The sequence below is a fragment of the Budorcas taxicolor genome, chromosome 22 (genome assembly GCF_023091745.1).
Source record: "Budorcas taxicolor isolate Tak-1 chromosome 22, Takin1.1, whole genome shotgun sequence".
NCBI lineage: Eukaryota > Metazoa > Chordata > Mammalia > Artiodactyla > Bovidae > Budorcas > Budorcas taxicolor.
This window is the reverse complement of record NC_068931.1, coordinates 47,318,123-47,425,267: the sequence shown is the minus strand read 5'-3', so window position 1 is coordinate 47,425,267 and position 107,145 is coordinate 47,318,123. Positions and strand designations below refer to the sequence as shown.

The following is a 107,145-nucleotide window of genomic DNA, read 5'->3' as shown; positions in this document are numbered from 1 at the left end:
ATTGTATGTATGTCACATTTCATTAGGAGCTCAAAATTCTTTCCAAGACAGTCTCTCATTCATATGCTTTCCCTTAATTTTATGCACAGGGAACCGAGATACGGTGAAGAGAGATATGATGTTTTATGTCTCTGTTGCAAAACCAGGAAGGATTCTAGGCCTCCTGACTTTAAGTGCAGTATCTGCTTAGTCCTTATACAGTGACTTCTGTGAGCAGGTGTTTAGCCTCAGAGTTGCTCGGACAATAAGCCATTCTGTTTTGAGACACTCAGATACTGTCATTCTGTTTCCGTCTCCATGAAGTCATACACTTACACAAATGCACCTGTGAGTTTGGCTTCATTCTGTACATTCAGGTATTTTTCTTAAGTCTGAAGTTGATTTGAGGTGCTTTCTTTCTCAGTTTTATAGACCAGGTTTGTCCCAGCAGTGTGAAATAAATAATTTTAGGACATTAAGTCTAATAAATCTTAATGCAGGATATCAAGGTAATCAGAGCAAGAATCATCCGAATGAATACTGATAAACCCATATGTATAGAAGTTTGAAAATGTCAAACTACTTTTCTTTCAAATCAAAGAGTAAATACTGGAATGTGCTTTTTAAGTAACCTTTTCATTGAACTATAGCACATTCACCAAACCCTACGAATCACCAAGTTATACAAGTCGTGAAGTCAAGAACTCAAAGCTCAGTGAACTCACTTGGGTTCTAGCACCTTGTGCCTCTTTCCAATCACTCCCCTGACCCGAGAAGACTGGTTTTGCTTGTTTTTGAACTTTAGCAAAAGACATTATAGAGAACATTCTCTTGTATCTGGCTTTTTTCACTCCACCTTTGTGATACATCCATTAGACTGTAGTTTGATTTATACTTAGGGACTTCAATAAACTCTTTTTACCGTCCACTTCCCCAATTCGTCTTCTCTACTTGTCACATGTGAGCTGCTCTCCACTTGCAAAATGAAGACCTACCACCCAGAAACCACGCCTTTGATGGTGGCATAGTGTACAGAGAGGTGGAAAAAAAAAAAAGATTGATTTGTGTTTAGTAAGTAATGCTTCCTCCATGCTGATTTTGTTTCCATCCTTGCAAACAACAGGGATTTCTCTAAGTAGACCCTGGTGCTTTCAGAAGATTAGTGGTTACTTAAATGCTGAGCTAAATCAGCCAAGCAGAGAATCACAACCATATTGTTAGAGGCAGTATTTGATTCTCAACATGCCAAGCCTGCAAGGAATTACCCCAGGAGAGATGACAAAATAAAAATCATTACACCAAGAGAGAGAGACAAATTCTGTCTTGCTGAGTGACCACAGGTTTCCAAATTAGGGACTGATGCATTAATGTCTTATGCAAGAGTGACCGTTAAGGTAGTGTGCTGTGTTCTTGCCACCCAGTGGATTCCAGTGTGACTATTAAGAGGAGGAAGCTTTTCAAAACCACAGGCAGTCCACTTAATAAGCTGAGCAAGTGCTGCCACATATCACTGCTCTGCACATCTTATTTGTCCTGCATTAGGACACCAGAGATTCCATGTCAAATCAAAATAAAAGTCCACCCATACCAAGGGACTAACTATGCAGTTCCATTAGAAGAACCAAATTGTGTTTTTAACAAGATAAACCTCAAAATTTAGGTGTATATACTGACTAACTCTTAATTTTCCCTTGATAACTCCTTTCAGATCCATTATCCATGGATTCATCGAAACCTTTCTTCAACCTAAGCATAGCCCCCTTTGGGGCAATGAATTCTATTTGTTTAGCTGCCAGCTGTGTAAACTGTAGTTTATTTTATTTATCTTTAAACTACCTCCTAAAACAAGCCCTTGTAGATTAGACATTGTACTGTTCTGTGCATTCGCTTTATCGTGAGCTCATAAGTACAATGGAAGTGAGTTGAAAAATATTGCAACATGTTGTACATATTATCCTTTCATCTGGAACTGTTTTTAACACCGGAATTATTCCTGATGGTCTTCCTTACCTTCAGTCATTAATGTGCCCCAGTTCCTACACAGATGTTGCAGTGTAATGTGTGTGAAGTCTACACTGCAAATAAAAATGTCACGATACTAACACCAATTTAATATTACTTTACATTCTTTTTTCCCAAACTCCACTTAACATTATACAGATGTCATCCCTGTGACTCAGTGAAACACTTGTGTCTTTCACAGAGAACAGAATCATTTTTTACAAGTAAAAAGTGAATCATAGGTATGGCTCATTCATAGTCATAGAAACTTGCTGAACAAGCTGGAAATAATAATAACTGGCATTCACTGAGCACTAACCATGCCAGATACTTGGTCAGATTCTCTGCCACATTCTCTCTTTTGATCCTTACATTTCTTTATGGTTGATCCTATTACTGTCTCCATTTCATACATGAGATCACAGGGGTTCAGTGAGGTCACTTAGCTAGAAAGTGACAAAGCCAGGATTCAATACAGGTCTGTTTAACACTAAGCCCCTTCTCTGTCTTTCCAGGATTATTGGGCTGGTTTTGAAAGAGTCTGGCTTCCAAATCTGACACTACTCCCCTATGTCATCTTAAGGAATTTCATTTACTATCTTTGAGGCTCATTCTTATCTATGAAATGTGGATGGCCAAACCTGATCAAAACTTCCATCAGTTCTAAATGTTGACTGTCACTCTTGAATGCCAGTCTTCTGCCAAATTCTGTCTTCTTTCTCACAAACCAGCTGCTTTTATTAAAGTCTGTTCAAAACCCTAGATAATACCCAAGAGTATAATCCACCTACTTTTGGCCTTCTGTCTGCATTTTTCTTCATCACTGATTGCCTTTTTACATCTTTCTAGAGAGTTTGAAAATGTGATTTTTTCCCCTATGCTAACAACATCTAGCTCTTTGGTAAACTCCTGTCATTTTTACTGCACTTCTGGGATAACTGCTATTAGAAAATGGCAAGAAAAAGGCCTTAAAAGGGTGTGGAGGAATTGTAATTGAACACTTTGTGTTTTTCTTTTGTAACAATCAAAAATAAAGGGTGGGAGCTGGGTAGCATGTTTCTCTCCTCTGATGTCAAACAAAAGAGTCTCCATTGAGAATGAGAGTGTGCTGCCATATTTCTGTGTGTGTGTATGCGCGCACATGCGTGCTCAGTAGCTCGGTTGTGTCTAAGTGCTTTGTATCAACTATTTTATCTTCAAAACAACCTACTGAGAGAAGTACTGCTACTCTCCTCATCCTACAGCTGAGCAGACCGAAATGCAGAGATGAGGCAGTTGTGTGGTCTCACTGCTAACAAGCGGCAGGATTTGAACCAGGTTGCCCACACTTCATCCACTCTCCCCTGACTTGGAACCTGAAATCATGACTTAATTCACATCTTCCATTATCAGTTATAAATACATGGTTAATAAACCGATCCAGTGGTCCCATTGATGTTGAATGGCAAAACCTCCAGTCATACCTCTAGAGCTGCCCTAACACCCAGAACAAGAAAAATGGATATAACTTGGACTGTCCAGCTGAAGCCAGCAGGACATCAGTGCCTGTAACTCTGTCTGCCCCTTTACCACAGGCTGCCTGGCTTAATGTTTGGTCACAACAAATCGGAGTCTCTGGAACCCAGCAGAATGACCTTACTATGAAGTAAGGGCAGCAAACTGGCAGGCTCTGATGTAATAGTTCTAGTTTGGCTCAGCATCAGCAGAGATGCATAATCTAAGGTAGCAGGCAACCACATGGGGAAAGGAAGATGCTTTCATGGGCACTTGTTTAAACATTTTTATCCAAACTGTACTAAAAATGTCTCCTTTTAAGGATATACTGAATATTACTTTAAATGTTTTAAAATTATCTGATTGTATCATACTGAGGTTGTCATTCTGTGCTTTTTGTCTTATTCCAGGTGCACAGAACCACTTCCTCTTATGCTCTTGTAAGATACAGCCTGCCCCTGAGCACTTCGGACCCGCACAGAGACTGCAAATGGAAAGGGCTTGGGAATCAGATAGAAAATCAGGTTCGGGAGAACCCAAGGACAAGTGACCTCAAAACAGCGTGGACAACCATGTAAAATAGACTGTAGCGGCCATTCACTAGTGGGGGGAGGGGGGAGCCAACCAGAGCAGTCAATGCTTGTCGCATCTTTTGGTGGAACCAAAGTTCGAGTCTGTGTTTTTAAAGGCCAACCGAACCCAGAGCATGGGAGTGCTGTTAGCCAACCGGGGTGGGAAACCCATGGACAGTCCCGGGGGATCTCAGGGCTGCACAATTGGAGAGAGCAGCTCTACAAGACTGCCCTTTACGTCTGAAGAAGTGATTCTTGGTGAGAAGACGACACAAGACCTGTCCCAGGAGCGGGGATCATGTTTCAGCAGCTAGGATGGTATCAGCCGTGCGAACCTGCTTTTCCTAGCAAACTGGACAGACTTGTATGTGGCCCCTTCCTCTCTGGTACTTTGCCTGCTGTATGAATGAAGATTGTATTCCTCTGGAAATATTTTACAGTCTAATATTGAGTGTAATTAAGAATATAATCATGTTATCAAAAATGGTATTTAACTCTGTTGTAGTTTCTTTAACATTCATGTGGATAAAAAGTCTATAATAAAAAAACTATGAAGTAAAGTTTGTGTTCATGTAGTTATAGACATCTGCTTAGGGGCAACACTAATACTTTTTAGAATTATTTTGGCTTAAAATGTTTGAATACATTATTTTTGGAAATGGAATTCCTTCAGAAATGGTTATTGAAGTCCAAGTTAGCCTTTGGCCATTGTCAGCAGCTAGAGTCCTCCTCATCATGATGGTGTCTTTGTATGGGTAAATTAAGGTTCTAAATTTTGGCTGTGTCTTCTAACAGTATTGGTGAGGGAGTCGGTAGTGTGCCTTTCTCCGTACTGTGATGTTTAATCAAAGTCCATGAGATAATTTTATGCCAAAAATTCTGCCTCTCAGATGAAAGAGATAGACAGGCCACAGTGGTGACCCTCTGGAGCCAGGATGTCTAAAGTAATTCTGAGTTGAATGGAAGTCTACTGTGGATGCTCTCCTGCCCTGGAATTGCTTAAGACCATCCTACCTGAAGAGGCATCTCACCAATGGCATCCCTTGACAGATTTCAAATGAAGTTTAAAATGCATTGCCATGATATTTAGTACTTATCCCCCACCATCTTCATTCTCATGAACTATCAATACAAACTTCACAATTAGCCCATCCTTGAGATAAATTTTCTTATCCTTAGCTGCTGCATTAAGAAACCAAAGGAGGGATACTCATTAGTGATTTTCTTCCCAGCCCATGAAGGATGGGAAGCTGGATCAGAGAAGGGATATAAACAAAGTCCTGGGGTCTGAGGACAGGCCCCCAGTGACACTAGCAAAAAACAATGTGAAGACGCTGCAGCTGACCGCTGAGAGGAGGCTGTTCTTCCAGGAGCCGGGGCATGGGGCTCACACAGCCTGTCGGACATGACACACATTTCTGAAACTGGCACCCATGCTTGGTACGAGGAGAGAAGCTGGTCAGTCAAGCTGATGGAGAATTTTCTCCTACAGAAGCTCTAGATTACACATAGGGATGGAAGCCTAGCATCCTTAGCTTTGTACTCTTAAGTCAATAACACCGGAAGTGACAGAAAATTACCAGGAAAGGCACAGACCTGTCGTCATGACCAGCCACCAGGGGACAGCAGAGGTCATCTTCTGCAGAAACTAAGGGACCAGATAACCTTCAGAGTAAGAGCAGAAGCTCCAGAGGAGAAATAACTAAAGATTTGCAGACGAATTTAAAGTCTTTTTCTTAAGCTGCCATGTAAACAAGGTGGGCCACAGTATATAGGGTCGCAAAGACTTGGATACGACTGAAGCGACTTAGCACGCATGCAAGCAAGCCTGAAATGTCATTTTTTTTCTTTTCAATTGCAGCTTTATTGGTCTCAGAGTTATTAGTGCTAAAATACCAGCGAATGATCTTGCAGCAAAAGAAAATTAGAACCAGATAACAAAATATGTCTGAGAGCCTAGACAAGTTATTCATGGCATAGCCCTGAATTGAGTTAATGGTCAAGCTCAGAGTGGGAGACCATTGACCTCTGCTGCTAGAATGCTGAAACTACATTAGTGCCTTGTGGATCTCCAGCTAAATTCCAGGTTCCATGGAAGCCCAGCTCTGCTTCTTTCCTTGAGTGCTGGAGACTCCTGTTTCCTTTCTATCATGGCCTCAGAGTCCCCCCATCTTTCAAGATATTTTGTTTTCTTTTTAATCAGACTGAGTCTATTCCTCACAAACCCTGGTGCTTATCAATCCTCCATGCAACTCTGAAGTTATGCACCAAAATTTTCAAAAGGAAATCTAGCATATAATATGGAAACATCAATAACCCATTTATTTTCTCGTTGAGCAGAATAAATCCCTCCCCTCTGTTCTAGCGCTGTATCCTAGCAATGCTTGATGCTTCTAATTTGGAACAGAAAGAATTTGTCCCTAAAACTTGATGTGATTGTGTTATCTGAGCTGCCTTGTGGAAAGAGAACATCCATCTAGAACACCACATGGGGCTAAAAATAAAGCTACCCTCCAGAAGGACAAATAAAATCCTTGGCTCCATGAAATGACAGCCAAAAAACGCTGTATTCTTTACTTCAACTATTTTATCATTTCAAGGTTAGCCCACATATTAGCGAATGTAGAATATGAGCATTGCAAATAAAAGTTCTGTTTTAATTCCAAATGAAATTATAAGATCAGAAAGGGCAATAGCAAACCAAAGCAGAAGTCCCAGCCCATTTATTGGGATAGACTAGACAGTTCAGACTGATGCTTTTGATCCTCAGAATGCCTGAGAATTGCTCATCTATTTGCCACAGGCAAGGAGAGTGGGACATCATATCCCAATTTCCTTATATTGTGCAAGAAGTATAGCCTCAGCTCTATGGAAAATAGACAAGAATTCTCTCCTAGCTACAGGGGATATAAATGAGAAGACAGGAACACTTTCATTTACGGGTAAGAGTTTAAAGCAGCCTTGGTCAGCAGTGAGGAAGGTCAGAGAAGAGGAAAACCATAGCCATTCTAAGGACAGTAACCACGTCATTCATTGGAGTGAAAGTGAAAGTGTTAGTTGCTCAGTCATGTCTTTTTGCGATCCCATAGATTGCAGCCTGCCAGCCTCCTCTGTTCATGGAATTCCCTAGGCAAGAATACTGGAGTAGGTAGCCATGCTCTTCTCCAAGGGGATCTTCCCCACCCAAGAATCAAACCTGGGTCTCCCACACTGCAGGTACTTCTAGCCAATTTCAGGCCAGATGAAGAGAGCTCCTTTGTCTTGCCCTACAAAGTTCAGTGCACAAAGCTCAAGTGTGACCATCTTACAACATTCCCCATACACAACTTATATCACAGTTTGCAATTATACACTCTTTCTGGGGAGGTTATACACCCTAATCTATATAAGGGCAGGGAAGGGTTGTTTCAGCTCACTACCATCTCTCCGGTGCTGAGAATAGTCTCTGGCATGCAGTAGCGATACAAAACATTCTTTGCTGAACAAGTTGAGTGAATCTCATTTATTTGGGCCACCATAAGAGTCACTCATTTCACTGTTACTACTATAAACTCAAAGAATTTTGACATTTCTTTTGGTTTCAGATGCCTCTATGTGGCAAATTTTGGTTGCTCTCCAACAGACTATTCTCAGACGGCAATACACCTCGATAAAAGACTACCTTTCCCAGCTTATATGCTGTCAGATGTGGCCAAGACGATGGAGGTAGAAATACGTGGAACTTTCAAGAGGGTCCCTTCAAAAGAGTTTGATTAGTTAGGCAGTGTTTCTCTTTCCTGATGTATGTAATGTGGAGGAAGCCTTGGAAGTCTTCTTGGACCATGACGGTGACTTTTGAGACAGAAGCTATATGCTTGTGTGGCACAGAAGGATAATAGAAGCCTGGATCCCTGACAACTACTGAGCCCCCATTCCAACTCTAGAGTGCCCACTTCCAAGCTTCTTTTGTATTGGAGAGAAATGAGGTTCTATCTTGTTTAACCACTGCTATTTTAGATGTTCTGTTAACTCTAACTGATTACAAAACCCTTTTCTCTATTTGGGAGCTCTGATCAGCCAACAGTAACACAACTTCCTGTTTGTGTGACAACTTTCCAATACATATTTATTCTGGTTACACCATTTTACTGTCTCATTAGCCCATTGATTTAGCTAAAGGAAGTCACGGGGTTTTGAAGTCTGTTTAGTTGCTGAGTAAAGTCTCAAATCCAGTTCTTTGGCTCCATCATCACAGCTGAGCAGGTTTACAACCTGTCTGGTATCCCTGACTGCAATATAAACTGGTAAAGATGAGGGGCCCTGATGCTGGGAAAGACTGAAGACAAAAGGAGAAGGAGGCAGCAGAGGGTGAGATGGTTGGATAGCATCACTGACTCAATGGACATGAATTTGAGCAAACTCCAGGAGATAGTGAAGGACAGAGGAGCCTGGTGTGCTGCAGTCCATGGGGTCACAGAGTCAGATATAACTTGGCGACTGAACAACAACAAAGATGGGGGAAGGGGCTGGACCTGAACTTGATCTGCTCCCCAGAGTAGCACAGAAACTGGGTTGGGAAGGTACACTGTTGGAAAGGCAAGTAAAGCCGTGACCAGATATGTAGCCAGGACCCCACAAGGGAATAGAGCCCCATAGCACAGGCGTCTCTGAAGCAGGAGGCTACTGATCATCATTACCCACGATAACAGGCCCCTCTGCTTACCTGGCCTTCATGGGCAGATTTCAGCCTCAGGTAAACACACCACTGAGAACAAATAGTGTGGTGAGGAGCAAGCTCACTCCTTGAGTCCGGGATGTGCCAGGCGGAGAGAGATTTGACTCAGGAACCTGTATGGACACTGGTTCTCCTATTCAGAGGGCAGCAAGGTAAGCTTGCGATCAGATGGTAGCCCTGGAACTCCAGACTTGGGCCACCACACAAGACTAGAAGAGAGCTTCCCAAGTGCCTCTGGACTCCAGGCTCTGAAGCAGTAATACGGCTTTGGGAGGGGGAATAGAAAGAGAGCTGGTTTGGAGCTGAGAAGGGATGGGAAGAACAATAAGAGCTGAAAATATTTTCTGCAAATTTCCAGACCAGGCACAGTATACATGTTATTTAGAGGTAATAAAATCAAGTTACCTAAAGTAAATAATCATTCTGAAAATTCACAACTCAGTCCTAAATTAAGAACTTCCCTGAAAGCATTGGTAATGTCTGGAGTTTTCAAATAATAAAATTCATTCTTCTCATCCAACTTTTATTTCATCTCACTATTAAGGACAGTGGCTTCCTGGATGATTGTTAATGATGGCTTTCTTTATTATATTTTAGACCATTTAGCAAAGTTTATTGATTTATACTTCCTTGTAATTAGTTGTAGTGATTAAAATAGCTTTTATGGCCCTCTAGAGACTGACTTTATAAAGAATCAACATTTCCCCCAAATCATGTGCTTTAAAAACATGGTTAAATACTCTTTGAATTCAATACTAAACCATCATTGGCGAAACTGTGATTTTATATGTAGCTGCTTTCTCATCCCTCTACTTATATGGCACTATCACCCAATTACTTGGCAACCAGTAATAATAAAAGCAGCCAACTTTCAAGGAGCCATGACAATAAGCAGAACATTGTACTAAGTGTCTTAAAGCATTATTTCATTTAATCCTCTCAACAACCCTCTGAGGCAGAGACTACAGTTCTTAACTATTTAATTGAAACTGGAAGGAGTGAAGTCACTCAGCTGGTAAGTGGAAAATCAGAAATTTGAACCTTTCACCATTGTGACATTAACCTCTGCTTTTAACCACTAAACTCCACTGCTTGCCGCCGAGTGAGCCAAGCAAGGCACCCTGTGCACATGGGTGAATTGGGAGTCCCCTGACTGTCATAATCTGAAGGGTGCTGGAGATCTCTCATAAACAAAATATCTCCCCTCACCAGCTTCACTTGAAGCTGAAATCCCACCAGTTAGCATGATTCTTTTGACTTAGGTATTATATGTTCCTTACTCTAAGACAATGCTACTTGAAGTATAGTCTGTCTCAGAGCTAGAACAATAAAAATGAAAATACAGAAATAAATCCTAGTGACCTTGATTAGGCAATGGTTCCTTACTTATAATACTTAAAGCAAAAGAGACAAAAGAAAAATAGGTAAATTGGACTTCATGAAAATTACAGACTTTGGTGCTATAGATGATACCATCAAAAAAGCAAAAAGAGCTTAGAGAAGAGGTTTGCAAATCATGTACCTGACAAGGGATTATCCAGAATATGTGAAGAACTCTTGGGAACTCCCTGGTGGTCCAATGGTCAGGTGCTTTCACTGCTGAGGCCCAGGTTCAATCCCTGGTCAGGGAAATAAGGCCCCACAGCCTCACGGAGCAGGAAAAAAAAAAAACTCTTACAACTAGATAATAAAAAGATAAATAACCCAAATAAGAAATGAGAAAAAGATCTGAATAGACACTTCTCCAGAAAAGATATACAGATACCAAACAAACACACGAAAAGAAACACAGCATCATGAGTCACCAAGGAAAGGAAAATCAAAACCGCAATGAACTCACTTTAACTCATTTCACCTCAAAATTCATTTCACATACAGCCACTGTGAAAAGTTTGGCAGTTCTTAAAAAAACCAAACATATGGAGAAGGAAATGGCAGCCCACTCCAGTATTCTTGCCTGGGAAATCCCATGGATAGAGGAGCCTGGTAGGCTGCGGTCCATGGGGTCACAAAGAGGCAGACACGACTTAGCGACTAAACATTTCTTGGTCAGATACATAAATAGATAGAAAACAGCTTACAAATATTAAATAGATAATATCATTTTATACTGTTCTTTCAGAAGGAGTCCAGGGTTTTCTCCCATTTTTCCTCCCCCAGATCAATTATTTACATATTTTTTCTTTATATTATTAGATTGCTTGTTATAAAACCCTGTTTCTGGCCCTCATTGTTGGTACTTTTGTCTTTTAAACATCCCTTAGACTTAGTTACTTTAGAATGTTGAAGTGTAATGAAAAGGACACACCAGAATTTAGCTTGAGGAGCAATAACTTCTGTGTTGAGTGGTTGCTGTTTGACCTTGATGTTAAAGTCCATTCCAGTCTGTTTATAATTTTGTAACCACAAAAAGAAATGATACAGGGGCTATGTAGTAGATTGAGAAGGCTAAGCAGGTTCTTGGACTGATCTATCCCATAGGACAATGTGGATCTATCTTCGCAGGAAGTCCAACCATTCTGTCCAGTTTACAGATGTGTCAATGTAGTAATACTGTAACACGACTCTGCATGGAAGAAATTAAAGCAGCCACCTCACTGTATTTTGCTAATAAAGAGAGCATACCAGTGCCTACAGATTAGATATCTCATAGGAAAACTGAAGGTACTTTAATACCTTCGTTAAGTAAAACCTAGTTGCATATTAATATATAATGTACCTGATATGTTAATCCAGTAGTTCTTAGATGCACATAATTTAAATGATGAATATAAGGGATGCTGGTATATCCCAGTGGGAGCTTTTGTTTTACTGCTACTTAAATTTTTTTTTTTTTTAGTAAATTAGTTTTAAGTTTTTAGTTTGTGTTACATACATCATTTAGGGGGAAGAAAGGTTAGTCGCAGTGTAACAGCTGAAAACCAGAGAAACTGAATAAAATGAATGTGTTAAAGAATATTGCTTATTTCAGTTTTAAAGGAACTGCATTATTTTGAAGTGCTGGACGGTCTTCATTTTAAGGGAAGACTCTCCCTGCTTTAGAGTCGTGCATTTTAATTCGTTCTTGTCTTTATTGGAGCCAAGTGTCCGGGTGGCAACTTTGGGTATAGTAAAAAAGTTTAAACAGTTTTTGTTAGTTCACTTTTTTTCTTGAAGTGATTTTTTTTCTTCATAGTGGACAAATGTTTCCTATATAGTGCTTTAAGAAAGTAATTTACACATAAAGAGAGATTATGGTAAGCATTATAAATCTTAGGCTATTAATTTAATGGCTTCCAAAGACAGTACCATTGGGTTCTGTGTAACTAAGATTTGTGGAAGGAGAACACACTGTTATGTGCTATCCAGAAAAATTACTTAATTCTCAACAGTGTATTGCATTCTTGTGTTATGTTAGGGGAGAATTTTATAACTAAGTAGTTTATTTAAAAATTTTCTTCCTTTGCTAACTGCCAACATCTGAACACCTGAATGAATACCAGCAGATTCATTTGTATACTAGTGTTTTAAAATATTTATTTGCAGATGTTTATAGAACTTTTGAATTTTTTGATGTAAGTTGCTGAATCATATGTAAAGGCAAAATATATATTTAATAAGTGAGAAGTATTATTTTATTACTGAGTCTTATTTTCAAAGCAAATTTATTTTGTAGGTACTTCACTTGGAAAATTTTGCTTTGACTTAAAATGCACAAACAAATCTGTCTAGAGATCTGGTCACCTAAAAAACCTTCATGTTACCTTGACATGTAGGGAAATTTTAATTATAGGCCATAGCATTTTTGCAAATCAATGTTGGTTTCCTGTTGAATCATCAAACTTACCTGTATGTACTTTAAAATTTAATGTTTTATTAGTAAACATTTTCAGCATTTTATCTCACTTTTTCTCTTCTCATTACATTTGAATTTAAATCCTGTCTTCCCCATTCCCAGTGGTCACAGTTTTACAGAGCAAAATATGTTTAGAAATGGAAGATGTGACTTCTAAGTAAGAGGAATGTGTTTAGTAGCATCCATCTGCTGATCAAATAGGCATTGGATCTGGTGCTAGAAAGTGAAATGGCTTGTAGGTATAAAAGCATTTTATCAGTATAAGTCAAGAAGAAAGAAGAAAACTGTGAACTTCCGATGTTTTTTAATATCAAAGCTGTGTTCCGAAATGGGTGTTTATTTGCTGATTTTGTGTAATGTTATCATCTATGATGTGTAAGCTCATGCTGATATGAGATATAAATTTTCAACATGAAGACATTAGTTCCTGTAGCCTATTTTTAACATTAAGACATTTTTGAAAACAAATATCATCTTACAAACTGTATTTTTAAGTGCAAATAAATCAGCCTATCTTGAAAGTCAAAAAAAAAATCAAACATATAATTACCATATCACTCAGCAATTCCACTTCTAGGTGCAAACCCAAAGTTACTGAAAACAACTATTTAAATATTTGTATACGAGTGTGGTCAGAGAAGGCAATGGCAACCCACTCCAGTACTCTTGCCTGGAAAATCCCATGGATGGAGGAGCCTGGTGGGCTGCAGTCTATGGGGTCGCTAAGAGTCGGACACGACTGAGCGACTTCTCTTTTAGTTTTCACTTTCATGCATTGGAGAAGGAAATGGCAACCCACTCCAGTGTTCTTGCCTGGAGGATCCCAGGGACGGGGTAGCCTGGTGGGCTGCCGTCTCTGGGGTCACACAGTCAGACATGACTGAAGCGACTTAGCAGCAGCAGCATACGAGTGTGGTAAATAGCAGCACTATTTACAATAGTCAAACTGTAGAAACAACCCAAATGCCCATCAACATGTGAATGTATAAACAAAATGGGGTGTATACATACAATGAAATATTATTCAGCTGTAAGAAGAAATTAAATACTGACACGTGCTACAACACGGATGAGCCTTGAAAACATGCAAAATGAAAAATACCAGGCATTAAAGGCCACGGAAAGCTGGATTCCATTTATATGAAATACCTGAAATAGGCAAACCCATAGCAGCAAAAACTGGATTGGTGGTTTCCAGAGCCGTGGGGAAGTGAGAATTGGTAGAGACTGCTTAATAGATTCAGGGTTTTCTTTTGAGTCATGAAAGTGGGAACCAAAGAGAAAGTGTCTGTCCACAAAATTGTGAGTGTACTAAATATCACCAAAACGTCACTTTAAAACAGTCAATTTCATATTAAGTGAATTTCACTTCATATTAAAAAAGTTAAGAATAACCATATCAAAAGATATGCAAAATCTTTACACTGAAAACCTCAAAACATTGCTGAGAAAAATTTTTAAATTTTTAAATGCTTTGAAAATATACTATGTATGTGGTTTGGAAGATTCATTATTATTAAAATGTCAATTGTCCCCCAAAGTATTTATAAACTCAATATAATTTCAAATTCCCAGAAGGACTTTTGGGAGAAACTGGCAAGACGACACTATAAATAAACACAAATGCAAAAGACTTAGGGTGCCCAAGCAATTTTGAAAAAGAAAATCAAGATTTCAGGAATTTATATTATCTAATTTCAAAACTTACTATACTACAGCAGTCACAACAATGTACGGCAGAACTGGTAAAAACACCAGAGTGACTGAATAAAGATCACAAACACAGGCCACACTTTCATGGTCTTTGGATTTTTGACAAAGGTGTCAACACAATGGGGGAAAAAGTCTTTTCAACAAAATAGTGCTCAAACAATTATGTATCTGGAAATAAAAAAAGAAAAGTGAGCTTTGACTTCTACTTTAAACCATACCCAAAATGTAATATGAGACAGGTGAATGACCTCAATGTAAAACCTGAAATCATAAGCATTAGCCACCAAAAGACCAAATAACAACAACAAAACCCTGATAAATTGGACTTCATCAAAATTTAAAACTTCTGCCCATCATAACACCCATAAGAAGATGAACGTGCAAGTCACAGAGAAAATATTTGCAAACATATGTCTAACAAAGAACTTAGATTTAAGACATATAAATAATTCCTTCAACTTAATAAAAATAAAAAGCAACCAAATTCAGTTAAGCAAAGGAACTGAACAAACATTTCACAAAAGAAATATACTAATCATGAATAAACATGTGAAGAAGTGATCAATATCATTAACCATCAAGATATGCAAATTAAAATGACAAGATACCACTACATAGTTAGCAGAATGACTAAAATTTTAAAAGACTGACAACATCAAATGTTAACAAAGTTGTGGAGCAGCTAGAACTCTCATATATTGTTGATGTGAATATGAAATGATGTAAACTCCTTAGGAAAACGTCTGGCAGTTTTCCTAATATTTATTTGCTCATTTACTTATTTATCTTTGCCTGTGCTGGGTCTTCATTGCTGGGCTTTTTCTAGTTGCAGTGAGGGGGCTATTCTTTGTTACCATCTGAAGGTTTCTCATTGCAGTGACTTCTTTTGTTTCAGAGCACAGGCTCTAGGCTGACAGGCTTCAGTAGCTGTTGTGCTGGAGCTTAGTCGCCCTACAGTGTGTGGGATCTTCAGGACCAGGGATCCGACCCATACGTCTCTCATTGGCCAGTGGATTCTTAACTGCTGACCACCAGGGAAGCCCTCTAGCAGTTTCTTATAAAACTACCCTATGACACAGCACTTCCACTCATTCATCCAAAAGAAATGAAAATATACATACACAAGACTGGTACAAGAGTGTCCATAGCAACTTTATTCATAATCACCAAGAACTGCAAACAGCCAAAGTATCCATCAACAGGAAAATGAATTTTTAAATTGTGGTATATTCATATGATGAAATATTAGAAAGAAGTGAATTAATGGTATATGCAATAACATGGGTAAATCTCGAAAGCATTTTGCTGAGTGAAAGAAGTCCTACATAATAGTACATGCTATAATTATTTGACAGTTTAGAATTGGTTTCAACCAATCCATACAGCATAAAAATCACAACAGTGGTCATCTCTGGGAGAGTGGAGGTAAGGATTAATTGGGAAAAGACATGAGAGAACTTCTGGGATGATGGCAGTGATCCATATCTTATTTGGGTTACATTTATTTGTAGTCCTCATGATGTTTATTTTTAGTTGTATGCCCAGGTCAGTGATTCCCAATATTCACCATACATTGGAATCACCTGGAAAGTTTTCACCACCAGAGACTAACTTGATTAGGCTGGAGGGCAGCCTGGGTATCAGAATTGCTATAAGCTCCCTAGGTGTTTCCGGAGAAGGCAATGGCACCCTACTCCAGTACTCTTGCCTAGAAAATCCCATGGATGGAGGAGCCTGGTGGGCTGCAGTCCATGGGGTCGCTAAGAGTGGGACACGGCTGAGCACACACACAGGGGCCTACAGTGTGGTAGAAGTGCTATGGTGGGCACACACAGGATATCTTGAGACCATAAAGAACATCTGACCTAGACTATTTGAGGCTGAGAAGGCACTTCAAACGCCTCACTTGCATCCTTATTGATACACTTTGGCAGGAGAAGATGACACTGAAAGTGAAAGTGAAAGTGAAGTCGCTCAGTTGTGTCCAACTCTTTGCGACCCGTGGACTGTAGCCCACCAAGCTCCTCTGTCCACAGGATTCTCCAGGCAAGAATACTGGAGTGGGTTGCCATTTCCTTCTCCAAGATGACACTGAACTGAGCCTTAAAAAATAAGAAGTTGGCCAAATGAAGAGTGACTGCAAAGGAATGGAATGCAAGGATGGAGGAAGAAAGTTCTAGGCAGAGGAAGTAACACCCCACTATGGCACCCCTAGAGAGTATCAGCTAACCATTGATAGAATAAATCACTCTAAAACTTAGTGGCTTAAAACAATGATTTGTCATGTTTTGTGAGTCTGTAGGCTGACTGACCAGATCTGCTACTGCTCTCCCCTGGGCTCTCTCCTGTGGCTGCAGACAGGCACAACTGGTAAGGATGGGCTGAGACAGCTGGGCCGTCAGGGCCCTTCATTCCATGAAGTCTCTCATCCTGGACTTTTTCACGCTGCTGCAGTCCTAAGGCAAGTGTTCCAAGAAGGAAAAGGCAGAAGTCATAAGGCCTATTGTGACCTAGGTTCCAGAACTTGGACTAAAGGCCAGCTCAGATTCAGAGCGGAAAGCAGAGAAGCTGTGACCAGAGTCAATAGATGGCATGTGCAACACTGTTGGCATCACCTCTGAAATCCAGTTCTCATCATCCAAATGTCCTATTTTGTAACCTCAACCACCTTCTTTCTTTCTATATTTGTATCAGCTCCTTCAAGGCTTCTAGTCCCTGACTTCCCAACTTCTCAGCCTCTTCCTAACCCTTTCTTCTCTCTCAGCCCAAGTGGGTCATCTCCTGAGCGCTCCTCTCACCTGCCCCCAACATTTCTACTCAGAGGGTGGAGGGGTTGGGCAATCAAGAAGAAATCATACAACCCAGAGGCACGGCAGATTTGACCTGCCTGCTCTCAGAATCTCAGCTCTCAGCTCCACCTCTCAATGTTTTCTCTTGTATCTGGCCAGTTCCTCTCCCATCGCCCTCTAAAGCTAGTCCAGCTCTCCACTGCTCTATAAGCTCTTGATGCAAACCCCTTCCTCACTCTCAGCAGACAGTGATCGTACTCCAGTAAGCAGACATAAATGATCAGATATGACCTCTCTCAACTTCCTGTTCTTACCTACAGAAGTATCTACCTCATCCTTTCCCTTCAGTCTCAAGGGATGATGTTTCCCCTCATCTGATTCAAATCTCAACTTCTCAGACTTCCCTGGTGGTCCAGTGGTTAAGAATCCACCTGCCAATGCAGGGGACACGGGTTCAAGCCCTGGTCCGGGAAGATTCCACATGCCGTGTCCCACAACTACTGAGCCTGCATGCCTAGAGCCCATGCTCTGCAACAGAAGAAGCCACCACAATGAGAAGCTCGCACACCCCCAGGAAGAATAGCTTCCATTTGCTGCAACTAGAGAAAGACCACGTGCAGCAACGAAGACCCAGGGCAGCCATAAATAAATCAGATCTCAACTTCTGCCTGTGCCCTTGACCTTGGACTTGCATTTGGCTTCACAGAATCCAAATTGAAGGCACACAGAGTGAGTGGCTCGTAGCAAGGGACAGAAGCCAAAATACTTACAGAGAGAAAAAAAATCAATACGCAGAAGTCATGGAGCAGCAAGAGTAATTAATAAGCATCAACCAAGAGGAAGCAGAGGCTTTCAGTAATCAGAAGCAATAAGGCAAAGAAAAAACAGACTTGAGAGAAGGTGGCTGTGAGAGGCGGGAGCAGCAGAGGCAGCAAAAACCCAAGTCAATTCTTTTACTTTTAATAACTTTATTTATTTATCTTTGGCTGTGCTAGGTCTTCGTTGCTAGGTGGGCTGCTCTCTAGTCACAGTGCACAGGTTTCTCACTGTAGTGATTTCTCTTACTGAGGAGCACAGGCTCTAGGGTGCATGGGCTTCAGTAGTTGCGACTCCCTGGCTCTAGAGCACAGGCTTAATAGTTGTGGCACATGGGCTTAGTTGCTCTGAAACATGTGAGATCTTCCTGGATCAGGGATTGAACCTGTGTCTCCTGCATTGGCAGACAGATTCTCTACCACTGAGCCACCAGGGAAGCTCCTAAAGTCAACCTTGTAGTAATTAAATGAGGAGGTAAGCAGACTGGTGTGGCTCTGATAGCTTAGTAGCCTACGTAAGCAAACCAAACCGAAGCCAGAGTCAATGCACCTGCGTCCAAGAGAGTGAAACTTAAGAACAGCCAATCACAAATGGCCAACTAGGCTTCCTCCAAATAAGGCTTAAACTATAACCAATCAAATAATTGCTTTGCTCTGCTTCAGCATCTTCTCTGTAAAAAACTTGGGCCCTGTCTGGAGTGCTCCTAACCAGCTAGCTTTGACACTGCTGCAGATGTTGCTGCTAAGCCTCTTCAGTCGTGTCCAACTCTGTGCAATCCCAAGGACTGTAGCCCACCAGGCTCCTCTGTCCACAGGTTTCTCTAGGCAAGAATACTGGAGTGGGTTGCCATTTCCTTCTCCGAGCTTTGACACTGCCCTATTGAAATAAATGTCTGATCAAATAAACTCTTGAAACAACAAATTTTACTGTGCCTCAGTTTACCTTTTAACAACATAACAGCCTATCATGAAAAGAGGGAACTACAGACCCATTCTTGGGTTTGAAAATCAGTATCTAGATCACTTCCCAAGTTCCATCCCTGTCTTTGTGAACTCAGTTGTGTGGCACGCCTGGGTCCTTGTGAAGCCTGGATGCACAATCAAGAGTCCTGTTTTCAGAAACATATTGGGTTGGCCAAAAAGTTTGTTTGAGTTTCCCATAACAGTGTATGAAAAACCTGAACAAACTTTTTGGCCAACCCAATAGATATTTGCAGAAAAGTCCAATAGCATCAAGTTACTTGACTAGACCTCTACAAGTCAAACCTACAAACAAGTGCTTAACCCAGTATCTGTGTTGCTTTATGATAGTCCTCATTTTATCTACATTTATGTCTAAAGATGTAAGAGGAAAGACATTTTCTGTGTTCCCCACTCAAGGAAAGTATGTTAGGAGAAAACCATGTGGTTTTCCTATTACTTATAAAAAGGGAAAATATTCCATATAGTGTAACAGGTTTCAGAGCCCTCACAGCCCCCAAATTATTTCTAACATCTGCAGGCGTCCTTCTTGATATACTTTGGTTTCCCTTCCCCCAACCCTATCTTTCCTGAGTATATGAGGTTGATTTAACAAAGATTAATAAGGTAATGTTTGGAAAGAGAGCTCTTTTCTTTAATAAGCTATGTAAATAACAACAGACATAGGAAAAATCCCTTGGGAGATATTAATTAGTTCTCAGAACTCCTAAGAGGTTTCCTTCCTTTAACATCAAGTAACACAGAAGGAAAAATCTTGGCAATAACAGATGGGTGTTCCATCTTCTGGAACAGAAATTTTTATTCTTAACTCTCAATAAGCCTAAGCTAATAAGATCTTTGCAGCTACTCCAGAACCAAAATGATTTGATAGCATAGTCTCAGATATCTGAAGACTTACAAACTAATCATTTTGAGGTGCCGCAAACATGCTGTATAAGAAGGCAAACTATAGATGAACGTTGCAAATCTTTTGACTGTTCCTGACTAGTCATTCCCCCAACTCTCTCCCTCTCCTTGGGCCTTCCCTGAGACACAGCAATATTGAAATGAAGCCAATTAATAAGCCTATAATGGCCTCTAAAGTACAAGGAAGAGTTGCACATCTCTCATTTTAAAATCAAAAGCCAGTGATGAAGTTTATTGAGCAAGGCATGTGAAAGTGGAGACAGGTTGGAAGTCAGGCCTCTTGTGCCAGACAGTTAGCTACACTGTAAATACAAAGGAAAAGTTCTTGAAGGAAGTTCAAATTGCCACTCCAGTGAACACGTGACTTGTAAGAAACCAAAACAGACTTGTTGCTGATATGGAGAAAGTTTTAGCGGTCTGAATAGAAGATCAAGCCAGCCACAAGGTTCCCTTAAGCCAAAACCTGATCTACAGCAAGCTCCTGCTGCTGCTGCTGCTAAGTTGCTTCAGTCGTGTCCGACTCTGTGCGACCCCGTAGACGGCAGCCCACCAGGCTCCACCGTCCCTGGGATTCTCCAGGCAAGAATACTGGAGTGGGTTGCCATTTAAGCTCCTAACTCTCTTCAATTCTATGAAGCCTGAAAGAGGAGAATAAGAAGCTTCAGAAGAAAAGTTTGAAGATAGCAAAGGTTGGTTTGAAGTTTAAGGAAAGAAATTATCTTTATAACATCAAAGTGCAATGTGAAACAGCACGTCCTGATGTAAAAGCTGAAGCAAATTATCTAAAAAGTCTACCTATGATAACTAATGCAAAAGGCTCCACTGAACAACAGATATTCAGTGTAGATGAAACAGTCTTCTATTGGAATAAGATGCCATCTAGGACTTTCAAAGCTAGAGAGAAGTCAATCCCTGGCTTCAGAGCTTCAAAGGACAGGCTGAATCTCTGGTAAGGGGCTACTGAAGCTGATGACTTGAAGTCAAGGCATGTGTGCGTGCTAAGTAGCTTCAGTCTTGTCTAACTCTTTGCACCCCTGTGGACTGTTGCCCACCAGGCTCCTCTGTCCATGGGATTCTCCAGGCAAGAATACTGAAGCGGACTGCCATGCCCTCCTCCAGGGGATCTTCCTGACCCAGGGATTGAAACCACGTCTCTTAAATATCCTGTATTGGCAGGCAGGTTCTTTACCACTAGTGCCACCTGGGAAGCCCTGTTGAAACCAACGCTTATTTACTGTTCTGAAAATCCTAGGGCTCTTAAGAATTATGTTAAATCTACTCTACCTGTGCTCTATAAATGGAACAATAAAGCCTGGATGACAGCATATAGCTTCACAGCATGCTTTACTGACTATTTGAACTGTATCACTGTTGAGATTTACTGCTCAGAAAAAAAAAATTCAAATATTGCTGGTCATTGTCAATCACCTGATCATCCAAGAGCTCTGATGGAGATGTATAAGATTAACATTGTTTTTATGCCTGCTAATACAACATCTATTCTGGAGCCTACAGATCAAGAAGTCATTTCCACTTTCAAATCTTATTATTATATTTCATAAGGCTATAGGTGCCATGGATCATGGTTCCTCCAATGGATCTGGGTGAAGTAAACTGAAAAACTCTGGAAAGGACTCACCATTCTAAATGTCATTAAGCACATTTGTATTTTCAGCAAAGAAGTCAAAATACCAACATTCACAAGAGTTTAGAATAAATTGACTCCAACCCTTATGAATGACTTTTAGGGGTTCAAGATTTTAATGGAGGAAGTAACTGCAGGTGTGGTAGAAATAGCAAGGAATTAGAGTTAGAAGTAGAGCCTGAAGACATCACTGAATGGTTGGCATCTCATGATAAGGCTTTCACGGGTGAGAAGCTGCTTCTATGGATGAGGAAAGAAAGTGGTTCCTTGAGATGAAAACTACTTCTGATGAAGATGCTGTATAAGATTGTTGAAATGACAAGAAAGATTTAGAATGTGACATAAGCCTGGTCAATAAACCAGCAATAGGTTCTGAAGGATTGATTCCAATTTTGAGGAAACTTATACTATGGGTAAAATGCATGCTACAAAGAAATCATTCAGGAAAGGAAGAGAATTCGTATGGCAAACTTCATTGCTGTCTTATTTTGAGAAATTGCCGTAGCCTTCCCAACCTTCAGCAGCCACCACCCTGAACAGTCAGGAATCATTAACACTAATGCAAAACCTTCTACCAGAAAAAAGATTCTGATTTGCTGAAGACTCAAATGATGGTTGGCATTTTTAAGCAATAGAGCATTTTTCAACTAAGGGCATATCCCATGGACAGAGAAGCCTGGCAGTGTACAGTCCATAATGTCACAAAAGAGTTGGACACGACTTAGTGACTAAACAAAAACAAATACACATTTTTTAGACATAATCCTATGGCATACTTAATAGACCACAGTATGGTATAAGCATAACTTTTATATGCACTGCTGCTGCTGCTGCTAAGTCGCTTCAGTCGTGTCCGACTCTGTGAGACAGCATAGACGGCAGCCCACCAGGCTCCGCCATCCCTGGGATTCTCCAGGCAAGAACACTGGAGTGGGTTGCCATTTCCTTCTCCAGTGCATGAAAGTGAAAAGTGAAAGTCAAAGTGAAGTCACTCAGTCATGTCTGACTCCTAGCGACCCCATGGACGGCAGCCTACCAGACTCCTCCATCCATGGGATTTGCCAGGCAAGAGTACTAGAGTGGGGTGCCATTGCCTTCTCTGTTATATGCACTAGGAAACCAAAAAATTTTGTGTTTATTGCCATGATCTGGAATCAAACCCACAATATCTCTGAGGTATGACTGTCATTTGGACTCAACCTAAATTTGCTGTCTTGTAGCCGGACTCTTTTCCTACCCTGGTCCCCAATTTCAACCTTCTTGCCTTTGCTGACACCATTTCTCCACTTGAAAAACCCTTCTTCCTTCCTTTCTTCTTGCCTAAACTCTGTCTAATCCATAAGATTCAGCAGCTTAAGAACACCCCAGCTCTGGTTCTAAATCTTCAGATTTTCTCCTTCCTCTGAAAGCTCTAAGGGTAGTTAGTTTTCTGCACCAGTCACTTGGCCTTTCTTATGTGCTGCTTTGGGTTTCTTATTACTCTCTCTGTCTTATGTGTGCCCAGTGAGACTATAAACTCCTGCCCTAAAGGGGCAGGAACAAATTGTCCTGGTCCTACAATGCATTCCTCTTGGCTGGAGAAACACAGCTGCTCCATAAGTGTTTCCTAACAGAATTGGATGTCTTAAATTATCTAAACTTGTATACAGGTTTGCAGAGAACTATCAAAACTTGTGGAAGACTCAGCATACAGAAAAGTGGCCAACCTAGCTCTCGTCTCTCTGAGCCATACCCCATTTGTTATTACCACTCCTTTCTCCCTCCCCACTTTTTCTCTTCACGGTCTCTATCTGTCCTTTGCTTATATTATACAGACAAATGCTTCTTGACTTGCAAACTTCCATCTGTTATGTAGTTTTGTCCAGATCTAAAGTAGGTTACCTCCACCGATGCCAACAAATGACTCTGGAGGTAGTCTGTTCAGTGCCGTGGACTTAAGAATAAATGAACCTACCCCAGTTCTTGAGGGCTTCTCGGGTGGCTCACTGGGTAAGAATCTGCCTTCAATGCCTTAGACACAGGAGTTGCAATTTCGATCCCTAGGTCAGGAAGCTCCCCAGGAGGATGGCATGGCAACCCGCTCCAGTATTCTTGCCTGGAGAATCCCATAGACAGAGGAACCTGGTGGGCTACAGTCCACACGGTTACAAAGAGTCAGACACGACTCAAGCGACTGAGCACACACCACAGTTCTTGAACTCTGCCTTTTCCTCAAGCCTCTGCCTGCCTTCTCCTTCCTGTCACTGCCAACTCCTTTTTAATTCATTGTAGATTTATTTCTTCCTGGGAATTCAGCTACTGTCCCCACAGATGGCCGCATTCAACTTGACGTTATGAGTTTGTTGGTCTGCATTTTGTTTTGCTGAGTCCTGATTATATTTCTTGGTATGCTGCAGTGCCTGGGGTCACAAAGAGTTGGACACAACTGAGCGACTGAACTGACTGACTGACTATATTTCTCACTGAAACAAAAGCGTGCCTTTTCTTTCTTTCTTTCCTTCTTTCTTCCTTTCTCTCCCTCCTCCTCTTCCTCCTCTTACTTCTCTTCTTCCTTTTCCTCCTCTTCTCTTCACTATATTTTTAGTTAGGCTAAATTAAGAAATGCTGCACTAACAAATAAAACTGCAATCTCACTCAATTGGTGGGCTAATATTATAAAAGTTTGCTTCTTGATCATATCACAGTCCGCAGTGGATCAAGAGAAAGTTGCTGTAACTCTAACAACCCTGAGATCTTTGGAGCTCTCCACTGGTGTCATTCCATCCATCCAGAGACCAAAGGGGAATAAATATTAAACAGAAAGTCCACTATTTATTAACTGCCTTGACCTGAAAATGAAATTCAGTTCCATTGGCTAGAAGTCAATTACACGGTCTTGCCTACCCGTAGGGAACATTGAGACACGTAGACATGTTGTATACCTGTACTCAGTTGCTAAATTGTGTCCAACTCTTTGCAGCCTCATGGACTGCAGCCCACCAGGCTCAGACTCTGTCCATGGGATCTCCTAGTCAAGAATACTGGAGTGGGTTGCCATAGGAAGGATAAAACTGGGTGTTGCTGAATGCTAATGATCTACACCACACCAATCAATTCTATCTTCCAGTTGATTCTCATTTTATCTATTGTATGGAGTTTATTTTTAGAATTTATCAATGCTTTTTAGGACTAGGGCATACTGGAGAAGAAAATGGCAACAACCCACTCCAGTATTCTTGCCCGGAAAACTCCATGCACAGAAGAGCCTGGCGGGCTGCAGTACACGGAGCTGCAGAGTTGCACTTGACTTGAGTGCACATGTACTTAGACACATACACATATATCTTTCATCTTAGGTTTTTCTCTGTTGACTGCTTGGTTTAATTTGATCAATTCTTACAGCTTTTTGTTTTTCACCAATCTATTGCCAGAGTACATCCTCAAATAACTTTCTCCAAAAGAATTCTAGAAACTTGTCTATATATCAGTTTCTTGAGGAAAAGGTCTCAAAAGGTCATGTGTATCATTGTGTGTCTAGTGCCTAAAATAATGCCAAAATAGACACTCAATAAATTTTTGTCAAATGACTAGGCAAAAGCTTTGAGTCTTTTGTACATTTAAAAGTTTTTTGCTTAAATATTTTTGTTTAGGAAATATTAGTTTTGCCTTTGCGTTTAAAATCTTTATTTTTCCCTCACCATTAATAGATAATTTGATTGACTATAGAATATTAGGCTCTAAATTATGTTCTTTCAATACCTTGAAAGAAGCATACGATTGTCTTCTACATTTAGTGCCAATCAGCTTCATATTTCTTTATAGATAACATTCTCCCTCTCTTGAATGTTTTAGAACCTTCTTTTAATAGGATTTAAATTTTATGATTTAATAAGCTTTGGAATTTCATGATGGTTGGTCCAGGTTTGACTTAAGCAGTTAAACTACGAAGTATCACATACGTCTTCTCCCTTTGAACTCTCATGTACTTTTCACCTCTGAAAATTTTAATTTTTCTTATTACTTCCTGTCCTGCACTTCTGTCCTTATGAAACTCACTCTTCCTATGTTTTCTTTCTTTCTCTCATATTTTCTGTCTCTATGTTTTTTTTCTATATTCTTGAATATTCTTTCAACTTTATCTTCCCCTTTTGGAGGAGTATTATGTTTTAACTTTAAGAATTGTTTCTTTTTCTCTGATAGTTCCTCTTGTGTAGAAATTTCTGTGTACGAGGAGGGGGAGGCAGGGAACTCTGTTTAAATTTTAAATCGCTTTCATTACCACTAATCGGCCTTTACCCCCCTGAATTAGCTCTCTTTTCTCCTGCAGTCAGTTTGCATCTTTATCTTTCCATGTTGCTGATTTTCATCATGTGTCCTGCTTGCCTGTTTATATTCAATAATAATGAACTTGAATGACTATTTGTATAATGATGTGGGGAGAAATATCTAACTGAAAGCTCTATGTATGTTGAAAAGTAAGTAATCAGCAGCTTAGACCCAGCTGCTGCTGCTGCTAAGTCACTTCAGTCATGTCCGACTCAGTGCGACCCCATAGACGCAGCCCACCAGGCTCCCCAGTCCCTGGGATTCTCCGGGCAAGAACACTGGAGTGGGTTGCCATTTCCTTCTCCAATGCATGAAAGTGAAAGTGAAGTCGCTCAGTTGTATCCAACTCTTAGCAACCCCATGGACTGCAGCCTACCAGGCTCCTCTGTCCATGGGATTCTCCAGGCAAGAGTACTGGAGTGGGGTGCCATCGCTAGTAGGAAATAAGTTGTCAAGCTAAGAGCCTCCCCAATTTCAAAATATGAATGGCCCTGTCTTAGTGCAGCACTGTGCCCATTAGAAGACTTGGCTCTTCTCAGATAGTTTAATTTCCTAAGAGGAAAGTACTTTCAGTCTTGCCCAGGGGCAAATGCAGACTGTTCACTATATTGTCCAAGTAGTTTGGGAGTCAGGGCTGGGAAAGCTGACTATTTCGTAAGTATATCATCAGTCAACTCACATGTTTTCAGCTCCAATTGTCCTTCTGGATCTCTGGTACACCTCTGAATCAGGAGCGCTCATGAAATTCTTCAAGACAATGACTTCTACTTCCATGCAACCCTTTCATGGTTCAGTCTTGGCTACAGCTTTATCTACTGAATGTCATTCATTGATATGCTTTCTACTATTGTTTCATCTTCCAGAGATTGTTTGAATTTCTTATGTTCTTCTATATCTTTAGTGCTAGAAATGTATCTCACCCTTTTATTCCTTTATAATTTAATGGAGTTTAGGAAAGAGGCAGAAGGAGAAGGAAATGGCAACCCACTCCAGTATTCTTGCCTGGAGAATCCCAGGGATGGGGGAGCCTGGTGGGCTGCCATCTATGGGGTCACACAGAGTCGGACATGACTGAAGCAACTTAGCAGCAGCAGCAGCAGGAAATAGGCAGAAGAAATACATGTACATGATATGCCATCTTGAGCTAGTAGAAAAGCACATATATTTAAAAGCTCCCAGGTGATTCTATGATCTGCTAAGTTTGGAAAACATTGTTCAAAACTATCTTTTATTCTCACTTTCTTGATTTTAAGCAGTAAGCATTTAATGCTTTGTAATTCCTAGCATTCTATGGCTCATTTTTCTTACTAGTTGATAATTTTCATCAGAGCAGGATGTCTGATTACTATTTGTGATTAGCCTACTGCATCTTACCCAACCCCTTGTACAATGTAAAGCACCTTTTAGAAATTCAACAAATCCTCCTTGAGAAAAAGAATGAACAAATGAATAAGTAAGGGAAGGAAAGATATGCATTTGAGTAACTAGTTTCTCTAGTCTTTTTATTCTGCTATTATTTACTTCAAGTTTTTTAACTGTACATAGCTATTCAGGATTAATTTCCTTTAAAAATAGATACAGTGACTTGTCTTCATTTTTTAAAGAAACTTTCCATTTCCAAGAGCCCTATTTCCAGAAATGCTTCATAATGTACAAGCTTTCACCTTGCAAATGGTTTCATTTGAGTCTCATACCAGGAATAGCTTGTTTGAATCCATAAACATGAATGAGGCTCATCTTGTGGGGTTTTCCTATTTTAGTCCAATGCTTACCTCAAATAGAATCCATTTGGGTGAATTCTGCTGCCATAAACCCATTTAAATTCAAGGTAGCCATTGTAAATAGCAGGATTAAAAGCAAACATACCTCAATCATCATTGATTCATATCTCAGACATAAACAATAAAATAGATATGTCTATTAAAATACATTAGGATAAAAATGTTACAAACCAATAATCCACTTTTATTCTTTACGGTGACTCTAAATATTTAATAAATAACGTATCTAATCCTTATCTTAATGAGCTTTTTTTTAATGAATGCAGAAATAGACATGCTGAAATGTAAAAATAGGATAGAAAAAGGGCAGCTAACACATTTATTGAATTATTATAACATCTGGCTCATGAAATTTTCTTCATCACACACCTGATATTTTTTATTGAGTTAATAAAAGGTTTAAATGTTAACTATTTTCTTCAATCAGTAAGTGTTTTTATTTTTTACTGGTGATTCGGGTACTGTTCATAGCATTTAAGTCATCCAGGACAATCAGCAAAACCCAGAATGTGGAAAGTTCCACAGGACAGATGACCCCATTTTCTCAACAAATAAATTGCTTTTCTTGATTGGTTTTAGAAGAAGTACTTGGACAACCCTGGGAAGAATAAACTGTAGAGAAGCAAAGATAAAAACACAGATACCAGTTAAGAGCTATGGCACTACTCTATCCAAGAAATGATGGTGAGTTGGATCAGAATTTTAGTGGTAGAGAAGGTCTAAGTAGTCAGATTTGAATATACTGTATGTTGATGTTCAAGTCAAAAGAATGTGCCAATGGACTGTTACAGTGTGAGAGAAAAAGCTAGAAGAATGGAGTTGCCATTAGCGGAAATGCGGTGCAGAGAAATAGGTTTCAGAGGGAAATCAGAAGTTCACTTTGGGGTAAATTTGAGATATGTATAAGACATCTAAGTGGTGGTCAGCTGGAAATAATGACTGAGAATTCACGGGTGAGTTCTAGGTAGGAGATACAAATTTGAGGATCTGCAGAGTATATAAATGTTTTCAAGCTATTAGAATAAGTTAGATCACCAGGGGAGTAGATAGAGATCTCTTCCTTCAAAAATACTGTGGAATGAACAACCCCAGCATTTAGTAACTTAAAAATGATTATCGCTTATTCTCATGGATCTCTAGTTGGATGAGGGTTTGCTGATCTAGGCTGGCCTTGACTTGAGTGATTTGGCTCTGCTCCAAGGGGTTCTTCTCACAGAACTAGTGGACTAACTCAGGCACTATTTTTTCATGGCAGTGTCAGAAGTGCAAGAAGGAAAGGAGAAATATATAAGGCCTTGTGAGGTCTAGGTGCAGAGCTGGATCAGCATTACCTCCATCGGATTCTATTGGCCAAAGCAAGACATAGCTGAACTCAAAGTCAAGGACCAGCAGAATGGGAAGGCAAAGGCACTGATGCACGGAAGGGCAAAAATTCGAGTTCATTCATGCAGTCTCTAACGAGTCCAAGGACTGGGTCCATCCTGGGTCATTTTAACTTTAAAAGATAAGTTAAGATATCTTGTTACTCTAAAAGATAAGTTTGAATTCTGCATCTATGCTGTTTCCCGCATCCAATTAGGGGCTAAACATATTACCCTAGACATAACCTTAACCACTGCTGTCTCTTGCCTAAAGAATCTTTATTGAAGGCAACCATTCTTTGACTCTTGTCAAAGGAATAAAAATATTAACTCCCTATTACCAGTTATAAAGAAAGTCTGTAGAAAGATGATCCAAGATGCCAAAGCTCGCCATCTAACGGTCTGAAGAGAAAAAAAGCAAAGCAAAACTTGAAGAAGTAAATGATAAGGAGACATCTGTGTCTAAGCCTGGAAAAACAGTTTCATCCTCAACAATATTGCCCAATAAGGTATCTAACGTGAATGCATGAAAACGTCATATAGACATAAACAGCACCAAACAGGAAGCTCTAATTTTAGATAAGCAATAACCAGACGTTATTTTTCCAGCTGCTTATAGACTACTTTACGCATCTTACTCAGTTTTTTATTTGGAGATAGATTTTTCTTTTACTGAGACAACTTTAATTTTTTGGCTACAAAATCTTTGTTTCCATTTGGTCCAAGGCTTGGGCAAGGGCTCCAGGTTGGTTAAAATATAAGAAAGCCTTCTTAAATGAACAATGCAAAGAAACAGAGGAGAATGATAGAATGGAAAAATTAAAGATCTTTTCAAGAAAATTGGAGATATCATATCATGGGAATATTTCATGCAAAGATGGGCACAATAAAAAACAGAAATAATAAGGACCTAACAGAAGCAGAAGAGATTAAGAAGAGGTGCTAAGAATACACAGAAGAACTATACAAAAAATGGTCTTAATGACCCAGATAACCATGATGGTGTGGTCACTCACCTAGAGCCAAACATCCTGGAGTGAGAAGCCAAGTGGGACTTAGGAAGTATTACTGGAAACAAAGGTAGTGGAGATGATGGAATTTCATAACTCCAGCTGAGCTATTTCAAATCCTAAAATATGATACTGTTAAAGTGCTGATTTCAGTATTTCAGCAAATTTGAAAAACTTAGCAGTGGCCATTAGGACTGGAAAAAGTCAGTTTCCATTCCAGTCCCAAAGAAGGGCAATGCCAAAGAATGCTCAAACTACCACACAATTTTGCTCATTTCACATGCTAGCAAGATAATCCTCAAAATCTTTCAGCTAGGCTTCAATAGTATGTGAACCAAGAACTTCCAGATGTACAAATTAAATTTAGAAAAGGCAGAGGAACCAGAGATCAAATTGCCAACATCCGTTGGATCATAGAAAAAGCAAAGGAATTCCAGAAAAACATCTACTTCTGCTTCATTGACTATGTCAAAGCCTTTGACTGTGTGGGTCACAACAAGCAGTGGAAAATTCTTAAAGAGATGGGAATACCAGACCACCTTACTGTCTCCTGAGAAATCTGTATGCAGGTCAAGAAGCACCAGTTTAAAAAAAAAAAAAAGAAGCAACAGTTAGAACTGGACATGGAACTACCGACTAGTTCAAAACTGGGAAAGAAGTATGTCAAGGCTGCTTATTGTCACTCTGCTTATTTAACTTCTTTGGAGAGTGTGCGTGCTCAGATGCTTCAGTCATGTCTGACTCTTTGCAACCCTATGGACTGTAGCCTGCCAAGCTCCTCTGTCACAAGATTCTCCAAGCAAAAATACTGGAGTGGATTGCCATGCCCTCCTCCAGAAGATCTTCCTGATCCTGGAATTGAACCTGTGTCCCCTGCATCTGCTGCATTGCAGGCAGATTTTTTACTCACTGAGTCACCTGGGAAGCTCTCTATGCAGAGTACATCATACAAAATGCTGAGCTGGATGAGTCACAAGCTGGAATCAAGATTGCCAGAAGAAATATCAATCTCAGATATGCAGATGATACTACTCTAATAGCAGAAAGTGAAGAGAAACCAAACAGCCTCTTGATAAGGGTTAAAGAGGAGTGAAAAAGCTGGCTTGAAATTCAATATTCAAAAAACTAAGATCATGGCATCTGGTCCCATTACTTCATGGCAAATAGAAGTGGAAAAAGTAGAAACAGTGACAGATTTTATTTTCTTGGACTCCAAAATCACTGCAGACAGTGACTGCAGCCATGAAATTAGAAAATGCTTGCTCCTTGGAAGAAAAGCTATGACAAACCTAGACAGCATACTAAAACACAGACACATCACTTTGCCAACAAAAGTCGATATAGTCAAAGCTATGGTTTTTCCAGTAGTCATTTACAAATATGAGAGCTGGACCATAAAGAAGGCTGAATGTCAAAGAATTAATGCTTTCGAATTGTGGTGCTGGAGAAGATTCTTGAGAGTCCCTTGGACAGCAAGGAGACCAAACCAGTCAATCCTAAAGGAAATCAGTCCTGAATATTCATTGGAAGGACTGATGCTGAACTTGAAGCTCCAATACTTTGGCCACCTGATGCAAAGAGCTGACTTACTGGAAAAAGCCCCCGATGCTGGGGAAGATTTGAGGGCATGAGAAGAAGGGGGTGACAGAGGATGAGATGGCTGGATGACATCACTGACTCAATGGACATGAACTTGAGCAAACTCCAGGAGAGAGTGAAGGACAGGGAAGCCTGGCAGGCTGCATTTCATGAAGTCACAAAGAGTTAGACACGACTTAGCAACTCAACAACAACAAGGGGTGCAGAGAAGGGCTTCAGGCAGAAGCCCTGACATTAGCGGGGTTCCTCAAAGGCCTCTGGGCTCCAGAGGCTCCTAGTCATGCTTGAGGGTGAGCCTTTTGAAGAGATATTCGCCCAACCCAGCCTGGGGACCAGCCAGCCTGCAGAGGTTGGTCAGGTGTTCTCCCATCTTCAAGGAAGTGTCTCTCCAGGAACTCACAGAGGTAGGGGTCTGTGAGGGCAGAACCCAGGCCATGCAGATCCAGAAGGGCTGGGTCAGGTTCTTCTCCTTGAGAAGGGTGGCTTCCATAACACCCTGGGTTTTCCTGACTCATCTTGAGATGGCTTCTGCATGTCCTGGAAAAGGGTGCAGCTGCAATGCTGGTTTTGCATTTTCAAGAGACGCTGGGCCCTCTCTTGCTTCTTCTCAGCCAGTTCACAGGAGTGGCCCATGTCCTCCAGAGCCACATCGTTGTGGTCAGTATAGAAGCCCAGGAGGCCAGCAGACGTGTGTTGACCAGGCAGATGATGGTGGCCTCCACCTCAGTGGAATAATTCTGATGATTCTGGGAGCTTATGGTTGATCACTAATAAGAAGCTACGCTTGAAAAATGATGTTCGCTGGTCTTGGTGATCGGGGAGAGTTGAGCGGCTGATTCTGAGGGTTGTGACTGAAAAAAGATTGGAGGGCGGTGGGAGGCTGGTGTAAGGGTGAGGGGGTGCGGGTCCCTGGGTCTATTCCATCCAAACATTATCAAAGCAAGAGACGCATCTATGGGACCGCTGAGTGCAGTGCCGAGACAACTATTTTATAAACACATTTTAAAAATCCCAGAATTTGAATGTTTTTGGAAGTAATGAGATCAGAGGAACAATTCTTTTTAAGGATATAATCTGCTGTTATCAGCTTAGTCTACCAGCCTGGATATTTGAAAAGTGATGAATCAGATCAGTTCAGTTCAGTTCAGTCGCTCAGTCGTGTCCGACTCCTTGTGACCCCATGAATCGCAGCATGCCAGGCCTCCCTGTCCATCACCAACTCCCGGAGTTCACTCAGATTCACGTCCATCAAGTCAGTGACGCCATCCAGCCATCTCATCCTCTGTTGTCCCCTTTTCCTCCTGCCCCCAATCCCTCCCAGCATCAGAGTCTTTTCAAATGAGTCAACTCTTCACATGAGGTGGCCAGAGTACTGGAGTTTCAGCTTTAGCATCATTCCTTCCAAAGAAATCCCAGGGCTGATCTCCTTCAGAATGGACTGGTTGGATCTCCTTGCAGTCCAAGGGACTCTCAAGAGTCTTCTCCAACACCACAGTTCAAACGCATCCATTCTTCGGCGCTCAGCCTTCTTCACAGTCCAACTCTCACATCCATACACGACTACTGGAAAAACCATAGCCTTGACTAGACAGACTTTAGTTGGCAAAGTAATGTCTCTGCTTTTGAATATGCTATCTAGGTTGGTCATAACTTTTCTTCCAAGGAGTAAGCGTCTTTGAATTTCATGGCTGCAGTCACCATCTGCAGTGATTTTGGAGCCCCCAAAAATAAAGTCTGACACTGTTTCCACTGTTTCCCCATCTATTTCCCAGGAAGTGATGGGACCGGATGCCATGATCTTCGTTTTCTGAATGTTGAGCTTTAAGCCAACTTTTTCACTCTCCTCTTTCCCTTTCATCAAGAGGCTTTTTAGTTCCTCTTCACTTTCTGCCATAAGGGTGGTGTCATCTGCATATCTGAGGTGATTGATGTTTCTCCCGGCAATCTTGATTCCAGCTTGTGTTTCTTGCAGTCCAGCGTTTCTCATGACGTACTCTGCATATGAGTTAAATAAGCAGGGTGACAATATATAGCCTTGACGTACTCCTTTTCCTATTTGCAACCAGTCTGTTGTTCCATGTCCAGTTCTAACTGTTGCTTCCTGACCTGCATACAGATTTCTCAAGAGGCAGGTCAGGTGGTCAGATAACCAGGTACAAATATTGTACACAAATATTGTATTTTAAGCTGCTTTTGCTAGATCTAGAGATTTTGGAGACTGAAGGAGCCCTAGAGATCATAATCGCCTAATTTTATGGGTGATATAACAAAGGCCCAGAGAGGTTAACCTGATTCTTTTGACAATAAAAGAATTAGATCATGTGAGTTGTAACCCAGTGGTGGGGACAGAGAGGGGTGACTGTGAGATGCTTTTCTCTCACCTCCACTTCATCCATCCCCTAATCTCCAGTCATCTCTCTTTCCCCTCTCTTCAGTAACCAATAATCTAGTAAAAAAAATAAACTGCGAGTCACCACTCAACCAAAGCTTCCAGACAAGGCCCCATGTTCCCCTCCTGCTACCCAGCCCAGCATAGAAACCCCTTACAAAAACGACCTTCTATCTCTATCATTAGTGTCTAGAGCTTTGTGGATCTCGAAAAACTGGAGGATTTGTTGGCATCCCGTTGTTTCTTTTATTCCCTTTACTTTATCTTCCTGTGTTTGTCCCTACCTGATTTGCACTTAAGGCCGATTTTGGAGATAGTGCTTATGTATATCTGTGGGAAACGATACATCTCCTCTTCCCTGTAGGCACTAACTTGTTGGCCCATTTAAGCTTAATTTCTTCTTGGGAGTTTAACTAATCATTCGTGGTTTTGGCTAGAACGTCTTCCAGCAGCTGCAACACACAGGCTTCCAAAATCCTTTCTGGGCCTAATATGCTGCTTTTCCCTTTTTAAAGGGGAAACTGAGAAGTTCAGGAAAATGATTACTTTGCATGTGTGGCTGTGTGCTAAGTCACTTCAGTTGTGTCCAACTCTGGCGGTGAGTGTGAATACTGATTAGGCCGGCTGTGTCTATTAGCTAAAATGATCAAAATTAGAATTCTTCCTTTATACAGAGACCAGGAGACAGAGGGCCTATTGTTCCTGGTAATAGCATTTTATTTTATTTTTCTTTTAATTTTATTTTTTAAAGGTCAACTTCTTATTTTTTTTTACCTTTATTTAGTTAGTTTTGGCTGCACTGGGTCCTCATTGCTGTGCACAGGCTTTCTCTAGTTGCAGTGAGCAGGGGCTACTCATTGTTTCGGTGTGCCGCCTTCCCATTGGGATGGCTTCGCTTGCTGCAGAGCGTGAATTCTTGTCACAGGAGCTCAGTAGTTGTGAAGTCCAGACTTAGCTGTTGCATGGCACGTGGAATCTTCCCTGACCAGGGATCGACTGGTTTGCCCTACACTGGCAGGTGGATTCTTAACCACTGGACTGCCAGGGAAGTCCTGGTGATTACATTTTAAAGGAATGGCTTTCAGGTCCTTGAGTAAGACACCCTTCAACAGGAGATACATATATATCTCAAAGGGACAGAGGAAGGACTCACAATCATAAATCCACTTTCATAAGTGCTCTAAGAAGGTGTGGTCAGGGGCCTATTTTCAGGTGTGGGCTAGAACAAACAGTAAATTTTGGGGGGAGCCTTGAACTTTCTCAGGCAGGCACTTTAAGGGGGGGTGGGTGCTAGGGATTTCCGTGGTGGCTATGCCTACCAATGCAGGAGATGCAGGTTTGATCCCTGGTTTGGGAAGATCCCCTGAAGAAGGAAATGGCAACCACTCCAGTATTCTTGCCTGGGAAATCCCATGGACAGAGGAGCATGGTAGGCTACAGTCCATGGGGTCACAAAAGAGTTGGACACGACTTAGCAACTAAACAATAACAAGGGTCAATTCTTATGAATTGAGTTGTTAGAAACTAAGTCTTTTAATATGCGGATAGGGGATTGGGTGAAATCATTTGTGTTGAGAATCTGTAGTTTTTATAGGCCAAGGTTGAGTTTGATCAAGGAGAGAATGTTTCTCATCCAGTAATTTTAAGACCTGTTGTAAGGTCAGATCACCGAAGATGGCTGTTCTCTTTCTCTCTGTAACCCCCTGCTCCACCAGGACCTGCTTCACCTACACCCTACACTAAGGACTGACCCACCCACACACTTGCCCCAACCCCAGCCAGTGACTGTTCTTGTTGAAGGAGCAGTGAAGGGCATGCCCCTCTGCTGGTTTCCCTGGTAACCCTGGTAACCAATCAGCCAAGGTGACAGCCAATTGCTCTGTAACTGGTAATCCCCCTATCCCCACCCGCCAACCCCACCATTCCCCAGGAATGAAGATTGCTGCCATATCTTGCCCACCTTGGGGTGTCACTCCAGGGCCTTGCTTTTGACAGTCAGTATTCCTGCTCCTGCCCCCTCATCCATTAAATCATTATTTCTGTTTCTGACTCCTGGGTTTTCCTTTGGTCTTGAACTCGGGCAAGCAGTCCTTGGAGGCCTGTGGGGTGCAACTCAACCCATATTATTTCAGTTAAATTTTTATAAAAACTTGTATTTGCCTTTTTCATCTGTAAAACAGGAATTACTTATTAACATCTCATACAGCACTTGGGAGCATCTAGTACAGCGCTGTCCAGTGGAAGTATTGGACGAGCCCCCATGTCATTATCAATAACCTCATTGCCACATTAAAAAAATAGAAATAAACAATAAAAATTAATGTTTGCATTTTATTTACCTAATATAATCAAAACATTTCAACATGTAATCAATATTTTTAAATTATTGGGAGATTTGACGTTCTGTTTTCGTTCTGTGTATTTTACATTTACAACATTTCCGTTAGGGCCAGACACTATTCAAATGTTCGGTAAGCATTGGACAGCGCGGGTCTACACAGCTCAGCAGACACGCCCTACAGAGGTGAGCGTAGGGCGGGTCTTAGCCAGACGGGGCGGAGCTTCTCAGAGCCGGGGGGGCGGGGGCGGAGCTTCTCGGAGCGCGTTTTGGGCCTCGCTGGCTGCCGTAGGAAGCGCCGGACGTGGCCGCGCCACGTCCCTTGCCGCCGGGGGAGAGGAATCAGTAGGGCCTCCGGGTGGGTGGCCATGGCCTTTACGTTGTACTCGCTGCTGCAGGCGGCCGTTCTCTGCGTCAATGCCATCGCCGTGCTTCACGAGGAGCGTTTCCTCAAGAACAGTGAGTCGGGCCGGTGGGCCGGACTGAGGGGGCGGCGGCGGAGCTTGGGGATGCGGACCCGAGTAGGGCCGCGTGAGAGGACCACCTGGGCAGGGACTGACGGGCGGCCAAGGGCTCGCCCCTTCGGGGCCCTTCTTTGGGTGCGGAAGCCGAGCCACTCTCGTCTCACGGGAGTGAAGATTGTTCCATAAAATCAATTAGGGTTAGGGTTAGGGTTAGGGTTGGACGCCCGCTGGGTGCCAGCCCTCGGGGGTCGGGAAGCGGAGATGAGGAGTAGAGCCGGGGACGCCACTGCCTGCGATTAGTTTAGGCTAGGAATTTGGTGCCCGTTTCCATAGCTGCTTTTAACTGTCAAAAATCTGAGGTGTGGGTTTTCAGTGAAAGAGGGAGGGGCGTGGCTCATTTTGGAACGTGGGTAGTTTGAAGAAGGAACTGATGGAGAGTCAGAGGGGTTCCTGGGCTTTGGAGATAAGAGGAAAGGAAGCCTGTTGGGATTATCACAACATCCAGGCATGCGCATTCCAAGAAAAACTTATTCAGCGCAGTTTATCGGGTGCCTGTGATGCGCCAGCCTAGAATCTGAGCGTACAGGGAAGACGGAAATTATGCCTACCGGGATCTCGCAATCCAGCGAGCTCCATGCCACTTGGGCAGGCTGCTTTTTTTCTGTCTGAGGCACCATTACCGCAGGATACTGCATGATGGTACATCATTTGTCACAGCGTGCGGAACATGTCAGTGTAGATCACTGAAACTCAAACCCATGAGCAAAATTGATTCGTTTCATTTATTCCTTCAGGAGAGATTTATTGAGCACAAATATGTGCCAGGCCCATGTAATAGGAGCTGAGGTTACAACAGTTATCCTACCCTTCTAATGGAAGTTACTCTAAGTAAAAACTGCTGCTGCTGCTGCTAAGTCGCATCAGTCGTGTCCGACTCTGTGCAACCCCAGAGACGGCAGCCCACCAGGCTCCCCCGTCCCTGGGATTCTCCAGGCACGAACACTGGAGTGGGTTGCCATTTCCTTCTCCAATGCATGAAAGTGAAAGTGAAGTTGCTCAGTTGTATCCAACTCTTAGCAACCCCATGGACTGCAGCCTACCAGGCTCCTCTGCCCATGGGAGTTTCCAGGCAGGAGTACTGGAGTGGGGTGCCATTGCCGTCTCCGAAGTAAAAACTGAAGAAGTACCAATAACAAGTATGCAGAATGTTACAAAAGAGATGTGTTGGGACATACTAACTTGTGAGTCTTTGAAATCTTGGAGGAAATATGTCTAACCGGAAACGTGAAATGTATCGGTAAACATTAGGTGAAGGATCAGGAACTGAGGAGTAAAAAGCTGGTGTGAAAATTGGAAAGGTCCTAAGCAGGGCAGTGATGTGACCAGATTTGTGTCATTTGCAAGATCTTTCTGGGTACTTTATGGAGAACAGATCAGAAGTGTAGAAGAGTGGATGTGGAAAGCACCATTTCAAATAGGGCAAGTAGATATTGTGAGTATAATACAAGTTGAATGGATATAAGAACAATAATGATACCTAATGCTTAACACTAACTGTGTGCCAGAATCTGTATCCAGTGCTTTACACATACTAACTTGTGTAACCCTTACAGGAACCCTGGAGACAGGTACTGTTTTCATCCCTGCTTTACACGAAGTTGGAGGAAATGAAGAAATGGTAGCTGCAAGGGGATATGGGGATATGTTTTGTGGTGGTTTTGTTTTTAGGTGTCAGCAGCAACAGTGAGAACTAGTCAGGTTCTTTTGTTAAGTCAGTGCCATGAAAAACGTGGGGAGAAAGTGAACACTGAAGCAAATATACAAATATAAAAAAGACAGAAGAGATGTAAGAAGGTATTCAAATGCAGCATGTGGACCTTGGTTGACTTCTACTTCACACATCAACTGTAAAAAACATTTGGAAGATTCTCGTATGGACTAGATACTAGATGATATTAAGGAATCACTGTACATCTTGTTAGTGTGATAAAGATGCATACTGAAATGTTTAGGAGTGAAATAACTATAGTACCAGCAATTTATTTTTAAAGAAATCAAGCAGAGAAAAAGATGAAGCACATAAGGCCAAAAAAGAAATCAATAATTTAAAAAATTATCAAATTATTTAGTTTTGGCTGTGCTAGGTCCTCGGTGCTGCGCGGGCTTTCTCTAGTTGCGGTGTGCAGGCTTCTCAGTGCAGTGGCTTCTGCTGCTGCAAAGCACGGGCTCTAGAGGTGTGGGCTTCTGTACTTATGGCTCCCAGGCTCAAGAGCTCAGGTGCAATAGTTGTGGCGCCGGGGCTTAGTTGCTCCATGGCACGTGGGTTCTTTCCAGATCAGGGATTGAACCTGTGTCTCCTGCATTGGCAGACGGATTCTTAACTACTGAGCCATGAGGGAAGTCCCCCAAGTCAACAATTATTACACAACATTGTAAATCAACTATACTCCAATATAAAAGATGTAAAAAATCAGCAAGTTATTAAATCTAAGTGATAAATATGTTTTAGAACTTTCATAATTAAAGGTTAGAAAAAAGAATGGCTAACAGGAAGGAAATAGTAATGAGAAAAATAAAAGATACAGGAGAGAAATGAGGTGATTGATAGCTCAAGGATTCTGAGGTGAGTGGATATGGGACCTAAGGTACACATGGAGGAGATGGCATAAGTGGGAGGTGGGATACTTTCTTTATTGAAAAAGGAGGAAAAGTTAGCTGGAGAAACAGGTTCCTAGATTTGGTGGCAGGAAGTTTTTCTCCATTCCTTAGAACAAATAGGCCAATCACTGTGAGCAAGGTGAAAAGATGTAGCAGTGAGCATGACACACTGTCTTTGTTCTCAGAGAGGTGAAACAGATAAATAATTATACAGATAGCTGAGTCTAGGATAAATGCTTTGAAGGAAGAGAACTAGGTAAGAACCATGGGAATATAACCTCCTGGTTGAATTAGGACAGTGTTGGTTCCTAAGGAAATACCATTTAAAGCTAAGTCCTAGAATAGGAATAGGAATTAGTGTATTTTTGGTTACCTTTCAGACTTCTAAGTGGAGATGTCATGTAGGCATTTGTGTATACAGGTCTGGCACCCAGAAGGGAGGTTTGGGGAGGATTTACACATGGGGATTTTTAGTGTTGGCTGGCAATTTCAAACCGTTGGAATGAAGGCTGTTTCTCAGAGAGGTTCAAGGATTGAGTCCTGAAATTATTTATTCATGTCAGGGTTCTTGGTTGCAAGCAGCAGAAGCTGATTCTGGCTAATTAAGGAGAAGGAAATTTAATAAAAGATTTTTGGACAATGGAACAATGGAGCAGAGTGGAGAATCCAAATATAGACATATATTTATATGGACACTTAATAAAGGTAACAGCAGAGTGTGATAGGAAGGTCGATAAAAGATTCTGGGTTAACTGGATATTCAAAAAGAAGTAAATGAATCTTGACCCTCTGCTTCATGCTAAACACAAAAGTCAATTGCAAGAACATTGTAGATCTAAGTGGGAAAGGTAAAAATAAAGCTGGAAGAAAACAATTTTTTTTTTTTTTTCTGAAAGGGCCATATTAAAAATACATAGCAAGCTTTTGCAGGCCAGGAGACAGAATTGAGGCTATTAAGTGGGAATTAGCTGTTTATAAATGTAATACATCGTTCTTTTTTTTCCCCCAGCTTTGAGATTGAATTGACGTATAACATTGTGTAAGACATATCTGTGATGATTTGGTACACAAATATATTGCAGAATGCTTACCACAGTAAGGTTGGTTAACATATCCTTCACCTTACATAATTATCATTTTGTTGTAGGTATTGTTTCAGTGAGAACATTTAAGATTTACTTTCAGAGCAGCTTTCAAGTAAACAGTGCAGTGTGTTAACTGTGGTCACCATGCTGGACAGTAGATCCCCAAATTGCTCATTTAGTAACTGAGAGTACCTTTTGACCAGTGTCTCCTGATTTCCCCCTCACTCGGCTCCTGGCAACCGCCATACTGCTGTCTCTTTCTGTGAGTTCAGTGGTTTTAGATCCCACATACAGGTGAGAGAGCACAGTAGTAGTCTTCCTCTGGGTTGTTTCAGTTAGCATAGTGTCCTCAGGGTCCATCTTTGTTGCCACATATGTCAAGCTTTCCTTATTTGTGGCTGAATAACATTTCGCTGTATACGTACATTACATTTTCTGTATTCATTCATTTGTGAGTGAAGACTTAGATTGTTTGCATGTCCTGGCAATTGTGAATGGTGCTGCAGTGAACATAGGAGTGCAAATATCTCTTCAAGATAATGATTTCATCTCTTTTGGATCAATACCCAGAAATGGGATTACTAAATGTGTTTCTGTTTTAAATTTTTCGAGGAACCTTCATCCTGCTTGCCATAGTGCATCTGTACAAATTTACATTCCTGTGGACAGTGCACAAAGGTTCCCTGTTTTCCACATCCTTGCCAGCATTTATTGTCTCTTGTTTTTTTGGTAATGGCCGTTCTAACAAGTGTGAGGTGATATTTCACTATGGCTTTGACTTGCATTTCTCTGATGAATAGTGATGTTGAATACATTTTCATGTACTTGTTGGCCATTTTTATGTCTTTGGAAAAATATCTATTCAAGTCCTCTGCCCACTTTTAACCAGATTATTTGGAAATACAATTATTAATGGAGAGCACTTCCAAAATGTTGGTGTGAGAACCTCCACTGGACCCTCTTTTCAATGAAACCACTATAACTAGTGAATATTATTTAAAAAACAAACATTCAGAGTCATCGGGAATTGTTATAAGAGTATACAACAGAGAAACTTTTTTTTCTGCCAAGAAAATCTATTAAAGCTCAGTAAGAGCAGTGAGTCTCTTAGTGAGAACATCCAGTTCTCCCTCCTCCCCCACTGGGGGGGGGGTGGGGGGAGGAAATAATAAAGATTACAGTGAAAATTAATGAAATACAGACCAGAAAAACAATAAAGAGAATTAACAAAACTAAAAGCTAGTTCTCTCAGAAGATCAACAAAATTGGCAAACATTTACCTCGACTGAGAAAAAACGACTCAGATGACTAAAGTCAGTGATGAAAGGAGACATCACTACCTTAGAGAATGAAAAGGATTTTAAGGGAATGGTGTGAACAACTGTATGCCAACAAATTAGATGATTTAGATGAAACGGACAAGTTTCTAGAAAGACCACAAACTATTGAACTGACTGATTAGACCTATAACATGTAAAGAGATTGAGTTAGTAGTTTAAAAACTTTCAACAAAGGAAAACCCAGGCTTCATTGCTGGACTCTGTCAAACTTTTAAAGAAAACTTAATACCAAAATAGAAAGGAGAGAGGACATCCCAACTCATGCCTTGAGGCCCATATTAACCTGGTATGAAAACCAGACACAGCGCAAGAAAAGAAACCCCAGACCAGTATCTCTGATGAATATAAACACGAAAATTCTGTGCAGAACACTGGCAAACGAAACCAGGTGGGATTTACCCCAGGAGTGCAGGGTTGATTTAACCTTTTAAAATCAATTTGATTCATCATATTAGTAAAATAAAAATCACATGGTTATAACAGATGCAGAAAAAAATTTGACAAAACCCCATACCCTTTCATGGAGAAGGAAATGGCAACCCACTCCAGTACTCTTGCCTGGAGGGTTCCATGGATGGAGGAGCCTGGTGGGCTGCAGTCCAGGGGGTCGCTAAGAGTTGGACACGACTGAGCGATTTCACTTTCACTTTTCACTTTCATGCATTGGAGAAGGAAATGGCAACCCACTCCAGTGTTCTTGCCTGGAGAATCCCAGGGACGGGGGAACCTGGTGGGCTGCTGTCTATGGGGTCGCACAGAGTCGGACACGACTAAAGCGACTTAGCATACCCTTTCATGATAAAACATTTGAGAAGCAATCTGATAAAGAACATCTATGAAAACCCCCCAGTGAGAGTTATGTGAGCCTAAATAATAGAGAAATTCCTAAAGGAGGTAGATCTTAACAGTCAGGAGACTCCCCTGGTGGTCCAGTGGCTAAGATGCCATGCTCCCAATGCAGGGGGCCTGGGTTCAGTCCCTGGGCTAAAGATTCCATGTGCTGCAACCAAGACCTAATGCAGCTAAATAAGTAAATATTAAAAAACAAAAACCAGTAAGTCAGATTTGCGTCAATGTACAGAGAAATGAGGGCTTCTCTGGTGGCTTAGCGGTAAAAAAATCTGCCTGTAGTACGGGAGACACAGGTTCAATCCCTGAGTCAGAAAATCCCCCTGGAGAAGGAAATGACAACCCACTCCAGTATTCAGAGCAGTCTGTGAGGCTACAGTGCATGGGGTCTCAAGAGTCAGACATGGCTCAGCAACTAAACCACCACCACAGAGAAATGAACAAGGTATTCCATAGGCCTTCCATATGATAGACATAGATGAGCGTGGCAGTTTATAAAACACTGAAGAAACTCTATAGATATATGTTTCTATTTAAATATATATTACTGAAAAGCATTTGTTTAATTTTGTCAAGGGTTAAATGGAAATGATTGTGTTGAATTGGGAATTATATTGAACCAGGAGAGATTAGTGTAAGTATACTAGATCATTCACTTCAGCAGTACTCTTTTTGATCAAGGTAATTTTTTCAAACTTACATTAGTAGAGTTCTTGTGTGGTTTATTAGGTACTTTTACATTTATGATAGCACTGCAAACTTGGTGACACAAAATAAAGCACGTTCATTTTCTTTCATAGAAATGGAAACTGATCTCAAAGAACCTGAGGTTTGCCAGTGGCCTCAAAACTGTAGTTAATACTTTTTCTTCAAAATATATCTAGCTGAGGATTGTTGACTGAACCTGGATGGATTACCCTTTTGTGTGTGACTTTTTGAAGTCTGGGCAGGGGAAGAACATTATGTGATGTTTACAGTTAGTAACTTTTTCTATTTAAGTTCATTCCTGAGATTGGCAGCAACAGCTGCTGGCTGGTCTTATCATTTCTTTTCTGCTGGGCCCTCCAGCTATGGACAAGAACGCTGCAAGAGTTCAGTCTTTATCCTCTATTCTTCTAAAGCAATTATTTTCAACTCTTTCAAGTTTTTTTTATTTTTTTATTTTTTTAATTTTAAAATCTTTAATTCTTACATGTGTTCCCAAACATGAACCCCCCTCCCACCTCCCTCCCCATAACATCTCTGTGGGTCATCCCCATGCACCAGCCCCAAGCATGCTGTATCCTGCGTCAGCACAGTCATTCTTGTGTAAGCGCAAATATACACATACTTCCCTTCTCCGCCTGTCACATCTCCAGCCAATTATTGGTAATATCAGTATTCCATATTTAATATGACTATGCATATTACAGCTGAACAGTAAAAAAAAAAATCATAATTTTATTCTTCTAGTTGATTTGTGGTTCAAGTGTAGAATTCTAGATTGGAACCACTTTTTCTAAAGTTCTAAGGACATTATTCCATTTAATTTTGTCGTTTCCTTTATTGATGTTAAGTCTAATGCCATTCTGATTCCTGACTCTTTGTAGGTAGAGACCCTTTAGGGTATTCTCTTTATCTTTGCGTGCACAGTCACTTCAGTCATGTCTGACCCTTTGCGACCCTATGTTCTGTAGCCCACCAGGCTCCTCTGTTCATGGGATTCTCCAGGCAAGAATACTGGAGTGGGTTGCTGTGTCCTCCTCCAGAGGATCTTCCCAACCCAGGAGGTGAACCCCCATCTCTTACATCTCCTGCATTGGCAGGAAGGTTCTTTACCACTAGCACTACCTGGGAAGCCCTTTTATCTTTAGAGGTCTGAAATTTTACAATAATGTGGCAGTTTATGGGTCTCCTTTTCATTCATTGGGCTGTACCCTGATGGGCCCATTTGGCCTAAAGGCTCATATCCCTCAGTTCTGGGATATCATCTCTTACTATGTGACTGATAATCCTTCTAAAAGCTTTTATTGGAGTAGAGTTGATTTATAGCGTTTGTGTTAGTTTCAGGTGTACAGCAAAGTGAATCAGTTATATCCTTTTTTTTTTTTAAGGTTCTTTTCCCATTAGGCCATTATAGAGTGTTGAGTAGAGTTCCTTGTGCTATACAGCAGGTTCTTATTATCTTATTTTTTATATATAGTATGTTTATGTTAACCCTAATATTTCTCAGATTATCCCTCCCCCATCCCTTGGTAATGATAAATTTGTTTTCTACATCCATGACTGTACTTATATTTTGTAGTTCATTTGTACCCCCCCTTTTTTTTGACTCCACATATAAGTGATATCATAGTGATACGTCTTTCTGACTTCACTCAGTATGACAAACAGTCTCTAGGTCCATCCTTGTTGCTGCAGATGGCATTATTTTGTTCTTATGGCTGAATTGTATTCCATTGTATATATGCACCATGTCATCTTTATCCATTCCTCTGTTGATGGACACTTATGTTGCTTCCATGTCCTGGCTGTTGAACATTGGGGTGCATGTATCTTTTTGAATTCTGTTTTTCTCTGGGTATATGCCTAGGAGTGGGATTGCTGGATCATATGGTAGTTCTATTTTTAGTTTTTAAGGAATCTCCATACTGTTCTCCATAGTGGTGTAGTGACTGTATCAGTTTACATTCCCACTAACAGTGTAAGAGGCTCCCCTTTTCTTCACACCCTCTCCAGCATTTATTGTTTGTAGATTTTTTGATGATGGCCATTCTGACCTGTGTCAGTTTATACCTCATTGTAGTTTTGACTTCCTTTTCTCTGATAATTAGTGATGTTGAACATCTTTCTGTGTGCTTTTTGGCAGCCTCGTTAGATAAATTTTCCTGTTTTTCCTTTGCTCTTTCTGGAACTCCAGTTATTTTGACATATTGATACTCCTTTTTTATGTTTCTCTTGTCTTGTAGGTGTCTTCAGCTTAGTGTGTCAGCCTCTTTTGAACTTTTTGTGCTGATAGAGCAAGAACAAGTGCTCCTTTTTTACGTTCCCCTTTTCATGGCATCTTGTTCTCTGAGTTTTGTAGCTACAGTAGTTTTTCTCTAAGGATGTTCGTTGTTTTTTTTTTTCTTTTTTAATGAACTTCTTGCATTCTTTCTTCCTCAGAGCCTTCTTTTCTGGCTTTACTCTATCCTACCATGTTCAGAATCGTTCCATTTTGACTGTCAGTTCATTCTAAAGAGTAAACCTTGAGAGGCTCTTTGGAAGCTCTGTGTATATGGTTGGGATTTACTCATCAGTGGGCATCCCAGTTAAATATGCCGTTTCATTAAAGCCCCCTGTATGTCACTAACTGAACTTCCTGGGCAGCTGGTCAATTTCCAGAGTAATTGTGCAACTTCCTGTCTGCAGAATGTAAGTATTCTTATGTTCTAGACTTATGTGATACACAAGCAGGGAAAGCCGGCAGGAGTCTGACACTTGGGTTTGTAGACCTTAATTAATTCAGTCCCCCTTCCCGAGATTTCCCCGGGTCTGGAGCTTCCCTGCTTCAGTCTCCACTGAGAATAAACCTGTCTCCTGAGGGGTTAAGAGAGAGAGAAACTCTTCCCATCAGTTCAGTCTAGGGAAAGGGAGGCAGGGATGAGTGGCGCTTACTGCTCCTGTGGGGACTTTCAGTTAGTCCTCCTGTGTTTCCAAAACTGCGTCACCCTCACTGGCATTTTGAAGTTTCTCTCAAGTTTTCTGGATTCTCGGCACGATTCACCTCAGTTTTTTATTGTGTGCTCCCTGGAGGTTTAGGTTTCCGTTTTCTCTGCTAAGTCAGTTATTGTCTATCTTTTTGTTGTTCAGATTAACTTCTCTTGCCTGGGGGACTTCTTTCTTATTACTCTTGTAAACTCAGTAGTAAGAGAATCCACCTGCCAGTGCAGGAGACACAGGAGATGTGAGTTGGATTCCTGGGTCGGGAAAGTCCCCTGGAAACGGCAACCCACTCCAGTCTTCTTGCCTAGAAAATTCCATGGACAGAGGAGCTATAGCCCACGGGGTCGCAAAGAGTTGGACATACACTAATGTCTTATTAGTAGATTTCGGGAGAAGTCTAAGTTAAAAGTGTGTGTCCATTGATAGGGTTCAGGATATGCTACCCCCAAATAAGTCACTGTGGCGTGTTGAACATCTTAAGGTGAAAGAGTTAGAGAAAACACCAGAAGCAGAGCAATCACCCCACCCTCCCCCCGACTGCCCCTTCTTTCCTGAAAGCAGGAGATAAGTTTCTCATGTGAAAGGTATCCTCCCCATACCAGAAGGAAGAGAGACATTCTTAGCACCAGAGACAGGGAACTGAGGGCCAGACAGACTGTATTACTTTATTATGTTACCCATAGCCCAGATGCCTTTTCTTGTTAATTCTTCACAAATTTATTCCATTGTCTAAAACATAGAAAAGTTTCCTGTTACGCTCACTTTTTAGGTCTTCATTTTCTCATGAAGACTCCCAGGTACATGTAAAACCTTAATAAACTTTGTATGCTTTTCTGTTAATGTCTTTGTCAGTTTAATTTTCAGACATAACCAAGGACCCTAAGAGGGTCAAGGAAACATTCTTCCTTACAATAACCATTATGTTTACCTGAACCAGGCTGTTTTCTTACTGTGCAGAGTTGTTAAGTAGGTTTATATGAGCAAGACTAATCTAGTTTGGAAAATAATACAACTGGTGGTGGTGGCCATTCTGTGTTTTATGTCTTTTCAAGACACGATTATGAAATAATATTCACCACATTATAAGTAGTTAAAGGCTGGTACTACACCTCTGAACTTAGATGACAAAAAGAGAATTGCCATATAGTGGAGAATACTGATTTGAGCTACCTAGAAAAGTGAGAGAAAGAAAATACCTAAAAAGTATGTGGGAGAAAGAAATTATAGTATAACTTGTTATATAGTAAAAGTAAATGTTGGAGAAACAGCATAAATATATTTGCTTGCCAGAGATCCAGAAGTAGGAAGCAAGCAAAATGCAGGTTTGAGATTGTTTTTAACTTGGAGAGATGTATGCATTTAATGTTGGAGGATTTCTTCCTCCCTCCCTCAGAGCTACAACTGAATGATTGGTTTGTGTTACACTTTGTGTATCTTAAAAATAAAGAAACATGGTTCTTTGGAAACGATCTTAGGGTTTACTATACCTTTCTTTATCCAAAGTTAACTTGGTTTGCTATAAATTCAGTTTAATTCCACAAATGTATATTAAGTACTTGCTCCGGGGTGGAGGAGAAGGGAAAGGTAAAGAAAGACTAAATTTAGTTCTAGGAATTTATAATATGACTTACAATCAGTAGTTACTGTTTGGGTAAAACAAGTTTTATTATGACATAGAGGGGAATTAGGAAAGGCCTTGACTTTAAAGTCAGACAGACCTGGATTACTTTGCCAACAAAGGTCCATCTAGTCAAGGCTATGGTTTTTCCAGTGGTCATGTATGGATGTGAGAGTTGGACTATAAAGAAGGCTGAGCACTGAAGAATTGATGCTTTTGAACTGTGGTGTTGGAAAAGACTCTTCAGAGTCCCTTGGACTGCAAGGAGATCCAACCAGCCCATCCTAAAGGAGATCAGTCCTGAATATTCATTGAAAGGACTGATGTTGAAGCTGAAACTCCAATACTTTGGCCACCTGATGTGAAGAAATGACTCATTTGAAAAGACCCTGATGCTGGGAAAGATTGAGGGCGGGAGGAGAAGGGGACGACAGAGGATGAGATGGTTGGATGGCATCACCAACTTGATGGACATGGGTTTGGGTGGACTCTGGGAGTTGGTGATGGACAGGGAGGCCTGGCGTGCTGCGGTTCATGGGGTTGCAAAGAGTCAGACACGACTGAGCAACTGAACTGAACTGAGACCTGGATTCAAAAGCTGCCTTTAACATGTATAGCAGTTAGTGGGAATTGAGTGTGAATAGCAATACTTGGAGGGTTGTGGTATGATACAGGGCTAGGATGTTAATTTAAGGAGCTTCTAACTTCACTCAGTAGACGATGGAAATCATCACACATTGTGAGCTAGAAAGATCTGGCCCTTTAAGGGAGAAAGATGTTGAGATGAAATTGCAGAGGCATCTATTGAGAGTCTGGCCAAAGATGGTAGAGGCTGTGATATTAACCGCTGTGATGGAGGCTGAACTCTGGGAGCTCGAAATGAGTAACACCTCTGTGGACTAGGAAGGCTGTGAGCACAGGTAGCTAGGTCTTGAAGGGTGAGTGGGAGTCAAACCATACCTATTCTGTTGTGAACTTGAGTTTTATACCGTAGCATATCTCAGTATTGATGTGACCGAAAAAGCAGTCATTATTTAACCTTTATTTTAACCAAGTAAAAGTTGATTAAGCAATATGAAATCTTGTTACCTGATACTTGGTTCTTTCACGTATAAAATAAAAACTTTTTCTCCATCTTCAGGTTAAAGGGTTAGCGTGTCAGGAATTAATTAAGCCCTGTAGTCATAGGAGATTAAAAAAATACCTAGTCATATGAGATATGAAAAGTGGACCTGAAATAAGGACAAGGGAAGGACATTGCAGAAATGAGGATGTGTGAGCCTCTAGTAGAATGTGTAAGGCAATAAAAAAGAGATGAACAAATAAAGGTAAAGAAGTAATGATTTATATTATCAGGAAAATGATAGAAGAAGGTAAAAGACCCATTTACTAAAAATAAGTGGGATTAGAGTTAGATAGTAGGCTAAATTCCTCACCTCAAAATTGAGAAATGAGGAGGAATGGTCAAGTTAAAAAGATACACCTCTGTTGGCATGCTATGAAGGCCTGTCCAAGCTGTGAACAGGTTTGTATTAACATTTCCCCAGGTGAACACATAGTGAAACTTAGATACAACACCTTTATACTAATAATTATGTTGGGTTTTATGAATTCTGAGTTGAACTAATGTATTATTCAACTTGACAGTATGCTTTGGTTCTCAGTTCTGACCTGAAAAATGTTTTGTTTAAAAAAGAAGAAAGAAAAGAGTTAGGTTGTCACAACAGTCATCTTTACTGAATTTAGTGCCATGGAATAATTTACTAGGCTGTAGTTTATTTTATAAAATTAAAAGGGAAATTAAATGTGCTGCTTATCAAAAGTAAAAAATATACTCTAAAATTTTTAAATCATATATTTTATGTCTTTAACAGAGACTCAGAGTTATGTTTTAGAAGGTGACTAATGAGGGAGCAAGGCAAGTGCATAATAAATTTTAACACAGCTTATCATCTTTATGTTATGCAGTTGGCTGGGGAACAGACCAGGGAATTGGAGGATTCGGAGAAGAGCCAGGAATTAAATCTCAGCTAATGAACCTTATTCGATCTGTAAGAACCGTGATGAGAGGTAAGAAGCAAAACTAGTAGAACACTCTTTCACTTTAATTTTGTGGTTTAAGTAGCAAAACTTCCAAGTGTGAATGTCATTTTTAGTGGGAACATTTTTCTGTTTGACTTGGCTTTCCCGCTTAAAAATTCACTAGTTTCTTTCCTCTCTTGCCTTTTCTCTCTGTTTAAGCCAACTGATGCAGATGGAGTGCTCAGCCATGTGATGTTTCTTTGCTACCTGTATGTCACCTCTCGGGGTTGAAAGACATTAGTGTTCTTGCCTTTTAGAAGTTCTTTTTGCTTCTAAGTAGAAAAGTTATCTAGAGTCCTGTAAGACTTTCAAGAGAAAAATACAGGCCCCATGTCTGTTATTTTATTAGAAAATATTTTAGAACTCGGGAGTTCAAAACCTTTTATTAGAAACTATTAAAATTAGAGTCTCTTACTACCTCTACCTCTGTCTGTCTGTTAGCTGCTTTCATCACGGCTTTGGGTAGAATGATAAATAAGTTCATTCTTCATTTAGTGATGAAGCTACAGAATCTTCTTTGCACTATGTTTCTAATGTCAGATGTCGCTGGTGACCCTGTGGGTCTACTCCTGCCTGGGTCCAGTTTGCTTGTGTTCCCGGAGCTGCTCCAGCACTATCCCCAGATTACTTTGTATTGATCTAGTTGTGCCAGTGTGACCCTTATCCCAGTCACACAAGCCCTCTTTCAAGTAAGTTTTGGATTTTATGATCCAATGCACGTTTGAATGTTGCTATGTGATAAGGATTTGCAATGTGATTCTGATGACATTCTGTATTTCTACCTTCCTGATGCTAGTAACTATGACTTAGTTTTTTTCTGATTTGTTTAATAATTAAATTTGTTTTTTCTTTGCAGTGCCATTGATAATAGTAAACTCAATTGCAATTGTATTACTTTTACTATTTGGGTGAAGATCAATGGGGGAAATGGAGACTCCGAAGACGACCTGCTGGCAGAAGTTATTACTTCAGTCTTTATTGAAGTATACATATCTTAGCTGGCTCTCCTTGGACTTGACAAAAATGTAAACCTTACAATAAAACCAGAGTCCCTATTTATCTGATTTTTTAAAATGTTGCACTTACAGTTTTATTGTAAAAAGATCAGATCATCAGAGGCCATAACTATCGAGGATTGGAATACATTTGATTGCTGACTGCTGATAAAAGTTCATGCTACGGAAAAGATTGTTAAAAGGGTGCAGGACTGTCACTTCTGTGTTTTTAGAGATTCCTCTCTTTGACTTCTCAGGGATGAATTTTTTTTCAAAGTTCTTGTAACTTAGTTATGATGTGAGAACGATTATCCTCCTAGATAAAATTTAAAGGATTTTTAAAATATAAAATGTTAGGTAATCTGGATTGTTTTATTTTGAACTCGTTGGTTAAGTATTCTGTCTGTATACTGTCTCAGCTATGAAAAATTCAAATCCATAGTAACTATTGAGGAGCAATACTCTGATTTCTGGGAGAGTTCTAATTTTCTTAAGTTGGATAGTCACATGTTGATTGTGTTTTTAAGTTTCATTTTAAGTTTGATTCATGCATTTGTTATTTTATTAATTGGCCTGAATGATGAGACCAGATCAGTATCTACATATTTCCAAAGGTTAAAGAAAAATCTGTATAGAAAAGTCTATGCCCTTTTTAACAATGATGACTTATTTTTTTAAATCAGCATAAATGGTAGCCAGTAAGAGCAATCCTAAACAGTCACCATTAAACCACACTATGTAAGAAGACTTTATTGTTAAGCATTTACCTCCCCAAATTATCACGTTTCTTGGAGTAGCACATTAAGGGGTGTGATTGGTGATTCTTCATTCTGTCAGTCACTAGAGCATTCATGGTGGATAAATTGTCTTTTGTTTTATTTTTATGTCTTAGACCATCCCATATTTGTTTACCCCATAATACCGTTTTATGCAGAAAGATTAAGACAATGTAAATGGTTTTTCTGGAAATTAGTAAATAATGCTTTAAAAGGGGTGGAAAGGCATCTGTGTTTAAAAGAGAACATTTGTAAATAAAATTCAATTTCCAAGTCAAACACTTGTTTCTGTACCTTAGTATATACCTGTCAGCTTAATCTTATTTTGTGTGTAATACTTACTCTATGTGTTCTTTGCTCTAAAATCATTGAACACAGATTTAATGAGTTTCTTTTTTCTTCAATGAATTAACAGCATTGCTGACATATATCAGGACAACTCATGAACAATTCTGATTCTATGACTTAAGGACAGGTTATTAGATGCCTGTTGGCCATGCCTGAGCTGGAGATGGAAGATCTCTGAGTAGGGGTGCCTTATAGCTGAACCAAAGAAGTTGATGAGGGATCCTTAGTTGATTTGTTGCCTAATGGGAGTAACTAACATATTTTGCACTTAAAGGCAATTTAAAAATCTGACGCATGAATTTGAATTTAAGCTGTTGAACAGATTCAAAAGTAGCAGTTAACTGAGGGCACTCCTGTTTCTCCACAGGCAATGAGCCATATAGAATTTTAAAGAGAAAGAAGAGACCTTGGCCTGATAGCACTTTATTGAAGATGTTACAACACACTTATTTACTCATTTAATGTTGAGATACTGTCCAAGTTCACCTTTCAATGGAGAGCAGTCACAGCAGGGCAGGATCAGAGTATTCTGTAGCAAAGTGGTTCTGAGGAAAGTGCAACATGGGCATCAAAGTATTTCCTCTCTAGGAGCTTCCCTGGTGGTCCAGTGCTTAAGCATCTGCCTTCCAATGCAAGGGACACAGGTTTGATCCCAGGTACGGTCGGATCCTACATGCCATGGAGTAACTAAGTCTATGCGCCACAGCAACTGAACCTGTGCTCTAGACTCCTCACGCTGAAATCACTGAAGCCTGCTGGCCTAGAACCTGTTCTCCGCAACAAGAGAAGCTTCTGCAAAAAGAAATCAGCACACAACTAGGGAGTAGTTCCCACTCTGCAACTAGAGAAAGCCTGCTCACAGCAACGAAGACCCACCACCACCAAGTAATAAGTCTTTAAAAGATGAAAGGAAAAAAAGAGCTTTCTCCCTAAAGGCCTCTTACACAGTTCTAGCTCTACTGTGCCTGAAAAGAGGTCTGTAAACTTTCACAGGTTAATCCTGGTTTCTCCAGGGAAGTTGCGATGCAGTAACGTTAGTGTCTTATTTTAGTAGAAGGTAACTTAAGTGCCTGCCTGCCTGCCGACATCTTCCCACTTAGCCATTCTTAGGATTAACAATCTGTGATTATTTTGGACTCCAAATACCTATAGTGTTAATGGTCTTGTGTATTCTGACCCTGTGTCTATATGCCTATGACCTAGGATGAAGGATCTTGACTGTAGTCTGTACATACTCAAATTCATAGCCTAGTCCTTAATCAAGTGGTTTTCAAACTTCGATTGTTAACAGCAGAACTGGATTTCCAAAAGAATAATAATGTAGAAGTGTAATCTTCTAGTATCTTAAACAGATGGCAGACCTCCCTGGTGGTCCAGTAGTTAAGAATCTGCCTTGCAATGCAGGGGACACAGGTTTGATCCTTGGCCGGAGAATTAAGATCCCACAGGCTTCAGGGCACCTAAGCCCATGTGCCACAATGAAGAACCCACAGGCTGTAATGAACACCCAGCACAGCCAGAAATAATAAAACAGATGGGAGCAGGTCCATTTTTGTATATCAGTTGAAGCAGGAATGAGACTCATAGGCCCACTGTTCAGCATCCACTCTTAACAAGCTTCCTAAGGTTCTTCCACCAAACCCTAAGCTTTCAAAAATATGAAGTATTAAAAAAAAAAACAAACCCTGCTTTTTGTAGAGTAGGCATGGTGATCTATGCCCTGTAGATATTTGTTATCACTTGTGTGTATATATGTCTATACTCATGAAGTGACCTGAGACAAGGCAATATATTTGAGTGAAACAGGAGGCAGGATATTGCTAGTATATCAGCCAGAACTATTTATCATATGGCTTAAATAAACTTCCTAAGACCTCAGTTGTTTTGGTTGCTTCATCTGTAAAACTGGTCAATAATTGTTTCAGACCAGACGTCTGTTACAGATTTCATATATATATATGTGTGTGTGTTGTGTGTGTGTATATATATATATATATATGTATATAGCGCATGCATGCGCACGCGAGTCATCTTTACCAGGTCACTAACCTTTGATCCTAGATAAAAAAGATGTTCTGAAATGTTTTGTGTGTGTGAAATAAGTTACTTTCCTACTGACTTGTAAGCAAAGTTATTACCAATAATAAAATTTTGATACCAAGCATAATGGAAATCTTTTTTGCTAAAATTTTCCTTGGCCTCTGATTGGTCATTAGATGTCAGATACTGTGAAAACACAAGGTCCTGGGACACATACTGGACAGTATCCACAGACAGTCATGATCAAGATAAATTAGATACCCATGATGAATTTAAGTTTAGGAATTCTATTCCTTTTATTCTAGTTCTGATACTGTCTTATTTACATCTCTACTCCTCTGGGGTTTTGTCCCATTTTTTTCTTTTGAGGTCCCATCCCATCTTGACTCATCTTGCCCTTTGGCAGGCAAAGTCATTTGAATCTTTTGTGAAGAGGAAGCCATTAGTCATGGTCTATTATTCCACATCTCAGTGAAAGACACCATACCACCCAATTGCCCAAACCCAGGAACCTAGTAATCCACCTTGACGCCTTCCTCTCCCTTACCCTTAACCTAATCTTCCACCAATTTCTGACTGCTTACCTCCTAAAGATCTTGAATTTGTTTGCTTTGTTTCCACACAGTTTAAGCATCTCTCTTGTAGCCCTGCAGTAAAATTCTTATCCAGTCTCACATACATTTTGGCACCTCTCCCATCTGTTCCATATTTCAGCCAAAGTAAGTGTTTAAAAAAATACATGCTTTGATATTACCTACTTAAAATCCTTCGGTGGTGGTTTAATTTGATCAAACACACACGGCTCCTAGTTCTGAAGGTGCAACTAGGAATAGTTTACATTTCCTTCTACTGGCCCTCCAGCAGAAAACTTTGACTTAACAAATATAAGATGAAAGCAACCTGCAGTCCCAGTGAGGAAGAAAAGCAAAGGGTCCCTAGTTCAGGGATCAGAAAGGGTTAGGGCTTACGACAGGCTGACTGCAGCAGTGGGCAGAGGGGATGTGGGTGTTCTAGCAGTAAATGAGTCCCCAGTCAAGCGTAGAGCAGCAGTTTTGTCAAGGGGTTTCATATGTGTAAATTGATGTCAGACTGCTCTTAAAAGCTTTTCATTTAGTCGTTTTCATATAGAATGCCTAGGATGACCATCTCTGCACTCAAGGGGTTTAGTTAGATCAAAGAGAGATGAGTGGAGGTTCCCAACGTGTATGGAAAGGAAGCAGTGAGTGAAGTGGTTCTACATATCCCAAGATGTTGCTCCCCTAGGGATAACAGGCAAGACCCGTCTCATCTGTTCCTTAGAGAGGCAGGGCAGGAAACTTGCCAGCATAAAGTTTTGGAGTAAGTTTATGCTGGAAAAGGGACATTTCTGTCAGTGGTAGTGGTTAATAAAAGACAGCAATGAGTGCCAGATGGTATTCAAGTAGTAAAGCAGGAAACTGCTTCAGAGACTGGGTGTTCCAAGGGCAGTATCAAGGAGATGACTTCCGAGATAAGTCCAGAATGGGTGAGAAGTGTAACCGGAAAAAAGCTAATTCCATGTTGGATCTGTTCCTTTAACCTTTGTGCTCTGTTGTCTGTGCTTAGTCATGTTGACTCTGAACCTTTGTAAAGGATTGTTGCCCACAGCCTGAAATATATAGTCCATTTTCAAAGGTTCCTCCTCCCAGGCTTGCCATGTCAAGGTATATAGAGATAAAAAGTTGCATAACAGAGAATAACATTTGTCTCAAGTTGGAGGTTTACAGGAACATGATGACCTGATGTGAGAGTTGGACTGTGAAGAAAGCTGAGCACCGAAGAATTGATGCTTTTGAACTGTGGTGTTGGAGGACCCTTGAGAGTCCCTTGGACTGCAAGGAGATCCTACCAGTCCATCCTAAAGGAGATCAGTCGTGGGCGTTCATTGAAAGGACTGATGCTGAAGCTGAAACTCCAATACTTTGGCCACCTCATGCAAAGAGTTGTCTCATTGGAAACGACTCTGATGCTGGGAGGGATTGGGGGCAGGAGGAGAAGGGGACGACAGAGGATGAGATGGTTGGATGGCATCACCGACTCGATGGACGTGAGTCTGAGTGAACTCCGGGAGATGGTGATGGACAGAGAGGCCTGGCGTGCTGCGATTCATGGGGTCGCAGAGTCGGACTCGACTGAGCGATTGAACTGAACTGATGACCTGACTGAAACAACAAAGGATTATCGCATCCCCTTTTGGGGTCTCCCGAGGCACCAATAAGTTCACAACAGCCCACATCCCCTCTTCTTTCAGAGTAAAATAAGCCTGAATTCTAATTCAGGTAAAACAGTTCTTTGGGACCCCAGTCAGCCACATTCTCGGTCTGCTGGCATTTCAAGTAAAGTCACGACCCCTTCCCCCAACCCCTTTTTGGTCTGTTGTGAAGGCTGTCTCACTGACGTGGCAGAGTAAGCGACGATGGCGCAAAGAAAGGTAATAGTAACTTGGTTTGACAACACTGCTGTGGAACGAGAAATTGCCTACTGGACAAAAGAAGTTTTTGTTTTTCCTGCTTAATTCAAGCCCAGCAGGGCCCCCACTTAAAAGGATTAGGTCTCGATAACCACTTACTCGGGAGAAGGCAGTGGCACCCCACTCCATTACTCTTGCCTGGAAAATTCCATGGACGCAGGACTCGCCTGGTGGGCTGCAGTCCATCGGGTCGCTAAGAGTCAGACACGACTGAGCGACTGCACTTTCACTTTTCACTTTCATGCATTGGAGAAGGAAATGGCAACCCACTCCAGTGTTCTTGCCTGGAGAATCCCAGGGATGGGGGAGCCTGGTGGGCTGCCGTCTATGGGGTCGCACAGAGTCGGACACGACTGAAGCGACTTAGCAGCAGCAGCAGCAGCAACCACTTACTCTGTTACAGGATAACGAGGTAGCACTAGACCCGTCAGCTCGCAAAGGAAACGGGAAATTAACCCAGGGCGGACGGGGCGGAGACGTTTGCGGGGAGGCGGGACTTCCGGCGCAGCCCAGGTCCTGTTTCCGGCGTCGTCGGGACGCTTCCCCGGCGCTCTGGGCGTCCGGGGCAAGGACGCGGTGGAGGGGCGCGGCCGTGCTGACTTCTCCGCTAGCCAGGCCTTCGCCTTTGCTGAGAACGGCTCTGCGAGCCCGGTGAGGAGCCGCTGTGGAACGGGCGAGCGCCCGCCCGTCTGGGGGCTTCCTTTCTTTGTGAGGAAGCTGAGGACATAAGCGGTGGCATCTCTAGGCCGCCACCCTCCTGGCGCCCGCACCAACCCGCGCGCTCGCTGGGTGAGGCTCGCCCAGCCCTCTCGGCCGGGACGGCCTTCGACGCGGCACCGCCCAGCAGCGCTTCCGCCCGGCCTGCTAGCTCTGGGTGAGCGGCTCTGGGGCGTTGGTCGTTCCAGGAACTTGCCCCTGGAATGTATTTCGAAGCCCGCGTCTCTTCCAGTCTGTCTGGCGTTTGCCAGGCGCTGAACCTCGCGCTGGCGGAGGGTGCGTGATCTGTCCTCCTCAGGAGAAGGAGGAGGGGATCGCGGTTGAGTTAATGCAGAAAGAGCCCTGTTCGTGGAATCGTTCCAGTTATAAGAGCTAGAAGTAGGAAGATGATTCCAAGCAAAGACGACATAAAGTTGTTGGTATAGTCTAGATGAGAGATGATGATTTCAAAAGCCAAGATAATTTGGATAACAGTGAAAGGAAGTGAGTGGATTTAAGACTGTACAGGAGGTAGCAATGATATGATTTGGCCTTTGACTGATTGGGAGGAAGGCTTGAGACAGTCTGGTGGTTACATCTACGTTGATGGTGCTGCCATTCACGCATAAGGGTCGCAGGATGAAGAGTAGCTTCTGGAGGATAACAAGAACTTGGATTGAGAAGCCCCAGGGATATTCGGGGGGAGATATTCTCTGAAGTATCTTGAAAGTTCTTTTGGGGATGAGAGAATTTTTACCTTTCTTCTTTTCATCGAATATGTACCAGTATCAATTGATGATGATTCTTGTGTCTCTCACATAACTTGTTCAAGCCATGGGAGATGGTGGGACATGGACTTATATGAAGAAACAAGGACCACCTTTGAAGCCTGTGCAATTTTCTGGAGTGATACTAAGATCTTGCAGTTTATCAAGTACTAACTTGTAGTTCGGATTTGTTGTTCAGCCACTGAGTCGTGTGGAACTCCGTGACTCCATGGACTGTATAGCATGCCAGGCTCCTCTGTCCTCCCAGTGTTTTCTCAAATTCATGTCCATTGAGTTGGTGATGCTATCTAACCATCTCATCCTCACCTGCTTCTCCTTTTGTCTTCAATCTTGCCCAGCCTAAGGGTCTTTTCCAATGATTCAGCTCTTTGCTCCAGGTGGCCAAAGTATTGGAGCTTCAGCAATAGTCCTTCCAATGAATATTCAGGGTTGATTTACCATATTCTTACCGTTAGTGATGCAGTGTATTTTAAAGAATCCTTTAATTGTCACACGTCTAAATAGAGTCACTTGGAACAATCTAGTCTTTTGCCTAACAAGTTGCTTCTTCCCCTCTCAGGCAGGTTTATCGTTGGTGCTGTTATTGATGTAATGCTCCATTTCAAGGTCACAATAAAGATCAGAAATAGAATAACATAAGAGTTGGACAGGACTGAGCAACTGAACTGATGAAGACTGTTATAAAAGAAAGGATTTTGCAATGGAATCTTGATTAACCAGAGCTCATAATATCTTTTATTGTCTCTGCACTCCCTTGCAGATTCATTATGAAAGACGGATAGAACCGGAGGTTTATTTTAAAATACTTGATGAGGGCTGTTATACTGATGTACATTAATTGGAAAATTTTAGTTTTTTATGACTATTAAATGTATGAGAAATGACTAAAACATAGCAAGACTAGTTTTTATTGCGAAATATGTCATCTACACAAGAGTACACAAAACACGTCAGTTTTAAATAATTAAAAAACACTGTGTACTCACTGTCTAGGTCAAGAAGACCTTAGAGGCACCCTTGTGCTCCTGGTGTGCATCTCCTGCCCAGCCCCTGCAAGAATCACTGTCTGTCACTCTTGCCTTAATCATTCCCTCCTCATAGTTTTATCACCTGTGTATGCTGTAACATGGCATGTATTCTTTTGTGACTTGCTTCTTTCACTCTTTGGAAGATTTTGGAGAGTTACCTAGGATAATGTAATTGTAGTCATTCATTTCCACCTCCTTTTGCATTCTGTGTTTGAATACACCACAATTTATTCTGCTGTTGATAGACATTTGTATTGTTTCCAGTACCTGGTTATTACACACAGTGCTGCTTTGGACATTTATCTAAAGACAGAGTATGAAAAAATCTCTAGGATTTAATACCTGGGAGTGGAACTGCTGGGTCATAGAGTATGGTGATGCCAAATTGGTTCCTAAATGAGTGTTTGGTTTATTCTCTCACTTAGCCATAAAAGGGAGATGCTTTTGAAAACCTTTGATGTTTTCTGACTTAAATTTTGCCTATCTTTTTGTTGTTGCAGTGATCTCATTCTGCTTTAAATTTGCATATCCTTGGTTACCAATGAGTATTTTAAAAATCTTCATTTGTTTATGTGCTCTTTTGTAAAGGATATGTTGATGATTATTCAGTTCAGTTCCATTCAGTCGCTCAGTCATGTTGGACTCTGCGACCCCATGGATTGCAGCACGCCAGGTTTCCCTTCCATCACCAACTCCCAGAGTTTACTCAAACTCCTGTCCATTAAGTCAGTGATACCATCCAATCATCTCATCCTCTGTTGTCCCCTTCTCTTCCTGCCTTCAGTCTTTCCCAGCATCAGGGTCTTTTCAAATGAGTCAGTTCTTTGCATCAGGTGGCCAAAGTATTGAAGTTTCAGCTTTAGCATCAGTCCTTCCGATGAATATTCAGGACTGATTTCCTTTAGGATGGACTGGTTGGATCTCCTTGCAGTCCAAGGGACTCTCAAGAGTCTTCCCCAACACCACAGTTCAAAAGCATTAATTCTTCGGCCCTCAGCTTTCTTTATAGTCCAACTCTCACATCCATACGTGACTACTGGAAAAACCATAGCTTTGACTAGATGGACCTTTCTTGACAAAGTAATGTCTCTGCTTTTTAACATGCTGTCTAGTTTGGTCACAACTTTGCATCCAAGGAATAAGCATCTTTTAATTTCATGGCTGCAGTCACCATCTGCAGTGATTTGGGAGCCCAAGAAAATAAAGTCTGTCACTGTTTCCACTGTTTCCCCATCTATTTCCCATGAAGTGATGGGACGAGATGCCATGATCTTCGTCTTCTGAATGTTGAGCTTTAAGCGAACTTTTTCACTGTCCTCTTTCACTTTCATCAAGAGGCTGTTTAGTTCTTCTCTTTCTGCCATAAGGGTGGTGTCATCTGCATATCTGAGGTTACTGATATTTCTCCTGGCAATCTTGATTCCAGCTTGTGCTTCATCCAGCCCAGCGTTTTTCATGATGTACTCTGCATAGAAGTTAAATAAGCAGGGTGACAATATACAGCCTTGACGTACTTCTTTCCCAATTTGGAACCAGTCTGTTGTTCCATGTCCAGTTCTAACTCTTGCTTCCTGACCTGCTTAGAGATTTCTCAGGAGGCAGGTCAGGTGGTCTGGTATTCCTATCTCTTCAAGAGTTTTCCAGAGTTTCTTGTGGTCCACACAGTCAAAGGCTTTGGCATAGTCAATAAAGAAGAAGTAGATGTTTTTCTGGAACTCTCGCTTTTTTGATGATCCAGTGGATGTTGGCAATTTGATCTCTGGTTCCTTTGCCTTTTCTAAAACCATCTTGAACATCTGGAAGTTCACGGTTCACATACTGTTGAAGCCTGGCTTGGAGAATTTTGAGCATTACTTTGCTCGCGTGTGAGATGAGTACAATTGTGTGGTAGTTTGAGCATTCTTTGGCATTGCCTTTCTTTGGAGTGGAATGAAAACTGACCTTTTCCAGTCCTGTGGCCACTGTTGAGTTTTCCAAATTTGCTGGCATATTGAGTGCAGCACTTTCACAGCATCATCTTTTAGGATTTGAAATAGCTCTGGAATTCTATCACCTCCACTAGCTTTGTTTGTAGTGATGCTTCCTAAGGCCCACTTGACTTTGCATTCCAGGATGCCTGGCTCTAGGCTGGTGATCACACCATTGTGGTATTCTGGGTCATGAAGATCTTTTTTGTACAGTTCTTCTGTGTATTCTTGCCACCTCTTCTTAATATCTTCTGCTTCTGTTAGGTCCATACCATTTCTGTCCTTTATTGTGCTCATCTTTCCATGAAATGTTCCCTTGGTATCTCTAATTTTCTTGAAGAGATCTCTAGACTTTCCCGTTCTATTGTTTTCCTCTGTTTCTTTGCATTGATCGCTGAGAAGGGCTTTCTTATCTCTCCTTGCTATTCTTTGGAACTCTGCATTCAGATGGGTATATCTTTCCTTTTCTCCCTTGCCTTGCTTCTCTTCTATTCATAGCTATTTGTAAGGCCTCGTCAGATAACCATTTTGCCTTTTTGCATTTCTTTTTCTTGGGGATGGTCTTGATCCCTGCCTCCTGTACAATGTCATGAACCTCCGTCCATAGTTATTCAGGCACTCTGCCTATCGGATCTAATGCCTTGAATCTATTTGTCACTTCCACTGTATAATTCGTTTCAGATTTGCTGTTTTGTAAAGGGTATATTGAGATCTTATGCCATTTTTTATGCTATTAACACTTACACTATTAAGTGTTTATCTTTTTCTCAATATTTATAGCTTATATTTCCTGGACTCTGATCCTTTCTGACATGTGTTGCAAATCTATTTTTCACTCTATATATTTCTATTCTCTTTCTCTTTTCACAGTACTGTTGAAATATCTGTTTTTTCCTTTATTCCTTTATGCTTTTATATCTCAAGAAAGCCATTCCTACCCTCAGTTCATGAAGAGACTCTCCTATCTGAAAGTTTTACAGTTTTCCCTTAAACATGTGGTTGTTTAATCTTGGGGGGGAAATGTGTCTGTAGTATGATGATGCATGCCCAGTTGCTAAGTTGTGTCCTACTCTTCGTGATCTCCTGGGCTGTAGCCCTTTAGTCTTCTCTGTCCATGGGATTTTCCAGGCGAGAATACTGAATTGGGTTGCCATTTCCTTCTTCAGGGCATCTTCCCAACCCAGGGCTCAAACCTGAGTCTCTAGCCGCATCTCCTGCATTGGCAGGCATATTCTTTACTGCTGAGCCATTTGGGACACACTACATCACATGCAGTGTGATATAGGAGTCTAATTTCATTTTTTTTTCTGCTACAGATAGTCATTTTTCTTTCTTCACTGATCTGAAATACTATCTCCGTCATATATCAAGCTTCCACACTGGTTGGGGTTAGGACCCAAAAAGGGTCGTTTTTTTGGTTCTCTGTTCTGTTGATCAGTTTGTCTCTTCATTTGCTAATACCTCAACATCTTAATTAGTTACAAGACCTGATTAATTGTCTGGATATTAGGAAATGCAAGGCTCCCATCTTCTTCTCTTCAATCTTGGCTGAAGTATCTTGGCTATTTGTACTGGTATGTGTTTTAGAATCAGCTTATCAAGTTCCACAGAACCCTTGTGGGATTTTGATTGGAATTGCTTTAAATCTCCTGGTCATTAAAAAGGAAAGTTTATATAATATTCGGTCCTTTAAAAGATCTGTCTATATATTTAAGTCTTCTTTGTGTCTTTCATTGAGGTTTTGTAATTTTGCCATGGAAGTGACTCTTGTTAGACTTTCTGGTAACTGTATTTTCTGACACTACTAGAAGTGATACCTTTTTAAAAATTAGTTTTCTAATTGTTTGTGACATAGTGATTTTCCAGTGTTAATTGCTATACTTTTTTACTTTGTTTTAGACTCCTGAATTTTTGTATATACAATCAACTCATCATGAGTAATGTTAGTTTTGTTTCTTCTTTCCAATCCTTATACCTTTTTCTCGTACTGCATTAGCTGGGGTATCATTCGCAATGTTAAATAGAAGTGGTGGAAGTAACATCCTTGTGTCTTTCGCTGTCTCATTGTTTTTAGTTTATTACTGATACATGATATCATAGTAAGAAGTGTAAGTTATATACTTATAAGTATATTACTGATAAGTCTAATGTTGGCTATCTGTAGGGGTCGCACAGAGTTGGACACGATTGAAGTGACTTAGCAGCAGCAGCAGCAGCAGCAAATACTCTTTTATCATCTTAAAGAAGTTCCATGGCTCAGTATAGTAGGGAGTTCAGTTCTCTCAATACTGCTCTATAGATCCAGTGCAGTTCTAGTCAGAATCCCAGTGGGGAAATTTGGTGTTTGTTTTGATGGAAAATGACAGGCATCAATGTGGATCAATTTCAGAAATACAATGTTGAGCAAAATGTGAAAGCTGAAAAATTATGATCTCATTTTTATAGAGTTAAAAGACATTAATTTAAAGCTGTGTGACAAGTAAAAATATTAAGAAAAGCAAGAAAATGATTATCACAAAATTCATTATGTTAATTGCTTCTGGGAGGTAGGAAGGAAATGTAACTAAAGGGGCTTATATAGGAGGCTCGGCAGTATTAGCCGTGTTCTTTCTAATCTTAAACTAGGGGCTGGCTAAACATACAACTTTCATTTTTATATTACGATTATTATTAGATATGAAAACATCTTGTGCCTTCAGCCCATTTTTAAAAGAGATCTTTTTAAAATTTATTTTCCTCCAGAAGTTGAAAATTTGTAAAAAAAAAATAGCACAATGAAAGTCATATGTGTTTCACCACAATTTTCTAATTGTTAATATTTTGCTCTATTTGTTTTATGTCTCTCTCATGCATTGCACTTATTTGTCATGTCTCCACATATCTTTAATTTGAAACAGTTCCCCAGCCTCTTCTTTGTCTTTTATGATATTGATTTTTTTTTTTTTTTAAGTTCAAGCCAGTTTTATAGAATTTGGAATTGCCATGATTGATTTGTGTTAAACATTTTTGGCAGAAATTCGGCAAAGGCAGAACTACTACAAAGGTCTTCCCAGGAAGAATGTAATGTCAGTTTCTCCCATTATTAAGGGTGTTAATTTAATCATTTGGTTAAGTGCTGGGGTCCAGGCCCGGTGGACCCAGGGTGATTCGAAAGTGGGGACGGAATCGCCGTCCTAGGAAAAAACTTATTTAATTACAGATATAGAGAGAGATTGGAAAATTAGTGGAGAAAAAGGGGCTGAATAACTTGGTTTACATGGAATACCAGTCACCACCTACGTAGGCCACAGGTGTCTTTCCGTTCTCCCGAAGGAGAGGAGGCACTGAGGCCTCCCCGGTCCGATCTTAGAAGCCCAGGCAAAATTAGCAGGCTTGGTGAGTACCCACGTACCAGATGGAAATTCAGCCAGAAAAATGGGGAGCAAGAAAGAAACGACACAGGAGAATCAGTCTTTCCAGAAACTGATCCCATTTCTTTATTTTTCAGGTTTGCTTATATACCTTTTGTTATACATAGGGATGAATACAGAGTCACGCGGGGGTCAGCAGTCCTGACCTTTATCAAAATCAGGTGCTTCACATAAATGTGTAAAAAAAAGGTCTTAGGGGTTTTACATCATCTTCTGGCCATGAGACCTGCTGACATTTTACGACCCTTTCTTTCTGATAACCAAAAAACTTATTTTTTCCAAGGGTGTTTTTTCTTAAACCAGGCACCACCCTCCAAATAAAGTTGCATTCCTTTAGGGTGAGGGTGTATTGGGTTACGATCAAGAAAGGAATTTATTTAACCTGAGGTTAACATGATTAATCCTAAAGGTTAATACTTATTTCTCCTATATGCTAGTTATATTCATTATAAGGGCAGGGAATATGGAGATTTAGCAGCAAACATCAGCCCAACAAATGAAAACCCTTCACCAATGTTCCCCTAAAGATCTATTTAGTCTTAAGATAGTGATAAAGTTACATTTTTACATAGCAAGGACACAGTGATTTATAACAAAGTACAGTGATCTATAACAAAAGAGAAAATTCATTAAATCAAAAAGTCTAGTATTGCTAACATCAAAAACTACTATATTTCCTTTTCTATATTCCAAATACATTGATTAATATATTCCCAGGTGCCTAAGAATATGGAGGCCTGGGGGCAGTCATTGACTCAACAATGAGAAAAAGCCCTATACTAATTAAGATTTTCAAAATACTCCAAACTCTCTGTGCTGTTTATGGTTGAGAGGTAGTAAACAATCATGTGCATAGTGGCAGGAGTATGGATAATCCTGTCACACAAGCTAGTCTGCTGGCGGAGAGGTTTGACCTGAAACACCCTTGTCACACCAAGGGCAGGGAATTAGCAGCAATTATTGGCACAACAAATGAAAAACCCTTCAACAATATAATTCCTAACCAACCCACTAAACCAATAATTTCTAACTTCCCGAAAGAATCTGCCTTTAGTAAGTCTAAAACATCTCATGCCTCTCATGGCTGGGAGGCTGCAAACAATCACATGTGGCCAGACGAACCTGTACAGGCAGGCTAGATAACCTTCAGAGGAGTTCGTAAGTTGAACTGCTCTTGTCACGCCCAGGAATTTTTATTGACTTGGAGCTGTAAGTTAACTCCTTCTCCGAGAGAGGCAATGGGGGTCAGCCCCCTGTAAAGTCAGAGGTATAGGTGAGAGCATGAAACAGTAAAGTAGGTACACTCTGGTTTTGGGGGTAGATGCTCGGGAACAGGGGGTTTCCTGAGGCTCAATCCGCCTTTGTGTATGCCGAAGCCTCCTTCCTCATGACCTTTGCCATGGGAGGAGTTCCTCACGCTGGCTCCCGGCAGTTAAGGGATTATTTGGCCATTTTCTCCACTGTAAAAGTATCTGGAAAGTATCTCATTTGTAGTTAATGGAGAACCTTAATTTGTGGGTGATTATTTGAGCCTGAGTGATTAAACATCCTTGAACAGTGTGGGTTTGAACTGCGTGGGTCCATATAATTGGATATTTTTCAGTAGTAGATACTACAGTGCTAGACAGTTGGTGGTTGGTTGAATCCAAGGATGTGGAGGAACCCTGGATGTGGAGGGTGAACTGTAAGTTATGCATAAATTACCCCTCACGTTGTTCAAGGGTTAACTACTATTCCCTAACAGCTTTTCACCCAGTGGCTGTATTATGTGTTCCTCATTCCTGCTGTCTGTTTCTTTTTGGTGCTCAGATTGCCCCAGGTTTGGTCGGTTGAATCCCCTGGTTCCCTTGTCCTTTTTGTCCCCCTGTGATCTGGTAAAACATTATCTTCCAGACTTGCCTTGTATTTTGGCTGCCCCAGCCCTGCTTTGTTTAGTGCACATTAGCTGTGGTCATAACTATTGGAGTCTTGTTGCTTCTTGTTCCTTTTAGTGGAGAGTGGTACGAAATACATAAATATTTTTAAATCACGAATTCATAATGACACCTCTAATTCTAAACCACACAACAGGGTTCTTCTTGTCCTCCCATTCCATGTTTATAGCTCTTTTCTTCCATTTGATAGCCCTGATTTTTCTCTAAACATCAACAGTACATACTGATTTACTCAGTCCTACAACACACACGGAATTATTTTGGAACTCATTCCACTACCATTACCAACAACAAGCCTGCTAAGTTCAAGATTTTCTTGCAGTTCTTTGGTCCTTTGAGTATATCCTATGGCACGGCTAGAGTCAGCACTCTACAGAAGTTGTCTGTAGTTTGTTTGAATTCCATTTTAGGGCCGGCTTAATTTAAATTTGAATACATAAACCATTAACATTATTCAAAGTCAAAACTCAGCTTGAGCAAGTTAGTAACTTGTCAGCGTCTCAATTTCTTGCTCTAGGATTGCTGAGGACTTTCAGTGAGGTAGTAAAGACTACAGAGCGTTTAGCAGAGCGCAGATCACCTATAGTATCCGGTAAATGGGAGCTGTTCTTTCTTTCTCTATGAATTCCTCCCAGTCACTTCTCACTTCTTTCTTTTCCTGGTCTGTGACCCCAGGCCATGCATGGGGTGGGGTGGGCGGGCAGGTGGAGGGAAGTACCTGTTAGACAGATAGAGTGGCAAAGAACAGAACACATGGATTATGTTCCTGGATTATGTTTATCACTGCCAGGCAGTCTCCTTAACTCATGAACCCTCTCAGCCCTACGGGTCTTCACAAGTGTGTTTCCCCTTCTATAGATGAGGAGGTGGAGGCTTGGTATGATTAATGCTCTTGCCCAAGGGTAGGCAGCTGCTCCTGAACCCTGGACCTACCTCACCGTTACCCCTGGTGCTGCTTTCCCTGCCTTCTGCATCTCCCTCACTTGGGACCCAGGTTCCAGCTCCCTGAGGGAAGCCCTGATCGGGTTTGGGAAGGAACAGGGCGGGCCTGGAGCTGTCCTGGCTGATGGATCTCTGGGCCCAGCTGGCACACCGTCTCTGCACCTTCCTGCCTCTGCGTCGGCCTCGGGTCCGGACATGCCGACAGCTGACCACGTGGGAAATGCACTTTTCTCCGGTTTGCCCAGTGGCAGTCCTCAGTGCTCCTTGATCAGCAGCTGCCACTGGCCAGCAACTGACTGCAGTTCCGGGCTCACTCGGGGTTTATTTTTTATGTTTATTCCTTGTGTGCAGAGATGGCTGACATGGAGTAGGAGGGGTCTGGGAAATAAGAGGAGCTGAGGAGCTAAGTAGCTAATACCTAGAAGCTGGAGGGAATTCAGGAGTCATCTTTGCCATCCCTCTGCCTGCTGACAGCACTACCCCTAAGGGGGACCAGCATTTAACAGGGTAATGCTGGACAGCCTGGCGTACTCCTGGCAGCTTTGGGAAACAGACCCAGCAGGGATTGGCAGGCTACAGAAGACGTGAGAGAAGACGAAATTGGGGTAGAGGGCTGTGTACGTGTTACACTGATACCTTCATCCCACATTGCCCAGCTGTAGGCACTAAAGCGTGAGGCTTCCTCTTGCCTCCCTGCCCCACATATTGAGGAGAAACTCAGGACCAGAGAAGGCACGTGGCCAAAGTCACACAATGAATTTGAGGCAGACCCAGGACCAACACCCAGGCCCGGTGACCCAAGCTCTCACAGTGCATGTCGGAGGGAGCTAGCTAGGAGAGAGAGGTGTGCCCCAATCCACCTGTGTCCCAGGAATGCAGTCAGCCACCTGAGAGCTCTTCCTGACTACTTGTATCATCCCCGGCTTCTCACCCGCTTTCCCATCTGCTTCTTACTTTAAAGAAGATGGCTCTTCCAGCTCTGCTGTCTCTTCAGGGCCTGACACAGTAAGTGTTCAGTACACATTCGCCGTTTGAAGACACGAGGAATAGGGCAGCTTGGCAACATCCTGGGAGGGTGAAATGAGCACACACCCTCAAACCCAGCAAGACCTCAGAAATGTTCACACACGTGGCCACTAGGAGACATGCACAAGGATGTTCACAGAGGCACCCTTCACTATAATACATGCAGAGCTGCCTCAGCCTTCATGGTCAGGAGAAGGGAAAGATAAATTGTGTTTTCACACAATAGAATAATACCATACAGCAGTGAAAATGACCTATATTTACGTGTGTTAACATGGCTCCATCTCACAAGCAATGTGGAATGGTAAAGAAAGTCATGAAGTGTACATAGAAGAACAGTAATAGTAAGCTGTCAGCACTTCAAAATCAGGAAAGTAGTAACCTTGGGGCGGGAAAGAAGTGGACTCAGATCTGAGGGGTACACAGAGGGCTCCAACTCTGCCGATGATGTTCTATTTCTGAAGTTGAATGATGGATAAAAGGGATTGTATTATTCTTGATACCTTTGTATGTCTGAAATATTTTATTATAAAAACAAAAAAATGGAAAAAAATTGTTTCAAAAACTAAAAATGCAGGCAGTCCTATCCTTTTGTCTTTAGATTCCATACAGTTCCTACCTCTCATTATCTTTAAACTGTTATCTTTATACTTAAACTTTGTATTCCCATTATATTCCACTGTCTATATGATAGAACTCATAATAAACATAACTTTAAAGGAGATATATGCAAAAGGGAAATTGGACATTATAGCGTAAGGAAAATATTTCCTGACTAAAATTACCGTATAACTTGAAATATCCTCCTCACTGATCTACAAATACTAGTAGCTCTTTGGCTATATATGCCACTTCAGGATATAACAGTGAAGATTGGCGATTAGAACATTTTCATGGTACATAGCCAGAGCGGAAAAAGATTTTGCCAGTGATTTAGGGCTTCCTTCCATCCACCCATTCTTCGGAGTACATTTTCTCACACATAAAAATAGATGAATGAATTGCTCCATGAAGAATTATTTCAAGAAATCTGAAGTAAATGTAACCCCTCTTTTAACATTTCCCTTAAGACTTCAGAAAACTTTTATGCGTGAAATTTGGATTTTTTATTTTTTAAAAACATTTCTTTTCTACAAGAGAAGCAGCTTAACATTAAGCAGTATCTTTCTCGATACGAGTGCTATTTTGAAGTCTTACCAGGTTTTAATTGTCCATTGTTTCCTAAACTGTATTTTTAATTTCATTTGCTCTCTCCTAGGGAATGAAGGATGGCAGCACGCCGTGCATTAAAAGCTGTTTTGGTCGATCTCAGTGGCACACTTCACATTGAAGATGCAGCTGTGCCAGGCGCACAGGAAGCTCTTAAAAGGCAAGCTATCCTCCACGTTCAGCTGACAAATATGTTTGTAAGTGCCAGTTTACCAAGGCAGATCATTAGCTGAATGGACGGCCTTAAGATGGCATTTCACCGATTTACCGCAGATACAGGAACTGCCTTGGGCTTAGCTGGAAAACGGATGCATTGTTGTGTCTTCCACAAATTGTTCTCCAAGCCTTTTGTTAGGTTCGGCCTTTTGGTCTGTCTTTTTGCTCTTCGTGTGTGTCTTTTTTCTAAGTAATGTAAATTTGGGAATGAAAGCTTGAGATTGGAAAATGTGGAATAAGCAGCACTGGAAAAATCGCAGATGAATCCTGGAATCACAAAAGGAAACACACACATACACAAAGGCATAGTTCTGCCCACTCCTCCTTCAGCTAAGATCTAGCACTGAGTGTGCAGCTACTCAAATAAAATTTAATCAAGGGACTTGAAATTTTAGCATTATCTCCATTAACTAAATCTAATGCTTTTGAAGGTTAAAGATTGTCTTATATTTCTGATGCATCGCTTACCAAAAGTCTAGATAAAAAATGTATATTATAGAAAAGCTTGTTAAAGTGAACTGAATGTGAATATTTGTTTCTGAGTATCCTGGAAAAAATACTCCTCAGGACAGTAGACCTGGGACTTCCTCGGAGGCTCAGTGATGAAGAATCCACCTGCCGGCGCAGGAGACAAAGGAGATGTGGGTTTGATCCCTGGGTCGATCCCCTGAAGAAGGAAATGGCAATGCACTCCAATATTCTTGCTTGGAACCTTCCGTGGACCGAGGAGCCTGGTGGGCTGCAGTCCATGGGGTCGGACAGAGCTGGACACGACTGAGCACGCATGCATGGCAGAACTAGTAATGTTATTTAGCATCTTATCTTAAAATAATTTAGAGGCGGATTTAAAGTCAGCAATACTTAGCATGTAGTGCTTTATCATTTTACGCCTTACAACCTTCATAGTCTGCTCTTATTCAGGGAATCTCGTGACTAGTATCAGTGCCAGGTATTGTGGCAAGAGAGCAGCACCGACTTGGTGTTCTTTCCATGTGGAGCTTCAGCAAATGTGAGATTAGATCTGGTAGGCATCAGTTGCAAGCTATTGATGTAGCTGGGAGTCATGGTGTTCTTTTACAGGCGGACAGCAACATGTTGTTTAAGGCCCAAATTAAATTAGTTGGAGAGTGGGACTTTCTCTTGACTCCTTGCCATGGTCTTTCTCAGGCTTTCTAGGGAAAAGGTTACCTGTTGATCAGGTAACCTTTGCTCTCCTGTTGGACAAGTGCTTGTACAGCTTCAGAGATGAGCTTTCTGGTCTGGATGGATAGAAAAATCTAATTTCTGGTAAACAATGAATGACATCTCTAAGTACATCTGTAACCTGTGAGCCTGCCATTCTGGAGGGGCCAGAGCCTACAAATTGTCCTCTCACTGGCACAGGCGGGTCATCACCCCAGAGAGATCATATACTGTCACTGCCAGTTTGGGTTTCTCTGGAAACAAATAGCTTTAGGGAAGTTAAGCGACTAGCAAAAAGAAAGGTGTTTTTAAAGTTCTTGTCAGAAATAATATGATCATTTCAGTACTTACACTTGTTCATTTTTCAGATGATAGTTATATTAAAGTATTCAATTTCTTTTGAGAGATCTTACACACTTAAATTTAGTGTGTTTTTAGGCAAAGAGACCACACAGGTATTATAGAGAGAATCATGATTATAATGAAATATTTAATCATATAAAGGTATTGAATGCTTTTTGAATAAATGCTTTAAAATCTCTTTTGTTTTGTTTTCTGGCTTATTTTAAATTATGGACAGTGCTTTTATGCCTTGCGTCTGTTCAGGGCAGGCATAAAATATAAGGTGTGCATGGCGTGTGTGAGCGCTCAGTCATGTCCAACTCTGCGTCCTCGTAGACTGTAGCCCACCAGGCTCCTCTGTCCGTGGAATTTCCCAGGCAAGAATATGGGACTGGGTTGCCATTTCCTATTCCAGGGGATCTTCCCAGCCCAAGGATAGGACCAACGTCTCTTGCATCTCCTGCATTGGCAGATGGATTCTTTACCACTGTGCCACCTGGGAAGCCCAACAGGGTATTAATATAAAAATTTTAATTGCAGGTCAATTAAAATTAGTTTTAGATTAAAACGCTGTTGTTCAGTCGGTAACTCGTCTCTGACTCTGCAAATCCCATGGACTGCAGCATACCTGTCCTTCACTATCTCCCGGAGTTTGCTCCAATTCATGTCCGTTGAGTCTGTGATGCCATTCACCCATCTTATCCTCTGTTGCCCCCTTCTCCCCCTGCTCTCAGTCTTTCCCAGCATCAAAGTCTTTTCTAGTGAGTCACCTCTTCACATCAGGTGGCCAAAGTATTGGAACTTCAGCTTTAGCATTAGTCCTTCAGTGAATATTCAGGGTTGATTTCTTATAGGATTGACTGGTTTGATCTCCTTGCTATCCAAGGGACTTTCAGGAGTCTTCTCCAGCACCAAAATTCAAAAACATCAATTCTTTGACATTCAGCCTTCTTTATGGTCCAACTCTCACATCCATACATGACTACTGGAAAATATCATAGCTTTGACTATATGGACCTTTGTCGGCAAAGCGATGTTTCTGCTTTTTAATATGCTATCTAGGTTTGTCATTGCTTTTCTTCCAAGGAGTAAGCATCTTTTAATTTCATGGCTGCAGTCACCATCTGCAGTGATTTTGGAGCCCAGGAAAAGAAAATCTGCCGCTTTTTCCCCATCTATTTGCCATGAAGTGATGGGACCAGATGCCATGATCTTATTTTTTCAAATATTGAGTTTCAAGCTATCTTTTTCACTTTCCTCTTTCACCCTCATCAAGCAGCTCTTTAGTTCCTCTTCACTTTCTGCCATTAGGGTAGTATCATCTGCATATGTGAGATTGTTGATATTTCTCCTGGCACTCTTGATTCCAGCTTGTGATTTATCCAGCCCAACATTTTGCATGATGTACAAATTAAATAAGCAGGGTGACAATACTTGTCACCCTTGTCATACTCCTTTCCCAATTTTGAACCAGTCCGTTGTTCCATGTCTGGTTCTAAATGTTGCTTCTTTGTTTTAAAAAAACTGGTGCTTCCTGACCTGCATACAGATTTCTCAACAGGCAGGTCACGTGGTCTGGTATTCCTATCTCTTTAAGAATGTTCCACAATTTGTTGTGATCCACACATTCAAAGGCTTTAGTGTAGTCAGTGAAGCAGAAGTAGATGTTTTTGCTTTCTCTATGATCCAGCGAATGTTGACAATTTGACCCCTGGTTCCTCTGCTTTTTCTGAATACAGTTTATACATCTGGAAGTTCTCAGTTCACGTACTGTTGAAGCCTAGCTTGAAGGATTTTGAGCATTATGTTGCTAGCATGTGAAATGAGCACAATTGTGTGGCAGTTGAACGTTCTTTGGCATTGCCCTTCTTGGGATTGGAATGAAAACTGACCTTTTCCAGTCCTGTGGCCACTGCTGAGTTTTCCAAATTTGCTGAAATACTGAATGCAGCACTTTAACAGTATCATATTTTAGGATTTGAAATAGCTCAGCTGGAATTCCATCAGCACCACTACCTTTGTTTGTAGTATTGCTTCCTGAGGCCCACTTGACTTCACACTCCAGGATGTCTTGCTCTAGGTAAGGGACCACATCATTGTGTAAGACCAGGAAAAAAAATTTTTTTTTAATTAAAGCTGGACTATTATGAATTCTTTCTCTGATACCTGATTTACAGTTTAGGTTCCAAGAAGTAGATTATGAAATCAAAAGCAGATTATGAAATTTTGTATGAAATTTTACATACAAAATCCTATATGTATGTAGTTAAAGGAGAAAGCACATTCTAGTCTATCTATAAAAATGACATGTTTCTTTCTCCAAGTAGTTTCTGTTTGTAAACTTAGTAGCACATTAGGGCTTAGCCAGTGTCTAATTGGCTCAGAAGAAAGAACTCTTGAGGTGTCCTCTGTCTCTTAGCATAGGGGGTCAGACCCTGTCCAGAATGCAGGCCAGAGTTCGTGTCTCAGCCCTATAGCTGCCCAGCTGTGTACAGCTGAGCCCAGTCATTAATCCTGTAGGGCTGAGTTTTCTCTCCTTCAGAAGGTTACACTAGGTAGATAATCTCAAGATAACTTTCACCTCATTCTGTAAGTACAGTAGTTACTCAGCTTTGGGTCTTTGTTTTCACTTCTTTGCTTAAAACCTGGTAGTGAAATTCAGTTAAAAGTATAGAAGGTTCTTGAAAAGGTAGTCTTTATAGCCTTTGTAGATAAAGCGGTCCACAGGGTATGGATAAGCTGTAAGCAGTTTTGGATAGGTTATAAAACCTATTGGCCATAAAAACACTCAGTGACTTACCTTTCATTTTTTGACCTTTGGCAAGGGCTACCAAATTAGGTTTTATGGGGCTAGAATGTAAAAACTGCCTGTTGACACCTGAATTATACTTTGCTAGGTTACGTGCTACTTCTGTAATAGTTAGGTTTGTGACCAATACAACCAAGGAGAGCAAGCAAGACCTCTTGGAAAGATTGAAAAAACTGGAGTTTGATATCTCTGAAGATGAAATATTCACGTCTCTGACTGCAGCCAGAAACTTGGTGGAGCAGAAGCAAGTCCGACCCATGCTGCTGGTTGATGATCGGGCTCTACCCGATTTTAAAGGTAGGAGGCATTCGGAAAGATTTAACAATTAGCTCTTCATATCAGCTTATAAGTTACCCTTAAAACTGGATGTTTGGAAGCATTTATTCAGATTTGCTCTTACTGAAATAGTCAACAGATACAGTGTTTCTCAAATCTGTTTTGACTGCCATCCACAGTAAGTGAAACACATTACATAGAAATTCAGGACATATGTATGTGTACTTGTACAGGTTAAATAATACTTACTCTTACTGTGTGACATGTACTCTGTTTTCTATTTGGTTTGAAAAGTGAAAGTGTTAGTCAGGACTCTTTGCAACCATATGGACTACCCTACCAGCCTCCTCTGTCCATGAATTTCTCTAGGCAAGAATACTGGAATTGGTATCCATTCCCTTCTCTAGGGGATCTTTGCAACTCAGGGATCGAACCCAGGTCTCTTGCATTTCAGGCAAATTCTTTACCATCTGAGGCATCCTTTACCATTTTTACCACCCTTTACCTGGGAAGCCCATTTTCTGTTTGGTTTACTTGTATAATTTTCATGCTGCTTAGAGCCATTCAGATTAGTTTCACAGTCTACTGACGGATCATGGCCCACAGTTTGAAAAAACACAAGTCAAGATTTCTCTGAGCATTGCTGTCCTCATTCCTGGAGCCACTGTATTAATTTGACTAGAAAAGATAAACCAATATCAACATGTTTAAAGGTAGATGTCATTCTGTATAGTGTGAAGCTTTTGCAGTGACCATGAAATATTTTCAATCAAGGAAAAATAAAACTTTTCTCTTGGAAAAAGCCTAAACTCTGGAAAAATATCCTAGTGTTAAGAAGCTTTGCCACATTGCTTCTCTTTATAGATGATAGAGTTAAAGTACACAATATTGACAAAATAAGTATAAATTATAAAGTCATCATTATAAAGCCGTGTTATAGCTTTGTAAATAATAATTTGGGAACCTATGCATGGACAAATGCAGAACCTCAAAACTTATACTACCAGGAAATATAACTGTATATCAGTCAGAATTATTATTTGCAAGAAACGGGAATCAGCTTTGGCTAAATTAAATGAAAATAAATTTATTAAAAGATCTGATGGAATATAAAATGGCACAGCTCCTTTGGAGAGGAATTTGGCAGGAGCTCTCAAAACTGCATGGGAAGCAGTACTGCCTTTTATAGGCCTGCAGCTGCTAGATGTAGTGACAAATAGGTATGAGGGCTTATGAGTAAGGTGGGTCATTATGACCTTATTTGGACCTCATTATGACCTTAGAAAATTGGAAACAACTGAAATGTTCATTGGAAGAGACTGACTAAACCTAGGGTATTTCCACAAAATGGAAGGAATGCTTTGTAGCTGAAAGGTAAGTGATAACGAATTCTTGTCTCCTGATAAGAGTGCTCTTCATAGGATATAGTAAGTGAAAAAAGTAAGGTTTAGAAAACCTTACACATTTCCTGTGTAAGAAAATGAGAGGGAAATGGCTATGGCTATGAATGTATTTGTCTTATATTCGTGAAAGGAAGCTGAAGGAAGATAAGTGAAGAATTAGTAAAAATGGTTATCTAAAGGGGGAGGGCAGGAAGAGGAGATGTGATCTCTCTAAATAAAAGTACATTATTATCTAGTTTTGATATTGGAACCAGGTGAATATTTTACATATTTAAAAGACAAGAAGTTAAAAAACAAGCCAATCCCTAAAAACCAAAAACAGAAACAAAATGAACTGTATATAAAGTTGATGACATAACCACTCAAATAATTGCTTTACATGACTTTAAAATACAGTATTCTGATAGTTCATTCATAGGGGATAAATTGAAGGATAAAAGAACTGCAAAGAAACCTAAAACTGCATTCAGTAGTCTTAGTGTTTATTAGTGTTGATATTATTTTATAATTATGGGTACATTACAGGATAAAGTGGTAGTTATGCTAGTATTATTAGTACTCCAGACTTTAAATGTAAGTGAAAAAAAAATACAAATATAAAAATCAAATAAGGTGTGTGTTAATTTTGAATTAAAAATATTATGATCAACTCCCTTGTTCTTTTAAAAAATACATACTATCTAGATCTTCTACTGAAAAGGCAGAGAAGCAATGAAACCCTGTGGACAAACTATAGTGTCTACTATGATGTCCTACTTTAGTTCTGTGAAGAAATGGGAGATTCTAGATCCACAGGGATTGTATGAGTCTGGGATAACTTAATTTTTAGCAAGGAAATTATTGAAAATGAATAAAGTCTTGGCTAAAGGACAGTGAAGACAATTTGAAGGGATAATTTGAGCATCAAAAATAATAATGATTGTAATAGATTGCAACACATCTTATATACAGAATGATTAAAATGATACTCAACCCCACAAAACTCATTGGTCACTATTGGAGGTTGTTAGGGCAGTAACTCATTCTGAAAATTGGCAAATGAAACAAGGATTTATCCTGCCTTTCCTATTTTAACTGTATTTTAGAGTAACTAAACATTTGATGAGAGTAAGTTCTTTATAGAAGAGTTCTAGCTAGTAAATGCAGACAGAATGGCAGGATTATAAAATCACATTTGCCAAACCCTAGTGAAATAGGCAACAGTGTCAACAGATTTTAAACACAGTAGGTGAAGAATTGATGAGGAGGTCCAGAATGGAGGGATCATGCTGACACCACTTGAACCAGCTGATCAGTCTTAGCATCACTAGATGAGGAACAGCCAGATCCCTTGTGCTTCGTGATGTGATACAATAGAACGTTCATAGCATCGCCTATGAAATAACCTTGCTTAGTAATTGAATGTGAACTTACCAAACCGCTAGATCCAGTTACTGGTTTATATGAAATAATAAGAGTGAAGGAACAAATTAAATGATACTCATAAGCAACCAGTCAAATCCAGAAAGTAGGACTTTTTCCAAGATCTAGGTGCTTTAGTAGATAAGGTTGACAGAAGACTGCTGCTGTAGAATGAGAAGTAAAGAATAACAATGAAATGCTATATATGGACCTTTTTGGGTGTCAATTACATATCAGATATAAAAAGACATTTTTGAGACATTTGGAGAGATTCAAATGTGGTCTAGGTATTGAGTGAGTAATAAGAATTATAACTGGGCTTCCCTAGTGGCTCAGTGGTAAAGACTCCGCCCGCCAATGCAGGATACACAGGTTCGATCCCTGATCCAGGTAGATCCCACATACCATGGGGCAACTAAGCCCGTGGGCCACAGCTGTTGAGCCTGTGCTCTCGATCCCGGGAACAGCAACTAGTGAAGCCCATGCACCCCGGAGCCCGTGCTTCTCAAGAGAAGCCACCTCAGTAAGAACATAGCACAACTGGAGAGCAGCCCTTGCTCTCTACAACTACAGAAAGGCCCACACACAGTGATGAAGACCCAGTGCAGCCAAAAATAAATGAATAAAAATATTATCATTAACTTTGATGGTATAAAGTGTTGTTTTTTTTTAGGTCTTTATCAGTTAAAGATATATACTGAAATATGAAGGGGTGAGATGATGGATATCTGGGATTTACTTTTCAAAGACTTTAGAAAATGTAGAGAATCACAGATACAATTGGCAAAATGTTCAGTTCAGTTCAGTCGCTCAGTCATGTCCGACTCTTTGCGACCCCATGAATCACAGCACGTCAGGCCTCCCTGTCCATCACCATCTCTCGGAGTTCACTCAAATTCACGTCCATCGAGTTGGTGATGCCATCCAGCCATCTCATCCTCTGTCGTCCCCTTTTCCTCCTGCCCCCAACCCCTCCCAGCATCAGTCTTTTCCAATGAGTTGACTGTTCACATGAGGTGGCCAAAGTACTGTTGCAAGAGGGCATCAGAGGGCAGACACACTGAAACTATAATCACAGAAAACTAGTCAATCTAATCACACTAGGACCACAGCCTTGTCTAACTCAATGAAACTAAGCCATGCCCTGCGGGGCCACCCAAGATGGGCGGGTCATGGTGGAGAGGTCTGACAGAATGTGGTCCACTGGAGAAGGGAATGGCAAACCACTTCAGTATTCTTGCCTTGAGAACCCCATGAACAGTATGAAAAGGCAAAATGTTGGTGACTGCTAAAGCTGGGTGATGGATACATCAGGACTCATTATGATCTAGTCTTTCCATTTTTAAATATCATTTATATGTCTACAACAACAAAAAAGACTGTTTAGGTGGCCTGTAGAACTAACTGCCCAGTTGGGGGCTGGGGGTAAGTCTCTGGGGTTGGGCCCCAAGCAGTACTATGCAGCACCTAGCAAGCAGAACTGATCGGGCGTCCCCAGTGTGCCTCTGCACACTGACCTCTGGAGCTGGCTTGTTGACCCCAGTGGCACTGGAGACTGGAAGTTCCAGCTTGCCCTCCTGCCTCAGAATTTCCAGTGGCACTCTCCCAGTTGCTTGATGTTCTTAGCTTCCATTGTAGAGCCCGGGGTGGGCGCTTTTGATTGGCAGAACCTCCGTCTCAGGCCAGTACCCATAGCTGCAGAGAGGCTGGAAATACAAGTAGGCAGTGTTTTCACCCTCTCAAGAGAGGGTGAGATCTGCTCCTCACCAAGCCTTCTGAGCTAGTGGATTCCCCGGTTATGAAAATGATACTCAGAAACTGGGCTGCCAAAAATAATGACACATACATTCTGTGATTAGTATATTTATATTTCTGGGCCAGCTGAAGTACTGCAAACGTTTTTTATCCAGACCTTTTACTTTATTTGAAGAAAGATTCTGGTTGTGCAGCAGTGAGCTGGAGTCGGCACATCTAAGCAAAATCCCTGGTCTGGAAGAAATCTTTGTTATTTAGTGTAAGACTGAACTTGCAACATGGAAATACCCAGAGTTGATGGGTTTTTGAAGGGAATGGAAATATCTTGGCTGATATTGAATATCTTAGCTAGTGGTAGATGGAGAAAATAAAAAGAATACAAAACTTCAGCTTTTAACTATAGCCATTGATTTTGTTTTCTTCCTTCAACAAGCTGCAACCAGTTACTCAGTGCTCGTGGCTGCTGGTTAGGAGGGAATTGAAGATCTTCACTATCTGCTCTTTCTACTACTTCTCACATTTTGGTAGAATTGATCATGAGAATGCTTAAAGGCAGGCAATAAGAGAAGCAAATAGGAATCGGCATATGAATAATGCACAGACCCTTCAATCAGAGTTTTAATAACTGCGATGGTGAATACCCTCGTTTGGTTCTTGTATCTAAAGTCTTGTTATCAGGTACCAAGGCCTTAAAGCATGTTTTTGTTATAGAATGATACTTGTGGAACTAAATGTGCATTAGGTATGGTGTAGAGAGCTGTAGGATCTACAGTGCATTCCATGTTTATCATGACTGTGTGCCTCAGCTTATGTAGCTCAGAAAGTCTAATTTTCTTTGCCTCTTAGCTTTCCAGTCCCTCATCAGTTGCTATTGATCTGATAGCTCATAGAGAACTGTGGTTGTTCTGGTTGATTTTAATGAGTACAGCTTTTTGAAGTTACAAATTGTTACTTGTTTGAGAACCTCAGGTTACAATTTTTAATTCAGATCTTCTAGTTACTTAGTAGCTGTAAGACTGCAAAAGTAACATGCAAAACTACTAAGAGACCTTTTTTTTTTTTCTTTTAAGTATAGCTCATACTTCCAAATTATATTGCGCAGGATAATCTCTTAAACTTCAGATTATTGCTACAACAAAAAATCAGACTTGGTTGACTAAAACTGCTTGGTTATAAATTGTGACATTACTGTTAATTGCATTTTTCAGTAATTTTTTTCTTCACATTTTCAGGAATACAGACAAGCGATCCTAATGCTGTGGTCATAGGATTGGCACCAGAACATTTTAATTATCAAATTCTGAACCAAGCCTTCCGGTGAGTCTTTAGCTATTTATTTTTCATGTGATCATATACTCACTTCCTAAAATAAATTGAATCAAAATTTATTTGCAAATCTGCTCTAGAGTGAGACTGATTTAATTTTTCCCCTTGGATTTTTCATTTTTATAAACTTCTCATTTTTTATCTTGCCTTTTACTTGTTGGATATTAAGCAGTGTGATTTGCCTTTAAATTTATGACAAGTTAAGTAGTCCTACACATTGCATAGACGTACTTTAACTTAAAAAAGATTTCTTTAACAGCTTAGTAAATTTTTGGAATTTAACATCATTTTCTTACCAGTGCAAAGGTGTTCAAGAATCACTTTAACTTATACTTGATGTAGAATTCACTTCTTGATATAAATATATGTCCTAGAATCAGAATGTTAAAACATGTTACAAGGTTCACACATCTGGGCACATTATTTGATCTTGAAGATGGCTATCCTCATGTACAATCTGTGTGGCCGGAAATAACACTACTGAATGCCCCTTTGTCTGTGACTCTCAGTTACTGTGATAGTCAAGCCTTTATTTAAATAAAAACAAATTCACTTTTAATAATTGCTCAGTAGGCATTATTTCCCAGAGATCCACTACTATGCCAGATAACTTGAGTATTCAAATTTCTTTCCTTCACCTACTTCAGTTTTCTGTTCTAGCTTCTTTGGAGATAGAGGTACAAGGGGATTATCTCACTTGCTCCTTAAGTAAGGTTTGTAGCTATACCAAAAGCAGTTTTCATCTGAAATAGAGAATTTGCTATTATTTCTTACTTCCGAGTTTACCCCCTACTACATTTTATTCAGTTCTTGAACCACAGAATTCAAGGAGAAGGTATTGATTGATTTTAGCTGGTAATTTGGGAAGGACATATTTAATAGGAAGTTGGGAGGTCTCTGTCTTAGATAAATACTAGACTCAGGGTAATAAAAATGTATGTTGACATAATACTGACTTTGTAATTGCTCGGATGCTGTCTTAATTAGTACACTTCCCTAACCATATTGATTTTTTTAAACACTACATTTTAAAGCATTATAGTGCACTTATAAGTCAACTCTAATTTCACAAATGCACTTAACAGCTGGGTGGAAAGTTAACAGAAGGATTTTAGGTCTTGCCCTTCTTTGCATATTGATGTCTCCACAGAGACTGTGCCTTCCAACCAATGACTACAGCTGTTTGGATTGTGAGTGACAAATATAGACATCTCAAATGAACCACCGATTAGTTAAATTGCTATTCAGGTTTATAATGAGAATATACATTGGATTTTAAATCCTGTTGCATTGAATACTAGCTTTAGAGGCATATTACCTGTAGGCAAATACATCAGCCTTCCATGTTACACAAATATGTCTAAAATGTCTGAATAAAATTGAGAGCACTGAATTTTAAAGGATTGATTTTAGGGAAGGATAGGAACCACCAGTAGGGAATAGAGGTGATTTGGGTTTGGAGTCTATGAGACATTCAAATCCTAAAAGCCATTGATGTCTTTTTTCCTTTTGCCTAGTACTAAAAGGTGTATACAGCCATGAAATTAAAAGATGCTTACTCCTTGGAAGGAAAGTTATGACCAACCTAGATACCATATTAAAAAGCAGAGATATTACTTTGCCAACAAAGGTCTGTCTAGTCAAGGCTATGGTTTTTCCAGTGGTCATGTATGGATGTGAGAGCTGGACTGTGAAGAAAGCTGAGTGCCAAAGGATTGATGCTTTTGAACTGTGGTGTTGGAGAAGACTCTTGAGAGTGCCTTGGACTGCAAGGAGATCCCACCAATCCATCCTAAAGGAGACCAGTCCTGGGTGTTCATTGGAAGGACTGATGCTGAGGCTGAAACTCCAATACTTTGGCCACCTCATGCGAAGAGTTGACTCATTGGAAAAGACCCTGATGCTGGGAGGGATTGGGGGCAGGAGGAGAAGGGGATGACAGAGGATGAGATGGCTGGATGGCATCACCAACTCAATGCACATAAGTTTGGGTGAACTCCAGGAGTTGGTAATGGACAGGGAGGCCTGGCGTGCTGCAATTCACGGGGTCACAAAGGGTTGGAAACAACTGAGCGACTGAACTGAACTGAAAAGGTATAAAATGTAATATAATAAATACCCATATGTCTATCAACCAATTTAGGAAATATAAGTTATCAACATGTTGCTATCCCGTATGTATCCCTCCTCAATTTTGTTAGCCAAAGCCCAAAAGTAATCAGGACTGTGAATTTTGTGTTTATCATTGCATTTCTTTATACTTGTGACCCATACATAAGTATTTCTGGACAATATATTGTATTATCTTGCATGTTTTATACTTTATATGTTCATCAGTTTGCTTTCTTCTCTAGAAATAATGTATGATTCATCAGTATGAATACCTGTAGGTCTAGTTCATTCATTTTCTCAGTTGTCTTATACCACCTTGTAGGAAGGTCTTTTTTTATCTTCTGACCTATTAGGGAAAAAAAGCTTGAGCATTTTAGTAATGGACCAATTTTAATTAAATTTGATGTCATCTATTAGGAGAAATGCTACCTGGGCAAGCAGATCACTTAATCTAAATGAACTTAGCATTAACAAGCCCCAAAGTAAGTAATACATCATTGTGGAAATTTTGAAATGCTCAAAAAAAAAATGTGAATAAACAGATTCTCCACCTAAGAGATCTACAATTAATATTTTAACATACAACTAGTTTGTTTCCAGGAACATATATATAGCCAAAACTGAGAATGTATATATGCTGTGTGGTAGCTTGCCTTTTAAGTTTTTCTATATGCTTAAATATTCTTCCAAAACATACTTGATTCCCAGAGCATATTCCACTTTAAAAAGTGTTGTGCATTTCTGATTATTGGTTATTTCCAGGTTTATGAGTTTATTTTTTTAAAAAACTTCTGAACATGTTTGTTAAGCAATGGTATGTTTCCATAACATGTTTTCTCAGAAGTATAGTTGTGAGATCCCAGGAATTTAGGGAAAAAACTACATGGAATTGCTTAACCTAAGAAAAGTTCACAGAAAAAAATATTTTTCTAAATTAAGAGCAGCTGTTCTCCAGCTTCACTAGGAGCTTATTAGAATGTTGTTACAACTAAAGATAAGTGACATCACAGCTTTCATATTTAAATGCAGAGATGAAGGCTGCTTTTAAAAAAAAGTTTTATGTTTTGAACACTTTGTTAATGACTTCTTTCCTATAATTGTTACAAGGTATGAGAATCCTTCAGAAGTCTTCAGTTCAGTTCAGTCCAGTCCAGTCGCTGAGTCGTGCCTGACTCTTTGTGACCCCATGAATCATAGCACGCCAGGCCTCCCTGTCCATCACCAACTCCCGGAGTTCACTCAGACTCACATCCATCGAGTCAGTGATGCCATCCAGCCATCTCATCCTCTGTCATCCCATTCTCCTCCTGCCCCCAATCCCTCCCAGCATCAGTCTTTTCCAATGAATCAATTCTTCGCATGAAGTGGCCAAAGTACTGGAGTTTCAGCTTCAGCATCATTCCCTCCAAAGAACACCCAGGGCTGATCTCCTTCAGAATGGATTGGTTGGATCTCCTTGCAGTCCAAGGGACTCTCAAGAGTCTGCTCCAACACCACAGTTCAAAAGCATCAATTCTTCAGCACTCAGAAGTCTTAGAGGTATGCAGAAACCAGTGTCTCCTGTGTTTTGGGAAGAAATTCTTATCCCCATAAATGGTTTCTGTTGAATGTTGGATTGCTTTCCTTCCCCTTCTCATTAAGAAAAATAAAAAGTTTTATATTTAATATATTCAATTCCTTAGAAAGGGAAGAGGAGAAGGGGAGGGGAAAAAACTCAACAGGAATCAGTTTCTGCCTTTGTACAACAACTCCTGAATCTTTTCTGAGAGCCCTGGCATAAGGAATTCTAGAATAGTGTGGCAGCAGGGCTTAAATTAGAAATATTTCTATGGGCTTTTTCTATTTTGAAAGAGCTGACTGCTATGCAGTCTTTTTAATTAAAGTCCAGACTATAAAAATAAAACACTCCGGAGATGACAAATTGTTGAAGACTTAAGAACTCGAGTTATTTAAAGCGTTCCATTAGTACATGCAGAAGAACAACTTTATATGCCAATTTGAAGATCACAGAATACCGAATTGAGTTTAATGTCAGTTACTACTCATTTTTTAATTACGTGGGGAGATTCTTTTATGATCAAGGCAGTTCTTGCCACTCGTAAGCAAAAGGTTTAGGTGAGTAAACTACATAAATACAATGTTACTGATCTTTAAAAATTTGATGTGTAATCTATACAGTAAAGGATGCAGATTGTCAGTGTACAACTCAGTAGAAATTGACACACAGATACAGCAGCATAACCCCTACTCTGATCAAGATACAAAACATTTCCAGCACCCTAAAAGGTTCTCTGTTCTAGTCAGTGCCTCACCTTCCTCAGGGAAGCCGTGGCTCTGACTTCTGTCAGTATTGCAAGTTTTCGATCTTCATATGATTGAAGTCATACCGTTGTAGCATTTTTTGGTTTCGGTCTGCTTTTGAGATTTACCCAGGCTGTTGCATGTAGCAGCACTGTGTTCTTGTTTTGTTTGTTCTTTATTTTTCTTGTGGTATTGTAGTCTGTTCTATGGCAGTTCCACAATTTATTCGATCAATAACGGACATTTGGATTTTTCCTTTTTGGCTCTTAAGAAAGCTTCTATGAACATTCGTCTACATGTTTTTTGGGGACATACCCATTTATTTCTTTGGGGTCTGTATCTGGGAAATTGCTGGATAACAGGTAAGTGCCTGCTTAGCTTTCATCGATATCGCTAAGTAATTTTGCACAGTGATTTTATGGAGCTATACGTTCCCACCAGCTATGAACCAGAGTTCCACCAGTCTCTCCTTAGTCTCTGTCACTATGGCTGTTCTTTCTGGTGTGTATAATGGTATCTTACTGGGTTTTAATCTGTATTTCCCTGTGAGTAATGTTGCTGAAGCCTTTTCACATACTGGCCATTGGGTAACTTGTTTTGTGATCTCCCCATTCAAATCTTTTCTCCTTTCTGAGGGTTATAGTTTTCTTAGAGGTTTGTTGGAGCCCCGTGTGTGTTGTGTATACAAGTCTTTGGTTGGATATATGTCCTACAGATATCTTATTTCTGTCGGTGGTTTGCATTCTTTTAACAGTATGAGAACAGGATGTTTTAAATTTTGATGGAGTCTAATTTGCTGGTATTTTCTTCTGTTGTGCTTAAGAAATTTTCGCCCACCTGGAAAATCCCATGGACGGAGGAGCCTGGTGGGCTGCAGTCCATGGGGTCGCTAAGAGTCAGACACGACTGAGCGACTTCACTTTCACTTTTCACTTTCACGCATTGGAGAAGGAAATGGCAACCCACTCCAGTGTTCTTGCCTGGAGAATCCCAGGGACAGGGGAGCCTGGTGGGCTGCCGTCTCTGGGGTCACACAGAGTCGGACACGACTGAAGTGACTTAGCAGCAGCAGCAGGGTCATGAAAATATTCTCCATATGTTTCCTTCTGCAAGCTTTATTGTTCTACCGTTAGCAGTTAGGTCTAGGGCTTGTTTTGAATGGATTTTTATGAATTGTGTGAAGTAAATTTCACTTTTTTCTTTACAGATATCCCGTTGTTTCTGCAACATTTACTGCGTTAGATCCATTCTTTCAAGAGCCTTACAGAATTGCAGTGATGTTTTAGTGCTTTGACATAAATCAAGTGACTGTATGTGTGGCTCTGTTTCATATTTGTGCAGTCACTCTGTCTTGACTACTACAGCTTTACAATAAATCTTAATGTCTGGTAGTATACATTCTTTAACTCAGTCCTTTTTAAGATTCTACGTCCTTTCCATGTGAATTTTGGAATCAACTTGTCTCTTTCTACCAAAAAGGCTCACTAGGAGTTTGATTGGTCCTTCATTAAATCTACAGATTTGGGTATAACTTACTGAATAATAATGTGCTGCCAGTGTATGAAAATGGAATATATCTCCATTTATTTAGATTTTATTTTTACATTTTTCAGCAGTGTTTTGCAATTTCTAGAGAATAGGTTAGTTATTTTGTTAAGTTAATCCTTCTGTTTCCTGTTTGATGTGATTGTAAGTAGTATTTTGTTAAATTTTGTTTTTAATTGTTCACTGCTAATGTGTAGAAATATGATTGAGATTTTGTATGTTAACCTTGTGTTTATTCATTGACCTTCTTATGTTCACTTGCTAATTCTAATAATTTATTTGTAAAATCTTTTGAATTGAATTTTCTACATAGATAATTGTGTCAACCACACATAATGACAATTTTACTTCTCCCCTACCAGTCTTTGTATTTTCATTTGTTTTTCTTTATTATACTCTCTGGGACCTCAACTACAATACCAAACAGAAGTGGTGATAGTTGGTAGCCTACTATAAGTGAGAAAATTGCTGTGTTAATATGACATTGGAGATATTCTGGGGGTTTCAATTAAATGTTGATGGGATTCTCTGTTGATATATTTAATGATTTGCTATTGTTTTGTTTTGATTTGAACTTTTAGTAGTTTGTGTTTGTCAGATTGATTGGTATTCGTTGTAATTGTATTGAATGGCAAGGTTTTTTTGTTGTTGTTCTGGTTCTTTTGAGGGATGTGTGGGGGTCTTTGTGGCTGCATGCTGGCTTTCTCTGTTTGTGGCCAGTGGGGGTGCTCTCCAGCTGTGGTGCCCAGGCTTCTCATTGCCATGGTTGCTCTCGTTGCAGAGCATGGGCTCCAGGGAACGGGCTCTGTAGTTGTGGGGCACAGGCTTAGCTGCCCCACCATAGGTGGAGTCTTCCCAGACCAGGGATCAAACCCGTGTCCCCTGCGTTGGCAGGCAGATTTTTAACCACTGGACTACCAGGGAAGTCCATGAAGGTGAAGATTTTGGCATCATCTAGTTGTTGTTCTCAACTCTGGACATTTTTGCTCCCAGGGGGACATTTGCCAATGTCTGGAGACATTGTTGGTTGTCATAACTGGGGGAAAAGAGTACATCTATGCTGCCAAACATCCAACAGGGTATAAAATAGCCTCCTCTCACAATAAAGCATTTTTCAGTAAAAAATGTCAGTGTTGAGGTTGAAAAACCTAATCTGATTCAGGTCCTTCATTTGATAAGAAACCGAGACCCATAAATGTGAAGTGATTTGCTGTTACCTATTTTAAGTAGCACAGACACTACCCTTCCCATATTAATGAATAGAAATAATTATCATTACTGTCAGATATTATGAAAAAGTTTGCATGTATCATCTTTATTCCCCAAAAAGGTAAGCATTATTCTCCGTGTTATAGATCAGGATCAGGATACTGAGGAATATGGTGCTTCATCTATTAATGAATTTATGTAATAAGTGTCTGGTGAAAGGTCCCAGAGTTTGTTTGGGCTTTTTAAAAATATAATTTTGTTTGCTTTTTTTTTTTTGACTGTGCTAGGTCTTCATTGCTTTGCGTGGGCTTTTCCCTAGTTGGGGCCAGTGGGGGCTCCTTTCTAGTTGTGATGTGCAAGCTTTTTGTTGTGGCTTCTCTTGTTGCAGCACACAGGCTCGAGAGCGCGTGGGCCTCAGTAGCTGTGGTGTGTGCGCTCAGCAGTTGCGGTTGCCGGACTCTAGAGCCCAGACTCAGTAGCTGTGGCCTATGGGCTTAGTTGCTCCGTGGCATGTGGGATCCTCCCAGCCTAGGGATCGAACTCACGTCTCCTGCATTGGCAGGTGGATTCCTTACCACTGAGCCCCCAGGGAAGTGTCCCATTGCTTCTTTTTTATTTTGCTTTGGATTTTTTTTTTTTTTTTTGAAGTAAGAAATACAGTGATGAGCAAAACTGATGGGCATAGTGGAGACTATATGCTAGTGAGGAAGACAAACCAAACACAGCTGAGTAAGAATTATAAACTATGGAAAGTTAATAGAAAGGAAAAAAGATGAGATGAAGCTGAACTGTGAGGAAGAAGTCCACTTTGTAGGGAGGTTGGCAGTGGCGGCTTCTGTGTGCTCATTTCAAGCTGAAATCTGACAGGTGAGCAGAAGAAAGCTGTGTGCAAAGTATGGGGCAGTGTTTCAGGAGGAGGGAACAGTGTGTGGGGGCTGAAGCAGGAAAGAGTTTGACCTTTTTGGTATGTGGTCAACAGTAGGGAAGGTGTCTTGAGATTGGAGATGTAAATGGTGGCCAGATGAGGCCAGGCCTCACCGGCTGCAGAGAGGACTTTGGATTTTATACCCTTTGCAGTAAGAGGTTATTGAAAGGTTTTTAAGCTGAGCAGGGACATACATGATCTCGCCTGTACTTTTAAAACTCCTGCTATTGTCTGTACGATGGGTTGGTATAATAGGGCAACAGCAAAAAGCAGGAAGACGAGTTGACTATTGCAGAGATTCAGTAGAGAAAGTAAGACTGGAGACGTTTTTGTTTTTCTTTTGGACTCGGAAGTTACTGGATGTGCTAATAAAGGGATATGGAAGGGTGAGGGAAAGTAAGAAATCAAGGATGACTGCTAGGTTTCTGGCTTGAGCAATGGGGTGAATTTACTAAGCTGAGAAAGATTGGGGGAGAGTCGTTTGGGGGAGTGGGAAGAAAAGGACTCAGTAGTTTGATGTTGGGCGAATGGGAAACTTCTGGCAGTTGCTTAAGCTGCCATGTAGTTTCATTTCCACATGTTCCATCTTTAGCAGAAATGGTAAAAAGTTGATCTTGTTTTTTTATTTTTTTCTAGAAAAGTGGTTTTCTGGAGTTCTGGGTTCCTGCTCTCCTTGATCTCAGCTGGCATTGCCCAGTGGTCTTGTAAAACGGGCTGTGCTGGACTTGGTGTTCTTTACCATCCCTTTCAATAATGTGCTCCCTGGCTAGGTCTTTTTTATAGTGTTTTCCCTTTGCCTACATGGAATTTATAGCCAAAGATTTCTGCATGAGGCCTTCTTGATGCCTTTTTTTCTTGTTTCTTGTACCTCAATGGACTTATAGTCAAATAGAGATAGAATATCCTCAGATTTCTTGCTGACGGGTTACTTCTGATAACAAAGAAATCAATTGCCCTGCCTAGGAAATGTACAAACACCTCTAAGTAGTATGGTGTCTATTTTCTCATATTTTTGGAAGTGTTAACTATTTAAAAAACACTTTTACTGTGTCGTAGAAAATAATTTACCTTTCAGTCTATCCTGAACATGCCTTGGCTCTTGCAAAGATTCAGTAAATCTTCTGCTATCAGAGAAAAATGACAAGCAGGAACCACTTCACTGAGAGATGCCTGTCTTCTCCAGGCCCATGTGGAATCAGTTCCCATTTAGAGAAATGCAGAGGAACCCACAGTTTCAGTCCTTCCAGGGAAGGCACTAAAGCACTGCCTGGGAATTAAGTACACACATCAATCAAGCTGATAAGTCTTATACCCAGTTAATATATAATAAAATATTAACAAAGCTAAATCAAATGAGTTTTTAGTTTAGCTGTGTAAGTGAAAAGCAATTTTGAGGTCTGTTGCATAAAGAATTCCAGTTCCGTGGTAGAGTAGCAAATAAATGGGATTGGGGGCAGGATGACAAGAGGGGAGATAGATAAATCACTCACTATTCTCTCCTTGCCATCAGCTGTGGTTCTTTAGGGCCAGCATAGTGGCCTTATCAGGTTTCCTAACCGTTGGATTTTAAGATCTGCTTAAGAAATAAATTTGTATTAATATTAGTGAATAAATTTGAAGGATCCATCCTGTGCTGTGAGCAATTCGTAGTAACTAACAATAAGGCCCTGTAATAGGCCAGTATTGGTTTTTACTTAATAAAATATTTAATCATAAATGTCTGAATCCTGCATCTCCCACAGGAAGGCATTTCCATGCCCACTGACAAGAATAATTTAGCAGTTTCATAGTTGAGCGCTTAATTACTCATAATTGTGAAGGGTAAGATGTGATGAATTCTGCCTCAATGGACATACTAAATATTTTAACTAAGTAGATGACTTAAAGTAAATTAAGCTAGTGAGATCATTTATTCCATTGGTTAAAAGCAGCTTAAGAAGACTATCAAGTCCCGTATATGATGCGATGATAATAGGTGTGTGACTCTTTGCTGTGTGCCTGTATGTAGGCTGCGGTGTTGGGATGGATGGCAGATTATTTTTGGATGGGGTTGGTGGGGTTTGAGGGAGTTCTTCCATTATGTTTTGCCTGAGTCACTAATGAGGATCCTTAACTATGTGCAGTTTGGTTCTCTAACGAGAAAACTCTTCGTGCCCTTTCGGTTGGTGTGAGAGTATCTGTCCTTCATCAGGAAAAAGAAAGGGATTTGACATTTCCCCTTAAGCCTTACTGCTTTGTCCTTCAGTGAAAACGGCCTGATTTTCAAAGTAACAGCAGAAGCAATCAAAGGGTAAAATGAAGAGGGGATGATACAAGCAGAAAATATTTGTAAAATGCTCTATGAAATTTCTGAATTAGAATCTTACGTTTTGGAGTAGAGAAAAGAGGGAGCCAGGTATTTTAGGAGTTAGCTAAACGTGTCACTGCACAGCAGTTGAGTCATATTGTAAAAGGCTCAGGAGCCTCCTGCTTACCATTAGGGAGGTTGAAACAACTTGTCTCATTAAGTTAAGCTTCTTCCCTCGAGTGTCTTATTTAGCTTTACTTCTCTTAATTCTCTTTCCCTGATGATTTGGGTAAAGCGTCTAAAACCACTAAAGGTAAAAGGTTGAAGCAATCCCAAATTTAATAATCTATCACCTTTCTTTAGTGTATCTGAATGTAATTCCCAGCAGTTCCTAGCAAATTCATTAGAAGACAGCAAGTCATTAAAAGTTAATACGAAACTATTTGTTTCTGTGAGTGAATAAAACTACTTTGTAAGTCTGACATTCTTTTCCACTCATAAAAAAGCATTGCTTTTAGCCAGCTTCCATTGTCTCTGACTCTCTAGGTTACTCCTGGATGGAGCGCCTCTGATAGCAATCCACAAAGCCAGGTATTACAAGAGGAAGGATGGCTTAGCCCTGGGGCCTGGACCATTTGTGACTGCTTTAGAGTATGCCACCGATACCAAAGCCACGGTCGTGGGGAAACCAGAGAAAACGTTCTTTTTGGAGGCATTGCGGGGCACTGGCTGTGAACCTGAGGAGACCGTTATGATTGGAGATGTAAGTAGAAGAGCCCAGGAAATGCCCTGGGCTCACCTATCCTGCTGGGAGGAGCCAGCTTCAAAGCACTGCTTTGAAACACAAGTGGACCCTTTATCAGCAATTGTCAGATGGTAATAAGAGGCCACTCATGAAGCAGGCTTTCCAGTAGTTGTTCACTGGTATTCTAAAGAACTGAACTGTTGATTATTTCTGACAGTCTTCATAGTGTGATGCTGCTGCTGCTAAGTCGCTTCAGTCGTGTCTGACTCTGTGCGACCCCATAGATGGCAGCCCACCAGGCTCCCCCATCCCTGGGATCCTCTAGGCAAGAACACTGGAATGGGTTGCCATTTCCTTCTCCAATGCATGAAAGTGAAAAGTCAAAGTGAAGTCGCTCAGTCATGTCCGACTCTTAGCGACCCCATGGACTGCAGCCTACCAGGCTTCTCCATCCATGGGATTTTCCAGGCAAAAGTACTGGAGTGGGATGCCATTGCCTTCTCCAGTAGTGTGATGAGATATATACAATTCAAAAGACCATCAGATACAAGACAATTAAATGCTTTATATGTCTTTTTGAAGAAAACTTATATTTTTTTTTTTACTATTCCTTAATCCAGAGACCACCTGTTCCTAAAGAATTCTCTCACTATTGATTTTTTTTTTTGCTAGTATATGCTTTATGGAAGAACTTCCCAATTTGCCACAGATAGCTAAAGATATCGATTGCCTCAGGCTTTTGAGTGGCAGGGCTGGCTCTGGTGATCAGATGTCCTAGCCAGTGACCTTTGGCTGTGAGCACGTTGTCAGTTTACCCTGGTAAGAAAGGCAATACCAAAGAATGTTCAAACTGCTGCACAACTGCACTCATCTCACACACTAGCAAAGTAATGCTCAAAATTCTCCAAGCCAGGCTTCAGCAGTACATGAACCATGAATGTCAAGCTGGATTTAGAAAAGGCAGAGGAACCAGAGATCAAATTGCCAACATCCGTTGGATCATCGAAAAAGCAAGAGAGTTCCAGAAAAACATCTACTTCTGCTTTATTGACTACGGCAAAGCCTTTGACTGTGTGAATCACAATAAAATGTGGAAAATTCTTTAAAAGATGGGAATACCAGACCACCTGACCTGCGTCCTGAGAAATCTGTATGCAGGTCAAGAAGCAACAGTTAGAACTGGACATGGAACAACAGACTGGTTCCAAATAGAAAAAGGAGTATGTCAAGGCTGTATATTGTCACCCTATTTATTTAACTTCTTTGTAGTGTACATCATGCGAAATGCCAGGCTGGATGAAGCAGAAGCTGGAATCAAGATTGCCAGGAGAAATATCAATAACCTCAGATATGCACATGACACCACCCTTATGGCAGAAAGTGAAGAAGAACTAAAGAGCCTCTTGATGAAAGTGAAAGAGGAGAGTGAAAAAGTTGGCTTAAAGCTCAACATTCAGAAAACTAAGATCATGGCATCCGGTCCGATCACTTCATAGCAAATAGATGGGGAAACAATAGAAACAGTGACAGACTTTATTTTCTTGTGCTCCAAAATCACTGCAGATGGTGACTGTAGCCATGAAATTAAAAGACACTTGCTCCTTGGAAGAAAAGCTATGACAAACCTAGACAAGCATATTAAAAGCAGAGACATTACTTTGCCAGCAAATATCCATCTAGTCAAAGCTATGATTTTTCCAGTGGTCATGTATGGATGTCAAAGTTGGACTATAAAGAAAGCTGAAAGTGAAGTTGCTCAGTCGTGTCCGACTCTTTGCGACCCCATGGACTGGAGCCTATCAGGCTCCTCCGTCCATGGGATTTTCCAGGCAAGAGTGCTGGAGTGGGTTGCCATTTCCTTCTCCAGGGGATCTTCCCAACCCAGGAATCAAACCTGGGTCTCCCGCATTGCAGGCGGATGCTTTACTGTCTGAGCCACCAGGGAAGCCCTAAAGAAAGCTGAGTACCGAAGAATGGATGCTTTTGAGCTGCGGTGCTGGAGAAGACTCCTGAGAGTCCCTCGGTCTGCAAGGAGATCCAGCCAGTCTATCCTGAAGGAGATCAGTCCTGAATGTTCATTGGAAGGACTGATGCTGAAGCTCCAATACTTTGGCCACTTAATGTGAAGAACTGACTCATTTGAAAAGACCCTGATGCTGGGAAAGATTGAAGGTGGGAGGAGAAGGGGACGACAGAGGATGAGATGGTTGGATGGCATCACCGACTCGTTTGAGTAAGGATAGGGAAGCCTGGTGCTGCAATCCATGGGGTCACAAATAGTCGGAGACGACTGAGCAACAGACTTACTGGGAAAACGTTATTTCCTATGTGTGCTGTGAGGGGAAGAGTACTGGAAAGCACACTACCTTGTGGTCAGTGGTAGGTGGCAAGGATTATATTTCAATTTTAAATAATAATGCCTTAGGCTGGAAGGGACCATCAAGATTGTCTGGTCCAAACCTCCTCACTTTATAAGCTGAGAAACCTTAGCCCAGAGAGGTAGGCCTCATGCCGGATGACCCAGAGCTGATGAGTGGCATGGCTGGAAGTAGAACTAGGGGCCCCAGACTCCCTCCAGAAGAAACTGTAGATCCCCTGCTGCCTTGAACTGTGCTGGTGCTCATGGATCGCAGTCCTCCTGACTGCCGTCTTCTGCTTCTAGGTTCCTGCACCAAAACCCACTAGGCTATCACTGGACTCAGTACGGCTTTGAAAAACTGTCTTTTCAGTAACAACTTTTCTCTCTGGCAGGCCTTTAGCTGACTTTTCTAGGCAAATGTGTATTCAAGAAAGTGGTGACCTTAGCCTGGAGCTTTCAGAATTCGTGGTCCTTGGAGACACTGCTATTGGGACAGCATGTAGGGTGGGAAGGGCGTGTGACAGCAGAGCTCAGCTGTCTGGAGGGTTGTCGTCTGAGAGAGCCGTGGCTTTTCCCTCCCTTTCCATGTCTGCTTTTTCCCACCTCCCTCTTCCTTTCCCTCTCCCCCATTTGCCTGCTTCACAAGGCAGGCTTAGATGCAACAGAAAAGGTTTTAAGTTAGACCTTGAGTGAAGATTGTGAGAGAAATTCTGAGGCTCATTTCCAAGGGTGGTTGTTAAATTACATGAATGATTTTAAGGGAAAAGTTTGTCTTTGGGCATGATCTGAATAAATTCTGCTTATAGACATGAGATGGCAGGATTGATTTTATTGATGTTTCTTCCATTTCTTGGATTTTTATTGCCTTGCATTTATCACAGTTAGCTGAGTATATTCACCCCTATCTTGAGTAAGAATTGAAAAACAAGAGCTTTCCTTTTAAACTGGTCTGTTATTCCTAAGTGTGAAGACAGTCTCAAAATCTGTTTAAGTATACGGTCTGACTTGATTCCTCCTGTTACTGACAGTTGGATGAAAAGTAAGGATAATGTCTTACGTGGGCAGCATGAGAGCTGTGTTCTGAACCTAGTTCACTCACTGCCCTGCAGCTGGATCATTTGCCTTAAGAGCTGCCAAATGATAAAATACCTTTTTTCCATGATCTGTTTTAAAAGGAGATAGATGGGAACTTCCCTTGTGGTCCAGTGGTTGAAACTCTATGCTCCCAATGCAGGAGACCCAGGTTTGATCCCTTGTCGGTGAACTAAACCCCACATGCTGCAACTAAGACCTGGTGCAAACGAATAAATAAAAATAAAAAATATTTTTAAAAAAGAAACAAGATGTACATGTGCAAAACATGAAGCACTGTAGCTGCCCTTTTTATGTTTGGTTACTGGGGTTACTACTCTTGTTTCTCACCTCTGCCTCCATGATGCTTCCCTTTCCAATTGGTATGCCCCCTTAGACTGTTACACGTGGGTTTATCCTTTTTTATACCTCCCTCACTCTCGTTTTAAGAGAAAACATGGGATTGCAGTTGGCCATTCCAGCCTAATAAATCGCTGGTAGGTTGGTTTGTTGGCGAGCTCACTGAAGACGCTGGACTAAGTGCTTTGTCATGCTTTTCTAGGACTGCAGAGATGATGTTGGTGGGGCTCAGAATGCTGGCATGCGGGGCATCTTAGTCAAGACAGGTACGTATCTTCTGTACAAGCTTTCTCTGATACAGAATGGTAAAATACACCATTCTTAAAGAACAGTCTTTGAAAAAATGGCAAAGCCCACTGGGTACTTTAATTCTTTTTCTGCCACGAAGCAAAAATAAAGTGGGCTTAGGACTGCAGGGAAGAAAGACAATGTGAGAGGGCCCATACTGAGCAAAGCTAGGAAAATCAGATCCGAGTTCAGAGATGTTTTCACACTTCCTCAGAGATAGTCATACACAAGACAGTTAGCATTTATATGATTTTCTGGATACACAAATCACCGGTTGACTAAAAAACCATTGATCGAGGGGCTCTGTAAAAATATCCTTTCCTTTTGAACTAGGTATAAAATGATGACTTTGACCTCTTTGGGGACTAACGAGCTAAGTGATACTTTGTGTTAATGTTGTCTTAAAAACACACATAAAAAAACTTTTTCCTTTTCATGTACTGTTTTAGTAACAATTTCCTATACCAAAATTAAGTAAACTGAGTGTGGTCCCTCAAATAAATTTAAGGAAAGGGAAAGAACTTAATGGGGAAGCCTCAGCTAATACGGTGTCATGATGACAGCGGACCAGTTAGGTGTCTTGGGTCTCAGTCTCAGCTCTACACTGACTCTGAGATTCTATCAGAGCCCTTCACCTCTTTGGGCTGTTTATAGATGATGGGGCTGGACTGGTCCCTTGTAGCTCTGTGCCATTTTCCAGTGTGGAGTCTGATGAATAAAATCCTCTCAAGGTAAGGAGAGACAAGGCATGAGAGCTGTGTGTGGGCATGTGGTGTTGTGCTGAGAACTTGATCAGCCTTTCCAGATAAAATGAAAAGGTCTCCCCGACACCTGCCGCCAGGGGGTGCCTGCTGAGCTTGGAACTAATAGCACGTGTTTGAGGATGACAGCCACGGGTCTGGTCTGAGAATTGTCATCAGACTCTTATCAATTAAATAGCAGATAAGGGGTTCTATGGGCTTCCCTGGTGGCCCAGCAGGTAAGAATCTGCCTGCCTATGCGGGTGATGCGGGTTCAGTCCCTGGGTTGGGAAATCCCTGGAGAAGGAGGAAATGGCAACCCACTCTAGTATTCTGGCCTAGAAAATCCCGTGGACAGAGGAGCCTGGCGGGGTCCAGTCCCTGGGGAGAGTCAGACACGATGCGGTGACGGAACAGTGACAGCAGAAGGTTCCGTCAATGGCCCCGTGAGCTCATACGCCAGGCTTTGTACAGGTTGTCCAGAAAAGGGAGAGCTTAAACAGAGTCATAGAAGACCGGCCGCCAGGAAATTTTTAGAAAAACGTGTATTTACTCATGACTGTGGTGTTTGTTCAAGAAACTGTGGTTGCATGAAAGCTATTTTGAATTTAAGAACAGAAACAAGACAGCATGAGATGCTGCTGTAATTGAATAAGAAGTACTTGTCAGGCCCTGTGCGTGGGGCTGGCTTCCCAGGTGGCACTAGTGGTAAAGAATCTGCTTGCTAATGCAGGAGACGCGAGAGACTCAGGTTTGATCCCTGGTTCAGGAAGATCCCCTGGAGTAGGTAATGGCAACCCACTCCAGTATTCTTGCCTGGAGAATCCCATGGACAGAGCAGCCTGGCGGGCTGAAGTCCATGGGGTTGCAAGAGAGTCAGACACGACTGTGCCACTGAACACACACAGTGTGAACCAAGAGGGCAACAGTCTTCTCATGCAGGAGGTCTAGGGGTGAGCCAGGGGACCCCTGCAGGTGGTGGCTCTAGTCGCTTGAGAACTAACAGTGTTCTTGCACATTTCTTATTCAAAATGATCACCGTTTTCCCTGGAACATCACTCTGCTTTGATGGACGCGAGAAAGAGGACAACGGGACATATCGGGGAGTCAGGGAAGGCAGGCACACTCATCGTCTTCCCTTGTGTCTGAAATTTTCAGACTCCTGACAGTCACCATTTTATGATCCGGGCATTGAGGAAATCCACAGATAACTAGTTCTATTCTTGCGTCCCCATGAACATTTCCTTCCTTAGCTCACATAATTAAGGATTTACACCAAGTGTGAAAACTGCTCCTGTGCCAGTCAGTGTCTCGTGGGCCCAGCTCCCCTAGCTGGTCTCCATGGTTCTGCCTTCTTTTCTGACTGGCCGTTGGCTGTGGTCAGCCCATGAAAGAGGCAGCCGGTCAATCGTAGAGAAGCCAGCAGCTCCACACAGTCACATCTAAAATGTCTAAGTTATGTAGCTAAGTTCAGCTCATGGAAACAGACCCATTTGTACTGTTCATCTTTGGTTAGAAAAAAAAAAAATCCCAAGTAAGACCACTGTTCCGGAAGCGTACAGAGCTGCCGGTTCCACTGATGGTCTTGAACTGAATGCAGTGGACAAGTGCTTGGTTTCTCAGTGTTGAAAATTACCACGGAAATTCTAACTTACTCAGTGATGGTCTTGAGCAATTTGTTTCTCAGTAACACATGTTAAACGCTCCATAGACATTTGTAAAGACTTTTGACTAGCCCTGCTGCTGTTCCTGCTGCTGCTGCTAAGTCACTTCAGTCGTGTCCGACTCTGTGTGACCCCGTAGACGGCAGCCCACCAGGCTCCCCCGTCCCTGGGATTCTCCAGGCAAGAACACTGGAGTGGGTTGCCATTTCCTTCTCCAGTGCATAAAAGTGAAAAGTGAAAGTGAAGTCGCTCAGTCATGTCCGACTCTTAGCGAACTCCATGGACTGCAGCCCACCAGGCTCCTCTGTCCATGGGATTTTCCAGGCAAGAGTACTGGAGTGGGGTGCCATTGCCTTCTCCGTGACTAGCCCTGACCAGAATCTGTTTAGCATGTAAAACAATGACCTAGGAAAGATGGGATCACCCTTTGTCCAATGTTGTCAACATGGCTTCCTGCATTCTGCCTCCGTTTACATTTATTCATCCAGGAGAGTACAGGCTGCCGTGCTGCATCAGGCCTGAGTGGTGGCGGCCTGCTCCCTTCCCTCAGCCAGCATTGTTGAGCGCCTGCCACACGCCAGACACAGTGCAGGTTGCTAGAACTTGCACACACATGTAAGCCGCTGTGTCAGTCTGTAGAAACCGCAGGGCCAGACTAAGCAGAAGCATGCTGCAGGCCCTTCTCTCCATGGCTAAGAACCCTGACTTTCACACGTCAGTCCTTAGACAACTAGGTCAAAGAAGTGGGTGGTATAGTAAAAAGTAGTCATTAACTTACCTGTGAGGACCATGCAGAAACTTGGCAAAGGTTTATACTCAATGGGATTTAAGTTTAAGAAGAAATAAGCAGTAGAGTTTGCTGTGTGGACCATACTGTGGACAGATGCCTTGAGGATGCTGGGGAAGTTACCTTTGTGCATTTGATGCTGGCTCCTTTCCTGTAGGAATTCGCAAGTCAGCAAGACAGGACAGGAGCAGTGTTACCACCACAGTGCCAGGTTGTGGGCTGGGGATATTCAGGCTTCGTGTTTGCTGGACAAAACCTTTTAGGTAGTTGTAGAAAACAAAAGGGATTGTATTGTAGAAAATGGTGAGCCTATTGTTTGGAAACCCAGATTTAGGCAGAGAATAGGGGAAATTGCAGAATAAATAGAGCTCACAGAAAGGGGGATGAGAGAGCATGCAGAAAGGGCAAGTGCAGAGGCCGCAGCGAGGCTGCAGGGCAGTCGGCCTCATCCCCAAGGCCTTGACTGAAGCGGTGTTCCTCCCCGCGTCCTTCCGTCCCTTCTTTCCTTCCTTCCTGCCTCTCATTTAACCAGTGCTACAGAATGTCCACCGTGTGAGGGGTGCTGAGCTGGGTGACTGAGGTCCTGGTGTGCAACAGCAGACACTTGGGGTTCTCCCTGGAGAGCACTGGGACACATTAAGGGCGTCTAAACGGGGGTCATGAACGGCCTGATGGACGTTTGTCAGATCCGCTCTGTGACCCTGTGTGACCAGTTCCTCTGCGGTGCCGGGCTGTCATTTGTGGGTCTCGAATTCCTCAGTGCCCTGCTGGGCAGCCTGTCCGGCCAGCCTGCACGTGAGCACCGTGACCATCCGTCTCTCCCTGCCCCTGGTGCGCTCATTTGCCCACTCACAGGGTTCCTGTTGGGCAGCAGCTCATGCCGTTTCCAGTCACCCATGAGCTGACAAGGCCTCTGTCCTGTAGGGTCTGGGCTCTCATCTAAAAGCATTGATTCAGTCACTGTCTGTATCGTTAGGGCTGGTGGGGGAGGAAAATTTCACCAGGTGAGATTTGAGGGGCACCCTTAACTGTCAGGTGACCCAGTGCCTGGGATCCAGCATCCATTGCTGAGAGACCAGAGGGCCTGGTAAATGCTGAACACATCTGGCTTTGGATTGCCTTGTGGCATCCTGAAGCCTGGATAAAAGGTGCTGTGGGGGCTGTGGCACTGTCAGGGTGGCCTGTGTGCTCAGAGGCCGCAATTACTCTGGCGTCCTGGCAGTAGCCTTTGTTCATGGGCTTTACTTTCATTTCAGGGAAATACCGAGCAGCAGACGAAGACAAAATCAACCCAGCTCCTTACTTAACCTGTGAGAGCTTCCCGCATGCCGTGGACCACATTCTGCAGCATCTGCTGTGAACCGTTCCGTGAATCTGAAGCAACTTGAAATGCAGCTTTTCATCGACTGGAATGAATCCCTCAACACACTCAGCGCCGGCCTAGACAGACCACTCAGCCCTGCTCACCGTTTAACCCTCTTTTATTGTGCAGTAATTAGAAAGAAAGGTATTGAATTGCAGCCAGCCACTCAGCCAGGCTAATCCCTTTTATTTCGTAAAAGAAGATGAGATCCAAGAAAAGGGAAAGCTGAGATTGCATGTTCCTTTTAAAATATTCATCAGGTTAGCAGGGCTGCAGAGTCTACTGCAGGGAGCCTTGTTCTCTGCCCTCTCCTCAATGGTAAATTGGTGGGCTTCAGGCTGACTAAAGTTGAATGGCGTCTTTTTAAGTTATAAAGTACTAAAGGGTACATTAGGCTGTAGTTTTAATACTGAGTTCAGCTGTGAAATCCGTCAGAAGTGCCAAGTGGAGTACAGAACAGAAGCAACAAAATAAATTGTCCTGTAGCCCAAGTGATGGAGTGGATTTGCTTTCATGGATGTTGAAAACTAGATTAGCTTACTGTATTACTCCCAGCCTGGGTGACTTCTTTTTCTCTTCATTAACCAGAGATAACTAATTTAAATTTAGAACCTGATTTTAATTTAAAATAATATTTCCATTAATAACCTATTCATTTCAGATACCTATTATACTGTGTAACAGTTGTTTTGGAAATTTTATGTAAAATTAAAACTATCAGTATTTCACAGATGTTTTAATTAGACATTGTTATTAACAGGAACAGTGCAGAAACTAAAATCAAGCCTTTAATGTCTTACAGACCATGCATTTTTGAGGTTAGTGTCCACCTGGGTCCCATTAACTGTACATTTGCAAGATTTCATTATTTTTGCCTCTGACACTCTGGGAGAAATCCTTCAGAAACTATTGGGACAGATTCAAGCTTTTATGTACTTGGTTACCACGGCTGTAAAATGAAATCTCGCCTTGTAGCATAGATGATTCTTCTCATGTTAAACCCACCAAAATGAAGGGGACTGAGAAGGTCATGATTTTCCTTGTACATTTGCATACGCTGATGATCCTGGGCCTTTGCAGTTGTTTTACTGGGCTCTTGGGCGTTGGATTTTCAGCATGTAATTGTCCATCATCTTGGTGCTCCCTGTACTGTAGCACACAGCGGTGCTGATGAGCTTCGGGTTTTCATGCTTGTTTAGAGATCACCTTGGTCTTAGGTGGGAGGGGGCAAAGCTAAATGGCCACTCCCCCTCCTCCTGGCCGTTTGCTGCACGCTGATCTTACTGTGCAGATGCCGTACTTAGTCCTTGCACATGCCAGAGTGCAAAAGACAGCAGTGCGGGGACACCACCCAGATGGGAAGGAGGGGGCAGTGGCAGGGCACAGAGCCTGGCCAGCACTGCCAGCTCGCCCCTCCGTGACCCTAGCCACTCCCCTAGCCTCTCCTGCCTCTGCTCCCTTCTCCGTAGAGATAACCATGGTGCCCACCACGTAGGCGTGTTGTGAGAGTTAAATGCACAGCCCACATATTAAGGACTTTGAATAGAATCAGGCAGATGCTAAGTGTCCCGCGTTTGCGATGATGAGATGCAGATATAGCAGTGTCCACATTTAACCATCTGGGAAAGTTTGGTAGAAGTCATCTCTATAGCCAGTTCAGTGGGGAAGGTCTTCCTGAGAATTTAAAAAAGAGACATTCTACGATATTTGAACTCCTTCAGACCAGAGCTGCAAAAAGGGAAGCGCCTCGTGCAAGCGGAGAGGCTGCTGGTATGCTCACCTGTGGCCTGTTCCCCAGCACCTGGACAGTGATTCCTTGGCCCAGGCATTCTCAAGTGTTTGCTCGCTACTGTGTGTGAAGTGGCTGCTAGGACATAAATGTATGAGAGGAGGATCTGGCCTTGGGGCCAGGAGGATGCCCAAGGCAGTGTGGAGATCCTGTGTCCCTGTCCTGTGATGTGGTCCTGCCTGCAGAATGGAGGAAGAGTCCCTGCCTTCCTGCTGAGCACTTGTTAGATTACACCTGGACCTTCACGCGAATCCTCTCCCCACCAGACAGGACTGTGTCTGCTACAGCACAGAACAGGTACTCAGTCACCGGGCCAATCAAACTTGGCTGTAAATATCACAAGAATTTAATGCTAGGACGTATAACTGTGTGTAGGGAGGAGAAAATAAGTTTCATTTTAGACTTGCTGTCCATAGAAGAGGCCTATTAGACCTTAAGCAATGGCTCTGGTGCTCTGGGGACAGGTTAGAGCTAAAGCCACACAGTGGACATGACTGACAGGTGTGTGGCAGGAGAGGGTCAGGCACTGTGTGCGCCCAGCCCCGCCAAGAAAAGTGGCTGCTCCACTTCCCTCCACTCTCACGCAGCCCTGGAGGCCATTAAACTTTAGTTTACCATTTTATTTAACAAATGCTAAATAGGGCTTTCTAACCGACCTGTCCAGTGCTGAAATTACTGGAAACATTCCCAGCTCAGTGGGTTGGTCTGCGTTGGGCCTCATGGAGGAGATTTAATAACCAAAGTATGTAAAGGACTTTATTTTCCAGCCATTACATTTAAGGACTGTCCTGTGGTACTGACCCCAAGGATAGTGTTCGTATCAGCTTTACTGTAATCCTGTCCTGGCCCCAGAAAGGGACCAAGTGACATCTTAGGGCTAGAAAGGGCATTAGAGAACATCGGCTGTCGGGAGGTGGTCATTGCGTGTCTGCTGCGAGCTAGGTGTGTGCTTGGTATGATGGGTGAAGGACCAGTCCTGGGGGAGACACAGTTGTGCCCACGTCACACTCACCATCCAGAATCAGCGAGTTCTGCAGTGACTCTGCCTACCCACCATTCCACCCCTCCCAGAGCAGATAGTGATGCCCCGAAAGAAGGGGGCTTGCCCACCTCTTTCAGCAACGGCTCCATCAAACACCTATGGCTGTGGATGTCACAGACCCCCCTGGAGTGACAGTTGTCGTCACCTAACCCTACTTCCACATTGAAAAATGACAGGAGTGAATTGTACAGGAAAGTCAAAATACACCTGTGTTGATGATGTTCAGTTGATTTTGGATCACTGGTGGTTCATGTAGGATGAAACTCAAGTCCTTGGGTACCTATAATAAAGAATTTTTAAAACTGCACTAATGTGTTTCATTAAAACACTTGCCTCAGGTGGCAGAGTCCCTTGTCCTGTTAGCAGTTATCTGCATGGAGCCAAGTGTGTATCAGAGAGTTCGCTTTGACGTAAATCACAAAATTTTGCCCAGAATAAATGCACAAGGCCTTTGCTAACGTTGTGTTACACCTGCCACCTACTACTCAAAGTACGCTGCTCTCCTCGAGAGGCGAGGTGCCCTAACACCAGAAATTGTTTATCATAATTCAAACGGCATCTATTAAAATGAAACATTTCAGTATCTTTTTCCAGTATTTAATGTCATACACATCTCAGTGCCTGCTTGTTTCAATGGCTGCTGTGCCTGAGGAAATCAAAGTTCTTTCTTAAATGCCCACTGGGAGTAAAGCACCAAGGAAGACCGAGCAGACTGTGTAGCTCCAACTCCTAGATACAAATCCTCTAGTTGGGAAATAAAAGCATGTAAACAGTGCACCCAGAAGTCCAAGCGGCTCTGGCAAGTTCAAGGTGGTTGTGTAAGTCCTCCCAGAGAAAAGCTGATGTGCAGTGAGCGAAAGGCTTTGGAACAGTAACCACAATGTCCAGCCTCTGAAGCACATACGGTGCTCAGACAAGTCTGGTCTGTGTCATTTCATCCATTCAGGAGCAGTGGCAGAAAGTACAACTGTGGTGCTCACATTCAGGTAGGGTAGACAGTCACCCGTACACACAATTACGCCATGCAGTGGAGCTACGGACAGGTGATGAGGAACAGAGCCAGGAAGCACGAGGTTGCTGTCCCTTTAGATACCTAGTATGCCATCAGGGAAGGCATCTGATGGCCAGAATGAGCACCGTGGGTGAATCGGGCGAAGAACCTGAACTGCCAGTGTCTGAATTACCAGATGGCAAATGCAAATCCATGACTGGTTTTCCTGGGAAGGTCAGAGGGTCTGCATTTCCGTGTTCAGCTGGAGCCAGGTCGCTGCTGTGTCCGCAGTTCGCCACAGTCCCCACCTCTCCTTACCTTACTTTACCCATGTGTTACTATGCTTGAAGTTCTATAGGCGTTTCAGTTTTGACCTCTGCTTTAGAAGAAAATACCACACGTGGAAATAAGTTAAAATTTCCATTAACAACTAACAGGCCGGTCTCCTGCTGCTGCTGCTGCTGCTAAGTTGCTTCAGTCGTGTCCAACTCTCTGCGACCCCGTAGATGGCAGCCCACCAGGCTCCCGTCTCTGGGGTTCTCCAGGCAAGAACACGAGTGGGTTGCCATTTCCTTCTCCAATGCATGAAAGTGAAAAGTGAGAGTGAAGTCGCTCAGTCATGTCCGACTTTTAGTGACCCCATGGACTGCAGCCTACCAGGCTCCTCCATCCATGGGATTTTCCAGGCAAGAGTACTGGAGTGGGGTGCCATTGCCTTCTCCAGGCTGGTCTCCTATATCTCTATAAACTTAGACATACTTTTAGTCTACTTTAAAAAAAATAACCAGAGACTCTAAACAGCAGATTAATCATGTATTAGCTGATATCTCTCAAAGCCCCACTCAAGAGAGGAATAAAGTTGGAATAAACCCACAAGAGCGGTAGAGGAGACATCGGCAGGTGAGAGAGCACAGTTATCTAGGATCTGTGAAGAGGCTGGAGTGTTTGTGCTAAAATCAGCATAAAGAAACAAAACAGAATTCATCCTGTAAGACAACCTCAAAAACTCTAGGCTTGGAGACACTGAGCAGAGAGGTATGAGGTGTGGGGCAAGTTTGAGAAGCAAGGAATTGGTTCAAAGCTGGGAAAGTGGCTGGAAGCCCAGAAACCCTCCCCACCCTAAGTAGCCAGATGAGCACCCTCAGCGAGGCATGAGAGGAGGTTTACTCTGGGAGAGTGGGCCTGTGAACATAAAGGCCTTGGAGACTGTGGGGTTGGGGGTGGGCCAGGGTGAGATGCAGGGCTGAAAATGGGATTAGGTAAATCTGCTTATGCTGCACCGGTCTTCTGGCCCCCTTCCCCTTACCTCCCGGACCAGAGTGCATGGGAATGGGCTTGAAGCTTTATCTGACGTGTGAGGCCATTTAGAAGAGAACACTGATGAAAGTCAAAGTCGCTCAGTTGTGTCTGACTCTTTGCGAACCCATGGACTATACAATCCATGGAATTCTCCAGGCCAGCATACTGGAGTAGGTAGCCTTTCCCTTCTCCAGCAGATCCTCCCAAACCAGGGATCGAACCCAGGTCTCCCTCTTTGCGGGTAGATTCTTCACCAGCTGAGCCACAAAGGAAGCCCAAGAACGCTGGAATGGGTAGCCTATCCCTTCTCCAGCAGATCTTCCCAACCCAGGAACTGAACTGGGGTCTCCTGTGTTGCAGGCTGGTTCTTTACCAACTGAGCTATCAGGGAAGCCCTCAACACTGATGGGCATCTGACAAATCTCAGAATGTTGCCAAGAAAATTAAGCAAATGAAAAAAAGGAGACAGTTATCAATTCCAAGACAGACAAAACTCATCAAGAAAGGAAATGTAACCTGAACCAATTGTTGCCTCTGCAGTGAACAATGTCCAATGAACAATGTCATAAAAATATGATTATTGAGCTAACCTAAAACTCTAATAAAACTATTTGAGGACGATAGGGAAAGATGTATGTGTGTGGTATAGATGGGGCAAAGGAATGAAAAAGAGACATTTCATTTCATCCAAAGCAGGAAGTCATTAGATAATGAATAAAAGTGATGAAGAAGCCACTAAAATAAAGGGATGATCTAAGAACAGTCATGCACGATCATTTGTAGACAAACTTTCCAAGGAATGGGGAAAGGAGAATGTGACTGAATGTAGGTGATGAATTTGGAGATTCTCAAAAGGAATGGAGGAAGGATGTGTCGGTGGGCTTTGGAAAGGGAAGGTTACATGGATTTGTGGGAAGGATGGCCAAACCACACTTACCTGAATGGAGTCAGAAACTCTCGGGCAGTAAGCTGAGGGGCCCAACCCTGTTGTCACAAAGCATGCTGTCCACAGGAGCCCTCCTCCACTCCTTTGCCTGTTCACTCTTAAGTACACGTATAGTACATGTTAAGTACACATATATTACATGTTCAGTACCCTATATCTGAAATACATCTTAAGTACACGTACAGTACATCTGCTTTTCAAGTGGAGGTTTCATCCACTTGAGATTTTATGAACTCAGAAAGGATGGCAAAAGCCACAAGCAAATGCCCTAACAGCTGTAAGAAATGTCAGCTGACAGCCAGACAAAGAAAATAACCCCAAAGCACAGAAGGCACGTCTTGGAAACTGACCGGCGAGGCCGCTGAACTTGGAGACCTCCATGTCCTGGCTATCAGCAGTGCTGCTCAGGGCCTACCTACTGACCATGAAGAAGTTTCAGCTGCGCTTCTGCTAAGATGAATGTCTTCTTGTTTCTTTTAAACTCATTTTATAAGGGTATATTTTCAATTTGATTACATTTTCCATGAAATGATGTCTTAAGAGGCATTTGAGAATATTCTATTCCAAATGATCAATACCCCAATGTGTGTGTGTGTGTGTGTGTGTATGTGTTTTTAAGGGTGAAATCCTTAGGACTATTTAGCCAAAATGTCCTTTTTTTCCTGGAAGTGTTTTCTGGATGAGTCTGACTTGCAGAGATGAAGAAAACAAGGCAAGGGAGACGACAGAAGGTGGCCGCCAGGGGAAATTCCAGGCGGGGGTGGGCACAGCGTTACTTAGTGAAAGTCTTCCAAATGTACCAGCATCTGCAAGTGGATGCCTCAGACGGTGGCTTTCTGAATGAGATGTTTCCAGCTGTTTCCAACCCCGTAAGGAGATTAAGGAGGAGCCTAAGAGCAGGGAGGACTGTTCCAGAAGCTTAGGTATCCCATCCTAAGCTTTGGATCCAACGAGGAGC

The 107,145-nt window shown here is 41.5% G+C and overlaps 2 protein-coding genes and 1 pseudogene across 4 annotated transcripts; 2 read left to right on the top strand and 1 right to left on the bottom strand.

Moving 5' to 3' along the window:
- Positions 1 to 31,774: 31,774 nt before the first annotated feature.
- On the bottom strand, positions 31,775 to 36,597 carry LOC128067372 (ferritin light chain-like; annotated as a pseudogene).
- Positions 36,565 to 52,057, top strand: IER3IP1 (immediate early response 3 interacting protein 1). Of its 2 annotated transcripts, XR_008201391.1 has the most exons (4): positions 36,565 to 36,686; positions 49,894 to 49,995; positions 50,548 to 50,696; positions 50,864 to 52,057. XR_008201391.1 is itself a non-coding variant. In XM_052660339.1 (3 exons), the coding sequence occupies exons 1-3, from the start codon at positions 36,596 to 36,598 to the stop codon at positions 50,917 to 50,919; spliced, it is 249 nt and encodes an 82-aa protein (XP_052516299.1). In that variant the 5' UTR covers positions 36,573 to 36,595; the 3' UTR covers positions 50,920 to 52,057. The 2 variants fall into 2 exon arrangements, 1 of the variants encoding a protein (XP_052516299.1); XM_052660339.1 differs by lacking the exon at positions 50,548 to 50,696 and having other exon boundaries at positions 36,573 to 36,686.
- Positions 52,058 to 57,184: 5,127 nt separating this feature from the next.
- Positions 57,185 to 100,773, top strand: HDHD2 (haloacid dehalogenase like hydrolase domain containing 2). Of its 2 annotated transcripts, none has more exons than XM_052660336.1 (7): positions 57,185 to 57,305; positions 69,704 to 69,814; positions 74,292 to 74,500; positions 80,271 to 80,355; positions 91,290 to 91,506; positions 95,481 to 95,544; positions 100,014 to 100,773. In XM_052660336.1, exons 2-7 carry the CDS (start codon positions 69,714 to 69,716, stop codon positions 100,115 to 100,117), a joined length of 780 nt encoding a protein of 259 aa, XP_052516296.1. In that variant the 5' UTR covers positions 57,185 to 57,305; positions 69,704 to 69,713; the 3' UTR covers positions 100,118 to 100,773. The 2 variants fall into 2 exon arrangements, with proteins under 2 accessions (XP_052516296.1, XP_052516297.1); XM_052660337.1 differs by having other exon boundaries at positions 57,208 to 57,528.
- The last annotated feature ends 6,372 nt before the right edge of the window (positions 100,774 to 107,145 follow it).

What these genes read in the sequence shown, in the direction of transcription:
- IER3IP1 (XM_052660339.1), top strand. Translation starts at nt 36,596, where the DNA reads ATGGCCTTTACGTTGTACTCGCTGCTGCAGGCGGCCGTTCTCTGCGTC. An exon ending in GGAGCGTTTCCTCAAGAACA is followed by an intron (nt 36,687 to 49,893) that starts GTGAGTCGGGCC and finishes TATGTTATGCAG; the next exon opens with TTGGCTGGGGAACAGACCAG. An exon ending in TGTAAGAACCGTGATGAGAG is followed by an intron (nt 49,996 to 50,863) that starts GTAAGAAGCAAA and finishes TTTTCTTTGCAG; the next exon opens with TGCCATTGATAATAGTAAAC.
- HDHD2 (XM_052660336.1), top strand. Translation starts at nt 69,714, where the DNA reads ATGGCAGCACGCCGTGCATTAAAAGCTGTTTTGGTCGATCTCAGTGGC. An exon ending in GGCTCTACCCGATTTTAAAG is followed by an intron (nt 74,501 to 80,270) that starts GTAGGAGGCATT and finishes TCACATTTTCAG; the next exon opens with GAATACAGACAAGCGATCCT. An exon ending in AGACCGTTATGATTGGAGAT is followed by an intron (nt 91,507 to 95,480) that starts GTAAGTAGAAGA and finishes ATGCTTTTCTAG; the next exon opens with GACTGCAGAGATGATGTTGG.